This window comes from Rhamphochromis longiceps, linkage group LG17 (assembly GCF_057381845.1).
Source record: "Rhamphochromis longiceps isolate RC_006_pf linkage group LG17, R_longiceps_female_GT1.1, whole genome shotgun sequence".
NCBI lineage: Eukaryota > Metazoa > Chordata > Actinopteri > Cichliformes > Cichlidae > Rhamphochromis > Rhamphochromis longiceps.
In genome coordinates, this window is record NC_140573.1 from 14470684 (window position 1) to 14604278 (window position 133595).

General features: G+C 40.4%; 3 protein-coding genes across 9 annotated transcripts; 2 read left to right on the forward strand and 1 right to left on the reverse strand.

The window, feature by feature from the left end:
• Window positions 1-1622: 1622 nt before the first annotated feature.
• On the forward strand, window positions 1623-8616 carry sirt5 (sirtuin 5). Of its 3 annotated transcripts, none has more exons than XM_085387137.1 (9): window positions 1623-1766; window positions 3159-3262; window positions 3350-3483; window positions 3609-3834; window positions 3920-4007; window positions 6682-6735; window positions 6842-6965; window positions 7275-7390; window positions 7472-8616. In XM_085387137.1, the coding sequence occupies exons 2-9, from the start codon at window positions 3172-3174 to the stop codon at window positions 7542-7544; spliced, it is 906 nt and encodes a 301-aa protein (XP_085243263.1). In that variant the 5' UTR covers window positions 1623-1766; window positions 3159-3171; the 3' UTR covers window positions 7545-8616. The 3 variants fall into 3 exon arrangements, with proteins under 3 accessions (XP_085243263.1, XP_085243264.1, XP_085243265.1); XM_085387138.1 differs by lacking the exon at window positions 1623-1766 and adding an exon at window positions 1784-2018; XM_085387139.1 differs by lacking the exon at window positions 1623-1766 and adding an exon at window positions 2469-2620.
• A 32385-nt stretch (window positions 8617-41001) lies between these two features.
• LOC146649428 (adenylate cyclase type 1-like) lies at window positions 41002-115232 on the forward strand. Its single transcript, XM_085387230.1, has 20 exons — window positions 41002-41800; window positions 43409-43558; window positions 48772-48890; window positions 54164-54275; window positions 73933-74060; window positions 75797-75955; window positions 79647-79788; window positions 81883-82038; window positions 84732-84926; window positions 86583-86680; window positions 86828-86912; window positions 87650-87739; window positions 89366-89640; window positions 90045-90171; window positions 90542-90658; window positions 104580-104726; window positions 105972-106070; window positions 106425-106539; window positions 108910-109034; window positions 112631-115232. Exons 1-20 carry the CDS (start codon window positions 41186-41188, stop codon window positions 112958-112960), a joined length of 3384 nt encoding a protein of 1127 aa, XP_085243356.1. The 5' UTR covers window positions 41002-41185; the 3' UTR covers window positions 112961-115232.
• On the reverse strand, window positions 56447-64824 carry LOC146649429 (uncharacterized). Of its 5 annotated transcripts, XM_085387288.1 has the most exons (6): window positions 64670-64802; window positions 63126-63194; window positions 62967-63015; window positions 58648-58803; window positions 57751-57843; window positions 56447-57473 (listed from the first exon to the last, which is right to left on the reverse strand). In XM_085387288.1, exons 2-6 carry the CDS (start codon window positions 63146-63148, stop codon window positions 57162-57164), a joined length of 633 nt encoding a protein of 210 aa, XP_085243414.1. In that variant the 5' UTR covers window positions 63149-63194; window positions 64670-64802; the 3' UTR covers window positions 56447-57161. The 5 variants fall into 5 exon arrangements, 3 of the variants coding, with proteins under 3 accessions (XP_085243414.1, XP_085243415.1, XP_085243413.1); XM_085387289.1 differs by lacking the exon at window positions 58648-58803 and having other exon boundaries at window positions 64670-64824; XM_085387287.1 differs by lacking the exons at window positions 62967-63015; window positions 63126-63194; window positions 64670-64802 and adding an exon at window positions 58963-59444.
• Window positions 115233-133595: the final 18363 nt, after the last annotated feature.

Consider the following 133595-nt stretch of genomic DNA (forward strand, 5'->3'; position numbering starts at 1 on the left):
GCACCAGGCAGGTCTGTTTGTTTCAGAAACTGCAGGTCTGCTGGGATTTTTCTGCATAAACATCTCTAGTGTTTACACAAAACAGTTTAAAAGAGAAAAAAAACATCCAGAGAGCAGCAGTTCTCTAGGTTCAAATTCCTTCTTGATGCCAGAGGTCTGAACAGAATCAAATGTTTGATCATGTGGAGATTATAAACTGAAGTACAGCACCAGAGGTTACATTTTCTACCCACAGTAAAACATCTCTTGAAGCCAAATACAAACAAACAAACAAAAATATTTGTTCAAATTGGTACACATTACACTTTTGTGTTTAGATTTCATCACATCTCATTGTAAGTGCATGAATGCATTAATATGGAGTTAGCCAGTAACATGTATAACAATTTTTGCCCATTTATCCAGAAAAACATTTGTGAGATGAAACTCTGAGGCTGGTTCCCAGGGGCCGTTCCAGGTCATCCCAAAGGTGTTTGATGGTGTTGAAGCTGAGATTCTGTGCGGGCCAGTCAACTTCCACCACATTAAACCCATCCTTTATGCACCTTGCTTTGTGCACTGGGGCACAGTCAGCTTTATCTCTGCAAAATAGGAAGCATGGAATTATACAAAATGTCTTGGTTAGACAAGAGATTTCCCTCACTGCAATCCAATCCAATCCAATTTTATTTATAAAGCACTTTAAAATACCCAGCACAGGAACAAAGTGCTGTACAGAAAATAAGTTAAAACAATAGAATAACAAAAAACAGCAAATTAAATAAATAAAACACATAAGACATAAAATTAAAACAGCCCTATGTTAAAGCAAAAACAAGATAAAACAGCATCGAATCACCTAAAAACAACTAAAATAAAAAAAAAACAACAACATCTCACGTGGTGTCAAAGGCCAAGGTAAAGAGGTGGGTTTTCAAGAGTGACTTAAAAACAGATTAAGAAGTGGCCTGTCTAATCTCTAAAGGAAGCTCGTTCCACCGTTTGGGAGCTGCTACAGCAAAAGCACGATCTCCTCTAAGTTTACGCCCAGTCCTGGGTATCTTCAGGAGCAGCTGATCAGCTGACCTGAGAGAGCGGGTGGGTGTATAAGGCTGTAGCAGCTCAGAGAGATAAGATGGAGCTAGGCCATGGAGAGCTTTAAAAGTAAATAAAAGAATTTTAAAATGAATCCTAAAAGAAATGGGCAGCCAGTGAAGTGAAGCTAAAACAGGGGAAATGTGCTCAAACTTTCGAGTGCCAGTTAAAAGACGAGCTGCGGCATTTTGCACCCTCTGTAGATGACTAATATATAATGCACTGACCCCTATATAAAGTGCATTACAGTAATCCAGCCGAGTGCTAACAAAGGCGTGGATCACTGTCTCAAAGTGCTGCCGTGAAAGAATTGGCTTTATTTTTGCCAGCTGCCTGAGGTGAAAGAAGCTAGATTTTACCACGGCCTTAATTTGATTATCAAACTGCAAATAAGGGGCCGGAGACTACTCTAGAAATAAACATATAACTTTATTAAATGATTAGGCAGTGTAGCTGAATACCTTTGTCCAGTGTGTGAACACCCGTTCAATGCAAAAACAAGTGTAGTACAAATGCTCCCTCTGCTGGACAAGTGGATTAAATGGGTTGCTGTTAACCTCGCTGAGTTCCCTGACAGGTTCATGTCCTCACAGCAAAGCCAATCCAGTGCAGTTGCTGAGCCGAAGTAGAGGAAAAGACGCCTTCCCACTTCCTTAAAGCCCCAGCTAATTGTCCAAGCTCCGGTCTGCCAGGTAGTTAGTGTTGCGAAACCGTGTGTCTGACAGACAAACCCAGTTCATCGATGAACACAGACAAAGACGTGCTATGCTGGCCTCACAAGCTAATGTTATGCTAGCTGTTGTTTCCTTGGTTACCAGCGCTAGCTTCTATGTCGTTAGCTTAGCCACCTAGCATACATGGTCAGCTATCAGTCTGTGCTCGAGTACACACCTTGATCGGTTAGTTAGGATAAACAATACCGTATCATTTGTTTCGCAACCTAAGTAAGTAGTATTGTGAATAATGAGCAGTGTTAAGGCAGCAGGAGGTGCATGTTTGTGTTGTGATAAATATGACCTTTGACTTAAGCAAAGCTACAATGACCTTTCAGCTAACAAAAGTGACAGCAGTGAAAAATGGTTCAGATACAACTAATGCTCAACCAATAAAAACGAGACAGTATAACACCACAGACGACAAACTTTTTAGTTTGCATGGGCAGTATAAACATATTCATAATGCATGTGTATTTTATACAGTTTCCAGTGACTAAAAACAAGTAAATTTCTTAGTTTATTATTATAGGTAAAATAACATTAAATACATGGTTTCTTCTAAATATGTGGATTTTCGGATATCATTTCTTAGCGCTCATATTCTATGTCAATGTCACACTTTTTTTTTAGTAGCACAGATAATTCTACCTTAAAATGCAGTGATAGTGTCCATAAAGGAAAATGTTCCTGTTAACGTAACATCATTTATATTTGGCCATAATTACTTCCATGGTAACAGCACGTCTGCACCAAAAATACTGCGCATGTTTCTTGAAGTGACATCACTAAGAGTAAATAGTGTGGTATGAGGAAAAAGTACACAGATGGTGGTGAGTTTACACTTTGCCTTACAGCATTTTTCTTTTTTGTTAAATATTCCTTCTGTAATCTACTCTGTTTAGCGTGATGGTCAAATAACACAGGGAAAATGTTTTTTAATTATACGGTTACTGTGGTTGTGTGGTAGATCGAGTGATTACAGTGAACAGAACAAATGTGTTCATAGCTAAGAGTATGGGTATGAGCTTTGTAAGACTTGACACATGTATGCTATGAAATACAAATTTCTGTGTTTGTCTTTGATGATAAATAGTACAATTTTAATCAAGACAGTCAATAGTTTCTATGGACTGACCCAGATAAAGCGTCACTTTAACAGTACCTTTGTTTCAAAGGCATTTCAGGATTGATCAATAAATCCATTAGACTGGAGCAGAAAATAACGTCTGCTGCGCGAGACAAAACTTTCATATGTTTGTTTTAACAAACTCAATTTGTTAAACTTTGGCTTACTAGTTGAAGGAGTATCAGATATAAAGCCATAGAGTCAGCTATAAATAGTGACAGGGTCTTGTCTTTCTTCCCCAGTTGCAATAACCTAATGATTGTGCGCCAGTTTACCTGCAGAGCTGTTTTATTTGCTCACTTGAGAAAACCTGGGGGCAGACAAGCCATGGCTAGACCAAGCTCAGGTAAAATTGATTATTTACAGTCTCTGCCACAAATCTGTTAGCAACAACTGTCGTAGCATTTCACTGCCTCGCTGTGTTTATGTGCAGATCTGGCAGCATTCAGGGAGATTTTCTCCAAAGCCAAGAATATCGCCATCATCACTGGAGCAGGGGTGAGTGCGGAGAGCGGAGTTCCTACTTTCAGAGGAGCGGGAGGCTACTGGAGAAAATGGGAAGCACAGGTATACACCTACAGCTGTTGGTCCAGTACAACCAGCTCTCATGCTTTGTTTTGAGTTTTTAAAAATATTTCAGAGAGAATCATAGGTCATGATAAAAATCTAATTGCACAATTCAAAACTGTTAGGAACTGGCCTCGCCTGAGGCCTTTGCCAGAAATCCCTCACGTGTTTGGGAGTTCTACCACTACCGGCGTGAGGTCATGCTCACAAAAGATCCCAATCCCGCTCACCTGGCCATCGCTGAGTGTGAGGAGCGTCTGAGCAAACAAGGGCGCAAGGTCACCGTCATCACGCAGAACATCGACGAGCTCCACCACCGAGCTGGATCCAAAAACATCCTGGAGATCCACGGTGAGCAAAGATGTCTGATGCGGGCAAACAAACGTTTCTGTATGATAATTGTTGGTTCATATTTTGTTTTTTTGTTGAAATACAGGAAGTCTGTTTAAAACACGTTGCATGACCTGTGGCCATGAAGCAGCCAACTACAAGAGCCCCATTTGCGCTGCCCTCGAGGGCAAAGGGTAAGAGCGTCATCCGGTGCGGTTTGGTATATTGGACTGTGTTTTCCCAACAGTGTGAAAATGTCTTATAAGAGATATCGATCGCAGTCATTTGCGCCCCAAATGCCAGAGAAAGCGGGCTGTTTCAGTCAGTCAAATGTCAGTGAGCTAAATAACGCCTGATGACACGGTGAAAAAGGAAAATATGTGACACAAATCAAATGTCACTTTAGAAGCCGCCGTGCCACTTACCTGACATTTAAAATGGACGATGTTGATAGCTGACAAATATTCCTGTGGTGAATTCAGTCTCAGCTGCAGAGTGGATGAAGTCACGCGCTGAAATTCAGAATGAATAGCAGAACCGATCATGTCATGTTGAAACGTATCTGTACTGACTGTGCTGTTAGCGATTCAGATTAATTTAATTTTCTTTCCTATTGCTACTGCTCAAGGTGTGGAGACATACTGGTGTGCTTTATCACAGCACTGCAAATGGTCAATGAAAAAAAACAACAACTAAAGAACTGAAAATATCATTTTGAGTTTAGATGTTTTTCTAGTCAAAAGTATGAAAATTGTTTTAAAAAATATTGTCAGAAATTCTTGAGCCATCCTTATTTCTTCACATTTTGTTTCCAAGGAGCCAGACTTTCTTGTAACTTTATAAACTGCTCTTGAGAAATACTTCTCTGGGCTTTCTGGAGGTCTTTCTGTCATTGTCAGTCCAGTTCATGTACTTGACCAATTTCAGAGGAATGTTTTGTTTGTTCAGCCACTTAACACTGACCTTTTAATCATTCGAGCATAAAAAAATGGCTAACTCAATGGATGAACCTGTGTCGTGTCTACACATAAACAAGTTTAATTTGTATCTTTGGGCAATTTGTTGCTAGCAGCCTGCTGCAAAAACACATAATTTGTCCACTTTTCCGTAGTCGATTCTAAAGGAAATGCGAGCACAGTTTGACAAGGATAAAAGTTGTATTTTTACAGCAAAAAAATAAAAATCCCAAAAAGCTAATATCTGAAAACTTGAATCTAAATCAAATAAACAACAAATCCCACTAAGATTAAGAGGCTGTGGAATGCTTTCGTGCTCACAGAAACGCTCATAACAAGCAACCAGCTTTAAGCCAACATATTAGAACCACTCATCCAACGACATCAACGACACAGCCCTGCAATCACTTGGGTCACATGCATCCTAAAAAATAGACAAAGAATGGTCAAACAGATTCACATGGAAGAAGGCACAAGTGTGTGAGGTTGTTGAGTTTTACCAGGATTTCAATTACATATCAGTAAAAGCGTACTTTATGGTCCTGCGATTGTCTGTCTCTCTGCTTATACGTCTCTATTCGGACAAGGGGGAAGAGCAGTTTATGCTCGCCTCAAAAAGGTTCGCATGCAGCTCTCCAAGATCCTGATTCTTAGTTGTTGTAAGCAGCCAACTCAGAGGCAACTCCTCCAGAAAGGAAAAGTGACCTGTTCCATGATTAAAATCAATGATCTGATTAGAAGTAGGGGTGTAACAGATCACAGAACTCCTGCTTCTAATCAGATCATGGATTTTAATCATGGAGCAGGTCACTTTTTCTTATCATCAAAATATAACTTTGCTTTGAATTTAAGATAAGATAACTCTTTATCACCATTGCACAGTCATACCTTGTACAATAGTACAACGAAATTGGAAACTGTCCCACGTTGGCACTGGGCACAACTAAACACAACACCAAACAAATTTAAAGTGGATTTTCTATTCGGACACTCCATGGCCACAGTCTCAGTGGTGCAATCACTGTAGGTCTTTGAGTCTTTACTGCAGTACATCTGTGAGGGCAGTGCTATACCTGAAAGTCAGTGTACCTGAGGCTCAGGTTCAGTTCAATTTTATTTATATAATGCCAAATGGGGGTGTGGCTGTAGCTCAGGAGGTAGAGTAGACCATCTACTGATTGAAAGGTTGGTCGTTCAATGATGTCAAATATCCTTGGGCAAGATACTAACCCCAAATTGCTCTCCGATGCATCCATCAGAGTGTGAATGTGTGTGAACGTTATCTAGTAAGCACTAAAAGCATAGGAGAAAGTGCCTATGTGAATGGGTGTAAATGGATAATTGTGGGATATCTAGAAGAGTAGAATCAGTATATAAGAATCAGTCCATTTACCATTTAAATAACAACAACAGTCACCAAACGTACAATAACCATTGTCTCACTTGGCAACAGTGGGAAGGAAATAACTCCCTTTTAACTGGAAGAAACTTCTGGCAGAACCAGACTGAGTGAGGAGCAGGAATCTGCCCTGACTAGTTGGGGTGATGGGAGGAAGACAGGATAAAGACAGGTCGCCAAAGACAAATTATGAGTCACACAAAGCTACTTTAGCAATATTCAGTAAGAATGTGAAGTGAAAACTGAGCATAGACTCTTCATTTCTTTATCTGTGCCTAAAATTTTTTTTTCTTTGAATTAAGGTTATAGCCCCAATTTTCCAATTTTCTCCAAAGTCTGTTGAGAGTTTTTTTTTTTTTCAACTTGCTGGAATTAGTTTTTTCAAGTGAATGGGTAACAGTTACACCTGTAGCCCTGTGTCTGACCATGTCTGAGAAATATTAGGTGCATTTAGAAGTGGTTCACTTGGTAGTGGCAACTAACATCTCAAAGGCAACCTAACTGTCTCCTCAGAGCTCCGGACCCGGACACACGAGATGCCGAGATCCCAGTCCAGAATTTGCCCAGGTAAAACACACTTACACTCTCTCTTTTAACACACAATTCTTTTCAAATAAATTTATTTGTTTTGACAAAGTGCGTGTGTGTGTCTGTGTGTGGGTGTGTATTTCAGGTGTGAGCAGACAGGCTGTCACGGTCTCCTTAGACCAGCTGTGGTTTGGTTTGGAGAGACTCTGGATGCTGACATCCTCACCCGTGCAGAGAAAGTGTTGGACAGCTGTGACCTCTGCCTCGTGGTACGTGTGTTTGTTTGTGTGTGTGTGTGTGTGTGTGGGGGGGGGGGGTCACAGGACAGGTAGAGAATTTATAGAGGTGCTATAGGACCAGAGATTTCACACTGCATCTTTCCAGGTACAGCAGAGCTTCACAACCTACCTCAACAACACAAAAAGCTGCTTTGTTTTTGGCGATGTTGGCAGGATATTCAAATTTTAAAAGTTACATTTATTACAGCATGTAATTGCAGCCTGCTTAATTGACAGCACTCCAGTTTGTAGTAATCAGCAGAACCTTTCTCTCTGTTTCGTGGGTATCTCGCTTTGCAGGTCGGTACTTCGTCTGTCGTGTATCCTGCAGCCATGTTTGCTCCTCAGGTGGCAGTCAGAGGCGTCCCAGTGGCCGAGTTCAACATGGAAAACACTCCTGCCACCATGCGCTTCAAGCACGTGTCATTTACTTTTGCACAATGACACACTCTTTAATTTCATTGCACTCTGTAGATAATTCTTTTTTTTCTCACCAGGTTCCACTTCCACGGCCCCTGTGGGACCACCTTACCCCCCGCACTGGCGCGCCATGAGACTGAACAAGAATGAAAAAAAAACACGACTCCTGGAATGTTGGCTTCACAGAGACCGGGTTGTCTTAAACCAGAAAGGTTTACTGGTAGTGCCAAGAAAATTGGTTTCTGTGTGACGAGCAACAGGCGTGAAGGATGTGAAGACGAGGCCAACAAATTATCTGTCACACAGATAACACGTTTAAGAATTTGACTATATTATCAATATGTGCACACAGCTGTAAGAGTTTGCTGATTGAGTGGCTTCTGGTTTCTAATCATTAGGCTGTGATGAGAGTAACTGATTTAATTGTCATCAGGTTGCAGCAGATATTGTAGTAATGCCAAATCACCCCTATTTGATGTCAGCAATGATTTGTGAGTTTGTTTGTTGTTGGGGGTTTTTTGGGTAAAAATGAGTTGCTGAAAAAGAAAATGAAGACAGTGGAAAGCAATGATAAATGATTAAATACCATAACCAACGTCATCACTCATTGGGCAACGAAAGGCTTTTGATTGCCTGACAATAGGGGGCAGTGTTTAGCTACCTCAGCTAAAGCCTGGTGGTTGGTCTCCAACGTGGAAAAAAAACGACTCCTAAAGGATTTTTGAGCTTTGCCTGGGATATGTGGGGCTTGCGTATGTTGATGCTGTGTGAATTTAGAGACTGTGAGGAATGGTGTGCATAATACCTTCCAGCGGCTACGAGTGTGCTCCTGTTAAAGCCGGGACAAAGGGGACTGTGTGTTACCTCAAGCAGTCGTGGGGACACACAATGCACATGCGAGTGCTCATGAATGATTTGTCGCATGTATGTTAATATTTTCACACTATCAGAACAGCTTGTGGAAATTTGAATGATTCAAATATTGAAGTGTCTCACCAAAGCTTCCTGTGTGGATCTAACATACTGCACGAGTTTCAAGTAATGCAGCAGTATGAGTCGGGAAAGATCAGAGAGTTTATACCACCGCAGTGTAATGGGTGATGTTCTGCTTTCTGAAAACATCTCAAAGATGAGATTGTGCCTGACACTTGGCTGCTTGGCCACAGCTAGCACAACCTCTCTCCATTATCATCACTGAAGCATAAATACACAGTGTACACTAGTGGAGTCCAGTTTGAATTTCTGTGTGTTATTACTGTGTCACACCTGATCTTTGCAAGATCTGAATATCATCAGCAAGCATTTGAAAGAAGTGAAATTATAAACATCAAGAACTTATTGATGTACATATTTATGTTCTATTATCAAAAATATCAACAAAAATAATATAATATGTACTCATTACAGCGATTTGGAATATATATATATATATATATATATATATAAAACAAAAAAACACCCAGCACGCCCCTGCGGGCGGTTTATCCTTCAAGCTCGGGTCCTCTGCCAGAGGCCTGGGAGCTTGAGGGTCCTGCGCAGTATCTTAGCTGTTCCCAGGACTGCGCTCTTCTGGACAGAGATCTCCGATGTTGTTCCCGGGATCTGCTGGAGCCACTCGCCTAGCTTGGGAGTCACCGCACCTAGTGCTCCAATTACCACGGGGACCACCGTTACCTTCACCCTCCACATCCTCTCGAGCTCTTCTCTGAGCCCTTGGTATTTCTCCAGCTTCTCGTGTTCCTTCTTCCTGATATTGCTGTCATATATATATATATGTTACAGGCAAAATAAGTCAAAAATAACAGCAGCAATAACTGAATTATAAATTTGTCACAAGTTCCCAAAAATGCTACACTGACTCCATAGAATACGCCCCACTCTAATGTGGATCATGAAAAATGTAGACCACACACACACAAACAGTCAAACTGGAAATGAACATCAACATCCAGTTTGTATGAAAATGTACAGTTCTGTGTAAAAGTCCTGTGCTATCTGCCATGTCTTTATATTTTGCTAGGAAAATGAAAAATGGGTGCAGCAAATTATTGAAATGTGCACAAAAATAAAGTGTATACGCTTGTTCATTTTTAACAACCTTTGAAGGTTAAACACAGTGTGAGCTCTCTTAGACAAGGTAATGATAAATGGAACTATATGGTGCTTTTCTACTCTGGTTGAGCAGAATAGAAAAGCCTTCTTCACACAAGCATTTGTTTCTCGTGTAAATAAAATGCAAAAATGTGGAGGGAAGGGACAGTGTGATTGACATGTGGATAAAATGTCTTTCTCCTCACCTCAAGCCTCAGCTCCTGAACTGAAGTCAAAGCTTTCACACAAAAATGTGCATAAACAAGATGATTTATTGCTGATGTTTTTGCAGGTACTTACCGTCATTATATTAGACATGCGACCATACCATCTCTCTCTGACAATAGCCAGATAAACAACAACTGGTTATAAGCTAAGCTCCGGCTTATGTGTCTTAAAAATCCCACTTTCTCTCTGATAAACGGTTTAGTTTCTTTGTCACACCATATGAGATTTTATTCACTAAATGCGTGACTCCAACAATGTTAGATCCCATTCAAAGAACGTTTCCCTAATGCCCGCTAACAGTAGCAAAAGCAGCAGTGCTTATCAACAGTAAAGCTCAGCATATTCTCAACAACAACATTCTCAGAAATCCTGGAGTACTATTGGTCAAAATACTTATACTGTTATAGTACCATAAGTGCTTCCATGCACTGAACGCCTCAGGAGTAGAAATAACAAAAAAACATTTTGCACTAAATACACTGGTCTCTCACTAGTTTTTTTCTAACTCAGACTGCTGAAGCTTCAAGTTAGTTTCTCACGTTTTCACGTCTCCTGTTGCTTACTAACTTACTAACTAAAATGCAAGCATGTCTTTTCAGATTTCAGAGGTAGCTTTTGTGCAATCGACACATAACCAGTAATAACCAGAGATTATCAGTTGTGGTTCTTAATTACCATTACAATGGTGGATTTTGACAATAAATTCATGAACATCTGCATGAGCAACCATATACAATATCCGGCCATACTTGTTTTCCCTGTTGTAAGTTGAACATGCACAGAATTTTAAAATCCCCGAGTGTCTTGATGGAAGAGTATGCAAAACCAGTTTCAGAATTCAGATTGGCACCTACAATTTGCTGCTAAAACTGCTAATGAATTAAACACCACCATAATCTTCTGCCACTTCAAGACTGACCAGGTATGTACAACAAATAATTCCCCAAAAATCAAAGTTCCCATACTTGGAACATGGTGCCAGTGAAATAATTTCATACAGCTATTTCAATGTCCAAGTTCAGCTCTTGAAAATATGACAGCGATCTAAGTACTTAAATTTAATTTGATATCTTGCAACACCGTCATATGCTATTAATAAACATTGCATGGGTAATTTGCATTCTGTGAAGGCCCCCTTAATACTGAACACTGTATGCAGCCTTTTCAGGGAAGTGTTGCGTAAGACAGTGTACATCCACATTCTACAACTGCACAAGTTTGTAGTAAGAGTTGGGTGCTAAACTAGTCTCCTTGCAAACAAGTCATTGCTGTCAGTGAAAACATTTCCTGCATAGTGAAATATAAAATAAAACAAAAGAATTGCAAAGCTTTTGAACAACTAAACTGTGATCAAGCAAGCATGGAGAAAATTTTGCTTCCAAAAGTATAGCAGTTGTTTTTATTTTCACTTTCAGAGCTATGAAAAGAAGAGGCGACATTGCATTCGTGATATCTGGTTTCAAGAGCCAAAATTACAGACGCTTGAAAACAGTGCAAAACAAATGGATAACTTGATGGTGGCTTCATCAAACGTTAACTACAGTCTATATATTTTACACATCTGACAATTCTTTGGAATTGGGTTATATTCAGTACACTCATTTCTATGCTACTCCCATTTAATTTAATTGGCACATAATCTGTGCAAACAAATAAAAAATCTGCAAAAGGCCATAGAACTGAACTGAACTCGTGACAGTTCTAGATGTTGAGAATAGAAATGTGGTTTATACCAAGATTACAGAGCATGTCTGTTGTTCACAATCTGATAGAAGCAGAATAAGAGTACAGAAAGACAAAATATAAAATAAGGACTATCAACATAGAATATGGAACTTTTTCAAGCAAGCACTGAGGACTCAAAATCCCAGTATTAAAAATGACAATTCAAGAATTACTTTAACTCAGGGGGAATCATGGCTAGACAATGAGCCTGGACTCATACTGTAGGTAAACAGGAGACCTTTCATGTGCTATAAGTTAAAAGTCACTTATCCCACGTGGTGATATCAACCTTTAAAGTTTTTACAAAAAGCTTGTTTTCAGGTTTTCTCCAGTGAGTTTTTTGGAAAGTAGATCAAATCTAATGTACTAATGCTTTTTATGTGTTCACATTTTAGACAACAAATGCATGGATTTTGCTATTAAAACCTAAATGTCTAAGAAATTTTGATTTTGGCTTTAGACTGTGACACCTGGCGTAGGTGTAAAACTGTTTTGGTCGCAGTTTTTCTTTCTTTTTTTCTTTTTTCTTTTTTTTACAGAACTCAAATGTGTTTTTCAGCCCTGAAAAATTTCTGTGACTGTCTCGCTTGAACATTTAGTTAGTTCAAAATTGCTGGAAAAAGTAAGGCAGTTTGAAAAAGTGCCAAATATCAACTCACCCCATATATTAGAAGAACTGTAACTCAGACAGTTCATAGTAGGGAGGTAAAAATTTACATGACTTAATTATGAATATTAAAGTTATTTTTCCCAAACCCAGGTGATTCTGGGAGCATCAAGTGGAAATTTCTCTCAGATTTGACTGGTTTTGCTAGCTATCATTTACATTGGATTCCTATTAGGAAGAGTAGTCAAGGCTGTATTAACATGAGTATGAAGTCCTATAAACAGTAACACTTCTGAAACTGAACAATCTGTATTGGCACTACTGTTATTATTTTAGGACAGGCTATAAAAATATAAACCTTTTCTCGTTCAACAATCTCAGGATTTCAGGTGCCAGAAAAGTCTGGAACCTCCTGCTGTTTATGTGCCTGACATTTCCCTTTCCTGCCCACAAAGAATCCAACATCCTAGACTGCTATTATCTCAGCATAAACACAAACTGTGCATGATCCAATCCCTGCTCTGTCAGCAGGCGTTATTAATATTTGGCTAATCTGATTTTCATATTAGCTCCAAGAAATCTCATCTCACCAATTCATTCCATCTTCCTCTGCTTTTACTCGGGTACCTTTCGCGGTGCTGTTTTCTCTCCCCCCTCTCATTGTACATCTGCCATGTGTGTGGTGTTTGAGACGCCATGCCTCCCTCCCTCCCTCTACAGCTACGCCTCCATCACCTGCTCATTAGAGAGAGGATGATGGTCCGACGGTCCCCCATGACTCTGCTCCAAAAATAACAGAGCCAATTTCCCGGCTGTTAGGCGGCGATTTCACACCAATCTCAGTTGTACTGCCCAGCGAGGCCTGTCAAGGAGAAAGAGAGGCAATGAAAGCTGACGAAAAAAGGTGGAATAGAAGAGGATGGGAAAGAATATAGGTCAGACCTACAGTATCTGAAAATACAAGCTCTATATCGTATAAACATACTGCCCTCATCAGTCAAAAGATGTTTTCACAAACTTAGATACATTTTTTGGAACAAAATGTAGTTTTTATACATTTTGTACAATATGTGTTCATTTTATTTTTCACTTTTGACTGAGCCGAGCGAACAGCTCTCTCCTTCCGCCAGTCCCTATGTCACAATTGAAGTCCTTCAGTATTAATTTAGCACAGTTTACAGTGTCATCGTGGTTGTAATTCTAATATACATTGCTAAAAAAACATCAAAGGAACACTTTTTAATCAGAGTATAGCATTCATATTGATCTGGTCAGTTAAGTAGCACAGGGGTTGCTTTGATGTTAATGGAATGAACAACAGGTGCACTAGAGGTACAATAGTGATCAGTCGCCAAGGAGTGATGTTATAGGTGGAGGCTGCTGACATTTAACCCCCCACAACCTTTTCTGATTAGATTTTCACTGGTTTTGCATTTGGCTGGGGTCAGTGTCACTGTTGGTAGCGCAAAGTGATACCTATAGAGTCCAACTCCTCCAGGATGGCACATCAATATGTGCCATTCGGTCTGGAGAAGCCGTGGACGACACCATTCAGCATGTCCGGTCAGTGGTGGGTCAGTGATGGTGGAGGAATATCCGTGGACGGATGCACAGATGTCTACAGGCTTGGCGTCAGCATCCTGACTTTCATTGGGTATTGGGATGAAACACGTTGTCAGACACCACGCTGCTGCAGTGGATCCTGGGTTCTTCTCGGGTGACAATACTTGGCCTCGTGTGGTAATGTGCAGGTATTTCCTGAAGGATGAAGGAACTGATACCATTAACTGGCTCACACACTTGCCTGACATAAATCCAATAGAACACCTCTGGGAAATTATGTTTTGGTCCATCCAATGCTCCTCAAACTGTCCAGGAGCTCAGTGATGCCCTGGTTTAGATCTGGGAGAAGATCCTCAAGGACACCATCTGTCATCTCATTTGGAGACATTATGAGACATTCCTCCTGATCTGATGTGTTTTCAAAGTGCTGCTTTAAATTTTTTGATCAATGTATTAAGTAGATTAATATTTTCCTTCCTTTCCTTTTTATCAAATATCATTTAGTTCAATGGATTCCCAGAGTCGAATGAATAATTACGAATGAGCACCTGCTTGACTGCTTGTACAAGCTTCATTGAGCCCCTGAAAACTTCAAAATCCCACTCAGAATTTTTCAAACTCACACATATAAAATTTCAAGCCCTCAGAGAAACTTACAGAATTCTACTCTAATTGTCCTAATTACTTATTATGTCCATCTGTACTGTGAAGTTCCTTCATTTTCCAACTTTACACTTCTATAAAAAAACAGCTCTAGAGTTGCTTTGCCCCCATGAAACAGCAATTACAATAATAGCTGTGTATGACAATGTGCATTTCCTCTTGAAGCGAGATTGGATTTATATTTTGTTGCTGCTCAGTGTGGAGATCTCTACGGTACACTTCAACACAAACAACTCTGAATGTTATTTTTCAGTATCAAAGACACAGAAAGCAGCATATATACTGAGCAGGTTTGTTAAAAAATATAACTATTAAAAGTAACCATCGGATTAGACACTTATTTTCAGAAGTACTCACAGTGCTGTCTTTACCTCTTCTAGCTTACACACAACTTCATACTACAGTGCTGCATACAGGCAAGCACAAAACCCCTCCCCTTACTAGTTCCTCAACAGTAAATTTAAACAGTAGCAGAGCAAAGCTGGTGAAATATCTGAAAGACTGACGCCCTGCTTCCAGGACAGAAAAAACGGCATTTTAGAGCTAACACAACTTTGGCAGATAGACTGCACAGTAACACGAAGCCCCCATGGTATCAAAAATGCTATAAGTATTACGAAATTCTAGTATTGTGACAGCCCTAGCCTCTACTGCTGTTTTACAGCTTCCTTTGCGCTCAGTTTCAAGATTGTATAATGATGAATAGAAAAGCACCATTACATCATACACTGGTTTCCTGAGATCAAAAAGCTTCAGATCTGACAAGTTTCATGTCTACATCTGCAACTTCACCGTAGCCCTCAAACTTGTAATCCAGGAGCTCAGCGATGGCGATGAAAAACAGCTGTTCTCACTGGAAGTGTTTATCAGCTGATGAGCGTAACTGGGATTATTTTGAGGTATTTATTTTTGACATTGTGCAACTTGAATTTGTCCTACAGGACCAGACTGTCTGGAGACTGTGCTGAATAAAACAAAGTTGTTGGTTTTTTTAAACTCAAGTGCTTTGTCTAACATTTATACATGTTATACTTGCAGACTGCAGTAGCTGGGGGATCAATCCACCAACCTCCTGACTGGGAAACAACCCACCCTAGCTCCAGAATCACAGCCATCCCAAGCAGGCCTTCAGCCCCTGAAAGAGAAAACTTAAAATCCTACTCAGACCTTTTTAAAATTACCATGTATTTTAAATCACATTGAAATGTTCAATAATTTTCCAACTTTACACTTTTATATAAAAAACAAAAAACAAAAAACCCCAAATCGTCTCCCGTAGTTGCATTTAAGAGGAAAAGACCCCTTTTGTACCATTTGATACACATGATCCTTTCTGCTACAAAGTTGGGCAACATGAGAGTGCATGAGAAGAGGCTCGCGTTGGAGCCAACTTTGAGTAGCCACTGGCAGTTTTTGACTCTTTTAGCTTCTTTTCAGCTTCAATGGTTCACTGCTTGCATGTGCGTGTCTTCTCAAAAGCAGAGCGCAGAGCAGCGCACCAAAGCAGCAATCTCATCATGATGGGTTTGGCTCGGCATCAGCTGGCTTTGCATAGAATATCTCAGCCATTCGTTTTCATTTAGTGTTTGTGACCTGACTTTTCTTTCTTGTGTACACATTTCTGATTGTAACTGGAACCAAGATGTAGCTGCTGGTGCAACATCCAGTTTAAGTTCCAAAACTTTTCATCTGTTTTGTATCTTCTTTGCTTTTCTCCATGTTATAAACCTTTGCCCTGCGAAGGGTTACAGCACCTTCTGGGAGATGTCAGCAGGGCACTCTGGGACGTGGCTGCAGTTCTGAGGGTTGATTAATAAGAAAGCACTGCGTGAATGTGCCACAGCTGTGGTCTTTTCAGCAGAAACCAGTGGAAGGATATCAGGTAGGCAGAAGAAAATAGAGTGTTAAAAATGTATGATAGTGTTTATTGGTCGGACATTGATCTCAATCACCAAGAGTACTACAAGCAAAATCTCAATTCTGTGATGTTTGCTGTTTCTGTTGTTGCTCTAACACCACGGTGTGTGTGCTAATCTCAAAACCCTTATCTGTAGGAAAATGGACTGAGCTTATTGACTCTCAGATATAACAAGTAAACACAGCATTCCTACCACAGTGCTAGAGCTCCTAGCTCCTGAGATGGAAGAGTTGAAATAAAAACACAGATTGCACTAGGATTATCTCTTTTTTCCACAAACAAAGATTTATACCCCTGGAATAATTTGAAAGATGCTATAATCCTATAAAAAGACTAGAGTTATGGACTTTAAACCCTCTGAACACTTCCCCCTACACACACACACACACACACACACACACACACACACACACACACACACACACACACACACACACACACACACACCAGAGCGACTTCCTTCAACAAATAACACAGGTTGCTCAACTAGAGCGAGCGTTACAACAAAGACACGAATCACACTGTCCTCTCCTCTTGAGCCAAAGTCAGAGCGAGGTTACGGTAAATATCCGTCAATGTCAGCGTGTCGCCAGCAACCACGTCAGTATGGTTTCGTCGCTACCGCTGCAGCCCCTCTCGACACAGGTTTTATGAGCTATGTGCCCACATGTGACCTCTAATCACAGGGGCTTGTGTTAGTCTGTGTGGCTGAAGGATGGAAACAGTGCAGCAACTCAACTTTATTTTGTCCAAACATTTGAAAATATTTAACGATTATTTGTTCAGAATTATCGCCTCCAGCCGTGTGTTTGCCTTTCTGTATTTCTGTAGCCGCTAGGGTCATTAAAAGTAGAGAACAGTAGATGCCAAGTAACAGTGGAGCACGGATTAGGCTGTGGAAATCTGTATATATAAAATAATATTTAAAAAGCAAATGATTGCACAAGGCAGTTTTGTCCTGTTTTGATTGATGGAGATGTTCATATTCCCACATCCCCAAGGATGTAGCTTAATGCCAGCCCCTTGGCTTACCTAATAGACTAACTTGATTAAATGTACAGTGTGTGTGTGTGTGTTTGAATAATTTGTCTCCCCACAACTTCTCTTTCAGCGGACAGAAATTCCAATTAGAGAATCTTTCCTCTTTTCCCCCCTTCTTCGCAAACTGGAGCATCATATTTTATTCATTGGTTTGGCAAACTGTGAAAATGAATTAACTTTGAGCCACGATTCCGCAGATGCCCAGCCCTCTATCCACTGACATACCTGCAAACTCTCTGAGCCATCGATTTTTAATTCACACTCAGGAAAACTTATACTTTATTCATTCTGAGGAAAAAAACAGCCAGAGGATCTGCAGTAGGATATATACAGAGTGTGTATGGAACGTGGATTTATTCTTAGAGTTTTCTCCTCATGAAGACCTCAGGTGGATGTGCGCAGAAAGGAAGGAACGTGTGAGAGATATGTGGTTGTTTAACATTTTAAAAAACTTTAGAGCTGCAGTGTTATGCAAGATGTATCCTCAAAGCTAAAAATGAGTGCGTTGGCTTCCGTATGGCTGCATTGATATGTTGATAGGCAAACATGTCTGTACATGTAATGGAAATCAGGTTTTTGCGCGCGGAAAACTTTTTTTTTTTTGCGCGCATCTCCTTTTTATTTACATCCCAACATTGTTAGAACTGGGTTTGAACATCAAAGTTTTTCAAGCTTTGAAGAATTTAAAAACGGAACATTTTGAGACCAGAGGAGTGGAGCCAAGACCAAGTTTAAGAATTTAGAGATTTCTTTCATATTAATTTCAAACTGGGAGTAGTTAAACCATTACTTCGAAAACCAGCTGTCTTTGCTAATTATAGGCCAAACTCCAACCTTCCATTTATCTCAAAAATTCTTAAAAGAGTCGTTATAAAACAGCTAAGTGATTGGCTGCTGTCAGAGATTTACAGTTAACAAACAGTCAGGTGAATAATCAACACTGAGACACTTGTGTAGGTTAACGTGCTGCACGGGTGAAAAGCTCAGAGCGAATCACCACGAACTGCAGTATTCGTTTATTTTTATAGGTTACATCGTCAAGATGCAAATATAATCACATTTCCTGTTACGCAGGTCCTGATGCTGTCTGTGTGTAAGCTGTGTGTGTGTGTGTGTGTGTGTGTGTGTGTGTGTGTGTGTGTGTGTGTGTGTGTGTGTGTCACAAAGTATGTGTGTTGCAAGTCAATTTCTAAGAATAATATAATGCAAGTCAACTTCTGTGGATATGTATTTCTGTACTGGTCTCTTGTCAGTGTCACAGGGTCAGCTTCCTGTTTCTACAGAAAACTGTGTCTGGTGAAATATGTATAACATAACTTTTGAAGCATAAGCAAATAAAACAATAAAAACTCCCTAACAGCTGCAGTGGAACGGTTTATCTGAAGAATTTTAGTCAGGTTTCAGAACTCATCACAGTACAGTAACACTGTAAGTGAAGGTTACAAATGATCTTCTTGTGGTGGCCTCTGACAGTGACATCTGACTCTGACATCTCTGTGATTGTTCTCCTAGATGCTTCCCTTGGGCAGCATCATTAGAAGGCATACATTTTCACTACTATGCAGACGATACCCAACTTTATCTATCCTTGAAGCCAGATAACACACAATAATTCAGGAGACAGACACAGTCTCTGCTTTCTGGATGAGGCTTCAAATGTTCCTTTTTGATGAAACTTAGAGGTGGTACAGTGGCCTTGAATCCTACCTTAGTTATGGTGCAAGAGGCCTAGACTGCTGGGGGGCTGCCCATGATGCATTGACTCACCTTTGTTCACCCACTATGTGTTTATACACCACTGTGCATTTAATCATTAGTTATTATTAATCTCTTCCTCTCTTACACACCATATCTTTGTCTTGTCTTCCTTTACTCAACCCCCAACCAGTCGCAGCAGATGGTCCTGGTTCTGCCGGAGGTTTATTCCTGTTAAAAGGGAGTTTTTCCCTCCTATTGTCACCAAAGAGCTTGCTAATAGTGGGTCATCTGACTGTTGGGGTTTTCTCTGTATTATTGTAGGGTCTTTACCTTACAATATAAAGTACCTCGAGGCAAATTTGTTACTAATATAAATAAAATTTAACTGAACTGAACAGAACTAAATGGAAAAGCTGCAGGTGACAAGCTAACAGTAAATGGTTTGTTTAATAGCAAACATGTAGCTATAGTACTATACCAATCATCCTTAGCATTATTTGGTTTCTGTCATTTCCACTACTGGTGTATCATGTTATTGTGTCCCCAGAAACACTTCTGTTGTGTTTTGTGAGGTTGATCTTGACCTCTTAAGATCACCATACAGTACATTTCATGTATTTCAATGAGATCAGGTTGAATCTGGGAGGTTTTTCAAGCTGTCGTGACCTGTATTTTCTTATAAAATCCTTCAGCACATCTATCCATGGAGACATTTAAAGCATTATTTGCTTGGGGTTAGTATTACCAGGGGACTTTATGTAATTTAAAAATGCACCTCCTTCATCTGTGTTTGATGTTTGCACAGAATGAACAAAGTCCGTTTTACATGGATTTACTGATATTATCTCCAGATACGATGACAAATAATGACTGGAATGTGTCTGGCTGCTGGACACTATTAATGTGCTATTAATATTGAGCCTGTTGAAAGACACCAAACTGTTCCTTAAATGCTGCCAATTATGTCATCCAACTTATCATCCTCTCTTGGTGAATTTGAGCTTGCTGTGAATATAAATGGGTGTCCATGCTATGTAACAAAAGGAGCCTTATAATTTCCCTATACCAGGCTACTTTGTTGCTGTGAAAAGAAGAGGAAACAACTAGCAAAACAGATATCTCTACACTATGGAGTCACTCTAATAGGCTTGTTTTGGTGTTTCAGCCTAAGGAGGGCATTCTTAACTTTCATCCAGACCTCTCTGAATCTCATACTGAGAGTTCTAGAAAAAGGTTACCAAATACATGTTCAACATGGATATTTTTCCTCCTTAATATGTCATGGAGTAATAGAGGACTAGTTGACGTAACTGAGGTCTGAAAATGGGAACTATTTATAAAAATGGCTGTAATGCCTAAGCTACTAATTTTTCTTAAACCCCTTGAGTTAAAACTCGAAATTGGTGCTCAAATCACATCTTGATTGTGGTTTGTGGTTTACCGAGTTAAAATTCCAAAAACAGTGTAGTTCTACTAAGGTATATGTTAACAACTTGCACATATAAAACATATTCCCACAGGAGAGAATCTATTGGTAGCTGCTTCAGTTGCTCCTCTCCAAGTTGAGAGAAATCTGTCTCGGTTCCCACCCACTTCCCATCACCAGTGGTTATTTTTCCTGTTGTAGCTTGAAGTTGCCACAGTGTCAGCCACAGTCTATCTGGTCTGCGCATCTGTCATGGTACCTGGGCCTGTGACCCAGTGTTTTGAGTCAGTAGATGTCCTAGTTTTGTTTATTATGAATTCTGCGGTTGGTTAATGTTTATATAGTTTGATTCATTCCTTTGGTAGATTTAGTCTTGTTGTTATTCCTTGTATTGAATAATTCCTCCCTCAGTGTTCCCCATACTCTTGTGTCTAGTTTCCTGTGTTAGTTATTGGTGTGTCTTTGTGAAGTCAGTTTCACCCTCTCTCTCTCCGTCCCTCGCTCTAGCTTGATGTCTCTGTCCTTCAGCTCTGCCTGTCTGTCTGCCCAGTGGTCTGTCTGTCTGGTTTCTCTCGCCCTCTCTGTCCCTCGCTTTTGCTTCTTCCTAGTCTTGTCTCTGTCTCTTCTCTCTGTACCCTGTATTTAGTCAGTGTGCATCATGTTCAGCTTTGCTTTCCCTGTCTTGTCAGTTAGATTATGTACAGCCGTGTTCCCTGGGTGTTTCCTCTCTGCTCTGATTCCATATTGTTTGTGTCTCCCTCCGTCCAGTGTCGCGATCTCTGTCTTGTGTCCTGTTTGTTCAAAGCCTTCAGTGTTTGAATACATGTGTTCTTGGCAGTTTCTTCAGTAATAAAGCTATTGTTAAATTCAGTCTAGCCTGAGTCCTTCATTTGGGCCCAGTCTGCCTGCTCCACACAGCATCATATCATGACAGAAGATTGTGACGTCGTGAAAGGAAAGAGGAAAAAAACCCCTCTAGATCCAGACATGTCAACAAAGGTGAAGTGTCTGAAGATACTGATGCACAGGACATGTGAGACCTCACTCTGCTTCAGTCCTTCGCCCTGTTCATTGGGTTTCCATGTACAGTTACACAAGCTCTGTGGTGAGTAATCCCGTAACTTTTCCTAGACTCTTCCCTCCATCTGAACAATTTGAGATCAAGCCTGAGTGCTCCGTTTCCAAAGACATTATTTCTAGTGACTCTTCTGTTATAGTGTCTGCCAGTGTTTATGGAAGGTGTTTAACGACCCATCGTCATTCCAAATCAATCTTTAGTTTCAATGTTAGTAAATCTTTTGTTTCTGAGCTGTTTGATTAATGATCTTCAATTTCTGTTCCTGAAATATGCAATATTGCTGAACTAATAATGCAAGTAAACATATTCTTGAATTAGCTAATATGAAGGAGATGTTTAGTGTTTCGGTGCCGACTTGTTCTAAAACCATAACCTACTCTCAGGTGGCCTCTTTAAAGACTCCACTCACAAGTCTGCTTGTTTCTGAAATCTGTAAATCTGCAAATTCTGGTAATGATTTGGACATTTCTGTTCCCTAGAGGAGGGGTCCAAGTTTTCTATTCTGCTGTCAAGTTAACTAGCAACGAGTCCTCTGTTTCCAAACATGATTATTGTAAGCCTGTCCATTTTTCTCCAAGAGAGTAAGTGCTGTGATTTGTTTCTGAGACAGACAGTTTTAAGAGTATGTTTACTTTTGATCAACCGCATCAAGCAATTTAAATAAAAAAAAATAGTAAGTAAAATTTATTTATATAGCACATTTCACAGATAAAAATCACAAAGTGCTTTACAGTAAGATCAGACATACAAGTTAAAATTAATTAAATTAGTTAAAAGCCCGTTTGTATAAAAATGTCTTCAGCTGCTTTTTAAAGGAGTCAGTAGAGTCTAGACAGCGTAAAGACAACGGCAGAGAGTTCCACAGCCTAGGTGCCAGTGCCTGAAAAGCCCGATCCCCACGTGTTTTAAATCTAGTACGTGGGACCACCAGTAGCCTCTGACCTGAAGACCTAAGTGCTCGGGATTAAGCATTAGGTTTCAGCAGGTCAGAGATATACTGGGGAGCTTCACCATGCAGAGCTCTAAAAGTTACAACTAAAATTTTAAAATGAACCCTAAAATTTACAGGCAACCAATGAAGAGAAGCCAAAACTGGAGTAATGTGTGACCTCTTGTTTGTACCAGTTAAAAGTCTTGCCGCTGCATTCTGTACAGACTGAAGGCGATCCAGAGCTGATTTGTTAAGGGAATTTAGGGAATTTCAACCAGGTAACACTGTGACTACTTATCACAAACCTCATTCTGATTGTGTTTTTCAGTCAGCTCGGTCAGTTTCAAACAATAAACTAGCCCCCTCGGAGATTGTTTATTGTACTGCTGTGAAAGTCTTTCCAAAGACACCTTACTTTGCACTGCCTTCACCCACTGGAACTGTTTTTAGTACTTCTAAGCAAAGACTTCCGAAACTGTGTTTGCACCACATTCTGTCCTCTCCAAGACTGTCCACTTATCACAACCTGCTCCACTTAAGTTCATTCTCAAGTTACCCCTGAGCCTTCTCCTATGCCTGTTCCTGCTTCCAGGGTGGCTAGGGGTCAGCCCATCCCTGTCCCTGTTGCCAGGGCAGCTAAAGCTCCGTTGGTTCCTGCACACGTACCTGTTCCGACCGTGACCCAGCCAACTTCTGCACCTGTACCTATTCCTCGGGTAGGAGTGACTGGTACCCGGTCTGCTCCAGTACCCATTCCAGTTCCCAGGGTGAGGCCAGCGAAGACACAGTCAACCGCCGCACTTGTACCAGTTCCTTGGGTGAGGTCTCCGTGCCTTAAACAACAAAACAAAACAAAAAACCCCAAAACACTTGTAGGGTGTTGTTTATTGACCAAGTCTCAGAACATGGTTGTGGTCTGACCTGATGATGTTTGAAAAGATCCACAGTCAGATGTCAGAGGCCAGACTCAATAAATCAGACTATCACATAAATGAAGTAAATACCACAGGTAGTCAGGAATTTTAACATAGAGTAAGTTTACAAATGTCGGAACTATTTTCTTCTTCTCTAATTTTTATCTCCCAAAATGCTGTTTTCGAGTGTTCTTTTGCAGAAATTCGACTCTTGGTATACTAAAGACCCTAATTTCTCTCGAGTGCATTTGGTGTACTGTATAACATTTAAAACTTTACAAACATTTCAGGCATCTTTTGAAATACACTGCTCTCCAAGCATGTCAGCGGTTGATTACAGGGTCGGGTGCTGAGTAATCTTCTCTCACTGTACTGGTTGAACCTTTTCTGCTTTTTACATATAATATATACATTGTCCTTTTTAAAAACAAAAAACAAAACAACACTCCCTTTCTTTGCTGTTTTGCTACAGTGTGCGTATTCGTATTTACAATATGTCTTCATGAATGCATTTGCGTACAAACATAGATAGATCTATGTTTCTATCTGTGTTCGGTAGGGTTTAACTGAATTAAGATGACTGAGGCTGGTGCTCTTCCCAATCGCCCCAGATTGGGCTTTCGGAGTCAAAATCCTCCAGGGAAGCACTAATCCCTGACTGTCGGGAGCAATTTTTATTCCGTAAGCAAAGCTTTCTCGCTCTATCTCACTCTTGCTTGCTCTCTCTCTTGCTTCATTGCTCTATTTATAGCCCTCCTAAGCTGCTCTGTGTTGTACTGTTTACATTTAGAGCCCCGACTCTTTAGATTTAGAGCACCCCCGCCTCCTTTTGCTTGCGGTCTTCCCTTGGTTCTTCAGCTGAAGAAATAAAAGCAAGAAAATCTCTACTGACTAGCATTCTCCCAAAAAAGTAGGGGATGAGATGGACAGAGAGATTATGAGAAAGCGTGCTAGACAGATAGAAGTTGAGAGAGGAGAAGGAAAGACAAAGACGAGGAAGATGTGAAGTGACAAGCAGATCTGAATGTGTATTCAAGGCGGTTAGGCAAGCTGTCTGTGTTTGAGTAGACGGATTGTTATAGAAAGGAGGAAGAGGCTATGTTTTGAAGGAGAAGGGAGGCAGAGATTGTTTATGTGTTTATGGAGCGACAGGATATATAAAAAAAACGACGACAAGTGATTGCATCTTTTATGTTTTCCAGCAATTGGAGAGTTTTATAGGAATAGTTTCAACAATTTTTAAAATTCTCATTTGCTTTTGGACTAACAAAGATTGATACCAAACACTGATTACATTTGCAGGATCTGTCATGGAGTACATTAATATAGCTATCCTGTTTTTGTTCAGAGGTAACAAATATCCCATTCCCTTTGGTCTTCTAACTACCAGTGTCCAGGAACTCCCCGAAAAAATAAGGGTTCCTCCAGGTCTTTGCGGGAATCCATGTTCCTATCAAAGATACAGTCATGGTCAGAGGTTTACATAGAGCGGGACTCGAGTAGAGCCACTACTCCTCCACATTGAAAGGAGGTGGTTAGGGTGTTTCAGGCATCTGACAAGAATGTCTCTTGGGCAGCATCTGGGTAAGGTGTTCTAGGCATACCCTACCAGGATAAGGACTTGGGAAAGATCTAGAACACACTGGAGAAATTAGCTTTCTCAGCTGACTTGGAAACACCTTGGTGTCTCCCCAGAGGAGCTGGAGGACATGGCTGAGAGAGGGAGGCCTTGGTTTTTGTGCTCTGGGTGTTGATGGATGCACGGATGGATAGAATTATTGTAAACATGCATCTTTTGTTATTTTAAAAAACAAGATTAGGCAAACCTGTTTGAATTTAGGGTGTGGTGATTAGCACTGTTGCTCACAGCACAGAGGTCCTGACCTCGATTTCACCACCTGGCCGGGCCTTTCTGTGTGGGGTTTGTATGTTCTCCCCGTGTTTGGATGGGTTCTCTCCAGTTAATCTCTCTTCCTCCCACAGTCTAAAGACATGCAATTAATGGGGTTAGGTTAATTGGCAATTCTAAATAACCCATATGTGTGAGTGGCCCATGGTTGTCTGTCTATATGTGTCCAGGGTGTACCCTACCTCTTGCCCCATGGTAGTTGGGATAGGCTCCAGGCCCCCTACGACCCTGACAAGGATAAGTGGAAGAGAATGGATGTTTGAATTTTTATTTAGATTTTTCTCTAATACACACGGGATCAAAAGCATATATACAGGAGCATGCTGATGGCTACTGAAAGTGTCTGGCTGAGGTGCAACTTCATAATGATATGAATGATGATTAGACATGTGATGTTTAAATCGGACTTAGCACTACTCCTGCACAAGATAATGTCCACACAGTAATACCAAAAGATACATGTGATGGAAACAAGGAAATCAATGACGTTGATGATGATGTAGTATAAATAAAATTGAATTGACCTGAATTGAAATTAACTGAATTAAATGTCTGTTCCTGATATTTGCCTGTTCACAGATGCTGAACAAAGAATGAACTTTAATGGTCCATCTATCATAGGATTTTTTTTTTCTGTTAAACAAATATCTGTACTTTTTAATCTTACATTTTCAAAACAGGCTTGTTACTTTTGGTTCAAGGCATTTAATGGGAACCATTATGTCACGTCACTGTGGGCCTTCAAACATCAAGCCGTTTTGAGCCCAAAGAGTAACACATTAAAGACCGTCCTGTTTGAATATTAATCATCAGCAGATGTCGCATAAATAGAGTGTCGAAGTCAGGGGTTGCAGATGTGATACTTTAGCATCTAGCTAGCCCTACAGAAGATGAGCAGGCATAGATGGAGTAATAATTTTTAAGTTGCCGGTAATTTTCAATGCAGTGTATCTATCAGCTCAACAAACATCAGAAAACACACGAACTGTTTATGTGGAGTTTGTCTCACAGTGTATTGCTAACAAAAGGCCCAGCTGCTGTATTTCACAGGGAGAGAAGTGAAAGAGAGCTAACTTCACTCAGAGATGGAGAAAGATAAGAAAGAAAGACAGGAAGAAGAGAGGTGATATTTAAATGTTCAGTTGTATTTGATACACTGGGTCTGCACATGTGACATGTGATATGTTTTTTTTTATATTGTGAAACCTGCTGCAAAAGAAACTGAGGCAGACTAACGGTGTTATTTAAAGGTTGCATGAAAATACTGCAGGATAAACAAACAAAAAAAAAACAGTGTGTGACTGGTACACAGTGGCTGTGGTGCTCATGGTTTGGTTCAGAGTCGGGTTACATCAAGTTGTCAAAGGAGCTTGCAAAGAAAAGCGTCTGGACTTCTTTAAGTTGCTTGAAGACGTTTCACCTCTCATCCGAGAAGCTTCTTCGGTTCTAAGGTCAAATGGTGGAGAGTCCCAGATATAAACCTAGTGGGAGTATCCCCCCACAGAGGGACAAAGGACCCCCTGATGATCCTCTAATCGCCTGAGCCAAGGTGTGAAACTGGGTGTGGGTCCCAATCAGCCAGAGTTTCGGGTGTGTTCATTGTGAAACCTGGCCCCACCTTATCATGTGAATTCCTGAGGTCAGATGGCCCAGGATGTGAGTGGGCGTTAAGGCGTCTGGGGAGGGATCTCAAAACTTGATTATAGAGGGCAGAGAGTTGGTGTCGTAAACCCCCGCCTCTGTTCAAAGATGGTCGCTCACAGTGGACATAGATGGCTTCTTTCACTCCTCTTTCAAACCATCTGTCCTCTCTGTCCAAAATGTGAACATTGGCATCCTCGAAGGAGTGTCCTTTATCCTTAAGATGCAGATGGACTGCTGAGTCTTGTCCTGTGGAGGTGGCTCTTCTGTGTTGTCCCATGCGCTTGTGAAGTGGCTGTTTGGTCTCTCCAATGTAGAGGTCTGAGCATTCCTCGCTGCACTGTACAGCATACACCACATTGTTAAGTCTGTGTTTTGGCGTTTTGTCTTTCGGGTGAACCAGTTTCTGTCTGAGCGTGTTGCTGGGTCTGAAATGCACCGGGATGTCGTGCTTGGAGAAAACTCTCCTGAGTTTTTCTGATACACCGGCTACACAGGGGATGACAATGTTGTTACGTCTGTCCGTCTTATCCTCCCTTGCTGGTGTCTGGTCTTCTTTTCTGTGCCTCTTTGCTGACTTTAAGAACGCCCATTTAGGATAGCCGCACGTTTTGAGTGCTTCCTTTACATGTGTGTGTTCCTTCTTTTTTCCTTCAGGCTTAGAGGGAACATGTTCTGCCCGGTGGTGTAGGGTCCTAATCACTCCAAGTTTGTGTTCCAAAGGGTGATGGGAGTCAAAGAGGAGGTACTGGTCCGTGTGTGTGGGCTTCCGGTAAACTTCGATGTTGAGTTTGCCATTCTCTTCAATGTGCACAGCGCAGTCCAGGAAAGGCAAACAGTTGTCCTTTGTGTCTTCCCTGGTGAACCTGATGTTTTTATCCACAGCGTTAATGTGCGCAGTGAAGGATTCCACTTCTTGTGTCTTGATTTTGACCCAGGGTTTGAGATCCCTTCCCAGACGCCTTAACGCCCACTCACATCCTGGGCCATCTGATCTCAGGAATTCGCATGATAAGGTGGGGCCAGGTTTCACAATGAACACACCCGCAACTCTGGCTGATTGGGACCCACACCCAGTTTCACACCTTGGCTCAGGCGATTAGAGGATCATCAGGGGGTCCTTGTGTCCCTCTGTGGGGGGTCACTCCCACTAGGTTTATATCTGGGACTCTCCACCATTTGACCTTAGAACTGAAGAAGCTTCTCGGATGAGAGGTGAAACGTCTTCAAGTAACTTAAAGAAGTCCAGACGCTTTTCTTTGCAAGCTCCTTTGACTACGATGACCTGGATGACTGAGAACCTTCACAGACACGTTACATCAAGTTACATTCACTGAATTCCACCTTCTTACCAGCTGTATACTGTCTAGTATGAAGACACCATAAACAGTGTACTGCCAATGTAAAGGATGGAAATCAGCCAGGAAAACTCATGAAACATCTGCTGACATCTGGTTGAATTCAGTTGTGTACATCCACAGAGAGCAGCAGGTCAGCTGATCACACCATGTGTGAAAATCTACTGAGCTCTCAATAGAAAATATTCCCACACTGAACCATTACATGTGATTTAAGTGTCCCCCACCTGCTGAATCCGACTTTAACCTCTTCCCTACTCATTTTCCTGTTTAGAGGCAATGTCACCCTCTACAATGTAGGCAACAGAAAATAGAGCTATCTATAAAAATGTCCTTCTTTTTCTGACCACCTGTTTGAGCACTAAGGGTTTAGTCAGTGGCCTTTAAACCTCACCCACACACCAGTTAGCGACTGGTTGACAAAACCTCCCTCAAAACAATAGGTTCACCTACTGGTCTTTTAAGGACTTTCAAGCACATTGGATGATAATTCTGAAGATTAACTCTAGATGTATCAATTTGAGTTAATCTCAAATGTTTGATAATTCTTGTCATTGGAAGCCTTCAAATAATACTTTTCCCCCGTTCTAGCAATTTTACTGTTACCTTGTGAAAAAATATGTGCATTAAAAAAACAAATATAAAATTATGACATATATTTGACATATGTTTAGTCTAGGTAGGAATTTAACCACCAGACATTTTACATAAAACTTATATACATTTCTCATTGAAATTTGGGTTATTCTAAAAAAAGACCCTAAACATGTATTTTGCACTGTTGCACAAGAAACACTTCCTTTATCGGTTGTGATCTACTGGATGAGAGTGGCTATGTTCAATATTTTTTGTTGTTGTGGTCAACAAACCCCACAAAAACACCAAAATGACAAATGTGTACACTGACCTCCCAAATCTGTCTATATGGCTCTGAGCTGATAGCTTTAGTTCTTTATAAAGCTCTACTCAGACAGTCAAACACCAATTTGTGGAATATGAGCAGAGTAATCAACATTCATACTCTATTAAAGTATCTGGGGCAGCAAGATTGTACATGTGAGACTAACTTAAATACGCTTCAGTGTGTGGTCACTGAAATAAAGGGAACCAGTGCAATAAGTAGCGCTTCAATGTATTTTTTATATTCCCCTGTGACACAAAGCACTGAGATCATCAGGCTTTAGTTGTTGTTAGAATTTCTTTGATGCTCTTGGTCTCTCCCTGAAATTTGCTAACAATAAAATAAACATAGTATATATTTAGATACATTACTGCCAAAAAATACTTCCCTAAGGACATCCAGATTGAATGCAAAGGCTTCTGGAGCCTTTGCATTCAATCTTGTGGAGGTCAGCTTGCCCCCCACAGCTAAGAAGTAGCAGTTTAAGGCAGCAGCTAACATTTAGCTCATTATGTAAATGCTAATCATCAGTTGTAGCACCGACCCCAGGGCTTTAGAGATGCTCAGACACAAATAAGGCTGGCAAACAACACGCTGCATTAACAATTCTCGTGCACAAACAAACTGATTTATGGATTGCAAGGATTCGCTGTGCTAATCTGTCAGTTTTGTTCCCCACACACAGAAAAGCAGCGGTGATGTAAACCAGTTATGTCATTTAATATGATGGAGCAGCCTCGTCCTCTGTGCATTTTACACTCAGCTGAGGCACGCTTCCACTTGTGTTTCTTGCCCAGTGTCAATAACGTAATCAGATGTGGTGCTCGCAGCTGCTCTACCTGTGAGGTTGTAAGTGTGTGTGTGTCTGTTCAGAGAACAGGCAAAAGGACATGATGCAGTATTTGGGCATGGAAATGGCTCTGTTAGCTCCAGTGCGATAGACTTGAGTGAAGCTGCTTTTCTGTGAAGACGTTGTGCTCACATTAGCTAAACTGTTTGAGAACTGCAGAGGTGAGGATATAATTTTGTCTTTGCAAGAGGTTTTAAATTAAATATTTTTATGTAGCGTTTTGTAAAACAGAGCGAGAAAACATAAATACAGCCAGCATGAAAAGCTAAAATAGATCTGCAGTTACTTTAGTAGCCACTTTAGTCGACACCGGCTGCCAAAGTGAGTGAGTCCTTGCAGACTCACATATTAAAATGAAGTGGAAAGTCGTTTCAGTTACACGTGAAAATTTGTTTGTTGCTTGACCTAAACTGGTTCTCATGAGCATGTTTGTTTTGTTGGAAAGATTTTAATGTGATTGTCTGAAGAACAATATCAGAATAAGAATCATCTTTATTTGGCCAAGTTTCTGTAAACAAACAAGGAATTTCACCTTGTGCATGCAAAAAAAAACCAATCCAAAAAAAAAAAGAAAATAAATAAAAGTAAGAAAAAATAAGTTACAGAAAGTCTTAAGATACTATTCAAACTTTAAGTGCAAAACTGAGTAGTCAATGTACATATGGGCATTTGACCTGAATGATAACAGTGGGTTGTTTTCATTTTGGTAGATGTGTGTGTCTGTGTGTTGCACCATTATCAACAAGCTTGCTAGTCTTAGCTGGTGTCCCCACATTCTTGTCCATATATGGTCACGTCTGACTCTAAAAACCAACACAGCGCCAACCAAAATGCAAACATTAAGGCTCAAAATTGAGTTCCAGAAGCAGTGCATGACATCATGAGGTCCATGTCCATCTTTTAAATACAGTCTTTGTAGAAAAACAGATTTTAAATAAGTCATGGACTGGCTGACTTCTAAGCTAACTCTTGTGGTCTGATGACCACAAATGTACTAATACATTGTACATAAATTAAATCTGGTGGTTGCAAGCCTAAAATGTGTCAGCACAGGTTAAATGTATTAAAGGTTAAATGTCTCAGCACCTCTTTACAGCAGCAGTGTATCCGAGGCTCCACAGTTCTACTCAGCTGCCTGTGTAGCACGCACTCATTAGTTCCTCCTCTGCCAGCTGAGAGCTCTGATCTGCAATCATTGATTGGAATCAATAATTCACACCGCCGCTTTAATATTTGATGTATGGAGCTATAATCTGCTGGGGATAAGTGTCAGCGTTAAGTGTGAAACACATAGCTCCTGGTGATAATGAGTATTTGTGATTATGTCCCTCGCTCTCTCTCCTCCAGTGCGAGTGGTTTCAGAGTGGCACCGAGGCACTGCTGAATATTTGATGTGTCAGGCTGATTGTGAAGTTGACCCCAGATCACGGTCAACGCGAGTTTCTCCAGCTCCTGCATTGATCCGACTGTCCACCCGCCACTCCCTCAACCAAAAAGACAATTAAACTGTTGAACTGCACTCTCTGAACAGTAACAGCAAAAAATACTTTCAACTCATGTAAAGATCAGGACTGTAAAATTTGAACTACTATTGCAGTCATTACAGCTTTATTAATTCTGAGCAGTTTTGGGGGAGAACTTTTCCACGTGCACCTCTGGATGTCAGGGTTCCTGGGTCGTTGACCCAGTGTTTTCAGTTTTGTCAGGTTCGGTTTATTTCCCACATTCATGTTTTTCACTTCTTGTTTTCTGTGCGAGCCTATCGTCTATGTATTGTGTTCCAGTTATTTCCATGTATCATTAGTCAGACTAAGTTCAGCTGTGTACTCACCGGTTTCTAATCACTCATCATCCAGTGTGTATTTAAGTCCTCAGTTTCCATCAGTTCATTGTCGTGTCATTGATGTTGATGTTGTCTTTTTCGCATGTGTGTTCAGTCATCCAGTCAGTCGTTTCAGTTCATGTTCAGTTCATCCAGCCTACAGTAAAACACCATTATCCTGCACCGTGAGTCCAGCGTTTGGGTCATCTCTTCCTCGCCCGCACACAACAGCCTGACACTGGACAGCTTCCAGAACTTGTGGAAGATCAGTTTAGACCACCACTGGACTTCACCCTGGATATCGAACTTTTTCTGGGAGAAAACATCAACTTTGATGCAAACTGACCACAGCTTCATGTTGGACATCTTCACTGCTGATGAGAGCTGGGTTTGAACATAACACATAACAGTTTGGGTCATTTAGGAAATAACCTCAACTGAGATGTGTGATGTTGTACACTAAAAGTACGCTGAAAATATGTTTTGTTTTGTTTCGTTTTGTGGTTTGTAGTTATAGAAATAAATAGAATATTTGCTTTAGCTCTGTGTGACTTTGTGTTCTTCTCTAAAATTTAATTCAAATCAAATTTCATAGGGTGGCCCTGAGGTCCCCTTCAAGACCTTCAAGGTCATGACATGGTAAATGGACTGGTTCTTATATACTGTAGCACTTTTCTACTCGAGCACTTTATACAACATGCCTTATACTCACCCAAGCACTTCTTTCTCTAAATGTTTTCTATCTAACATTCACATTCCAATGAATTCATTTTGAGCAACTTGGGGTTCAGCATTTGTCAAAGTTACTTTGACAGCTGGGGATCAAACCACCAACCTTGTTCTTAGTAGATGACCTGCTCTACCTGAGCCAAAGACACTGCATCATGCCTTTTATTCCTTTTTAAGTATTAAAACCCCCCCAGCTGACTAAAAGATTGGACATAAGGACATAATATTTTCTGTTATTTCTACATGTTAAGATTTCCCCAAATTAATTTTAAAACCAGAGGCGACCACACTTTTGAGCTCCTAAATGTTGGAACAGCCTTCCACAGCTAGTCAGGCTGACTGAGCTTGTGATTTATTTTGAACGACTGCTGAAAAAACATTTCTATTGGAGGTTGGCTTTTCTATAATATTTCTTGCATAGTTTTTGTCTGCATGCTAGAACATGTATACTTACCTTCAGTGTGTAGTTTTTATTCAAACTGTGAAGCACTTTGTAACTGTGTATTGTAAGTGGTACTATACAAATAAAGCATTAGTTTAGTTTATATTAACATCCTTCAAGTTCTCCTTACACTGCAACAAAAGTAGTTGCTTAGGTTTCTGTTGTAAATCTGCAAATATTAAGTCATTAAGAGCCACTGGGACAAAGAGGATAATAATCTGAACGGCTGAAATCAGATTCCAGAAACATACTTCACCTTCCTCCGAGCGGTCTCTGTTTGTTGTTCTGTCTGTATACAGGAGATTCTGACCCATACAGCTCCTATAGTCCACAGAAAATGACAATTAACTTGTCTAATGTCTTACTGATACCACCATGGGTAAATTTGTGTCAGTTTGCCTCTTCGCATAGATTTTGCAATAATGCTGCATGAAAACTTTGCTTTGTATTTGGTGCGAAAACACTGTACAGTAATACAGCATGATTTATTAATCTGCTTCTTCTTTATGCTTCTGTTTTTGTTTGTATTAGGAGGAAGAAATCATTACTTGGTAACAGGTTAAACACTCAACGAGTCAACGTGTTTGAAAGGAGAGAACCTACAGCGAGCTCTTGGTGACATGCCTGCTTCAACTGTTGTTTCTGTTCGTATTTTCCCATGTCTCCTCTCTGGGATTCATCCTAAGCATTCAGCTCTGATACAGTGGGCTTCTGCATTAACAAACAGCAGAAAATGCCCTCATACATGGCGAGTATTGGGGATTTTATGCAGATTTTGGAATGCAGATACTGTGTTACAAGTCTGGATAGTCAAATAGAACAGGATGTCTTTCCTGCTAAGGGAGAGGGGGAGCCACATGAAGTGAGTATGCATCCTGCTGTGCTCTGTGTGATTGAGACAATTGTGCTGTTTCACAAGCTTCACTGAAAATAGGAGTGTGAGCAAAATCCATTTACCTTCTACTTGAGAGAAATCCTGCAGCGTATTCCACCAGGATGACCTTAATCCTACTTTGGAGTCCGCTGCGGTTTCACATGCACCTAAAAGCAATAGCATGGAAGAAAGTCATTAGGCCGCTGACGGCTACTCCACAGGGAATTATTATTGCCATCATCTGCCATATGGTGAAGCATTATTTAGTCACCGGGCCTCGGAGGTGTCAGGACAACTGAAAACCTTACTTGTCTTTCTAAACAGCAGTTGTTGATTTCTTTTTATGGGTGGCGAGGAACAGTTAGTCTGTTTAATCTTTTAACACCTTCAGTATCAGATTGAAGTGGGTTTGTGTGTGTGTGTGTGTGTGTGTGTGTGTGTGTGTGTGTGTGTGTGTGTGTGTGTGTGTGTGTGTGTGTGTGTGTAGCTTGACAGGGAGATTTTAGCATTCACTTGGATTCACGAGGAGATGTATCCATCCGGGATCACATTCATGTTTTAATCTTGTTCATGTAAAAATTCCCTCACAAGCACTTGGAGGGGAAATTCAGAAAAAACCCCACTGACACTCTGGCAGGCTTTTTTTAAACTTTCAAAAACGCAACTGGTGCCATATGAAAGACTTCTGAAACTGTATGTGTTTGCACTAGTGTGTGTGTGTGTGTGTGCGTGCGTGTGCAGGAGTGTGTGTATTTAAATGATAGTTGCATTGGAAATGTTTTTCTGCTTCCCTCCGACGTCTCTTGCTGAGGGAGATGAGAGGAGCTGACACACAGAATTAAAAATATCTCTCAATAACACTCCCACACACACACTGTAGCCCAAGAGACCACACACGCACACACACACTTTTACAATCGTACACACACACATACACTCTCTAACACACAGCCTACTGCTGAAGACTCTTTTTTGTGTCTCTCTCATCTATTTCATTTCCTCTCTTGTGCATATGGATGCATACGTACAATCTGCTGGCTTGAAAAAGACATTAAAGCAACAAGATTGAAGTGTCAATGAGATCTTTAGATGCTTTTTTATTACAATTTAAGTAGGTTCCTATTATGTAAAGATGGAAGAATAAAATCACTTAGGATTGCAGGGAGATTATGCGGATGATGGTGCTCACAAGGTCCTTCATTGGTTGTATAAATGCCAGCATTTATGTATGAGAGCAGGCTTCTGTGTTCGTCTATTTCTGTCTAGCACATGAGAAGCACGGAGTTAATTGTATTTGTATGAATGGCAGCTAGCAGGTTTTTATTCATGAATGCAAACAATGCTGAAGCAGCAGCAGCACCCACCTCAGCCCTGGTGAAGAGCTCCTATTCATGAATTTACTTAAGAGACGCTTTATCTGTCCCTGTGTCTCCCTGCCAACTGGCTCCAATCGCACACACACAGACAGACATCGGGGCCTTCACCTGGCTGTGATTACCAGAGCAGCAGGCAGCAATCTCTGCCTCACCTGGTTTGAGGCGATGCTGGGTTTGCTCTGACATTTTCAAAGTTAATATCAAATTTATGGATTTACCTTTAGAAGCATAGCTTCCCCTGCATGCCTACATCTTCCAACACCACCTGTGTGCTTTTGTGTTTCCTTTTTCTTTTTTTTTGCGGCGGTCAGCCTCAAGTTTTGAGTAGTTCGGTCACTACCGAAGCTTCCTTCTCACCGCACGTACTTCATGTCACATCCTCAATTTCGAGAAATGTCAACAAGCACAATGAGCCAGCAGGGCAGGGCACTGTGGCACCCCTGTGCAGATGGATACGGACACAAACACATCGGCTGCACTCATCAGCTCAAACTACCTGAAAGAACATCAGACAGGAAAAGAGGAGGGGGGGGGGGGGGGGGGAGACAGCAACACACGGGAGGCAAAAGAATTGGGAGAGGGAGCCAGGGTGTCAGATTGGGAAACACCTCAGCAGCATATCAGTCACAACTGCTAGCCTCACTGCCTCTGTTGCCATGACAACAGAGGACTGTCAGGCATCCTGGAGGGAGGGATGGTCCAAAAAATCTGCAGCTGTCACTTACTTCAGGAGAGAGGAGAAATGGAGCCAGTGTATGTGCTGCCTGACTGCGGTATCACTTCATTTCAACGGAGGAGATGCTAAACAGGAAAGATGAGACGCTTTCAATGAGCCAGTTGAGATGTGACGATAGAAAATAATTCTGCATTTTCTGCTCCAAAACAACTTAAAACAGATCCAAAGCTTGGACTGGTTAAATAATATAACACAACATAGAAAGGGGGTGTATCTCAGAGTGTTTTATTGCAGAGTAGGCTACATAAAGAATGAATGTGGCCACAGTGACATCACTTATTGCTTTTAGGGTCTGTCTTTAGAAGCGTTGGCTTTAGCATTGTAGTTGCTGCTATGTTGATTTCTTGGAGACAGAAGTCACCATAATGGCAGATGGTGGAGTGCTAAGCTAACAGCTAATGCTACCAAGCTTGGTTAGCTAGCTACAACCACAGGATGTACCAGCTAAGGGGGGGGGACAAAATCACTTTTTGCACTTATCTGGAGTCATGTTGAACATTTTAACATGAGCTTCTATAGGGACTGACTTGCTTTTTGTTCTACTTCTGATTCTGTTCTGCATAGGCCTGAACCCCCTCAGCCAGACCATTAACAACACTGTCTATGATAACCAACTACAGAATGTAGCAAACATCAGAACTAAAGGGACTGCACTACAACAAGGTTGCAGACATTAAGGATCCCTACAAGTAACCTGGAATCCCACAGGCAAATGGAAACATGAAGAGGCTGGTAGGAGAGCCGCAACCACCAAATAGCTGCAGAGTGACAGGAATGTCCTGAGGAGTCAGCAGAACAAGATCCGGGCACGGCAGGGTCATCGGATACCCTGTTGGGATAATCAGTTGTCCAAAGGAGGAGACAGAAGCCACTGACATCAAGACAAGAGAAACAGGAAAGCTCCCGATAAACGGTTTCACCTCAAGTCCAAAACCCTGAGAACAGAAGGAAGGACGCAAAAGAGTAGAGGACTATGGCCATCGGGACTATGGCAGAGCCATTGCAGGGGGGGCGCGGTATGAAAAGAAAAAAAAAAGAATGCTTGGACACTGATAGCATAGTGGACAAGTTTTTGACGGGGCTCCCAGCAAAGCAGGAGATGAAGCATCGCCAAATATGTTTCCAAACCAACTTCCTTCCAAGCCAAAGACTAGAAAATTTGGTGACGCATATCTTCCCTTTGGCTTCACCTGCACAAATGCCAAGGTAGGTCTCCCCTGCAGAATTGGTTTTCCCTGCGTCGGGAGTATGTGCTGGGCTCTCCAAATCACAGGGAACATTTTTCTTGTAAAACAAAGAGGGGCCTAGCAAAAAAAAAGTTTGTGAACCACTGGTATACAGGAACATCTTTGCCGAGTATGGAAGCCCTGAGATCAAAATAGGATATGCCCCACGGGGTGGTTAAGAATGAACAAGATAAAGACTGCCAGCAGGACACGTTGGGAATTCTATTTCATGCAATGATGGCATAGGGAGGACAACATTGTTTTTATCAATAACTGGGAACTGTTTGCCCACCCCCAGTAATTTTCCCTTAGTTTTTATGATTAGGAATTCTGACTCTTACTGTCAATCACTTTGTGAATAAATAAACATGAATAAACAAACAAACAATACACTCAATAGAAAAGAATAAAGTGGGTTTCAGACACTTGAGCTGTGAGTAAAATAGCTTCGCTATCTGTAGGTTATCTGCAATATTTAGTGTCCCTGGTCAAGATTCACCTTTATACTGTTTTTCTAAAAGCACCTGTCATGACTGATTTCCCATATGTTGCAACTCATTCCCTCATCTTGAGGTTGTTGAGAGCAGAAAAGGACGTCAGCTATATTGCATCCTAGCAGGGACTGAAGAATCAAGAGCAGTGTGTTTTCACTCTGTTGGCTGGCCCACTAGACATAATCTTCCTATTCTCGCCTTAGAATACAGTCAGATTGTCACTATTGATCTCAACACCGCAGTCTATTGATTACAGGCATGCTGGACGATAGTGGATATTGACCATGTAGTAATTGACTGTGTGCATGTAGAGACTTTTTGTTAAGGGAGCCCAAAGTGCTTCACATTGACTTCTTCATTGATGAGCCAGTTGGCTGACTTCTCCAGAGATCTTAGCAATCTAAAGCACACGTTCAACAGCAAACAAGGTCATCAGTGAGGGCACCAAAACACCTGCATTTGTCCTCCGAAGATATGTATGTGCACTCAACAGCAGCTTTTTTTAGATTTTTAAAGCTTGTTATTTTTGGCTTTGTCTGATCTCACAGTTGCTGAGAAGATGCTTCACACTGCTGAGGAGGTTTATGTATTATTCCAGGGCAGCCACATACAGAGTTATGTTTCTTTTGCTTAGGCTATTTCTGAAGGACGAATGTAACCCTGATATGATATAGCCTCTAGCCCAGCTTTTACCAGTGTTTCATTTGGAAATGTATGCACATAAGATTAGTTAGAAGATTGTATGATAACAGCCTCAAGGCCTGATTCACTACTATACTAAAAGGAAGGTGCGAACCGAGAAAAAATTAAATGTGAGAATTGAAACTGTATATATATATATAATTTTATTTTTTTTAATTATTTTTTGGGGTTTTTTATATATTTTGGGGTTTTTTGGGGTTGTTTTTTTTTATTCTTGCATGTGGTAAACCCCCATCTTTACTCACAACCGTAACATTAAAAGAAGGAATGGCGTGGAATGACATCACTGGTGCTGTCTTGTGGTGTCTGGCACTGGAACTTTGGTGGTGGATCATTTAGATCCTGTGGATTGTCAGGTGGAACCTTTATTGATCAAGCTTGTTCTGGCACATACATGAATGCTCAGTGGGAACGTGCTCCAAAAGGAATCAATAACTTTAACATTCTTGTGAAGATCAGGTCAGTGACTCAAATTAGTGGATGTGCAGCCTAGCAGAAGACTACAAGCCACATGTCAGTCAACAAGGTCATGAACCTATTCCATCTTAACAGGATCCAGATGGCTCACCTGTTGTTTTAAAGTAAAAAATGTTTATGAGGGTCACTGCTCTTTCCAGACTTTCACATTGTCTCTGTTGTGCATGTGTATTAACGTGACACATATAATATACACATCACCAACACGCGCGCACATGTTTATGTTTCATAGCAAACCTTCGCCAAAGACTCCTGCTGAGCCATCTGCATATTTCACACCAAATTCAAATATTTCTCCCCTTTGATATGTAATTTCCAGCCCCTGCATGGCTTCATTTTTCCTGCTGTTAATCTTTGAGTTTTATATATTTACATATTCTTTTTTTAGCTGTATTACTTTCACTAATTCAGGCCATTATTTTTTTCAAAATGGATCTGACAGCATGGAAACTAACAACAAGAACAGCTCAAAGCATATAAAATCTTTATATTTGATCTCTGTTTGGATATATGGACATTTTTAGGTGTCATAGAGATCTGGGTTCTTATATTTTTATACATTTACATGTATTTTTTATATTTTTAAGCAAAATATGTCCTGTCAGAGTGTTTCCGATTCAGCAGATGCTGCCACTTTTCAGGCCTTTTAGCCTTTTACTCCATTTTATCATAAATTAATACACAGTTATTCCACAGTAAATGGCGTTTTACTTCAGAGCTGTGCCTTCTGACTTGGAGGGAAAGCCCCCTTACAAGCTGTCCTGTCTGTACAAGTCTTGAAAAAACATTTACTTAAGCACTAATTGCACATTCCACCCCATTACAACTTGGCAGGATACTTTATGACATAGTCCACCGCCTATTAGTGTGTAATGACAACGTAAGAAGTAGCGATTTTGATACTCTATAATACAGCCCACATTCTTATTAGTAATGTACAATTATATTGTCAGAAGAAGAGGTCAGGGAACTTTAAGAATACTGCGTAATTACATAGTAATTATACACGAAAGCCATCATTGCTTAACAAAATGCTTACACTATGGCCTGTGTTTCTTTTCTTTTCAAATCCACGCTACTTCTTACTTCAAACAAACAAACAAACAAACAAACAAACAAACAAACAAACAAACAAACAAACAAACAAACAAACAAACAAACAAACAAACAAACATAAAATACAGGCGTTAGAATTTGTTTTTCCTTTCCTTTAAAACTGCCCATTACTCTCCTAGTTCTACTTTAACTTCATTCTAAGCATTAACATGAACCAGAAAGGTACATTTAGAATAATTCCGCGTTAAATGTTGGCGAGCTGTACAATAACTGTATTGAGTGATGAGTGTTATGAAGCGCTACCTGTTGTTTTTGCATTGTGTTTGTTTAGCGATAATGATACGCTTGTTGTACCACGATCCCACCTATTATTGTGGACAAGAGCTTCGAAACTTGAAGTGCAAACTCAGACTCAAATTAAATTACCTACAGCGCAATGCACTAAGATGCGAATAAATATTTACGTTTCTGCAAAAATGCGCCACATTTAGATTTTAATTCGGGCTATTATCACTCTGCGGAATTACCACCTTGTCTGCCTAAGCATCATTTTCTGTTAATTATCTGTGTAAAACTGGCGCTTGACTGCAATAAAACACACGAGGTGTGGAGCTGCGGGAAAGACCAAATTGTTGCTATATTGGAACATCCACGGGTGCAGCTGATCTATTTATAGCTGGGAACTACATCAGCTATGACTGCAGACACTGCGAGGGGAAATCACCAGCGCTGTTTCTGCCGCTGTCTTCTCACTCAGCCGCTGACATTTCACCGAAGTGAATGAAAAGCAGGAGAAGATCGCGGTGCAGAATGTAATGTTTACTCCGTGTCTCACATGGGGAAAGTGCACGCGGGGGAAAAGGATGATTAAATTGTTTTGTTTTGTTTTGTGCGTGTGTGCGTGCGTGTGTGTGTATTGAATGATGTCCACTGAACCTCGTGGTAATGTGTTTTGATTATCACCACGAGCGTGACCCAACCGCTGAGCCCCGCTGAAGCGCAGGATTGCTGGTTACCCTGTGTGAAACGAGGCAGGTGGTCTGAGAGAGAGAGAGCGCGACAGAGTGAGAGAGAGAGAGAGAGAGAGAGGGGGGGGGGGGGGGGGGGGCGTGCGGCACACACCAGTCGGGCTACTCGGCAGATCAACAATCGTCAACCTGTGGATAGAGCGCACTGCGCCCTGCTGTATCCTCCACTGCCACCCTCTTCCTTGTGGCGCCGACCCCGAACCTCGGACATCCGGGACGCACGAACCGGGAGATGGTGCCGGTTCGATTCCCTAAAAGTTGAGCGGCTCGTGCGCCATCCCCGCTTCATGAATGGCCGGAACATGGAGGATATGCCATTCGAAAGAGTCAAGACGCGGCGGAGGAAGGGTCACTGTCCGGCCGGTGCACCCTTGGGTGCCATCGCCTGCGAGGACGAGTTCAACAGCCAGGAGCTGGAGGCTCTCTTCCAGAACTACAACCTGAAACTGGAGCAGACCGCCACCCTCAAAGCGCTGGCTGTGCTCATCGTGGCCGCGTCGTCGCTGTCCCTCGTAGAGCTGCTGTCCAGCCCGCGTCTCACCTTGTCCAAGGGCTCCAGCCCGGTGCACTGCGTGGTGTTCCTGTCGCTGTTCATCGTCACCAATGTCAAGTACCTGCAGGTGACGCAGCTGCAGCAGATAGCGAAGCTGGCCCTGCTGTTCAGCTTCACCTTCGCGCTGCTCTGTTGCCCGTTCCCGCTGGCTTTGGGCACGTCGGAGCTGGTGAATGCCGCTGCCCCTGAGCAAGGCGTGTGGCAGCTCATGCTAGTCACTCTCGTGGCTTACGTGCTGCTGCCGGTGCGGACCCTGCTGGCCGTGCTGTTCGGGGTGATGCTGGCGGCATCCCACTTCATCGTCATTGCCACGTCGGTGACGGGGAGGAAGCAGAGGCTATGGAGACCAGTAAGTGCTGCATCCGCACCCGATCAGTCACCCATCCAAGTCGGTTGCTTAACAGTGTCTTCACTTAAGCAATGGCCGTATGCAGGTGGCGAGTTTGAGTTCCAACAACTTCTGTCCAAGTGTGCTTAAGCAGCTCGCTCCTGTGCTGCGTGGGAAGCTCCTAGTTGGACTGCGAAGTAACCGCATGAATGTAGACTGGTGCCGGGAGGCGGCATGCTTACTCAACATTCCCAGGAGGAGAAAAGGTTAAAAACATTGTCAGTGATCGATTTTAGCTGCGAGGCACTGTAGTTGTAAAGCTGGAAACGAGCACTTTCACTTTTGCGCACCAGCAGTAATGAAGTAGAGGGGGAGCTGTTCAACCGCCAATGCTGAAACACTGATCCTACAGGGTCCAACATACAGCTCAGCACTAGGACAAGGAATTAGATTGTAGATAAAAGTAAGAACAAACAAACAAACAAACAAACAAACAAACAAACAAACAAACAAACAAACAAACAAACAAACAAACAAACAAACAAACAAACAAACAAACAAACCAAAAACACATCCTTAAGCCTTAAATATATATAAGGGTATTTATTAATATGGTTCCATGAAAAATTATCTTTTGTGAAGCTGTGTTTGCTGTTTGTCCAGTTCACAGCACAACAACACTGCTAAATCTTTGTGTGGAGGACGCAGTGTTCACCAAACAATAAGCGTGGAGTAGAACAAAGGTCCTGACCTATCAGAAGTAACACACTCAGGAAAAGAATGTTACTGCACCTTTAGATGTATAAACAGCTCATCACTGAGGAGGTACTTGCGGGGTATTCTTGTGGTTTATACCACACCGGACCAGTCTCTAACCACAACTTTTGAGTACTTTTCCCTGTATATTAATGCATCAGCATAACAACGAGATGAAGGTGCAGAATAAGTACAGGATTCCCCTTTATTTAAATAGGAAACCTGTTTGGAAAAATACATTTACCTTTATAGAAGTTTTTCCTAACCTTTCCAGCTCATGGCCTTTGCAATGTCTAATGAACTTGTTCATGACTTGTTCAACCAAAGAGCAATCTTTTTTTTTCTGTTTTCATATTAGAGATCCGAGGGTGTAAAATCACCCGCTAATCTGGGAAAATTGAATTTCCTGTTAATCATTCCTCACACATCAAATTTATCTTCTGTCTCAACCCCTTAATTGGAAGCCATCGTGCTAAAGCTGTTTGGTTATAACCGGACTAAAGCAGTTTTTGTTTAAGAGGTTGTAATTTGCTGGTCACAGAACAGAGAATGTATCACTCGTGCAGCTGTGCTGGGTTACACATGTCTGAGCTTTCACCTCTGACCCTATCGAGAATCAAAGACATGGACTGACTACAAATTAGGTGTCGGATGGGATCGATAACCTCTATCAATAATGCACTTTGTCTGCCAGCCATTCCTCTGTAGAGCTTTTGATGCTTACCTGACATTAATTTTTTAATCCTGTGTTGACCTTCATGTCTGCCATTGAATCTGTCCCATGCAGTATGCACAGCAGACACACACGTCGTCTTCAAAACAGCATCTGGATGCTGCCAGCTTTGTTTGGCATGTCTGTTCTTGTCTGTGCAGCTGGTGGCCAACGCCGTGCTCTTTACCAGTGTCAACTTGTCAGGGGTGTTTGTGAGGATTTTCACTGAACGCACCCAGAGGAAAGTTTTCCTGCAGGCCCGCGACTGCATCGAGGAGCGACTGAGGCTGGAGGATGAAAACGAGAAGCAGGTGAGGCGGCACACACGGACGCACCGGTGTTCAGAAAACAGCGGCCACACGTTTTAGCTCATCTTGCGTATGTTCATAAAAACCTTTGCAGTCTTTGAAGAGTTTTTTGTTGTTGTTTTTTTTCCTTTCTTTTTTTTCATGAAGGTTTCAGGTGCCAATGTATTCTCACAGCCTGCCCACGGGCACGCAGTAACTATGACAGCAGCTATTTAAGGAAAGAACAATTACTGTGGCACATGCACCAGCGCCACCATCCACCCCCTCTGCATACACCTACATGGATTTAACTGTGGAACCATCAGGCAACTTTAACACACCAGAAACACTCTCTTTTGCACAGCACCCTCCCCACCCACCATGGGCACGAAACCCACTGATTTATAGAGTATTGATTGTCTCGTGTACAGTACAAAATATGCCCGAATATGAATCTCACCTTTGCTATAGCAAACATTTGCAAGTGCACGTGCACACTTAGCACCTGTGCTTTGTAGATTAGATGATGATATGCTGTGTTTTCCTCAGCAGTAACAGCCTCCCTTCTGACAGGTAATTACACAAGCAGATTGCTTTCATGGCCTTCCTACTCCAATAAAGGTCACATTTTATCTGACTGAGAGAAAGATGTGCAGAACCCTGATTTGGATCTATCAACAGACAGCAACCAGGCTTCTGCTGATGTGCTCATGAGCAAAACATCTCAGGCTTGAATATCTCCCATCACGTGGGTCAAATGAGCGTTTGCTTTCAGGTGGTTCTACGAGTTGCACTGACTCTTGAACATGTGTGGACTACACACTGCACTTCTTGTGCGGTGAATTGATTTCCCCGTTCAATAGTGAAGCTTCCTCTTCCTTCCCACAAGCCGGGAGAGGCAGAATATTTAATTTGCCAGTGACTGCAACAAAGCAGTCCTGACACAAGGTCCACTCGTGAGAATTGTCTGAAGCTTTCTGCTCTATCCCGCAGCCTTCATCAATCTTCATGAGTGGGCTCAGTTGTCAAGGAGATGGATCTGTTGTAGGAACCCAATATCTGTTATGGCTTCATCCATTGAGCACTGAAAAGCATTGGAGTTCATTTTTGACTTTGGAAATTGTCAGGTAATGACAGATTAGACCATCATCATTATTATTATATTTACTGTACACTCCATGATATCAGTGAAAGTGTGAGACATTGATGGGCCATGAAAAAACAAAACAAAAACAAAACAAGCAAACAAAAAAAAAGTAATTTGAGTTGGGATGAGCACCAACCTCGAGTGTGAGAAAGTGAGAAACTGCAGTTCCTGGCATGACCACTTGGGGCTGATTCTAAAAGGAGGTCAATCACAATAGATTCCCATTTTAAAACTGCTGGAAACTACAGAATTTAAAAGCATTCATAATAACTGTACAGAGGCTTTCTTTGTCCATCCGGATTCTGGTAAGAATTATTGGTGTGGCTGCTTTAATTGACAGGTAAACTGCAAACCATAGCTGTCTGTTAGGCTTCATCACTGCTAATCCACTCCGTGAAGTGGACCTCTGTGCTGTGTTTGTGATGCTCCTGCTTTTAGGAGCATTTTAAATCGAAGTGTCTGATAAATAATATTGACTTTCATGTCATACAGAAAATAGAAAAAGTGTTTGCTTCAGTTTTGAATGACATTTAAGGATTTTATGTTATTTAGCACTAATTAAAAGATATAGAATGTGTGTCTGAGCATTGCACGTCTACAGTCTATGAATGCAGCTTTCTAACAAGGCTTGCTAGCATGAGCTGATGGCTTACTGTAGCAAGTCATGTCAACATCAAGTCTTGAAACTGCAGAGTGACGAATGCCTATTAATGAACACCATCCCAATAGCTTTTTCTAATCTGAAGACTTTGAAATATTTGGTTCAGTGTTTTTGGTGTCAAAAATATTTTGTTTTTTTAAACCCAGAAGTGATCCTAATACACAAGTGTCGAACTTCAGGCCTCGAGGGCCGGTGTCCTGCAGGATTTAGATGTGTCCTTGATCCAAAACAGCTGATTTAAATGGCTAAATTACCTCCTCAACATGTCTTGCAGTTCAACAGAGGCCTGGTAATGAACTAATCATTTGATTCAGGTGTGTTGACCCAGGGTGATATCAAAAACCTGCAGGACACCGGCCCTCGAGGCCCGGAGTTCGACACCCCTGTCCTAATGTGATGATAAGGTAGATTTCTTGAATTATCAGGTAATGCTGAAAAAACTTGGTTAGATAGGTGGTGACATACTACACCTGTTAATTATTGTTAAGAAACACAAAAATATCACACTGTAAATTCACTCAAAACACAGCAAGCAGACCTTGATGTAGCTGAGATGGCACCCTGGCAGTCAGCAGCCAGCTTTCGATCAAAGCCATCGCACAACAAACAATATGAGGTTTTTAGCCTTAATTGAACTTGAATGGTTTTTAAAAATGTTTTAAAAAAGAAAAAAAGAAAACGCACAGTTGTCATGAAAGTAAAAATCTGATACAGACTACAAAAGTTTCTTGTACATTCTTTATTGATATTTTCACTTTCACCTTTTCTTTTTAAAGCTCTGGAAGTTTATGCATGCTAGATTCTGGTTTGAGAAAAAAAAGCCCAGAAAAGTTAACTTTGTTTTTGAGCAATGTAAAGTAAAATTTGCATTGAAATATTTCTAATAAGCCAATAACAGTTGTACTTCTTTCTGGCATTTCAAGAGTCAACTCCATCATTGCATCCACTTTGGAATCTAACAGGTGTCTTCCAGATAAGTGGAAGACATGAATAAATTATTATTTATTTAATCAATCAAATCAATTATTGTCTTACACATAAGTCAAATACATTAACAAAGCACGGAACAAAAAACGATTCAGACTGTTGTCATCATGATTTGCGCACCTTGCACACATGTAGAACAGGAAAGATGCGTGCACACACAAACACAGTGACAGACTCACACTCAGACTCCATAATGGAGAATGATGGCTGTTTTAAAAGCTGCTCTCCAGTATCTCTTTGTGTTATTCTCAGGTGAGGAGCAGTGATGTGAATGGAAGTATTATGTGAAAAAGAGTTGGAGGGAGACACGGGAGAGCCCTGGCTGCTTTTATAACCCTGCCACTCAACAGCTATTCACCATAGCTGCCTGATGATTCATTGTGCATTTACAACCGCTTGACATCCTGCTAGAGTTTCAAGCATACTTCATGCCGCTGCAACTGAGACTATTCACACAAACAAAAACAAATCTGCTTCTAGGTGTAAATGCCACTTTATGCCTGTGCTGAAAGGATGTTGTTGATGAAGTCATTAAATTAGCTTTCAAATGTTCTCTGGGCTCCATTCTAGACATACATGGGCATGCATATCTAGAAAGTATTGTACAATGGGAGAATTAGACAGAGAATTGGATGAAACTACCATACCATACTCAGATCTTTTTCAACCATGAATGAATTCATAGAAGAATGCTGGAAAAATAGTCATCCATAATAACCAAAAAATATTTCATTTGTGAAAGTCAGAAAATGAAACACGTAATAAGCAATGTTTGGGATTCTAACGGTATTGCAGCAAGCGCTGTTGCAAAGACACTACTTCACCAAACCAGGAAGGAAGGTTTTGTTACTTCCTTTGTTATGTTTATTACCAGTTGGGTGTCTGTTTTAAAGCCCCTTGAATCTCAAAGTGTTCTCTGCTGTGTAAATGCTTTTTCTATATTAAGACTTGCTTATTTTTTATTTTTTTTTCTCTTCAAGCCTTGCCATAATGGTCCATTTGATTCACCTTTTATTGTTTATTTTATTTTCACTTGCTGAATACGGGACAGACTTGACTGGGGAAAGAAGGGGAGAAAGAAAGAGGGAAAGAGAAACAGCTGAGAAGAGGGACGGGGGAGAAGGGCAAAAAACAAAAACCAACAGAATGGGCAGAAAAAAAGAAAAGAAAATGCATATATCAATCACCTGGATCACCTGTTGAGAAAGAAAAAAGAAAACAAGCAGAAGAGAACAAGAGTAATAGAATAAACAACATCACAATGATATATGGGAATATGACAGTAAATACTAAATATTAAACATTATTGTGCAGCACATAAGATCAACAGAACACAGTGTGCTTTGAGGTAGGAGCCAAAAAGGGTGTAGTTTGTGGGTGTGATCACCCGTGTGTACACCTGTGAGCATGGACGCGCTTGTTTTTTTAAAAAGGTTCCTTCATGTAATGATCTGCTAGAGGGTGTGTGTGTGTGTGTGTGTGTGTGTGTGTGGGGGGGGGGGGGGGGGGGGGCATGAAGCAGGTATGGAGGAGATCAAAACTCCAGACATCCAGAGGCCCCCAGAACACAAGAGACCAAGGAAGACCAACAGAGGGGCAGCCGCGCCACTGTCCCAGAAAGAGCTGAGGAGAGTCCCAGATGAGGGCTCACTCAGCAGCCGCGGAGCAGAAGCCAGGGGGAGTTGCAGTGACGCGCCCGTGAGCTCCGCCGGCAGCCAGCCGTGCCTGAGAAACTGCTACTATCTGCCACGACAAACAACTACTTTAGCTTAGGTGGATAAGCTAGCCACTAGGCTAACATCTATGATTTTTAAACCCCTTAGCCTTAGCTGTGGGCTAATTAAGTGGCTAAGTGACTAGCTTACTAACCTACACTCAGCCACCATTCCAGGTTTGGCTGCACTGTAAAAGTAGCCTGTCAGCAAGGCTACTTTTTGGACATACATTAAATCTGATATGTGCATGGGAAAATTTGAGTCTGGTGAAATACTGGTGGCAGTACTCAAAGAAAGATTTATTAAGGTTTTTCAGTCACATGACCACTAAACATGTGATGATAACTTGTCTGCCATTTTGCACATGTGACAATGTGGAGTCAAGTGAATTAGGCACACAGAAAAGTCTGTAACCACCTGGTAACTACTGGTAATGAGGGAAAAACCTTTAGCAAAAAAAAGTTTTTGCTAAAGGTTGATGGAAGCTGGTGTGTAACTGTTTGCTAAACTGCCATTCATGCAAGCCTAGAGATTGGTCGCTGATCCTTTGGCAGCTGCTGCATTCTTGGGATAATGTGTATTCCCTGATTGGTTGCCAAAAAGCCTCCTTGTGATTGTTTTTTTTGCTCGCAGATATCTGCAACTGCAATACAAAATGACTTATTATGCTTGAATACAAAAATACACTTTATATCCTTCTCTCCTCTTTTAACCCTTTCTTCTTCAGGAGCGTCTACTAATGAGCCTACTGCCCAGGAATGTTGCCATGGAGATGAAGGAGGACTTCCTGAAGCCGCCTGAGAGGATCTTTCATAAGATCTACATCCAACGTCATGACAATGTCAGGTATGGGGGTGTCATGACAACTGTGGACCACAGACGTGTGCGGAGCGACTGGAGTGTTTTGATCCAGGTGTCACTGGTTGTGACGTCAAGGTCAAGAATAGAAGCAGAGCAATTAAGATTAGCCATTAACGCAGATGCAATCAGGCAGCATAAAGGTTACAGGGGGCAATGCAGAGTGCTGTTGCCACCATAAACAGATTAAAAATAATTGTCTTTCCTGCCTCACATACATATTGCAGATACAAAAAATTTGCTTTAAAAACAGATATTTTCGATACTTTAAACATTAAGTGTAACAGATTAAAACCTGAGCTTTTTTTTATTAGAAGCCCTGGTGAGATCATTTGATGAGGGCACATACTGGAACATCTTTATGACTCTAAATCAAAAGTTCCTTTAACAGTTAGACACAAGTTTATTTACAGTCATGTAAAAAAGGACGTTTTCACAGGATTTTTATACAGTCCTATAAAAAACTAAGCACACCCCATGTGCTTAGCTTGTACAACCATCTTTAGCAGCAATAAATTGAATGACTTGATCTTTTACTGTATGACTTCATCAATCTCTCACATTGTTTTGTAGGACTTTTGGCCCACTGTTCCTCACAACATTATTTCAGCTCACAGAGGTTTAGAGGCATTTGTTTATGCGCACCTCTTCTAATGTCCAGCTACAGAATTTCAGTCAGGTTGACGTCTGGACTTTGACTGAGCCATTGCAAAACCTTGATTATTTTCTTTTTCAGTCTTTTGTTGCATTAGTCAATTTTAGCCAGGCTTTAGCTGTCAGACAGATGGCTTGTCTTGGTCCTGTAGTTTCAAAAAAGGCCAAATCATCACCTCTCCTCACCACCATGTTTTAAAATTGGTACTTTGGTCTTATTTTGGCCTCTTGTTCTCCTACAACATTAAATATGCTAAATGAGCGTGTAGAGTCGGACATATAGTCCTTGCATATTTTGCATTTTCTCTAAACTATGCAAAGTCTGATGATGAATTTGCTGGTATTTCCACTTTTGTTTGTGGCATTGTATTTATACCCACCTGAATGCTCCAGCAAATGAACAAACCCCCTGGTTTTATAGACGTGGCACACAACACTTGACTGCTACTTACCCTCTTAATTCCTGGCAGTAAAAATGCACTCAGTTTTTCACAGGTCTGGTTAGAATCCTGTGGAAATGTCCTTTTCACATGACTGTGGCTTGTTAAATTGCAATTTCAACACAGAAAAGTTTGAGAAAGCAGACTTGGTCAAACTTAACATTAAGTGATCAAACAGAGTATCTCCAGCTCCCATCGCATTTTTGTTGCTTATTTGTAGCTCATTTTCGAGCTGTTTAGTTTCACACTCACTGGTTTCATGGGATCATTTTCAGCATCAGCAAGCAGCTGTTTCATTTGTAAAGGAGCCCTAAAATCTACTGTTTCAATGGGAAAATACTGTTAGCAGCTATCTGTCGAACACAGCGGTCCCATCGAGCAACTAAAAGAGCTAGATGCTAGAGTGAGGTAATGATTAAGTTTGCACCCTATCGCACCAAAGGAGACAAAATGACAGATGAAATACTTCAGTTTCAAAACTCACTAACAAAAGGTGTTGCAATTAAGAGGCAGTAGATCTCCAGTGCAAGAATGTTTCTTATACAAACAGTGTTAAAACTCAAGCAAGATAATAACGGGCATGACTGTAAAATGGATAAAGAACAAAACAGACGAAGTTAAACATAATGGTGAGTGTGCATCAGTATAGAAGTTTTCTATTGAGTTATTTGTCGCTATGCAGTCATGTTGTAAATCCATTATATGAAAAGTACAACCAATAGCTGGACTCAAGTATAGTGAATATGATCAACGATTTCTCTTGCCTATCTCCAAACCTTTTCATCTCTATAAAAGTGGAGTTGAAGCATACGATTGCCCCCTCGAATGCCATCAGTGAACTTGTCGTCCATTTCTAATTGTAAGTGGCATCTATCGGAGACTCCCATTTGACAGCCTTTTGCAAAGGACTGCAAGCTAACTGAAGTTCAAATATTTTTAACTTGTGTCAATGTGAATTTAACAGGAATGAATGTCCACAACATCATGACAAATCCCCAGCATCCTAGGCCTATTACAGCATGACTTAGGGCGTTTTCATACCTGCGGTGTTTAGTCCGTTGAAATCGAACTTTGATTCGTTTTCCTACTTAGTGTGGTTCACTTGTCCAGGTGTGAACACAGTAATCACACTTGGATTTGGACCAAAACAACTGCGTCGAGACCCTTTGGAAAAGGTAGTCCAGACAAACTCGAGAGCAGTTTATTTGTCTGACTAACAGGTGTACCTTGCAAGCTTGAGCTAAAAAACGTCCAGTAACCACGTATGCTTTGTGTTCTTAATGCAGGCAAGTACCATAGACATGGGCTAGCAACTAGCTGTGCCAGTTGTAATTGTCCATGTTCTACAAGTCCAGAACATAATACTTTCTTCCTGTATTTACTTTTGTTGCTTCTGCCCAATGAGCAGACTTAACACTCTCACGTGGTTTGTAGGGAATCATTTTCATTTGCTTGGAGTTCAGTTGGATTTTTCTCTGTGTGAAAACAAATAAACTGATCAATTGATCTGGATTAAAGCAATTGAAGTATAGGTGTGAAAATGCCCTGAGGAATGGTTCAGCTTCACCTGATCCAGTCCAAACTATAAGTTTCAAACATCTGGAATTTTTTTTTTTTAACTTTATCTGAGACATATAGTAAGTTAATTAAACATCTTTTGGGCTCATTGACTGTTGGCTGTGCAGAAAAAACAATAATCTGAGCAGAGTTTGATTTGAACATTTTATGATTTTTTTTACATTTTGTAATTTACATCATTAATAAGTAATCTACTCATCAAGCAGCTAATATTTACAGGTGAATTTTTAAAGCTATTGGATGGGCCAGCTCTAATGCGCTTGTAATGAAAAATGTGTGTGAGAACTTGGCTTGACTTTGAGCTGATTACATTCCAACGAGGCAGTAAAAAGAATAGGAGAGCTGTATTAGTGCTGCTGAGGGTAGGAGTCGAGGACTAGGTAGCATATCAACAGCACTCCTGTCAAGAGACAATCCTCCCCACTCTCTTCTTGCTCATACTGTCTGCCTGTCTGTCTGCTCGGCTCCCACACTCACTCACATCTCAGGAACATCGCCGCCTGTTCACCAGCCTCTACTGGCACTCAGCCAAACATCATGGGGCTGTGCTCAGCGAGCATGCTCCCGCTCGTCTCTGGGGAGCTGCTGGAAACACATACACACATAAACACATGGCAGTAAAAAAAGAAAAAGAAAAAAAAAAAACACCTCCATGTTCCAGAGCAGAGACATACAGCCCCCCAGATTTGGTCCGCCTTTTGATGTGACCCTGAGAACGTTTGATCATACACCTATTTAGCTCCGGCACCACTGCCACCTTCTCCTCTCTACCCCACTGCCCCCAACACACATCAGCACGATCTGCAGCACAGCACCATTCAAAGATAAATGGCACAACGGAGCGCTTCTGTCGAGCGGCAGTCGTGATCCGAGCTTTGCATACATCAGACTCCTCAAGAACTATAGTGTACTGCCAAAAAAAGAGTGCAGCTACTCAGTCACGATGCAGAAAATAGGCCTTCCTCATGCTATCGAGCTTTCACTCATTTTAGTGACTGAGGGGAATGTGTGTGCGCCTGTGTAACAAAAAACATTTTGTCATCGTGTAATTGGTCTGGTGTGTAGTCTTATTTGTTCTGTGACTGTTTTTGTAGCCGTTTAACAACATTTGAGAAAACACAGAAACTAGAGCACTGGTCATTTGTTTATATAAAATGGATAATCTGTGGTCCATTTTATCCCTAGTGGTCAGGTTTGGTGTTCCTCTTCACTGAACCTCCCCTCCCTCATCCAGAACATTGCTTAGCAACTACAGTCTGTCAAGGTTTACCCACAGGTTGAACAGGAATGCCCAAGATTACTAACATGAATGGCCTGGTTCTTCCAGAGATCTCTTCCTGTTTAAACCGAGTTCTTTTTCCCTACTATTGCCAAGCGCCTGCTCATTAGGGTTTTCTCTCTAATATTGCATTTTTCACTGATGATGACATGGTTTACACTAAGATTATTGACTCTGCTTTATTTATTTCATCTGGGAAGGTTTGATTTCCAGCAAATCTAGCAAAAAGTAATGAGACAGATGCAATGATGTAGTGCTGAAAACAAATTAGTTCTGACTAGGAAAAACTGTGAAAATTGTCAACTTGAATTTGCTGTACCAGGGATTAGTGCTGTCACTGACATTATACAGAGCCAGGAGTGGAAACAGGGGACCTCGTTATTTGAAGTTTGACATGTTTCATATGACGATGCAGGAACAGTAAATGTATGATAGAAATTAAGACTAATCTTACAGGTCTCCTTAGAAATTAGTCAACAGAAGCATTTGAAAAAGAAAAAAACTATTTTAATCAACTCTTGCAGCTAAAATTAGCTCAGTCTGCTAAATGATATGCAAGCAGCTGTTGTTTGACTGTAAACTAGAAGCCTGATTATGCCTACCTCTGTCTTAAATCAAACTACAATCTGCCACTGTAAAAGGTATCACAAAAGAATAGAAGGCCTAACACATGTAGCATAATATCCTTATTACTACTTAAAAACCTCACAGGCTGGAGGTTATGGGGAAAACATGTGTCATTATTTCTCAAGCGGTATCTATAAAAGTAAACCTAGGCCATTATGATCAGCTCCACACAGCACAAGCCGGCTCTGATCCCTATACTCCACCGAGAGCAGTGATTTTCCACTGAGTCAATAAGATCCATAACACCTTGTTTTGCTGCCATCTGGCCTGCCTCTGAGCAAATGAATGAGGGGCTAAGTAGCTTTCAACACCTTCCTCCACCCCACTTCAGCAGCTAGCCAGAAGCAGGCAATTTAGCTCCGTAATTGATTTAGTGTTTGGCCTAAAAGATGCTTTCACTTATCAGAGATTGGATTATAGTATTTGCTGTTTGCTCACTATTAGTCAATTTGTCGCTCCTGTGTGATCTGTTGGTATTGTTTTGTTAAAGAAAAACATTGCTCTGTACAGTTAACATATCCCATCCTTGCTTGTTGAGTGTATTTTTTTTACTGAATTGAGAACCACAACATGTTTGGTTGATGGTGAACAGGAGGGAGAGCAGGAGGAATCAAAATCAGCTGTCATCGTGAACTGAGCGCTTCACTTTAGATTAAAATCTCTTTTTCATTCTGTCTCGACAGCATCCTGTTTGCAGACATTGTGGGTTTCACCAGCTTGGCTTCTCAGTGTACAGCTCAGGAACTGGTCAAGCTGCTCAATGAACTCTTTGGGAAGTTTGATGAACTGGCTACAGTAAGTCCTCTCCCTTTCCTCTCTGGCTACTATCTATACTTAATTAATAGCAAAGACCATGAAAATCACATTAAGCCTGTGTAAAGGATGGAATTGTGATTTAACACAGGTGTTATTCTAGAAGGGAAACACTCCTCAAAAATGAACGGAGCAGTGGAGCAGCCAAGGGAATGCACTGAATTAAAAACTGTGTCACTAAAATATAATTTATTATACAAAACAGTTAAAAATGCAAAAGCAATTAAAACAACCCTGGCCAGGGAAAACTCACAATAAAAATCAATAAAACAAAAAAATTAAAAGTCCAGTGGCATCCGCCACGGTGTAAAAGTCACTAAAAGTTAAAAATCCAGCCAATCGGAGAAGAAGGGAAAACCCGGCGGCGTCCTCGCCGTCCTATCAGTGTTTCCGCTCCGGGGTTTTGGAAGAGAGGGGCAGCGACAGTCACTATTCTTATTAATGGCTACGGTTATTGTAGTTGGATAAGTCGTGAGACTTACCCCAGATGGGCAGAGCTCTTAACTCTGCCCGCCGCTTTCCTGTAGCACGCCAACCGGCACCAGCCCATCTCGCCGTGGGAGTTAGGGCGCTGTCCCTCTGGCCACTGATTCCCCACCGTGATCTGGCCTCCAGTTATTCCAGCAGCAGAACAGCTCCCTCCGCTTCTCTGCTCGCTGGCGTCGTCTTGCTCTCCCACGTCCTGCACGCCAACCTTTACCAGCCCCGTCTGGGCTTGTTGCCGCCGCCGCCTGATACAGTTCACTCCACCATTTTTGCCTCCTCGTCTCCCATCCCTCTTATTGGGCTCCTCCAATGAATACCATAAAAACATGCAATAAAATCCATAAAAATAAAACACTGTACAATATTAAAATATTAAAAAAGTAAAACACAGCAAAACATGCACAATAAAAAACCCTAGGTAACTTGTCTCTTTCCACCCCGTGACACCTGTTCTCAGGATACAAGAGCAGTTGATTGAGATTAAATACCAATTGCTGGCTGTAAATTCTTCCATTCTCAGAATTCCACTTTGTCAGATTCAAATGTCCGAGTTTCACTAATATGGTAGCCACTTGTTGATATTGGTGTGTCACCGAAGATACATCATCAAATAGTCATCTATTTACACAGCTAGCAAAAGAGGTGCTAGAAATGCATTTGATCTTATTAACTGAAAACTGTAACTCAGTTACCCTGAGCACTTACACATTATGCAGTAAATTACAATTTACAATTGTCATTACAATACCTAGCAGTGAAAGCAACAGCAGTTTAACAAGCAGCAAGGAGCACAATTGGAAGGGATTTATGGATAACTATTTTATCCTTTCATGTGCACTCAGCATTATAGAAAACCCAACCCCTAAAAGCACCAAGATGAAAAATCCCCCACAAAAAATAAATTAAATGCTTTACTCAAAAAGCTAAAGGAAAAAATTGGGGGAAAAAACACATGCTGGATATCTAACCCATGTGGACTGCGTAATGTGTTAGGTTTAAAAGGATGGAAATAATAATTGAATAATTCATCATCTTGATTATCAATCTGCAGAGAGCTGAATTCAAAGACACCAGTGATGGACCAAAACATAATGTCCCAGAGATTGGTGCAGGTTTCATTGCCATGCACCATGAGGAACCCAGGACCCACTGCAGCAGTGTGGGGTCTGAAACCGGGTCCAAGTTATCATCCTGATACACTCAAAAAAATAATTCATTGGATGAACTTAATTTCATCTTGCCACCTATATTCCATCTAAACAAATCATGTTAAATCAATCCATCTTGATTGTGTTGAAACAACACAATCAAGATGGATTGATTTAACATATTTAGTGTTGAAACAACACTAAATATGTTTGTAAGTGTAACATAATTTAAACATTAACATTCAGTTAATTTGATTTTTATTCAGTTAACATGTTTGTACCAAGTTAGTCTAATTAAATTAATTTAAATTCATGTTATATTGTTTAAACACTTTGGCACATCAAAAGTCAGTCTTGTTACATGAACTAGTAAAATGTTTGTTTCACCAATGTTAATCTTGTTGAATGAACAAATGTAATTTATGTCTGTAGTACTTACACCAATCATGTTTCAGTTAGTGTTTGTATTGCTTATGTAAACATTACTTTTAATTAAATTAATGAAACATACATAAATGATAACTTGCAAAACCATCTTTTATTTTGCTTGAACATTCTTAAAACAGTTGGCAGGATCCCAGTTCAGCCTAGCTTTCTCCCCTTTAACGATCTCATACCAAGACCACAGAACTTCCAGATCAAGACATGCTGACTGAAAGAAAAAATACAATAAAATAACCCTAACCCTAATAATAAAAATGAAATAAGTCTGTTGAATAGTTTGCAGACAAAAAATATTATCCCCAAAGCAACTTTCGTAAAATGTAGTAAAATATGCATTGCAAACAACAATATGAATTTTAACACAATTTAAAGCTCAGACATAACATTCAACATTACTATAATATTACAACATTACTATGTTGCTTGCATACATTAGTCCTCCATTTAATCAGGCTGTATCCATTAATAGTGACTTTATGCTATTTAACGTGTGGAGAAAACATTCAATTTTGAGCATAACTGCTCCACTCAAACAATTTGTGAAAACCAGTGTGCATTTGCCTTTGTAACAATTGCCATCTGGCAAAAATCAGTGTTTACACTTCAAGTGTATAAGACTTTAAGTTATGGACGAACAATCTTTGTGTAATAGCCACAGAGCAAACCACATAGTTTATATGAACATTTTATAACTTACAATTTTAAATTTTAAAACAGTAAACACATATTTGCATTGCAGAAACCTTGAAAAAAAAAATATCTGGCTTGCATGAGTCCGTTTCAAGCTCATTCACCCCATTAGCTTGTTTTTTAGGAACTGTGCCTTGGATGACAACCTCTGTCCATCCAGCTTCATGATAATCTTTTGCAAGACTTCAAAAGTGCATTTGAGCTCCGGTGGGTAGCTTAGGTTCAGACAGTATATCAGTCCAAATAACAGAGCACAAGCAATTGCAATGCTCCTCAAACCAGTGAGAACCTCCACGCCTTCAATCAGGACACCGATGTTCTCTGGGTCATCTCCAGGCTCCGCACCCTCCTGATGTATGACATACACTCCCATCACAGTTTGTTCCATGGCTTCAGTGTTGGCCTCAGTGTTCTGTGACGTAAAATATAATAATACATTTGTTTGAGTCTACATATGAAAAAAAAAAAAAAAAAGGCATTCAGCAATCAGCGTGAATATGCTGATATATTTACTAAATTCTATGTCTCTGGTTTCACACCTCAGAAATTTGACATGAAACAAAACAAGGACCAATTGCAATATCTTTTATTCACACGTGGTGTCACATTTTACCATTTCATATATCGAAATTACCCATAACTCCTGGAGCAAATTACATAACACAGAACAACTTGTGAATGTAACTGACCGTATATTCCTTCATAAGTTTCTCATGGTCTTCATTCAGGTAGACACACAAGGACTTCAGGATGCATGCTCGTCTTGTATGTATTGTGTCATCCTAAGAAAAAAGGGAATCCATAATGACAATATTTAACTTTTAGGCAGCAGTTTGAAAAAGGAATACTTAGTTTGGAAGAGTCCAAAAGGCCACATGGTAAATAGACTGGTTCTTATATAGCGTTTTTCTACTCAGAGCACTCAAAGCTGCCTTTATACAACAATTCATTCACCCAATCACTTTTTCTAAACTGTTTAAATGGCCTGTATTTATATAGCACTTTACTAGTCCCTAAGGACCCCAAAGCGCTTTACATATCCAGTCATCCACCCATTCACACACTGGTGATGGTAAGCTACATTGTAGCCACAGCCACCCTGGGGCGCACTGACAGAGGTCGAGGCTGTCGAACACTGGCGCCACCGGGTTTAGTGCTTACTGTCTAACATTCATACACATTCACACTCCGATGAATGCATCGGTGAACAACTTGGGGTTAGTATCTTACCCAAGGATATTTGGCATGCACACTGGAGGAGCTTGGGACCAACCCGCCAAGCTTCTGATTAGTAGCTGACCTGCTCTACCACCTGAGCTACAGCCACCTCAAAACATCTGTCTAAACCAAATCAGACACAAAATGAGGCAACACTAATGTTTTTTTTGGGGTTTTTTTCCCCATTTTGATCAAAATTAACCATACGATTTTATCAATTACTTATTAATATAAGACTGATGCTTATATAATTTGTATAAAATATGAAAACCTCTTAGGACTTTTGCCTACCATATGTATAGATATCTTTGCTCATAAAATTGCCAGATTATGGGCATAAAAAGTTCTTAAGCACAGATCTAACCCACCTTGGAGATGGCCACCATGATGTGTCTCATTTTTCTGCCAGCCACCCCACCTTTGCCTCGAAAGAGCTCCATCATGCGTGGAGTGTACAAGTCTAGCTCATAAAAGAATTTAGATAGCAGCGGTACTGTCGATATGCGCAGGAATTCCTTGTCAATCTGAAAAACATGAACAATGCACTTATAATATGCACCAGAGGAAGGACATACCAGGAATTATTAGCTGTTTTATCACTATGTTATGTCAATATTAGTGAAGCAAGAAATAACTGGTCAACCATAAACACACTCTAAAAGTTAGACATATAGGACATGCACCTCTTTCTCGGTGAACAGAGCTGGCCATCTGCTTTTAAAATCTGCAATAAAGGGCTGTCCTTGAATAACTTCTTGCCTTCTGTACGAAAAAGTCTTCTGCATTTTCATTGTCACTATATTGTCATTGTTTCTCTTCTGAACCTCTGAAAGCAGTGCAATTCTCTCTTTTTCCAGGCTGTCAGTGGTTTCTCCTTTTGGATACTGCGGACAGTAATTGACTTCTGCTCTTCTAGGCTTTTTCACATTCAATGCTGCCTTACTTTTGTCTTGGGCCTTGTTCTTTAGTGAATTTACCAACACCTCAGCATAGCCCAGGCCTCTCAGTTTGGTCCGGACATTGGCCATTTTATACTTGAGGCTAATTTTCCAACCATAACAGCCATTAAAGGATCCCTGCTCCCTCAGACAAGGATGCTGTTTGACAAGGGCTTCTGCAACTTCATTCAGGTCATTGTCAGTTGGATAGACTTTAAATTTTATTATTTCTTCAGCCAGCCTTTCTAAAAGGTGGGATTTCAGTTTTGGTGAGGGGGTCAAATGAGTTCCACCAGCAATGAACTCAGCATTGGCCTTTTCAAGTTGCAGTTCAGCCTCATAGCTGAAATGAGGGACTGAAGACACTTGGCCACACTGACAGTCTTGTAGACAGTGATGAACCTGACGATGAAACGGGCCTTGTATTGTCTGTGTCTGAAGAGCTTGAAAAGGAATGTGTTGGACTTCGCACTGGTTGACATGTCACTCCATCTTCTGTAAAACTTTGCAACTGCACACTATCCAAGTATACAACCTTTAAAGTTGCTTTATCATTAATTTCAGAGATCGCAGTCAGATTTACAAAATCATTTCCGAAATCAGGATCTTGATATTGAAGACGAAAATCCTGTTGCACTCCAAAATTTGTCTTTATTTCCTGACACAATTCCTCAATGGAGTCTGATATCCCAGCTGGTAAAATTAGTTTCCTGGCATCATCTTCTCCGAGAATGATCCTCAGTCTTATGGGCTGGGGCATCATGCTGACCTGGACAAATATCAAATATTTAAAAAAATAAATAAAGATGTACTCATTGACTATTGTGCGAGTGTGTGTAACAAATTCTAATGTCAACGATAATTTGATGATGTCACCTTGGCCTCGAGGAATTTTTTTACTGGAGAAGTGAATAGTGCATTTTCCAGATTTGTCTTGCATTCTTCTAATTAATGACAATTCTTGCATAAGATGCTTAAAAGAAATCTACTCTCAATAAATTAAGTAGCAATTGGTCTGCAAAGTATGATGTATTATTTACTGTGCCAGGTGATATAGGGGGAAAATACTTACAAACATCACTCCTGTTTACCCTGCAAGTTAGTGTGTCTCTTCAGAGTAACCAGACGCAGGCCTCCCACTGAATAGGCAGCTAACGGGTAGTCATCGAGTAGTTCCCCATGCTCAATCAGAGACACCTCTCTCGCATGTGACATGTCAAGCTCAAAAGCTCTGAAGTGCTCTCGATACCAAGCAGAGAACTTTTTTACAAAAAAGTATATTCTGCCATGCAAAATAAAAATCTGCAGAATTTCTGCAAACTCTGGCAAACCAAATATTTGCCCATGAACAACTATCATTCCTGTGCTGTAGTTCATGCCATTGTATGACACGCTTTTTGTAATATGGACATCAGTTTCATCTGGTAATCTTTGCTTTATAGCTACTGCGATATCACTTTTCAGAACATCAATTGGTACTGATGAGCCAACATTTACCATTAAAGGTGTCTTATGGTCAGAAGAGTGCAAGTCAGAGGCAATCACGAGCTGATGTTTTTTGGCAAGTGTAACAGGTATGTTCTTAAAACAGTTTGTATGGCGAGCAATTTGTTTAAAAAAAACTATGTTTCGCCTCAAATCTCATTGTCCATTTGTGGACAAGAGGCCCAAAATGCCGAATCAGAGCAGGGTAGTGCTCCAAATAATGATGTTTAGGGAGAAGACTGTTGTTTGGAAAAAGTTCTTGGTATCTCTGGCGATGTTCACTGATTTTACACTCAAGGTAGGAAATCGACTCATCAGACTGGACAGGGGCTACAACAAGCTCCACAATGTCCTTCAGATCCAAAACAATATGCCATGCAGGTTCATCCTCTGGAACAAGTGGACCAATAATTAGAGGCAACAAACGAAGCAGAGACCAATTTTCATGTGCATTTCCACCAATATTTTTTTTTAATGAGAAAGTCTGGGGAATTGCATGAGGCCGGTTGGTTTTATCTGCCCATTTATACTCAAAATTTTGGATCAAGTTGTTAAGTTTTTCTAAGGTGAAATACTTTTTAGAGATTAAAAAAGAAAAACAATGCGCAAGCTCCACTGGTATTATGCCCTCTAGCAGATCATGTGCTACATCTGGAGGGTAGCCTGCAGTGACATGAAAATGGCTCAGATTCTTACTCAAAATACAATCTCGCTTAACTCCACAACAAGCACTTGCTGTTTCTTGTGCACGCTTCAAATGGAATTCATGAAGTTCCGGTGTTCTATGCTCAAAATCACCAGCAGTCACTGACTTTATTTCAGATTTTTTAGCTGTACAGAATCTGCATATGTATTCAGCAGAAAAACTTTCCACAAAACCTGCCAGCCCATGGGCTCCTAGGTTGTCAGCTATGACGCAGCTCACAGTTCCTTTAATACACTCGTTCAACTGACTGATGAACACACCATGTTGCTCCAAAGTTACCAGATCTCTCAAAAGTGGATCAAAGACTTTTTCAAACCCAAATGTCCTCAAATCTTCACTCTTGCAAAGGATTGCCAAATAAATGGATGAAAGGGCTGAATGAGAACCAGGTGGTAAATTGCCCAAGACCCAATATACACCACAAAGCTTGTGCTTTTTCCGTGAGGTCCCAAGAGGATTACAAACCTCAAAATCATCAATATAAAGGTTAATAGAAATTCTCAACTTCTCACCATCTAGAAAGCTATTTCTTTTATAATGCTCCCCATCTCGAAAAGATCTGTAAACCCTCTGATCACCATTCAGATTCTCTCTATTTTCTTGAGCTATTTGTTCTTCAATCACTCTATCCAGCAATTTATTGTGACTCAATATTTCCTGCAATAACTGTAATAAAGGGATGTACTGAAATGACTTCCTTTGGTCTATCGATAAAAAATACTCAACAGGCTCTACAACCCTAAAATTTTGTATGTAGTATAGTTTTCTTTTATAAGGAGTGGCAAGAGGGCCACACTTTCCCAATATTTTAGCCACAGGGTTAGAAACACATACAGAATTTGCAAGCTCTTCAATAACAGCCTGACTAATATGGAGGTTATGGCTCTTAAAAATTTCTGTAATTGTACGTTTTGTCAGAGGTACACTAGCTGAACTCAACAGAAAAACTAACTCCTCTAAGAACTCATCTAATCCTTTTGCTGGAACATGAAATATGTGTTCCAATTTCAACAATATTACTGCTAATTTCCGTTCAATTAGTTCGGGCTGATTTTCAACAGCACTATTATCACATTCTGTCACTGACTCACTTTCAAATTCACCATAGGATACATCTTCAGAACAGCTAGCCCTTACATTATCAGAGGACTCTATCACTTGAACTGGGTCCACACGTGTAACTACACTGGCTTTAAAATCTTTAAGTGTGTGTGGATGATGCTTCCTCTTTTTGTGTGTATAAAATGTATTGTAAATATTTGTCTTGAAAGGGCAACCAAGAAACACACAACTAACTGTCTCGTTACTTCGCAGATGTGTTCCAATATGGACAAAAAAATCTCTCTCAGAGAAGACGTCACTGCAGTCACATAACTCACATTTAAAAGTTACTGAACTTGAAGCTGTCTGTGTAAACTGAGATGAATGAGCTTTATAGACATGAGTGTTCAGTCCACTCCAAGTCTTAAATGTGCACGGACAATTAACATATATGCACAGATAATGTTGACCTATTCCGTAATGATGATGTAGTTTATAATGTTGAAGTAATTTGTACCTGCTGCTCTCTCTGGTAACACAATGCTTGCACTGCCACATACACGTCACTGATAAAAAATGAAATATGCATTAGAAAACGTCAAGGAGATTAAACTTCTGCATCATCCAAAAAAAATAAATAAATAACATAATAATAATAAGGCAAACATGAACTTACCATGTATTGTTGAGGAGGTGCATAAGAATCTCAGAGCATGGGAATGTGGCTTTATTTTGTGATGTATTTCTGGGGAGAGAAATTAATTAAAACAAAGTTATTACTCTGACAAATTTGTGTTAATATCTACATACTGTGAAATGTGAAGACTGTTACGGTGCGTACACACCGAACGCGATAGACGCGACCAGAGCTTCAGGTTTACATGTAAAGTCAATGGAGGAGCACGATGAAGCGCGACTGGGGGTCCAGCTAAACTTCGGAAGCAGATTTGCATTGAGAAAACGCTTTTCTGCCTACTTCACACGACTGACGCCTTTGAAGCGCGAAGTAAAATACGCACTGCAGTTTGTGTGGTGCATTTTGTGCATTCGCGCTTATCACGTCTACCGCTCGAGTTGGTAAAATCTGCGGGACAGCAGCTTCTCAAACTCGGCAAGGGACAGAAGGTGGTACAGCTGAAAGCGGCCGTCATCCAGACGGAGCTTCTGGAGCAAGTGGTGAAACTCACCAAACTGCTCACGCTTGTGGAAGACCTGATGGACCCAGGTACAGTGAGGACGTCCTTTAGGCACTGCTCTGCTCTCCACAGCAAATAGAGAAGGGAGACTCTTTCTTCAAACGCTAGATTGACAGCTGCCATTTTAATAACATACCGTCTGGCACTACTTCCTCCCAGATCTCTTCTTCATACGCGTGAAAATTGCATATAAACCTCGACCAGTTCATGCTGGACGCGCTTCGAGGTGCAAATGTGCACGAGATCAGCTAGGGGCATCTATCGCGTTCGGTGTGAACGCACCGTTAGTCAGCCTAATGCAGAGCACCAGAGAAACTATAACCCAAACAATTATCCACCTAAATCATTCTGAATTCAAAAATTAAGTGAATATATTACAAAAAAAGAAAATGCACATGCAATTATTGTGACAGATTTTATCTTACTCCTTGTTATTAACTCCCCTAAACGCTGGTTTAGTTGAATTAAACCTTTCATCAATCCAGTTAATGCGGTTGCCCGCGACTAAACTCCACTGACAAAAACAGGAATTTTAGATAGAGCATCATAAAACACTCATAAAATCACCAAAACCATGTCGGTCAGTCTTACCACTACTACCAACAATCACCAACTCCGGTTAAGCAGAAAGTAACCCTTCATTCATGGAGCTATATGCGAAGACGTTACGGCTCTACGCGGCTTTCCCGCTCTTCAAAGTTAGCTAACTCCAGAGAAGAAAAACAATCCTACCAACGCAGATAACCATGAAACACACCTCATTCAAAGTCGACAGAAACAAAAACAAAAAAACGAACTTACCAAAATAACCTCATCAGTTTTTGCTCTGTTGCAACAATTAGCGACTCCGGTTAAGTTTTTAAAAAAAACATTAAATTCACCGACTTACATTTGAAAAATGTTTGGGTCTACAACCTCCCTGCTATATATAAATCTCCACACTACACAGGTAAAAAATTTTAACTAATAGTATTTATCTCTCACTCCACTAACCTAAATAAATATATCAAGAAATATTACTTACCTCACTATCAGGTATGCCAAAGAAGTAACTCCACGTGCGCTCGTTAACTTCTCAACGGACCTTTCCGCATCCGGTGGGCGTGGAGCATGCGCAATACATGACGCTATCAGAGCCTTTGGTTTGATGGACCTCATTCTCATTGGATTGCCATGAACGAATTTAACTCATCAAAGTTTTCTTTGATTTATATTCAACAAAAAAGAATGAATCATTTAATGAGCATAAAAATGATTTCTTCATGTGATGTAAACATATTACTACTTTGTTAATCAAACACATGCCCTAGTTGATTTTTTTGAGTGTACCTAATGGCAGTCAGGGTGCTGTTACCTAGCCTGTTTGAGGTCTGTTGTTAGTCTTCTCAGCCCATCACTGACCCACCACCATAGCGGTCATACTGAATGATGATACAGACAGCTTAATGTTTTCCATGGCTTCTCCAGACTCCTTCACATCTGTCCATATGTGCTCAGGGTGAACCGATCTTCCTGTCTTTAGCCCCAAACATTTGCAGTAGATGAGCCTGTTTCTGCTGGAGGTTCCCTTCTGTTAAAAGCAAGTTTTTCCTTCCCACAGTTGCCAAGTGGGTCGTCTGATTGTTGAGGTTTTCTCTCTGTTATTGTAGGGTCTTTACCTTACAATATTAAGCACCTTTAGGCGACTGTTGTTTTTATTTCGTGCTATGCAAATGTAAATTTGAATTGAATGGAACTGAATTGAACCCTTGAAAAGCACACGGCATAAATGCTAACTGTGCCGGGCTGTGAGCACAGGGCCCACTAGAGGATGTCAGGCCCTCAGGCCACCCTCAAAAGTCTATTTCTGATTGAAACCTTCACATTCAGGTAATAGCATGTATTGATGTGGTATCCTGGTGAAATTGGACTACCTGTCCAACAATAAATTAATACCAAAGCAGCCGAAACCGATTAACAACCTCTCTGCTACTTCACTGACCTGATCGATATCCCTGAGGTTTAACTGAATTGATGCTATACTCTGATTAAAGAGTGTCCGTTTGATATTTTTCGAGCAGTATATTAATGTATTTTTGAAGTTAGTGAAATTTACTAATTTTTGTGGCCTTTTTCTTTTTCAACATGGTTACAAGAATTGCTGTAGGTAGAAACCAACTACGGATTTTGTTGGGTGAGAACAGTCTGAAAGGTACTATAAACTGCTCCACAGTGGGACCAAATCTCAGGCCAGACTGTCTCCACAGCACAGAGAGTAAACTTATGTCAAGCTTCTGTTTAGCTTCCAGTGATAGGGAGCTAGCCAAGCCCATGTAACATGTATTACTGGAACTAGTAACAATAATTTATTAATGGATGTAAGCTTGGGAGGTAGTTGAAGAAGGAAACTCTAGTTGGACACACATACTATGCTCCAGTCTCCTCATGTCACTTAGAAAATACATCCTTCCACTTTTGGTGGCCTATTTAAGCTGTAGGATTCCCCATCTCTCCTTCTGACATGCAAATACTGCTGCACTCTTAAGTGCTGTTCGTCAACATCATCCACCTGCAGGCTCCGGGAGAGATATTTTACTCATTACTCCCTAATTTAATATATAGCATATTTGGAGGAGTGATGATCTCAGAGCCTGGAAGCAAAGTGCTGACTGTAATCTGCTGCTTTAATACTTTATTCATTTCGATCACGAGTTGTTTGCATTAACACACAGTTGGTGACAGTGATGAGACTTACAAATAAACTAAAAATAGACCAAAAATGATGATATGAAAGGCATTAGTGGTTTTATTATTTGTATATGTGGCAGAAACAGCATTCACATTCTCCCCACTTCAGATATTCATGTTGTTAGCCATTCATATCCTCGACAGCTTGCTGTCAAACTCTTCCACAAGAGTGCGTCATCTCCCATTTGGCTGTTTGCAGTCTTCAGTGCAGAGAGAGCCAGTTGGTTAATTGGTGAAAAAATAATTAGGTGAATGATTGGCCTGACTTCTTGCGCTGGCTCATTCAGTCAGTATATACAGGGTGATGCTGGGATGTGTAGGTAATGCTGTTTTCTTATTGGTTATTCAGCGACATCAGCAACTCATTAAGGAGGATAACAAAAAAAGAGAGAAAAAAAAGTTTTGAAGGCATTTTTTTAGTCCATCACACAACTAAATGACACTTTGTAGCTAAGTGAGAGTTTGAGCATTGCACAGCCATTCATTCAATTGTTCTGATATTCGAGTGTGCACTGACAATCAAGCTGAGCTGCACTCCTGGCAGCGATCTTGGTGGTTCACTGTATACAGGGCACACCTGTTAAATTGCTTTGATCTTCCCACAGTTGCTGTACATATTTTAATGCCGGATCCACTTCAACTGCTGTTGTATACAGGATGGGCCATTTATATGGCTACACCGTAATAACATGGGAATGGTTGGTGATATTAAAGTCCTTTTTGTGGCACATTAGTATATATGAGGGGGCAAACTCTTCCAGATGGGTGGTGACCATGGTGGCCATTTAGAAGTCGGCCATCTTGGATACAATTTTTGTTTTATCAGTAGGAAGAGTGCCATGTGACACATCAGACATATTGGTAATGTCACAAGAAAAACAATGGTGTGCTTGGTTTCAACGTAACTTTATTCTTTCATGAGTTATTTACAAGTTTGCCTTTGTTCACAGCCATTGACATGTTGAAGAGGTTAACACGTGAGGAGCAGATCGAAATTGTGTTGATATCTGGTATATACCATTCCTCCCACAGTCCAAAGACATATAATTAGTGGGATTAAGTTACCTGATGAGTCCAAATTAGCCATAGGTGTGAATGTAAGTGCGAATGGTTGTCTGTCTCTCTGTGTTAGCCTTGCCACAGACTGGGTGACCCTGGACAGGTCAGGCTCCAGCCTCCCCGTGACCCTGATAAGGATGAGCCGAAGAGGACGGATAGATGGATTTCTACTATAATCTGCTTATTTAATTTTTTTTTGGAAATAGTCGGAAAATGGGAAAGCGGTTTACAACTTTTGAGTAATGGAGACGTGAACATTACGTAGACTTTACTCCATGGAAAAGGACAAGAATGTACAAACTTCAGCCCAAACCAGCAACAGCTATCCACCGCTGGTAACATGACATCAGCTCTTTCCAAGCACCTGGAAAGAAAACATGTTAACAAAAATGCTGTTAGTATATACAGTCAGGCTTGTAGCCTTCATTTCTATCTGTGTATTTTTCTGCAGTGTTTTTTGTGTCAAGCGCTCTTTCACCAGCTTTGGTGTCATCTTATCGTTAACACTTAAGCACTGACAGCAGTCTTGGTCAAGTTCTTTGAAAATAGTAATTAGTTACTAATTACTGATTACTTCTCCAAGAAAGTAATCCTGTTACTTTATTGATTACTTATTTTCAAAAGTAATTAATTACTTTATTACTTAGCTACTTTTTAAAAACATGATACACAACCTGAATACGTAAAGCAATAGACCTTTGCCAATTCTATTTTTTCTGCATAGCCATCATATAAAATTGAATCAAATGAAAAAGTCTCTTTTAAAAACTTGTTTTATTAGTTTTAATCTTTTAACTTCATGCACATTGCATCAAGCAAAATTAAATTATATGCAACAGTCTTTGACTGGAAGAAATTTGTTTAACATTTAAACCTATTTTCTGTATATTCCAGCATATAAAATAAAATAATGTTTTGTGTTTACACTCACTCTTTCAAATAGATGCAAGTAAAACACAGAAAAAAAAAAATCAACGACTCAGCAGCACTGAGTCCTGTCGCTCTTAAATCTATTTTCACCTGTTTAGCAGGAGTAGGGCGGGTGGAGGTTTTCCTGGTGCCACAGTGATCATGTCAGTGGGGGCATCCGTGGGTTTCTCTGTGAATTTCACATTCCTGTGGCAGCGTGCTGGTGCTTGCTCAGATTTGAAGGTTAATGTTTCGCTGTAGAAAGAAGTTTTCTTCCCATGCAGAATGTACAGCGGATGATAATGTTTTTGTCACTTTTTATGGACTAAAACTTTGAGTAATTTAAGTACATCCAAGCTTTAAACGCTGCATGGTCGTACTCTCTGCTGCACTTCATATTATTCATTAATGATCTATACATGTCTGTTGCTGCCATGGACGTCGCACGTGCTTACATCATTGTCATGAGACACTGACAAACAAAATCACATTTTAGTAATGCAATAATGCAGCGTGCTTACAGGAAAGTAATAGTAATCTAATTACTTTTTGCAATAGTAATCCCTTACTTTACTCACTACTTAAAAAAAATTTAATGGATTACAGTAACACGTTACTTTTAACATGTTACTGCCCATCTCTGACTGACAGAAAACTCTTGTGTACAATCATTAGGACAAGGACGTGTGTAGCCTAAACTTCATATTGTTAAGTAGTGTTAATTATCTTAGGCCATGTTCAATTCAATTCAATTTTATTTATACAGTCGCTTCAAGGCACTTTATATTGTAAGATGGACCCTACAATAATAGGGCCATGTAATAATGCACTTTCTACTTGAAGTAATTCAGTGATATAATGCTATAAATTTTTGTATTTTAAATAGTAAATAACAATGTGTAATAGGCAGTTTTTTAAACAATGACCTCAATGCTACAATTAATCAGTGTAAAAGCTTATGGCCACACCACCCTGATCACGCAGCTCTCACCTGATCTCGGAGCTGTGCGATTACAAATCAGGGCCGCATAAATGATACTAGGTGTTGTGACCAGAGATGGGCAGTAACACGTTACAAGTAACGCGTTACTGCCCATCTCTACAAGTAACGCGTTACTGTAATCTGATTACTTTTTTCAGGTAACGAGTAAAGTAAGGGATTACTATTGCAAAAACGGTGATTAGATTACCGTTACTTTCCCGTAGGAACGCTGCGTTACTGCGTTACTAAAACCATGATTTTTTTGCGAGAATGTCTCATGACAGTGAAGTAAGCAAGTGCGACGTTCGTGACAACAGCTGTGTGCAGATCAACAGTGGATCACATATCGAGTGCGGGAGAGAGTATGAGCGTGCAGCGTTTAAAGCGTGGAAGTACTGACCTTATTTTGAGTTTGATTCCATAAAAAGTGACAAAAACATTAGCGTCCGTTGTGCGTGGGAAGAAAACTTCTTTTTAAAGCGAAAAAAACCCCCTAAACTTCCAAGCGAGCACCGAGTGCGCTACGACGTAATGGGAAACTCACAGAGAAACTCGCGGATTCTTTCACTGAGCGCTGCGGCACACCTGCACCAGGGCAAACCTCTGCCTACGCCACTCCTGTTTTACAGGTGAAAATAGAGCACCAGGACCGCTGAGTCTTTGACTTTATTTATTTTCTGCTGTGTTTTACTTGCATCTATTTGAAAGACTGAGTGTAAACACACACAAAAAAAAATTATGTGCTGGAATGTGCAGAAAATAAGTTTAAATGTTAAACAAATTTCTTCCAGTCAGAAACTGTTGCATATAATTAAATTTTTGCTTCATGCATAAAGTTAAAAGGTTAAAACTAATAAAACAAGTTTTAAAAAGAGACTTTTCCATTTGATTACATTTTGTATGATGGATTATGCAGAAAAAGTAGAATTGGGCTGAAAGATCTATCGCTTTATCACCTCTTCAGGTTGTAAATGGTGTTTTTAAAAAGTAACTAAGTAACTAAGTAATTAATTACTTTTGAAAATAAGTAATCAGTAAAGTAACGGGATTACTCTTTTGGGAAGTAATCAGTAATTAGTTACTGATTACTTTTCAAGTAACTTGACCACTACTGGTTGTGACCGTAGTAGTCCATTTACCATATCTGTCGTCAGTGATGCCGTCTCACTGTACCATTAATTTTCTATATTACTAAAACTGTAAAATAACATTGTAAAATATGTAAAACAATTTAATGGGAAACCTACAATTTCCTTATTAACTACGTCAGCTGTAACAAACTGAGGCCTCTCATATGAACAGTCCTTTTTTAGAATATTAATGCAGCATTACGTTTTACTTTGTCATAGAAAAACAGAAAATTCACTTCTTACAGCATGTGCAAAAGTTCATTCTGCAGAGGTGGATTTGTCTCTTTAAAAATCAATAAAATGAGGAATCTGCATACAAATGTTGTGTTTGTAAGTCTATGTGGTTTTAGTTGCAGTGAGGCAAGTATATGGGATGGTGAAACTTGCAAAACAAAGTAGCTTTAAAAAAAAAAAGAAGTAATGTCACTGAGCCATCACACTCACAGCCTACAGTGAGGGAGGAAGGCTGGCTGCAGCGAGTCCAAACAGTTGGTGAGCTCCTTTTTTCAGCACGTTGTTCCGAAGAAGCCTCCAAGAAAACAAAATGTATTATTTAGTCCTGGAGCTCATTTATTATGCCAAGTCATGTATTGATCCAAAAAGTGAAAGTAAAGCTGGAGAGGTTAACTGACATGTAGGAGGAGGAGGAGGGAGTCAAGAAAGAGAAGGAATTGGGAGGCTGAGAGAGGAAGAGATGACAGTATCGATTTCTAGACAGAGGGGAGATGAGCAGGGCTGAGGAGGTGGAGTGTTAATGTGTGTGTGAGAAGAAGATTCCTTCCCAACAATGTGAGAAACTTATAAAGTCATGAAGTAAATGATTACTTCAAGTTACTGCCTCAAAACATGGTTCTACAAGCTACTCAATCAGAGGGTGTACTTAGCTTTTTCAGAGGACTGCACAGAATCCTGTAAGAACTTTCTTTGTCACATGATTGTATATAGTCATTATAAACATGCAGAGTTAACATTGTGAATGGATGTATTTGATCTATGATCTTTTCATTATACTAAACAAGGTGCTTTGGTCACTGCTCCTGTAACATTTGTTGCTAATATTCAGCACTTCTCTGGCCTCTGGTAGGTACAAAGAGGCTGTGGCCTTGAGAAAACAGACTGTACCATTAGAAGTCAGTCCTGTCCAAGATATTGCACTCACACTCAACTCTTTACCACATGCTTGACCTCTTCCATGAGGCCAAGAGACAGTTTACTCCTGCTTTCTACATGCAGACACGCACACAAGTCACATGATGGGCAGGATTATCCGTCATGAGCTCATTCTGTATCTCAGCAATCAGTCGTGGCTTAACATAGAGAGAGCGATAGACCGAGGGTGAAAAGAGCAAGATACGAGTTATGTGTCTTGCTAGCAGCGCTTTGAAACTCAGCAAGCCATTATATAGAAACCTTGTGATGAGGATATATTGGGTGCATGTGTGTGAGCATTTGTGGGTAGCTGCAGCTGCAACCTAATTGAGATTTATACCCCGTCGTGTTAGCCAGGGAGAAATTCTCTTTCAAACCAGCTCTGTCACAGCTGCTGAGCCTGTCTGGCTGCTGTATGCTACACAACACATTAGTTCCCTGCGGGCTCAACTTAAACTTAACCACAACAGACACATGCCTAACACTAACCTTCACCTAACCATAGCGAAGACAGCATCAAGCAAAACAGAGGCACAAAGTCTGCACTTGAATCAGGTAGCTTTATTCCTAAATGTGTCTCCCAAAGCAAACAGAGATACTTTTCTCTTGTGACATGGTTTGCTGTGAGCAGATTATTTCTGTTCACAGACATGGACGCACACACAGGCACATGCACACTTCTCTCTCTTCCGAGTGCCGGGATAATCATGCACGTTCTGAATTCTCATATCCTCCCACGCCAGAATCTTTCTGCTCCCGTGAGCAGAAAACCAGAGCACCCCATCTTCTCTCTTCTCATCTCTGCCTCTTACCCCGCAATTGTCATGAATCTTCTGTATATATGAATGTGTGTGTTTGTGTGTGTGCACATGTGTGCTTGTCAGTCAGAGGTTGCCTGCAGGCTAAGCTTTGTAGGGTCTTCCATTGCAATTTTCTGATGACTCTGTGTGATACAGTGCCAAAAGGAAACCCTGCGTGTGCCACTAAATCGTGTGCAGTACAGTATGTGTGCAAGTTACCATGCAGCTGTTTTTTTGCATTTTTTTTGCAGGTATGTGTCTGAGTGGGGATTTGTGTGTCTGTAAAGGTGTCTGTGTGCATTGGTGAGTGTGTGTGTGGCACCATTGCTGAGTTTGTGCACAATGTGCACTGTGACAAATAGCGGATCTGTCTGGAAATGTGGGGGCGGGATTCTACTTCAAGAGCATGTCGGAGCAATTAGAGTTGGCCTCAACTACAAATACACAAACAGTAGCACAAGCACACACATCTGATTAAAATGAATCGAAATGCAGCTGCAGCTTCCATACAGTTTCTGCAGAAGAAAGGGTTTAAAATAGCAATGGTTCCTGTCATAATTAGCTATTTATGGGGCGTTAAACTTTACAAAATCTGCGATCCAGATGGAAATAAAAGTTAGTCACACCAGCTCACGTCACAGAAAAATTTGACCATGCTATCTAAGAACAATTAGGAGTCATGCTCCGTGTAGAGTAATAATGATAGAGCCATCAAATAAGATGGCTACAGGTAAATGTATATCAGGGCAAGTACCAGTAGTTTACAAAATCAGGGACGTGCTAGGATTAAGCTGACCCCCCACAAGGGTTATCTACTGGTGGTTTTCAATTGAGTTAAATTAAGAATTTCATTAGCTTCTAGCTAATGTTAACTGCTTTGACATTTAAAAAGAGAAAAAATGAAAACACAAGTAAGTAAAACAGGATTAGAGAATAAGTTAAATAAAAGGAAAAGCTACTTTTAGCTACTCCTTTAGTAATCCCGGTATTATGAGTGAATAAAGGGATCACTCATTGTGGTGATCCCTTTATTCACAAGGGATCACCACAATGAGTAGCTCTGCATGTTTGATTGGGCAGCAGGATCTTTTGATAGTTAGGCAAATGTGTAAGCCACTACACTATGGAGGACCTGTTAGACAATAAGTTAAATATTTTGACTAACTAGTGCTTTACCAGTTTAGACTACCTTGCTAACCTAGCAAGGTAGTCTAAACAGTTCAGTCCTATGTGTAAAACAATTGTTTTCTGTGCTCTTCTGCTGGTATTTTACTTTCTCCTCATGCTGGAAAAGGGTCAATAAACCCTCTGATACCTGTCTCTATCCCCCTCATATCTTTTCCAGTGTACAGAGCTGTAAAAACGCAGCTACGTTAATCATTATGTGCCACCACACAATTAAAGATTCGTTTAATGACATTAAACCTGACAAAGATACATTTAAAGATATGTGTAGTATACACTCAAAATAACTAAATTTTTCTAATCTCACTGACATTGCTCATCTTTCTTTTTCTCTTTGTGTCTGTAGGAGAATCACTGCAGGCGCATAAAGATACTGGGGGACTGTTACTACTGCGTGTCAGGACTGACCCAACCCAAGGCGGACCATGCCCACTGCTGTGTAGAAATGGGCCTGGATATGATTGATACCATTGCGTATGTCACACACTGACATGCAGGCAAAAATGTCTTTGTTATGATTGTTTTGGGGAAGGACCAGAAGTCAACAGTTACTCTACAATGTGTGATCATCCGAATTGTTTCTTAAGAAGAAAACAATTTTATCCTTTTAAGTTGCTTTCGGTGCATTGCTTCTATGACAACAGTTTCTAGGAAATCCGAGAAAACTGAGGCACTTCTTACCTGCTTCAACAGTAATATACATCGATCAGGGATAACATTAGGACCACTTGTCTAGTATTGCGTCGGTCCCCCTTTTGCTGCCAAAACACCTGTCACAAAGGTAACCTAGAAAGCTGACCTTTGTAACATGTGATTGATATTGAGTGTGTATATATTCCAATCCAAACAATTTCTAACCACATAGATTTGGTTGACTTCCAAATCTATTCCCTTTACTTCTTTTTCGTTCATTTGGAACCTAAAAGACACTTGCTTGCACGTAGCCCTGGTTTCCGCCCCTCTCCCTAAAAGCATGTAGACACCACGTACACGGAGAACCTTTGCCTCACTTTCCTGTGTGAACCTGCGCCTGTCATGTTCTTTGCCCCACCGCTCTGTCTGGGAGGATGGATGCCGGAGTGGGAGCCCTTTATCTCAAAGGACAGGTGCTGCCATGCACACGCATTCCTCAGTATGCGTGTGAGTGTAAGATGTCCCTTCTTCAACCTTATGGGCAAACCACATTTTCTTTTCTGCCATCCTGTAAACAGACACACCCACCCCACACACACGCAAATACACACTTTGTGAACCCTTTGCCATTCTCAATTTCCTTCCTCGTCTGTGACTGTCTCACATCTGAAGTGGGTGACCTCCCACAGGTTACTAGGTGATTTACCAGGGAGGAGAGGCTCTGGAAAAGTCCTGCTTTTTCGTCACTGCCCCACAGTACGACTCAGGGAAGGTGATCCACACATGCGCATTCATATTGTAAACACATACATGTGAACATAAACTTTTTTGAAGGCGCATTGAGTAGTTTGTGCTTTTTTTGGAACAAAGTTGAAATGTGTTGGAAGCGTATGATTACAGATGCGCCTCTCTACATCAAAGATTTTGTACTCGTGTAGCAACCCTGAATCAGTTTTGCTACACAATTCAGAACTTTAAGATTCAAGATTAATTCCATTATCATAATCTAACACGAGGCTGTAAAACAATATCCACAAAAATAGCAATTTTAAAAAAGGGCTCTTGTGCTCAAATGTGGTTGCGCTACAGCAGATGTTTCTGGTTGGCTTGCCACATGGCAGGAAGGTAAACAGGTTGTGGCAGGGGGTGGAATTGTCTTTTAATATATTTTGGGTTCTGCACCAACATTTAACCTCATTGTACAGCTATCACTGATGCTTGGTAGATGGTTGCCTGATTTCTTCCAACACATCCCATACCAGTTAGTGGTGTTTCCTGCTGGGAAACAGCTATACTTCTTTGCAGATGTTAATAAGACCTTGTTGTGAGAATTTATCCTCTTTAAGTTTGAGCTAAAGGTCACTGTAGTCTAACCTAGTGTTGTTAACACTCAGTAATCTGGAGAAATTTGCTGGGCATCTTTTACTACCCAGCATTATCATTGCTTCAGCCACACTGCTTCCTATATGGCAACAAAAAGAAAAGAAAACAACAACAATAAAAGAAAAATGCTTTAAATGTTAAATTGTCCTGGTTTTTGTTCAAGTAGTTCTAAATCATTCTTTCCCCCCCTGCAGGTCGGTGGTGGAGGCCACAGAGGTGGATCTGAACATGCGCGTAGGCCTGCACACAGGACGGGTGCTGTGTGGCGTGCTGGGCCTGAGGAAATGGCAGTATGATGTCTGGTCAAATGATGTCACACTGGCGAATGTGATGGAGGCTGGAGGGCTGCCAGGGTCAGTACTGACTGTTACACCCACTGAAAATCAGACGAACGCAGCACACACACTCATGCAAAGACACAGAATACAGTATGTCAGCTACAGTAATATGACACAGTGCTATGACAGACTTTTTGTATCTGTATGTACACTACTATGTTCATAGACTTCTCAAATGGTTATCATAATTCACAGGGTCATTTACATAGAAATGTAAAATTACCGTATTTTCGGACCATAAGGCGCACTGAATTATATGGCGCATTAAGTGAAACAAAACAGTCTGATAAGTCAGACTTAACTCATTCTTCTTGCTTCCTCCACTTCCGTACCATTAATTCATTAATGTTGAATTCTCTCACAGCTGCTCTATTCCCATGTTGTTTCAGTATATTAATGACTAAGCTGTTCTCCTGACTGAAGTTTGGTCCTTTTACCTGCCATGCAATTGCATTTGTCCATAACCATCAGGAACCCTCACGTTGCCATTTAGAGTGAAAAAAAGTTAGCGTTCATCTTCCAGTTTCACTGTGTTTATGTTATGCTAACATAGCTGTGTTGCTAGTGATCAGGTAGCACATCATTATATACCAGCTAGTCCAACTTCAGTAACCCTACAAATGTCACTGCTGTTTAGTTTTCTGTCTTCATTTATGTTGGAAGTGATAGCAGAGCTGTACATTTTAAGTTTTTCAGAAATCTCTCAGTCAGAATATGCTATATCATGTTTAGGTGGTAACTAGCAAGCTAACTTCCTGCTAACTTCTAACTCCGTTAAATTTAATAAATTCTGTTTTCATGGATGCCCGGATGTTAAACTTAATTGTTACACCTGGTAAAGCTGCAAAATGATCATTTTATTAAAGATGAAACAATTTAGACCATGTTTAACTCTCAGTAATGCCGCAGTGTTCGTTTGACTTTGGAACCTGAAGGGACAGAGTTTTGGACCCAGATTACTCCGTGAGGCTCCTGACTACGGTAGCCATAACGCTCCGACAATCCATCAAGCAGTGCGGTTTTGTAGCTTACGAAGTCGTACTAAAGCATTTTTTGACAGATTTCTGAGCCCGTGTACCACATAAAATCGGTTTGAGGTCAGTAAGCACAACCAGAATTCATACATAAGGCGCACCGAATTATAAGGCACACTGACGATTTTTGAGAAAATTTAAGGATTTTAAGTGCGCCTTATAGTGTGGAAAATATGGTACCTTTAAAAAAAACAAAAACAGACAAACAATGAATTTAGCAAGCTATTGCTTACCTAAGTATTTTTCAAAATGTATAAAAATTGTGAAAATGCACTTGATCAGTCACCCATTTTCCATCCATTAACTGAAGATCAGTGAAAAAGTGTATAAAATAGTGTTTGAGCATGAGCTGACATTGTTACCAGATATGAAAGAAAGCTTTCGCAAGACTCTAAGCAGTCCCATGGAAAACTGTATCATTAGCTTGTTGGACAAACTTTAAAAAGCTAGAAGCTGAAGTACTGATTTTCTGTAGGTCTCTATCAGTTTTTCACATTATTATGAAAGTTTGGCCCCTGTGTTTGAGGCAATTGTCCTGTTGCATGATTCAATTTTGGTCCAGCTTTACCATTTAGGCAGATGCCCTCACATTTGACTCTAGAAAATGTACAGGTCCTGTGCCTGAATCATCACCTCTCCAACACTGTGCTTGACAGCTGGTAGGATGTGTTTGTGCTGATATGCTGTCTTTGTTTTCTTCCAAACATGTTGCATCATGGCCAAACATCTTTACATTGATTTCACCTGTCCAAAGGACATCGGTCCATTCTCATGGATTCTTTAGCTACAGCTTTGCAAACCTAAGCCATGCTACCATGTTCATTTTAGAGAGAAGAGGCTTTCTCCTGGCAACCCTTCCAATCAAGCCATAGTTCTTCAGTCTTTTTCTAATAGTACTGTTCTGAGCTTACCATTTTACTTGCTAACTGAGGCCTGTAGAGTGCATGGTTTGCATGGTTTGACTTGGTGGGATGTCCACCCCTGAGAAGACTGTTGTGGTGTGTTAACACATACCTGGATTCTCCAGACTAGCAAACTGCAGTATTATAAAATATAAACAAGATATAAATTCACTAGCTGTGTCCATGTCCTCATTTTAGGCTTGACAGCGTTTTAGTAGATAATGCGCCCTGCCACAAAGCAAAAATGGTACAAGAATGGTTTGAGGAGCACAACACAGAGTTTGAGGTGTTGACTTTGCCTCTAAATTTGCCAGATCTCAATCCAGTCGAGCATCTTCGATCCATGGAGGCCCCACTTTGCAACTGGCAGGACTTAAAAGATCTGTTGCTAAAAGCTTGGTGCCAAATACCGCAGCACATGTTCATATTAAGCAGCGGGTCATAATGTTATACCTGATTGGTGTATACGTATATGCAGCCATCAGATTATGTTTTGGACAGCACCACATTTTTTGACATCAGAAGAGATCATATTGGAAAAAAAATACTAGAATTTCACTCACCGCACTCAAGCACAAATTTATTGGACTTTACTACATATAATTAGTGTAATAATCTCATACTATAACTTATACTAAGCTATGGTTTACAGTTTTTGTACTTTTTCCAATAAACAGAAAAGATAGTACAGGTCCGATTGAATAAGCTGCTGCTTACAACTGTTGTAAGATACATCCTTAAACTTGTCATGTCGATCTGACCTAGAAAAAGCAAAACAAAATATCAAAGCAATGTAAACATAAAACAGCATCCCTGAGTAGGCACACCAACATCTGCTCAACAAGTAACTGAGAGATCACAACCTGTGTTAGTTTACAGAGTTGTACCAAAATAAACCACACGGTTCATCCTGATATTTTAAGTGTTTTTAACTGTTTCCATACAACATCTGGATTGACTTGGCTTACTGTAATCATTTGTGGAATCATTTCGTTGGTGTTCATGCTAATTGTTAATGAAATAGTAAATAAAATGATCTTTTAAGAGGTCAACTTTTCCCACATTCTGCCCTGAAAAACCATTGCAAGAAAATAATTCAGATTTAATGTAGTTGCACAAATGTGCTAACTAGGACATAAACAGCAGCTAAAAATAAAACTGACCACCATGATTAAATTAATGTCACTTCATTAAACTGGCTGCAGAAATGATCAGACCTACACAGTGTATACGGACGTGGCTGGGTTTCTTTATTTTGTTTACTAGTTCTTTTCAGGTTACGGCACAACTCGAGCCAGGAGTCAGCTCTTCTCGAGGCTTCCTCCACTGCACACTCTCCCCGTCAGTCTCCTCCGTTACTATATACAAGGAGAGAGTGATTAGTCTCTGCACAAACACCTGTCCCCTCTGCCACCCCGACGCCGCCCCAAGAGCTAGCTGCGCCACCCGTCCCACGGCAGCAGGCCAGAGACCACACCCCTGCCACATTGGCATACAGTAACAAGCAGATTTGCATTTTAAACAGCACTGAAATGAGATCGCCTGTTTGGCTAAATTTGGTTCTGTTTCAAGTGAGGTAATAAGATTTTAGGACTCGTTACCAGATTAGATGATTTACCAGGATGAAAATTTCTATGAAGTGACGAGTTTTGAGCAAGCCGAGGGGCTATTAAGCTGATAAAAATAATGAGGGGATAATGATTTGAGACCTTAGTGTTGGACTTTTTATCACCAACTGCTTTTTGTCCTCTGCTTTGCTTGTGCTCCCAGCAAGGTGCACATCACAAGGACCACCCTGGAGTGTTTGAACGGAGACTACGAGGTGGAACCGGGCTTTGGCCACGAGAGACATGCCTTCCTACAGAAGCATCACATAGAAACGTTTTTCATCGTGCCGTCACACAGACGGAAAGTACGACAGAATGATTTCTTTTCTGCAGATTCTCTTACAACCGTATAACTTGAGAGGTGACACAGCTGTCAGTGTTGTAACAGTTAATCCTCTGATGGAGGGAGAGGGAGGCAAGCCATGTGCTAAGCTGGCATACACATGACTAGTATCAATATCTCACACCAACTGCACATGTGCATCGGAGCTGGCTGTTCGTGTCAGAAAAAATGTTTTAAATCCCTCGTAAAGTGCACATGCACAACGCTGGCACCGGCATGGACACGCAGATAAACACTTGATCCAGGTTTTGTAATATCCCACATTCACAGTTTACTGTAAAAATCCCACTCAAGCCTACTTGATTTCCATGAATGAGACAATTCTCCACATTTAATTTCATGCCATGTCCTTTTAACCGCTTCATTAATGGAGAATATAAATTTTGAATTTGAACATTTTTGAATTAAAAGATTTTTATGGATAATTAAATGGAGGGAAGATGCAATCAGAAACACTGATGTTAAATTGTTTAAGTTGTGGAGGGTTCCAAAATAATAATAATAATTATGATGAATTGGCAAGAAATAATATTACTTGGTTGTACAAGTAATCAATGGTGCATTCGTCCCTAAAACAGAATATATGTTGCTTTTATTTCCACACATGACACTGAAGTAAATCTCTTTCGATTTTTAAATCAAATGAAATCAAGACCTGATGTCTTCTCTGTCCCATCTAGCCTAAAATGAAGCATAACAATAGTGAATTTAGGATTTTTACATTTGTTTGCTTTTTTAAATTTAGATGCATTTTACTACTTATTATGAGAGCTGTGCTATTTTTGGAGCTACATATTTGTTATTGTCATTTTACATTTACTCATATTTAGTCATATGACTAAATGTAAAAAGAGCGTGCCTGCTTGTATTGTGCTTGTTCAGATCTACTGCGCATTATCATAATACATTTTCTTTATTTGTAATATATGTAGAGTGATACGTCTGTCCTAAGGGCCAATGGCAATACATAGCTCTGATTAATGAGGACTTAAAGGCAGCCACTGGCGCAGTGTGGCATGACACACATTTTGTGTTGCTACTGTGTTGTTGATAACAGCTGGCTAGTGGCGACTTTTTATTGACCCTGTAGAATACAAAGAAATGAGCAGCACATTATTTTTGGTAATATATGAAACTGATTTAAAAAAACAAAACAAAACAAAAACATTTATTGTTTTTTCAGCCCGTATAAAAAAACCCTTAAAACCATAATAGCTTTAACAAATTTACAAACATAAGAAATTTAATAAGACTTACAATTTCCTTGATCTTAATGAAAGCTTTATAATGACCCACAACGGTCAGGGTGACTTGAACTAACTAGTCTTTAAGCACCCTTAAAACAATGAGAACAAAATAATCACATTCACATGTCCAACTATTTAGTTAAAAGATTAAGTACCTTTAAAATACATGGCCCAAATCAATAATTGTATTAATTATAAAAGCAATAGTAATGTAAATGTTCCAGCCTATTTAACCTTTTTTATCTCAACCATATTTAACGTAGTACAACAGCAACAGTAATACAAAAATCCTAACAATGTATGCCACAAAGCTAAATTTATAAGTCTGATACAGCACATGATAAATGGTAAAATTCTAATGTTATGGCAAATATCCATATTCAAATACGAGACTGCGTAATGCTAATGATAATTACTTTGACTTTGGCATGTTTCAGTTTCATATATTTCACATTTTCACTTCGCAAGCAAGAAAAAATAACATAAAAAATGAAAGACGGATTGAATTTATAGATGTATTAGTTGCGAGTTTTTGTGTTTACTGTTTGTACTGTCAATTATTCTATCAAAGCTGTGCTTAATTGTGCTATATACACTAGGCTAAATGTTAGCTTTTTCATCCTGAAAAATATTAACAAGATAAGAGACTTAATGCTTCACTTGATTTATGTGATGTTTTCTTTTTCTTCTTTTTTTTTTCTTCAAAAAAGCCTATTATAGTATATCATATCAAGCCTTAAATGTGTTTAGTATGTTGAGTTCTTTATCAAATGTTCTATTTATTGTTTTATTTTTATCTTTATTTCCAGATCTTTCCTGGTATTATCCTATCAGACATCAAACCAGCCAAGAGGATGAAGTTCAAGACAGTGTGCTACTTGCTTGTGCAGCTCATGCACTGTAGGAAGATGTTCAAGGCCGAGATCCCCTTCTCCAATGTCATGACCTGTGAGGATGATGACAAGGTATGTGTAAAAAGCACTAATGAAAGCATCTCTTTGGTTTCAAATTACAAAAGTAATTTGCTATGCTTGCATATGAGTGCACAGAATATGAATTACTAGTTCACATAGTCAAATGAAAATCCTTTTATTAGACTTGCCTATAGGTGTTTTTTGGGTGGATTGAAATCCTGCTTGGATCCATAATCTGCATGTCAAACAATCACACAAGAAAACATTAATATGTATTTAATGTTTGCTTGTATTGTATTAATGAATTAATATGTACATTTCACATCTTCAGAAGTACCACAGTACTCCTGCTTTATGACAGTCTCTTAAAAAGTAAGCCACTGGGACTGATACAACCACTGACATTGACTTTATATATGCCAGATTGCAATTTCATGTCCATATGAGCATCACCTTGTTCTTGTTGATGTGTTTCTTAGCTCTGTGTGTGACGAGGCAGTGAGTCAGTCATGGAGTGTTTGGGCGATTGGTGTTGTGTCACAGTGTCTGGCTGTCAGAAATAGCCTGCTAGCTCTAATCCGCCCAACTCTGTGAGCCGGTCCAGGCATTAGCACTTCATGATTTTGATGAGGTTGCATTACAACTGCTGGTAATCACCCACTGCCTGGTATCATCTCTCATAATAGCATTAGACACATTGTTATATGATTATCCAAGTAGCTAAAATCCTTCCTTTGTGACACATAGCAAATCTATAATAGAATTATGACTGGGAATTGTTTGGTGCTATTTACAAGATCTAATCTTGCTATACATGACAAATTAAAAATGGTGACTCTTGCTTCACTGTCACCTGTCAAGGGGCGGAATACATTAGGCAGCAAGTGAATATTCAGTTCTTGATACAGATGTGTTGGAAGTAGGAAAAATGGCCGAGCATCAGAATCAGAGAGACTTTGCTAAGCCAAACTTTGATGGCTAGGACACTGACTGTTCCAGGAGGAGTTTTCTAGTTAGTACATACTAAAAGTGGTCCAAAGAACCGTTTTGAATGACAACAAAGTTATCACCGTGTTCATCTGGGAAAGTTTGTGTTTTGAAGCGTTACTTTGATGGGTTCGCAAACATAAAAATGTTCAAGCTTTAGACGTGATTTCAAATATCTCAGTGTGACTGAGCATCTGTGGAATATTCTAAAAAAACAAGTCAAACTGAGGGAGCCTTCACCTGGCAACTTTGCTGCTTACATCTTTTTGCTACAGGACATCGTCAGAAATCTTGTGGAGTCTCGATTCCCCAACAAGCAAAAGCTGATTTTATGACTAAAGGGGGTCTTTAAAGCATGTATGCAGGATGTGGCATGTACTGTGCTTTGAAACACATTATCTTGATTAGCTTGCACCCACTTTGGGGGCACTGTGGTCAACATTAGGAATAACTTTGATTGCTGCATGCTGTGAAAGGAGAAGGGGGGTATCCAGCTGGCAGCACAGAAAGCTGTGTGTGTCAACAGTTGTGGAGCTCGGTTTTGGTCAGTAACACATGTAAAGAGCTTGGATTTGTTATTCGTTCTTCCAAATAGGTCCATAAATCTGTTATACCTTCAGACATAATAAGGAACAGGAGTTGAAAAAGCAGATCTTAAAGAAAAATGTCTTCATCTAATATTATACTGTAGCCAATGAGCAGTAACTTCTGCAGTTAACATACCATTCTATAGTTTGTTATCATAATTTTCAAATTGGGCATTATTTTATTCATTATCGTATTTGACAACTGAGTTCCATCTCCCTGGATAATTCCACCCACAGGACCAATAAAAAACCGCCACACAGAAAAAGCAATTAAAACACACCAATGTGTACTTTGTCTACCTACTTATTTTCTGATTAACTGCTACCTGAAACTTCAGTGTGATGTGACATTAGTGCCTCGGTTGTATTACCAGCAGCAAATAAGTATTTATAACCTTATCATCAGATTGTATATTAGACCTTTTCTCTTTGCCACCATCAGATCAAAAGCACAATGTCAGTACAATGCCCATTTTAATGAGCTATACTTCATATCTATATATACTTTAATTTACATTATAAAATGTTATCACATCTTAATCTTCTACATGGAACTTGTAGTAAGTTGACATGTGATCAAGAAACAAAAGAACCCCCCCCCCCCCCCCCCCCCCCCCAAAAAAAAGGCTATTAATGGGTGGTGGAGCAAAGAAAAACTGCTTCTTGTCTTCTTTTTTTTTACCAAGGTCTTTTAATGATAAGAGCCTTGTGCCGAAATTTGTGCCTGAGCTCTAACTTCACAGTGGTTAAACAATATTCAAGGCCCTGTGGTTTTGATCGATTAGATTTAAAGCCTTTTGCATGTTAATTTCTGAATCTGTTTAAAAAAAAAATTCAGTCACCTAACTTCTAATTTCAGCCTTCTCTGCATTTATGAATTTGTGCACGCATAACATGCGTGTGTGCATCTCTGTGAGCTGCTATTGGTAGTTTGATGGTAAGTAATGAGTATTATATCCTCAGATATTCAGACAAGCATGTCTGCAAACTTTTTTATCGTCTTTATAGAGTTATATCAAATTCTCCTGTGCTCAGGAGCTGTGTAAGTGCTGAGCTCACAAAACTCTTCATTTGTATGCCTCACCGCATCAGCTGACAAGCAGTCAGCCTTAACGCACGAGGCAGGTCTCTGCAGAGACTGATTGTGTTGTCTTTTTCGCTGTATGACAGCGGCGAGCTTTGCGGACTGCATCGGAGAAGCTGAGGAATCGGACGTCTTTCTCAGCCACTGCCGTGCAGCACTCGCCAGGAACGCGAGTCAACCGCTACATTGGGCGGCTCATCGAAGCGCGTCAGACCGAGTCTGAGACATCAGACCTCAACTACATCACCCTGTTCTACAGGAGCAGAGACAGGGAGCGCAGGGTAAGGACACACGAGACCTGAACATCTGATCGAGAAACACGTAACTTTTCAACAGATATACAAATGTATTAATATATACTTTGCTCAAGATACAACATGCTTCGTGACTGCCCCCCCTTCTGTCTTACACTCGCACATACACACCCTACACGAGCTCTAATTCTCTTTCTCCCTCTCTCCCACGCCTGTTGTCTATGTGTGTGTGCGTGCAAGAGGAATCCACCCACCCTCTCAAGAGGGGGTGCAGATAATGATTTGGGAACGTCTGAGCAGCACACGTGATATCTTTCTGCAATGTGTGCGTGGGTAGCCATAAAGAAGAAGCAGAACAGAGATGGGTTCATGCGTCGATGTGTGCGCGCGTGTCAGCGTCTGCATTTAAAGTTGTTTCAGAAGAAATAAAACCTGTGCAAAGTAAAAACATAATTAATTGCCTCTCATGTTTAACTTGTTTTAGCCTTGCTATCTTTTAGGAGAAGCGCAATAAATAAAGAAGACACAAATGAGCATAATGGGTTTTTAAAAATATATTCCTGCACTACACGATTTATTTCAAAACAAATTTACAAATTTAGACATCCCCTTTCCTTTCTTTTGCAAGAGATAAGTGAAGTTTTTTATTAGTACAAACATGAGCCAAAAAGCCTCTTTTCCAGTTAAATAAAAACAATTGTGGTATTCTGTATTCTGGGTAAAAACTATTTTTCTTGTTAGAGTAAAAACAGCTGTGATAAGTAAATGGCTTATGGCTGTCACTTTTTGTGGTCATAAACAAGTGAGGATCCAATTGGAAACACCGTAGGAGACGGAAAAATCAAATCCTGTATTTTCAAAGGGTAAACAGAAGGCTCTGCAGATATGAGGCAGGAAGTCTAAAATGTGTCCTAAAAGTCTAGGTAGGGTAGAAGGAAAACAAACTAGATTCAGGATCGGATTCAGGAATAACAGAGAGTTGTGATAATGACAAATACTGAGGTAGGACATGGAGAATAAATGAGCACAACAAGGAAAGGGATAATAAACCACATGTGAATTAAATCAGGACAGCAACCAGGGCAGACAAATGAACGAAAGGCGGACAGGAACTATTCTTCGAAATAAAGCAGAGAATATTAAAAGAAGTAAAAAGAATGAACTGTAAGATAAAGACAGGTGGAACAATGTAAAAAAGATGGGTGTACCTTCCAGGCAGTGTCTTAAACCTGCATTCTTTCTAATGACCAGCAGGGAGAGAATCTGCTGGTTTCAAAAACACAGTCTGAATGTATAGAAGTCAGCCCTCTGCCTCTCTGATCCATTACCTCAGTAAAGACTTTTCTAGTGAAATTAAGTGCTCACTCACTAGTTTCAAGTCACACTGAAACTATCGAGATGTAAAAACCAACAATAGCACCTTTAAACTTCATTAGTATCATACCATGTTAACATTTGTAGCTGGTCAGTTTCTAATAAAACTGAAATGACCATGTAGTTGTCTTCAAACAATCTTATGTACTTATCTCTAGGATGATGTAAAAGCAATGCCAGGATTCCCCATGATAAAGGATTTCCAACACAGTGCTCTGAATCGACCTACACTGTTTTTGCAATGGATGGATGGATTCTTTGTGTTTCCTCTTCTATTTACATTTTAACTCTTGTTTCCTCTTTTCTTAGTATCATCAGGTATATGATGACCAGTTCATCAGTGCTGTGGTTCTTTCTCTGATCCTTGCTGCCCTGTTCGGCCTTATCTACCTACTAATGATCCCACAGTATGTAGACACACACATTCACGCACAAAATGTCCAATCATATTACGCAAAAAAGTTTGTGGGCCAGTTAGAAAAGGAGCTGTTTTTCACGGCATTTAGTGAAAACTGGGAAAGCCCTGCTCACGCTCTTGTCTCTTTGTCTCTCAGAGGGATGCTGGTGCTGCTGCTGTTGGTGCTGTGTGTGTGTTTCCACGTGGCCTGTGTCATGTACCTTCATCTCACCAGTGTTCAGGTAAGACTTCCAGACCTCTTCCAGCAGCCTCACACGTGTAAAGATCACACTCTTAATACACTCTTTGTCAGTGGTTTTAGTCACTTTGTTGTTGCTTTGGGCCTCTTAATGACTATTTTGTGTCTTTTTGTTGTCTAATTCTTTAGGAAGTTACTTCATATGGCTTTAAAATAATTTTGAGTCTCTGTAATTGCTTTGCTTATGTTGGGGGGTATTTTGTATTTCTTTAAGGTAATTTTATATATATGTTCATTGTGGGTTTTTTTATTTTAGAGTTGTTTTTTCATAATCTGACATTTCTTAGATAAATCAGTGTTTCACTATCACTACTATAACTTCATAGTTTTATTTATTTATTTTTATTTAGCCTCCTTTAGCATACACTTAGTGGTCTCACAAACCTTTTAGCATTTTAGCAGTCTTTGATTAATTATATTTTTGTGTGTGAAAAAAAAGCCTTCATATCGGAGCACCATAATCATTTTTGCATAGTGAGCGCATAATCTCCATATGACACTGTGGCATCATGCTACATTGAACTATCATCATACCCTTTAAGTGTCTCCTCTAATAGACCTGAACATAATGAGCCACACCACAAAATGCACTCATTTTATTTCCAGTCCTGGTTAATGATTTGTCCAAAATGCATTTAAAGTAGATAAACTGGTGCTTCATTTACTCCTTCTATTTTCCGCCTCCCTGCCAACCTCCCTTTCCCTTTCCTCTGGCTTTAGTGCCAACCGGGCTGCCTCACCATCCAGATCCGAACAGTGCTGTGTGTCTTCCTCGTTTTGCTCACCTACTCTGTTACCCAGGCCTGTGTGGTAAGTGTATATGATTTATATAAATGATATCATGGTCTGTGTTCAAAATCAGTTACTATTCACTATATGTAGTTTGGCATATTACCTATTCATGGTTGATATACCACAGTTATGTTGAGTGAAAGGAGTTGTCAGAGTTTCATCATTTCAGTTCTGGTCTAAGGAGCTCGGAAAGAATGCGATTGGACTTCTTTAAATTTTGTCACCTCTCATTCGAGAAGCGTCTTCAGTTCAAGTAGGGATTGTCCCTTAATAGGGTCGTTGGTTACGGGTCAAACCACTGTGAGATCTTGCCTCACTCTACCTTGTGACCTCTATAGGTCACCTGACACAAGATGTGAGTAGGGGTTGAGGCCCCTGGGAGGGATATCAAAACTGCAATGGAGGTGGCCTCTTTCACTCCTCTTTCAAACCATCTGTCTTCTCTGTCCTAAATGTGAACATTGGCATCCTCGAAAGAGTGTCCTTTATCCTTAAGATGCAGATGTACAGCTCAGTCTTGTCCTGTCAAGGTGGCTCTTCTATGTTGTGCCATGCGTTTATGGAGTGGCTGTTTGGTTTATTCAATGAAGAAGTCAGAGCACTCCGTGCTGCGCTGCACAGCATATACTGTGCTGTTCTTCTTGTATTTGGGAGTTTTTTGTCTGAGGGTGTGGCTGGGTATGAGGTGCACTGGGGTGTCATGATTAGAGATAATTCTCCTGATTTTCTCTGACAAAACTTCATTGTTGGTCACGATTACAAATACCAAATCTGATTTGACTGCAACTTTATCAGAGAAGCGCTTGTGTCAGCACACCACTATTTTATTTGGATATTTTTTTCTTCTTTTGTTATTTTTCAAGGGAAATGCCCATATGATTTTTGTTTTAATAGTTAAAAAGTTGGCACCACTATAATCAGGATATAGGTAGCTTAGCATAGCAGAAGAAGAAAAAGTTACTTTAAGCTGATGTCACCCCAAAGGAATTTGCACCTTCTCCTGGGGATCTTTTTCCTGATAGTCAAATATATGAACTACTACATTATGAATGTACTAGTTTAGCATAGCAAAGAAACACAAATACTGGTAAAAACGGGCAGAACCCCTTTAACAACCTAATATGCAGACCAGTGTCTTAAGAAGACGGACGTCACATAGCCAGGCTTGCATTATTTCAGCTTGTCGTAGACCATTGAATTTGAACATTCAGCTTGATCAGTAAACAGTTTATGGCCTCTCCAGTCATCATATTGCACATGGGTGTACTCTAAAGATAAATGCGTGCATGCAGAATCTGTCTGTCTCCTTCTGCAAGGCAAATACGACCTGAGTGCACCAGCAGGTTGGTCTTACTGTTTATATTACACGGGAAGATAAGGTTCGGAAACAGAATCCAAAGGCATGGTTTATCACACTGTACTTACGCTTTATTCAAATGTTCGTGGTGCTCTGTACCCAGACGTGATGTAGCAAAATAATTAGTCGAGGATCTCTTGGAAAGGAACAAATCAGGCACATAGATTGTTAAATTGTCTATTCAGGTTTCTAACCTTAATGCCATTAGATCAATGAGAAATTTATTATTTGATATTAAATGTTTTAGGATTTTTTTAAGATAAATTATCAAAGTAATTGTCTTTCAGGTGGGTTGTGTTCCCTGGGGTAAAGTTGGGACAAACTCCAACCGCTCTGTGGAGAACATCCCCGCAGACACTCTCATGGTTAGATCTGCTAACACCACAGCAACGGACCGGGCTTGTCCCAACATGGCCTATGCCTTACTCTCCTGTGTGGCGGGGACCCTCACCGTGATCCCTTACATTCGTGTCTCCTCGCTCCCCAAGATCCTCCTCCTCTTTCTACTCTCCATCACATATGCAGTTGTCATGGAGACCAGTGGTTACCGTCAAGCTGTGGGGTAAGCTGTGCTGTTAAGATTTGTATATGTAATATATGTAAGGTTTATGGTTATAGTCAGGTTTGGCTAAGTGTGCTAAGTACAAAAAAGTTGCTGTTATCCACAAGAACACAAGAAAGTACAAGACAAAAGTTCAAAATCCTATCAAATTATTATCAAAATATTAAAACAGTAGGAGAGGAATTGCAGCAAAATCTGACATATTTCCCTCATCAAAATACTCAGTGTAAAGTTCTGCTTTACATTGTATTTGCATTTGAAGCATGTATTTCTATGCATATTTTCCCACTTTATTCTTCCACTCCAACACATTTCAGGGCATTGTTTTGTATTGTCATGAGTTCTTCCCTACATAACAAAAATAATAAACATTATAAAAATGTTTTTATGTCTCCATCTTCCAGTGGTGGCTTTCTGCACACACGGGGCTATGACCCTGTTTTGGCAGTGTTGCTTTTTTCTGGAGCCCTGGCTCTGCATTCAAGACAACTGGACCTTAAATTGCGACTTGACTATCTCTGGGCAACTCAGGTGTGTGGCTGCTGGTACATTCAACATCCTGTTCTTGCTTCTAGGGTTCAGTTTTAGTAAGGATTTGATCATTGTAATACAGATTTGTGTTTTCTTTAGTGCCTATGCTCAGTCTTGGGTTGTCTCAGTGGATCATCAAAGCCTGGATGTTTCTATTTTGGGAAGATGCTGCATGTTTGTCTTGTCTGCAAATCATTATCTCCCTCTAGTGATAAGGACGGGCAATTACATCTCCTCTTTGCTGTAAGCTAGAGTATGCCATCATAGTGCTTAAAACTTAAAATGTCAAGATCAGTGCCACTTTTTAAAGGATCTGCTATGTGTGTGTGTGTGTGTGTGTGTGTGTCGCGTGATTGCTGATGTCATGCAGGCGGAGGAGGAGAGAGACGACATGGAAAAAGTGAAGCTGGACAACAAGAGGATCCTGTTCAACCTGCTGCCAGCTCATGTGGCTCAACACTTCCTGATGTCAAATCCCAGGAACATGGTGAGCATCTGCGGGCATGTCCAGGCTCATCCAACAGGGATCGTCAGTCTAAAGTGCGTAAGCACCTTTGAAATCAGAAAGCACACCCTGACACAGTAGGTGCTTTAGGAAGCTCTGAGGTTTAGGTTTGCTGACTTACAGGTCAGAAGGTGTCTAGATTTTTAGGTGACAAGTCAAGATTCACACCTGTTTGTTTTTTTTTTTCAACTATTTTGCCTTTTAATGTAAATGTCTCAGTACAGTGCATGTATGTGGGTTTTGAGAAGTTTAGTTTCTGGTTTTGCATTTTCAGGAGCTTATATCTGAGGAATTTGAAGGTCGAAGGTGGAGGGAAAAATCTAAAAAGCATACATTTCTAAATTTTGTTATATCTTATCAATAGTTTTGTTCTGTTACAGTAATTCCAGAATTGCTGTTACTCAATTTGTTCTTTGAATTAGGAAGTAATTTCAAATTCAGTTTTTCACATTTTGGTTATCATCTTATGTCTTAAGTATTATGTCTACAAGAGATATGGTTAAATAATAATCTTGTTAGATTAATGAATAATAAAAAGACATACCAGTAAATCATATCATCTGTATGGCCCTTACAGGTCATACAGATTTGTAGACCCTTTGCAGGGACCATAGACTCCCATTGTTGGGAAATTATCTCAGCTGTTTAGGACAATGACACTGCTATCCTAACCATTTGTTTTGAAGCACTTAATTTTAGCATTTCAGTGACAACATGATGTCGTGCTAAAATAATTTTCTGATCATTATATAAGAGATAAGATAAGATAAGATAAGATAAGACTTTATTGATCCCACAACGGGGAAATTTTTGCGTCACCTCAGCTCAGGTACAGATACCAGAAGGAAATACAAAAATACAATTAAGTACAATCAATGAAAAAAGTAAGATAATACACTATATACAATGGTAGCATACACAGTATGTGATTATGGATATAGTTGGAAATATGGAAGACATAAACTATATAGCTTGGAAGGTCATGGAAGGTCCATTATGCATGAAGTGGTGACCGTGGATGTTCACAGTGTCCAGTGACTTATGACATCGTGATTGAGGAGTTATAGAGTCTAACTGCTGTTGGGATGAATGATCTGCGAAAGCGCTCCTTCCTGCAGCGAGGGAAGGAGTATAATCCAGTAACTCAGAATAAGAAGGAGAAATGAATTTAAACTGCAACTTGACGTGTTTGCAGAGACACACAACTGTGGGGATATGTGTTATGCTTGTTCCCACTGTAATAAAGTAGCGTTGCTAGATTAAAATGTCCTCATTTATTTCATACTGGGCCTTGGTGCAACCCCTTAGTTCTCTCTCAATCCCAAACCTTGCTCTTTAGCCTCATTCCCCTCAAGCCAGCTTAATATCATTGGCTGTGTACCTCAGATGACTAAAATAAAGGTACCTGTTCTCGGTGACATCATGCAGAACCAAGTGCAGATAAATATGCATGAAAGTGCAAGCAGAGAAGCCTGAGCTTTAGGCTTTTACATATGGCTTCATCATTTCAAACTTTATGCATATGACGGTAAATGTGAAAGCATGTGATAGGTTCCCTTTCATCTTCAATACCATTTTGAACAATAGAGGAGTTTTATGGCTACTGTGAGAGTACTGGAGGCTGGAATTTGTTAATAATAATAAAAAGATAAAATAGTTCCTTCAACAATCGGTGGGGCTATACATGAGACGATGTAGGATGGTCTGAGGCTGAGACTCGTAAACACAGGGGGGAGGAAGTCAGGAAGTATGTTTCCAGCACATTGGTGACCCCACAGAGTTACGGTGTATAGAAAGGCTTCCTCTCTTTCCTCTGGGCTAAAGTTCACTCATATACTGTATTCATAACACAGCACAGTGGGACTCCACTGCCTGGAAGTTGTGCAGCTCCAGCATAATAATTTAACCAAAATTTTCCATGCACATGAAACTGCAGCTTTGACCTGCAGGCATGCTGATCTCATCTCATAAACGATCGTTGCATCATTTATGTAGCTCTAATGTATAGACGGTATTGTGATTCACGGCAGTTGATCTGCTTCACATTCGTCTTTATTTTCTAGCTCTATTACTTGTTTTAGTTTTGTCCCCTTTGCAATATGTCTTTCCTGAGGATTGTTGTATTGTTATTTCTTAAGGGGGCAGTTAAACCAAACGACACAAAACAATATGTTTTTAAATAGACTATAAAAATATTTTTAGTCATGTCACTGCAAGAATTCCCAGCACTTAGATACTCTCAGGTTTAGTGAAAATCATTGCACAGATATCTGCTAAACAAGTCAAGATAAACTGATATTACTATTATTACTTCTTATTTTAACTTTAATGTATTAATGTAGCAAATATGCCCTTCACATTGTTTTAACATATGTAACAGTAATAGTACAAATCAGTGGTTGTTACCTTAACATTTGATCTGGGTCACTGGGATGAGCAAGTGACCGGTATGCTGAAAAGCTACTGCAGGGGTCCATGTTTAAGTCAACCCTGCACCATTTCCTGCTTGTTGTTCCCTCCTCTCTCTCCTGCCTACTTTGCTGTTGTTTCAACAATAAAGTCTAAAGGGACTAAAATCCCTGACTGCTCATTTTGGTTACAGCTTAGAGCGAACTTAGACAGCAAACTGTGTCAAAGGTCTTCCAAACTTGGGGCTTCTTAAGGACATTGGGGCTGTTTTTGCTTTCTTTTCATTTGAATTAAAAGGTCTGGATCTGTTCTTAAACTCTTCCACAGACTTTGCTGTATATGTTAAATTAACATATATTTATTAGGAAAGGGTGCTTTTGATGTGTATTAAAAATGCTTTGGTTCAATGTGTTTACACCTGCTGCATCTGATTGATTATGCATCAGTATTTTACAGATATAATGACATTAAGGTTGTCTTAAATCTTGTTTTCCTTGCAGTAAGAGAATATGCAAATATCAAAATCAGGATGTTCAACTGAAGAGCTCCCCTAAGCTTGACTTCAGCTGGTAGTTTCCAGTGAGTGCATATAGTACAGTTCTGTCAGGAGGATTGTATTTAAATCAGCATCCCATCAACTGTAGTATGTATTTGGTGATTTGGCTTTAGTCTGGGACGTTCCTGCCCTTCAGTGAGCATTCACAGAAAGCCAAAAGACAGTGAAACCATCTACAAGACCCAACACAGTTTAGAGCAGGCATCACTTACAGAGAACTAATAGTAATACTATTACATGGAGAATCCAAGGTGAAAGTACGTTACAAAGTGTTTGTCAGAGGGGAGCAGAAAATGAAGCGGCCAAAATAACTAACATGTCATTTACCAATCAGGCATCAGCTGATGTCTGCTGTCAGTGATATTAGTTGATCCACCAGGGTTGCTAGCTAAACTTATATGTAGTCATCTAAGTATGCTTTGAAAAAACTAATGCAAGCACACACGCCCATAATAGAGGGAAAACAGGGACTTTTTTGTGAGTGAAGGAAAATGAAATGTAACTTCAGTGGTTAGTGGTACACAATGAGAAATTATAGTGACAATTTCAGGAGAAATGCACCAGGGATAGTAGTATATTGCTAAGAGTATGAAAGCAGGGGGAAAAGAATCCTTCAACAGTTGTCTTTCAACTTGTCACACTCTCCCCCACTCAAAAAATGTCACCCCGACATTATACCAACAAATTGCTTTTCAGTCTATATTCTCTTGTAGTCAGGACATCAACAGTAGAGTGAACCAATGTAATAATGTGGGTTTAACACCTGGGTTTAACACCTGTTTCACCACAGTCCATCACTGGTGACTGCAGACAAAGTCTATAACCAGTCCATATGTGAGTCTTCACAAAGTCTATTGTCTATGGTTATAATCCACAGATGGGGAAAAGTTAATGTCTTTTTCTTGATGACAGTCTGTAAGTACAGTTCTCAAGTCATCAGTGAAAAAGTGTCAACTTACATTTGCTGGAGTCCATACAAACCAATGGGCTGGGTGCAGTATGACTGCACAGCTGGAAACCATGGAACAAGGCCCGGGTACACAGGAAGCAGTTGCGGTACTGGCTAAACACTGTAGCAAGATGGGGTGCCCAGTTGGTCATACGTCATCCGTCTTGGCGGGTGTCTCTCTCGCTGTGGCCACTGAGGCGTCTCCTCCTCAAGTCTCTCGAGTACAACAGGTGGAGGAGGGGCAGATATGTCACCTGCAGTGGGCTCTGCCTCCTCACAAGTTGTCTCCATGACAGCTGGGTAAGGCGCCTCCAGATGGTCTCCAGCAAGAGGCTCTGGTGTTGGTGCAAGAGCAGGGACCGAAGCTGCGGGCTGAGATGTTGCTGTGAGAAGTTCTTGTTCTGATGGCTGGGACACAGGTTGACGTGGTGCGTAATGACAGCGGTATTCATCAACATTGCCCTCGCCATCAGAGTCTGGCACAACAGCGACGGGGGGCGATCGTGGCTCAAGAGTTGGGAGTTCGCCTTGTAATCGGAAGGTTGCCGGTTCGAGCCCCGGCTCGGACAGTCTCGGTCATTGTGTCCTTGGGCAAGACACTTCACCTACCGCCTACTGGTGTTGGCCAGAAGGGCCGATGGCGCGATATGGCAGCCTCGCTTCTGTCAGTCTGCTGTGGCTACAACTGTAGCTTGCCTCCACCAGTGTGTGAATGGGTGGATGACTGGGTGTGTAAAGCGCCTTGGGGTCCCTAGGGGGGACTAGTAAAAGCGCTATACAAATACAGGCCATTTATCAGTCTTTTTCTGTTCATGTCTTGTACGATTATCTTTTTTCAAAAGGTAAGTGGTCACATGACATAAGCAAGTTTCTGTGAAGCACTCTAGAGCGCCCTCTGCCTCTCTCCGGTCTTACCTCATAGATAGGGAGGTCAGGCCCCATTTGTCTGACTACTGTGTGAACAGTGTCCTCCCAATAGTCTCTCAGTTTCCCTTTTCAGCAGCTTTCTTTGAATTCTCATTTGCTATAGAGTATGCTTGTTCCATGCCCTTTCTCCATTTTTCAACATAGTCTCTGTGGTCACTAAAATCTGTTTCTGAGTATAGTCCAAAGAGCATATCTACTGGTAGCCTGGGTGACCGTCCAAACAGTAGGTAAAATGGGGAGTAGCCAGTGACTTCACAACGTGTGCAATTATATGCGTACATTAACTTGTTGATAGATTCCTTCCAGTTTGACTTTTGTGTTTCAGTTAGCGTTCTAAGCATTTGCAACAATGTCCTGTTCATACGTTCAACTTGACCGTTCCCCATTGGGTGATAGGGTGTTGTCCTAGAACCGGCCATGCCACACAGTTTCTTGAGCTGACTGAATAGCTGATTTTCAAATTCACCTCCTTGGTCATGGTGAATGCAACAGGGGAAGCCAAACTTTAGGGCATAGTCATTGAATATCAGGTTTGCAGCAGTTTTGCCTGACTTTGAGGTGGTGGCATAGGCTTGCGCAAAATGTGTGAAGTGGTCAGTTATCACTAGAATATATTCATAACCGCTTTTGCATTTTTCAAGATGGAGAAAGTCTATACACACCAGCTCAAAGGGCTGCGTAGTTACAATGTTTGTTAAAGAAGCTCTTGTTTCATGGCTGGGCTTTTTCTGCTTTACACAGGAACAAACGTTGGTCACAAAATGCTCGATGTCTGCCTGCATGTGTGGCCAAAAGAAGCGTTCACGTATCAAAGACACTGTGCGATCAACACCTTGATGGCTAGGGATGGGTATTGATAAGATTTTCACGATTCCGATTCCATTTTCGATTCTGTTTAAGGATTCGATTCTTTATCGATTCTCTTATCAATTCTTTTTTTTAAAAAGGAGAACACTAAGGTCGATCAGCTTAGAACTTTGTTTTATATCTTCTCTTTGAACAAGATAGAAATTTAGGAGTAACATGGCTTTACAAACCCAACAGTGAGATCTTAAGAGATCCAGCCTATGGCTCTTCAATGGGGTGTCACAGGATCCCCAGGAAAAAAAATTGTAAATGTAAAATAATAAAATAAATATTCTTCTGTAGCAATAACAAAGTATAACATAAATTATTCTGTAGCAATTACACAAGAATATCCAGTAATGTCCCTGCCTACAATTAAACACATTCACTTACCGAAAATTGGGGGCATCTGCTGTGGCAAATGGGTGCAAGCCTTTTACCACAAACTTAGTCACTGCTCGGTGACATTCGTCTATCCTGGCCTGAAAGGAGACGCTACCGGTAGACTGCAGGGAGAACTGCCAGCATCTGAGCCAGCCAGACTCTGTCTGTCTCTCTCATCATGGTCACCTAAATGCACAGTAATGGCAGGTTTTGTAATAAGGCAGATCGCGCTAACATAAATATGCACTCTTAGTTGATTATTCACCTGCCGCATTAACGGGAGAGGACGTGCAAACGTTACCGCTGCTGCTGGGTTGAAATTCACGAGTCCGGAGCGGAATTAAAAACACGACATTCATTTAAGGTTATCGTGTGTTTTGTGAGCAAATGCTTTTGCATATTCGTAGCGTTTCCTCCCTTAAATGAAATATCTACTTTGCAAGTATTGCAAGTTGCCCTGTTGTCTTCCGTTCTCGTAAAGTGTAATCAAACTTTTGAGCGTTTCAGCCACCATGTTTCCTGCCAGGTAAATGATGCTCCGCAACGTGGTGACGTGATTCGGGGCAACTGGAATCGATAAGGGAATTGTTTGCAAAAATGGGAAACAATTCCAAGGAATTGAAACAGTAGGAACCGGTTCTCAACAAGAACCGGTTTTCGATACCCATCCCTATTGACGGCCCATATTATTGTGCAGCTCTTCAATTACAGTCTTTTTGAACTGATCTGGCAGGACTAGCTGTTTCTGGGCAGAAGTGAGTCTGTACAAGATGCCATTGTTATCTAGTCTTAACTTGCCCCACTCTCTGAACAAGCATTTTGTCTTAGGGTCAAATGTTCTTAGCTCTTTGGGCAGTGGTTTTGAATCGGTCTGTTTACACTGTAATACAGGGCTTATAACAGGATCAGACTTTTGCGCTTCATTAACCCTTTAAAGCCGGTCAGAGCGGACACGCTCTGTTTTGCGTAACTATTTTTAAATCCCGGTAGCTCTGCAACCACGTAATCTAGCGCAATAATTTTTTTTGCATATGAAACCGGAGGAGTTGTACTTTCATCTTATGCCATCAGCTTGTCCTAGGTCACAGTTTCCTTCCACATATAGCTTTGCAAAAACTGCATAAAAAACACTTGCGGCAACAAAAACATAATATTCCAGAAACACGCTTTGCCGATCCGATCAGCTGTTTGTAACACTTCCTACGTCCATCAGCGTGAACTATCACATGTCCGGCATGACCTGCCCGAAACCGGAAGTGACGTCATTTTGCGGAAATGTAGTTTTTTACCATCGTGGCCTTATGAGCCTACACTTGTGTTTTTAAAAGTTGTATTTGACTTTATGACTTTCTGTGTCGTTTCTGGGATGCTTAGGACTCATATTGCACTGCTGGAAATATTTTATTTTGATGCATATGCTGTTATTTTGCAAATTTGCACTATAATATATTTTTTCGTTTTTCCTGCAGTATATGAAAATTGGTGTATCTCAAAAATAAAACTATGAAGACACTTAAAATAAATTTCCTTTGGTGGGAAACTATTTTGTGCAACTTTTTTGTATTTACAGTTTTGAGGGATAAGCCTCTTAAATTTCTCTAACTAGAAATATATGTTAAAAAATCAAAAACGATTTTAAATTTTTTTGTAGTTTATTGCACTTTTTTGCAATTTATGTAATGACTATGCAGTTAATGCAGACATATTATTAAAATGTGGGCTATAATGGTTGTATTGATGTATAGCAACTTGAAATGCTCCAAAAAATGGCTCCACAGCATGTAAAAATATACTATAAGCTCTGGCGGACTTGGTTCTATGGTAGGTCTTAAAGGGTTAAGCTGTTCTTTTGGTATGGGTGTGAATGTTGCTTCTGCTGGCTCACCTTCTGCTGTGACTGACATTGCTGCAGCTGAGAGTGTCCATGTGGCAGGTGTGTTTTTCTGTGCCTCAATGGCCTGGATAGCACCTGTGATAGTGTCCGGTGGCACTTCCTCAGAGCAGTCTCTCATTAAGGTTTCTACATCAAGTGGCATTCTTGATAAAGCATCTGCGTCACCGTTTTCCTTCCCTGGTTTGTACTTAATGGTGAAGTGAAAATCAGCGAGCTCAGCGACCCATCTTGATGTGGTGGCATTCAGTTTGGCTGTTGACAAAATGTACGTTAGCGGGTTGTTATCGCTATAGACAGTAAATGTTGGGGCATAGTACAAATAGTCTCTGAATTTGTCAGTGATAGCTCACTTCAATGCTAAAAATTCTAGTTTTCCTGCATGGAAGTGGTAGTTTTTTTCAGCCGCTGTTAGAGTACGGGAGCCATAAGCAATAACTCGCAGCTTACCATCTTGTCTCTGGTACAAAACGGCGCCTAGCCCTTTGTGTGAGGCGTCTGTGTGTACGATGAACGGCTGTGTGAAATCTGGGAACCCCAGCACTGGTGGGTGGAGCAAACAGTCTATTAGTTCCTCAAGCGCACGTTGATGCTGGTCAGTCCACACGATTTGTTTTGAGGAGGGCACAACTTGACTGGCTCTCTTTGGTCTTGCCCTTGGCCCTTTTGTGGTGTCTGAGTTCTCTGGGGTTTTGACAGCTTTTAACAGTTCATACAAACGACCTGCTTTTCTGGAGAAGTCTTTTATGTATTGTCTGTAGTAGGAGAGAAGGCCTAACATTTTTCTGAGCTGACCAACATTTTGTGGTTTTATACCTTTGAGTGCTTTGACTGCTTCAAAGTCTGCAGGATCCACTTTACTGCCCTCTGCAGACACTATTCTGCCCAAATAGCGCACCTCAGACTTAAACATGTCACACTTACTTGGCTTAAGCTTTATACCAAAGCCTCTCAATCTCTGGAGCACTTTTCTCACATCCTCCAAGTGATCTTTGAACGTTTTGCTGTAAACTAATGTGTCATCCAGATAGGGGATGCAGATGTTGTCGCGCAGCCCATCCAGGCACTCTTCCATACAGCGCTGAAATGCTGCAGGGGCATTCATAAGTCCAAAGGGGATGCGAATCCACTTATATAATCCCCAGGGGGTCACAAAAGCAGTGAGTGGACGACTTTCTTCTGACATGAACCCCTGGTGGTACGCTTTCCCCTGACCTAAAAGCGAAAACCAGGAGTTTCCACCCAAACTGTCCATAATGTCCTGGACGCGTGGGATGGGCTGGCAATCAGGATGGGTTTTCCGATTCAGGTCTCTGTAGTCTATGCACAGTCTTAAAGTACCATCTTCTTTTCTAACACAAACGACTGGTGAGGAATATGACGAGTCTGACTTTCAGACCCAGCCTTGTGCTATTAAATCATGCAGGTAACTTTTCATCTCTTGGTAGAGCGGCCGTGGCACAGATAGGTATGTGCGTTTGACTGGTTCGTTGTCTTTGAGTGAGATGGTCATTTTCAGTTTTTCAATACAGCCTATATCAGCGGTCCCCAACCCCCGGGCCTCGGACCGGTACCGGTCCGTGAGTCGTTTGGTACCGAGCCGCGAGAGTTGAGGCTCAGGTGTGAAATATATGGTTTTCAGGGTTTTTATCAGTTTTCAGCGTTATTTTGTTATCGTTTTTATTGTTAACTCGGTTTTCCTTGGTCTTTTCACGTGTGTTGTGAATAAAACTTCTTTTTTTCGGTACCGCTACTAGTTTTATTTTGTTGTATTTATCCGCGACACCTTAAAGGCCGGTCCGTGAAAATATTGTCAGGTATAAACCGGTCAGTGGCGCAAAAAAGGTTGGGGACCGCTGGCCTGTATCATTGTCTGTTTTAGAGAAAGAATGGCATTCTTCTCTGAGCATCTGTTTCGCTAATACTCTCTGCTCTTCACCCAGGTGGCTAAGATCTACAGGTGGGTCCCACTCTTCAGTAGAGCTACACTGGGCTTGTATATTTGTCTGGTTAACAGTAGCTACAGATGCGGCTTTTTCATACACCTGGGCAGGTAAAACAGCTGTAATAGTCTGAACCGAGCCAACTAATGTACGGCCTGGAATGACAATTTCATGGTCAGTGGGGTTAGAGACACCTAGTGTTATGACAGGTAAAGTACCCTTCTTAACTTTAACCAAAGTGTCAAAAAACTCAAGATCGTCTGGCCACTGAGGATTTAAGTCTGGCTCAAATATCATGACCATGTCTTGTTTAAATGGTCCTGCTGCTATATGACCCTCAACATGCATGTGGCTTTGTTTAGGTACAGTAATACAGTCTTTCTTTGTCATCACTTTGTACTCGTCAACTGTATCTGCACTAACAGCCTGTATAAAAGCTTTCACCTTGTGTCTTTTGAGGCTGTGAAATGCTTTTCTCTGTGCTGTACAGTTTAGCTTGGTCAGTCTTATTCACAATGTATTCAATGATATTGTAACCTATAACAGGGCATCTGAGCTGAAAACCTTTCATTACCAACATGGGGATGGTCAATTTCTCAGTTTGTTCAGTTCCGGAAACAAGTTGGAAGGTTGTCTCAACCCACCCAAGATATGGCATGTCGGTCCCATTTCCTGTGGTCGGGGTGAGTTCAGATGTGTCCATAATATCGGCTACATCTCTTAGTTCTGTTTGTGGCAAATAGTCCTTTCTCCATTTCTCATCGATGATCGACACCTGTGAGCCTGAATCCCATAGAGCTTGAAGCCTGTGGCCGTCCAGGAGACACTCAACCAGACATTGCCTACCCACCAGAGATGTGACTTTGTGAGGGGTGTTTACATGAGCTGGCGGCAGTGGTACCTGAACAGTCTCATTGTCTTTGTTAGTCTTTAAGCCAGTGCATTGTCTCTTATGTTGTCTCCAGTGTTGCTTCTGGCATGCTTTTGAACAATAAAGTGCGTTTTTACATGCTGAACACTGTCTCATGCCTGACTTTTCTTGTTTACAGTTGGAGCAATTTTGGGACTTGTGGATGATGGGCATGGTTAACACTCGTCCCTCGGTGGTAACCATTGCTGGTTTAAATGTTTCTCTTTATATGGTCTCATACCTCTGCTTCTACATCCAGCCTGAAAGTGTTCTCTACTCCCATAGAGGTAGCAGTGTGTGCAGCATTCGTTTCTTGTTCTTCTTGTCTTTCCTTTCTGCCTCATTGGCACAAGCCATATTTAACCTCTCTAACAGGAGTTCATCAGGTGTCTTAGAGTCTAACAGGAGTGGCTGCATATCTATCCTGACACTATCACTCTGGAAGCCCGTGAGTATGGTGTGCAAACACATACGCTGGACTAAAGCTGGGTCGTATTTGAGTCCTGACTCTGACTCTTGGGAAGCAAATAAGACTTTCTGCTTTAGATCTAAAACTCTCATCAGGAAGCTTTGAGCAGTCTCTTTTGGGGTCTGTACTTCAGAGGCAAGTTGTTTATAGAGTTCGGTGGCGTTCTTCTCTTGGAAATGGGAGCGCAGGATGCAGCGTAGAGTCGTAAGGGTGAGTTGAGCTTTTCCCTCCAAATAGCTGCGTAGTTGTAGACCTGGCAAGATAGCTCTGATGACAGCATCTACAATGTTAAGCTCTGAGTAGCCTCTGCTCAGTCCATTTTCGATCTGGTGAGCAAGACTGGAAAATGTCAGTTTATCTTTTTGACCTGGTTCACCAATCTGGCCTGATATTTTGAAATCTTTCTGCCAGTAAGGGCTTGGTCGTTGGGGGGCACTTGACACAGATGAGTTAGGGACAGAGTGATTAGCTTGGGAGTGAGAACTAACCGCTGTGTTAACTGCATTAGCTGTCTCTGTTACCAGTGAGATTGCAGTGTTTAGTTGCTCTCTGTGCCCTGAATAACCCCTTCCATTTGCATTTGGTTCAGTCTCAACAATTGTCTCTTTCATTACTTCAGCAATCTTATCATTAAGCAACAACAGTTCTGACATTCCATCATCCTCAAGTACTGTTATACCTTCTCTCTCCATGTGTATTTGAATGTGTGTTAGCAGTGACAGTTTTTCTGCTAACATCTATTTTCTCTGCAATGCCAAGGAACTCGCAGATTGACACCAGTTGATCTTTGGATAGAGTGTGCATTTCACGCACAACCTCTTCTTGCAGCTCTTCCACCGAAGACATTGTGGCAGTAGGCAGGAAGAATGTTGTTTTTGCAGCCCCTGATGATCTCTGGCTAGCCTCAGGAAACGTGCTAAAACACAGCTACCAGTGCGCCTCGATAGCAAACTTTCCTCACTGCAGTCTGCCTGGGTTGTAGGGCTGGGCTATATCATACCGTTCACGGTAATACCGGTGTAATTTTGGGCAACAATAGGAAAATATAATATCGCGATAGAATATGGGTAAAACGCACATGCGCAGTGCCTTTGTTTACATACGCACATGGCGGCGACGGAGAATGAGAAGAGCGAAAGTGGATCGTTAAATGAAACGGATGAACCAGAATTGATTTGTAAAAATGCTGCAACTTCAGTGGTGTGGAACTGGTTTGGCTTTCGTCCGTCAGATACACAACAAAGCACTATTTTTGGTAGCGCATGCTAGCGGGCCGTCGTTATTACCATGTTGTTTGGAAAATACGGCACACTTAAAATCAATCCTTTGATTTTTCTGAAAATCGACAGTGCCCCTTATAATCCCGTGTGCCTTATGTATGAATTCTGGTTGTGTTTACTGACCTCGAAACGATTTTATGTCGTACACGGCGCTCGAAAATCTGTCAAATGTTTTAGTACGACTTTGCTAAGCTACGAAGCCGCACCGCTTGATGGATTGTCGGAGCATTAGGGCTATATTAGGCAGGCGCCTCGTGGAGTGATACGTACTGTGCTTCAACATAATATTACCGTATTGTGTGTGTATAACCTCTTTTTAAGTTTTGTGGATATTATACATGGTTATGCTGAGGATATGTCGGCCAATTTCCACTGGAAATGCCTTTTGGTTAAACTGTCAGCAAGGAATTTGCACTGTTACATTTTTATATAACTTTAATGCACATAAAAAACAGCTGCTTGTTTAAGTGAAAATACATTGATGAGGTTTTTTGCACTAATAAAGTTGTGGAGTTGTAAAATATTTTGTCTAGTGTCAATTATATCGTCAGTTATATCATTATCGCAAATTTTCAAATGTATATCGTGATAAATATTTTTGGTCATATCGCCCTGCTCTACTGGGTTGTATGGGGGGATTTGGCTGGCTTGGACTACGATGTGCAGATGTGGACACCGGACATCTAAGCAGCTATCCCAGCGGTGCCTCCAAATGTTACACCCCTGAAAACAGGGGGGAAAAGAATCACGAGAGTGAATATGACTTGCGTCTCTCATGCAGTCGTTTATTGCAGTGCAAATAAACAGAAATGTTTCACGTTCTGTACTGCTTAATGTCACATGGTGGAAGAAAATCACTAAATAATAAACCAAAATACTAAAGTGCTTACTATATATGCCAGAACAGGTTTCCTGACAAAATGGCTGACAATAGCGGCGTTTTTAGCTCCTGCTGTTATCTTACTGGTCATTACACAGTACCTAACTGGGGCTCAAAACCGCCATGTATATGTGCACAAAACTGTAATATAATGCTTCTAATGCTTACAAAACAATGAAGGATTACCTCTTAAATATCTTAACAGTGTACACATTGGAAATATATCAACTTTTAAACACTTTTACCTGAAAACAGGGGGAAAAGAATCACTATGGACATCAGGATGAAGCATGTTTATTTGTTGGGGTTGTGATGGCACTGGGTCACTGCTATTTAATACTGACAACAGTCTTGCTCAAAGATTCAGTAAGCTAGCACAATCTTCCATATGCAAATATTTTTTCTTCTTTGGTAGTATGGGTTGTTGAATTGTTTTTATTGAATTGTTCTACCCTGCAGGATCTGTACTATCAGTCGTACGCTCAGGTCGGAGTGTTGTTCGCTTCTATCGCCAACTTTAATGATTTCTACATCGAGCTGGATGGAAACAACATGGGAGTTGAGTGTCTGAGGCTGCTCAATGAGATCATCGCTGACTTTGATGAGGTGACTGAAATAGTTTGTTCCATCAGATCATCCATAAATCTGCAGCATTTTATATGTTTTTCGTGTAGTGAATCTTCTGGCCAGCAGTGCAATTTTCAGAGATGATATGGCTATGACCAAGGGAAAATACTGTTTATTTATGGAATATAAAAAGCAATGGTGGCAGCTGGGAAAATAAGGAATTACTTACAGATGATTTTTGGCTAACTTGAATCTATAATCAGCTGCACAAAGCATTCCTTTACTCAAACATGCCAAACAAGTCCATTTTAAATTGTATTCAGATTTGTTTGTCACTTTTAATATACACTCACACTCACCACTTTATTAGGTATACCTGTTTAGCTGCTTGTTAATGACTGATATCTAATCAATAAATCATATGGCAACAACGCAGTGCATTTAGGTGTGTAGAGATTGTCAAGACAACCTGTTGACCTTCTGAGTATCAGAATGGGGAAGAAAGGTCTTTTAAGTCACTTAGAATATGTTGGTGCCAGACCAGTCTAAGTATTTTCAGAAACTGGGGTTTTCCCTCACAACCATCTGTAAGATTCACAGAGAATGGTTTGGAAAAAGAGAGAGTTTCCTTGAGGTTACAAGGCAGTTAGAACTGTCTTGTAGATGTCAGAGGAGAACCAGACTGCTTTGAACAGAAAAGAAGGCAACAATAATTCAAATAACCATTCACTGCAAGTAATACAGAAGAGCATCTCTGAACAGAGATAATGTGAAACCTCGACGCAGAAGACCGCACCAGGTGCCACTCCTGTCAGCTAATGAGAGCAACCTGAGGCTACTTTCACAGGGGCTCACTAAAATTGGACCACAGAAGACATCGTCTTCTCTGATGAATCTCAGTTTCTGCTGTGACGTTCATATGGTAGGGTCAGAAAATAACACTAAATCATGGATCCATCCTGCCTTGTAATGTATCTGGTTGGTTGTGGGGATGTAATGTAATGATGTGGGTGATATATTCCTGACATACTTTGGGCCCCCTTACTACCAACTAAGCATAATTTAAACACCACAGCCTACCTGAGTGGAAGCTCAGGTAGTGTAGCGTAGTGTTCAGATCATCTCAAATGGGTTTCTTGAACTTGAAAATGAGTCACTGCAATCAAATGGCTCTAAGAATGTGCAACCAACAAATCAGCAGAAAATTTGATTTGAATTTTCTTGTTGTGGTAATCTGTTTCTCCTGTTTTTGTCCAATTTTTCCTTCTTTTTCCCCACTTCCAGCTGATGGATAAAGAGTGCTACAGGGACATTGAGAAAATTAAGACCATTGGCAGTACATACATGGCTGCAGTTGGGCTGGTTCCTACAACTGCTTCAAAGGTAGACCTCTACTAATTATATTTATCTCCTGAATAAGGTTTTTGTACTTGTTTGCAGTGTATTTGCACATTTGAAAACTGTTCTGGGTGTCCAGGGTACTGTTGAGAGGCCTAGCCTTTCCAAGTTTGTGTTCTCTGAGTGCTGATCTTTTAAACACTGCCACATTTCACACCACAAAATCCTCTGTGGGGGATTACTGGTATCTGTGGTTTCAGCATATTCTGCTTTCATAAAGTGCATTTAAAGCCACATGTTACCACATCAGGGAAACAGAAATGGAGGGTAATATTGCTTCTTACTTCAGGTTTATTTCTGCATTAATATGTCACATATGTGTCTTCCTCTGATTTTCAGGTGAAAAAGTCCATCACCTCACATTTATGCACCGTGTCAGATTTTGCCATCGAGATGTTTGATGTCCTGGATGCTATCAACTACCAGTCTTACAATGACTTTGTCCTCAGAGTAGGTGAGTGAAGAGATACACATACACACTCTATGGCCTATAAATATGGATGTCAGAACTTCTGGCCTATTGCACTGGACACCGTGAACACTCGGTGCCGCTAAGCTTGGAAATGGAGGAAATGCATCACAGAAAGAACGTTCCCCACAGGAAGCTCGTCACAGCGAGACCTGAAGTTCTGGGTTCCATTGTGTTGGGTATCCTGTGGGGAGCCTGCAGCTAGAGCCCTTGTTTAATCCCAGTGAAACCTGGTGTACACAGTGCCATCCTGTCTGCAGCCTAGGTGGCTCCACATGTAGAAACTGCCTCTGTTTGTGTGCTTGGATGGACTTACTCTGCAGAAATGCAACTTTTGGTAATTTTTGCAATTCTGGATTTCCAAAAAGGAAAGAAACCAAAGTTAGAACTTCAATATGCGCCATGTTTCTGTCTATCACTGAAGTCCTTGGGAAATACTTACATAGATGATGCAATATACTGATGCAAAAAATGTCTTGCAAACATGTATTATCATAGTTTTAAAAATGATATTGATATAAATGATGTCAAATTCTTGCAGTCATTTTTTACTATCATAAGTATACTAAACACTTCATTAAAGTTGCATTTGCATAACATTAATATTATATGGAAATGACAGATAGACCAAGCCCATTGGTCCCTGTTGGATTAAACTATTGCTTTGCGTGTGAGTTTAAACATGTGAAATTACAAGAAGCCATGTCTGATAGATTTGTGCAGTACTTTATGGGGTATAAAATATGATGCTCTTTTAGAACAGTGCTAAAAATGTTTAGTGTATCAGAATGACAGTGTGTCTGTTAATGTGCATGTATGATTGTGTAATTTCCTAACAGCCTTGCACTACATGTTTTCTGTGACACTAAGAGTGTACACAAAGTTTTTCTGAGAACTGTCATCTATACTCAGTACTCTTTAGATGCTAATATTAAGTGCAGTGAGATTTAATTGCATGTATTGTGTTTTAATAATCACACAAATCAGTAAACTACAGTTACAATAAGAGAAGAAGTAGCATAAAAACATCTATCGTTGCTATGGCATTTTTACTATTGCTTACTGTGTGCAATAGAATATTATGGTAACACACCAGAACTGGGAATCAGTGAACCTGTTATCACTCATTCCCATTCTTCATACCCTCCTTTGCAGTGTTACTGGGAAAAGAAACACTGTGTATGCCAAATGCATCCTCTGGAAATGTTATCTTTGGCTTGCAACAATGCTTTTTTTCTTACTGCAGCAGCAGCAGCAGCATGTTATACTGCTGGTAAAATGTTTCTCTTAGCACTAACATAAATAAACAGATCATTTGCCATAGTTTCCTAAAATATTTCCAATTGCTAATAATTAACCTGAAATGCTCTTTCTGAAGAGCACGAGTAAGACACTGATTTTTGTAGGAGTTTGAATATTGTTTTGAAAACTTTAAAGTGATTCAGGACATGAGTACAATCAGAGAAAAACTATTACATGCCACTTTTATTCTGACGTAAAGAAAATGGTCTCTTGGAAATTCAAATCAGTTTTACTTACAGAACACCAAATCGTCGTCATAGTCACATCAAGATGCTTTATGTTATAATGTGAAGATCCTACAATAATACAGAGAAACCCCAACAATCAGATGCTCCCCTACGAACAACCACTTGGCAATAATGGGAAGGAAAGACTGCCTCAATCTTCCTCCCGGGAGCTGGTTCCATAGTAGAGGAGCCTGAGAGCTGAAGGCTCTACCTCCCATGGTACTCCTACCATAAGTATCAGGCCACTGCTTATTTAACATAAGAAGTGGCCATATTATTCAACCCCTTGTATGTAAGAAGACGTTAAGTTTCATTCTGGATTTAACAGGCAGCCAATGAAGAGAAGCCAGTATAGGATATATGCTCTTTCTTTCGCATTTTGGATCAACTGAAGGCTTTTTAGGGAGTTTTTACAACAGCCTAATAATAATGAATTACAATATACTCCAGTTTAAAATTAATGACTGGTCCAGACAGGAATTAAATGAGGAATATGATCAAAACTTTTTCTTCACATCTGCTGTTCATAAAGGAAAAGTTAAAAGATATGCCACCAGCTGCTGAAAAACGCTGGGTAAGTCTAGCTGTTTGGTGTATGTTAGTGGAAAGAGAAATGAATCCTATCACTAACCAACACTCAGCAATTACTTTGTAATTCTCATTTCTTAGTGCTGCACTGCTTAAATTTGTAATTCCAGTAGAAGCTCGACATGTTTGTTATAATTATATGAAAGCACATGAAAACTATATTTGAAAATAAGTAGCACACATATGTAATATGCATGTGTGACCCAGACATTATATGTTTTGTTCATGTTAACACCAGGCATCAATGTGGGCCCAGTGGTGGCAGGAGTGATTGGAGCCCGGAGGCCACAGTATGACATCTGGGGAAACACAGTGAATGTAGCCAGCAGGATGGACAGCACTGGAGTACAAGGAAAGATACAGGTACAGCTCGTCAGTCCACATGTATGTCTTCTCTGTTACCTATCCTTCTTCTTTCTATTCCCAAATGTAACAATGTACAGATCTCACTAAGATTACAAGCTGCTGCTGTGTTATGAAAATACATGCAACGCAGATCAATATTGCAGTCATAGAATAAAAAATAAAAAATAAAAACAGCATAAAGGTGTCCAGCTAAGATATTTAGGCAAGGCAAGGCAAGGCAAGTTTATTTGTATAGCACAATTCAACAACAAGGTGATTCAAAGTGCTTTATAGAGACATTAGAAACAAGAACAAATAAAAAGCATGATTTAAAATTGAATAAAACAAGCAAATAAACTAACTAACTAATTAACAAACAAACAAACAACAGTATATAAAATCAAAACAGATAAAATCAGAACAGTAGATAAAATCAGTAGTTAAATGTAAGTTTTGAAATTTAAGCTTAAAGTGTGGATTTGGTGCTTTATTCAAATGCAGCTGAGAACAGGTGAGTCTTCAACCTGGATTTAAATAAACTGAGTGTTTCAGCTGATCTGAGGCTTTCTGGGAGTTTGTTCCAGATATAAGGAGCATAAAAGCTGAATGCAGCTTCTCCGTGTCTGGTTCTGACTCTGGGAACTGATAAAAGACCGGATCCAGATGACCTGAGGGATCTGGATGGTTCATACTGGGTCAGGAGGTCACTGATGTATTTTGGTCCTAAACCATTCAGAGCTTTATAGGCCAGCATCAGAACTTTAAAGTCTATCCTCTGACGGACAGGCAGCCAGTGTAAGGACCTCAGAGCTGGACTGATGTGGTCCACTTTTTTGGTCTTAGTGAGGACTCGAGCAGCAGAGTTCTGAATGAGCTGTAGTTGTCTGACTGATTTTTTAGGTAGACCTGTAAAGATGCTGTTACAGTAATCAAGCCTACTAAAGATGAATGCATGGACTAGTTTTTCCAGGTCCTGTTGAGACATCAGATCTTTTATCCTTGATATATTCTTGAGGTGATAGTAAGCTGACTTTGTTATTGTCTTAATGTGTTTTTCTAAGTTTAGGTCTGCACCCATGAGTGCTATTAGAGTGCTATTTGAAATAAAAAGTTAGCGGTTTTGGGGTAACTTTTCCCTGAGTTGGGTGGTTTTTGCTGGACATATCTGAATATTAAGGATGTTCCTTGAAAGCACTTGCATAGACTCATAAAATAATCTCTCCCAGTCATCACCTAAGACCCTCCTGAAGTGTGTAGTGGTGTATTTACCTGTGGAGACTGTGGCCCCTGAGGGTTATTTTTATACATTTAAGGCTTTCCTGGGGTGCTTTCTTTGGGCAGTGAGTGTGCTGCCTGTAGCTAATAACAGCAGCTGGTGCCACTTTAAATGCAGTGACCAGTGACCAAGCACTGCTGTCTCTTTTGCGCTCTGTAAGTAAAGCACATGTTTCACTGATGGAGACTCAGTGAAGCACAGTAATACTACACCACACCACACATGTGGAGGTGTGGGCGTGTCTATGCTGTGCCGTAAAACATAACCATCGTGAAGCAATCAGAAAACAACTGTTTAATTCTCTGCTGTGCTCTCACTCACACCGCATAGGTAGATCAGTCATTCTCTGGCTCGCTGCTAGGCCGCTGCTTTCTTTCTCTCTCTCGCTCATTGAGTGGGGATAAATTAAGAAAGAGTAAGTAAGTTTGAATGTTTGCTTTACAAGCAGTTGCTGCATACTATAGCTTTTTATTATTGACATGACTAGTTCTTATTTGACAAAGGTAAACAGATTAGAGGGTGTTATTTGGAAATAATTAGAAAAGTTCAGATAAAGTTCATGTGTTTCATTATTTTCATATATTCAATTCAATTTTCTTTATATAGCATCAAATCACAACATCAGTTGCTACAGCTAAAACCTAACAATCAGAAACTCCCTATGAGCAGCACTTGGTCAAAGTGGGAAGGAAAAACTCCCTTTTAACAGGAAGAAACATCTGCCTAAGGACAATGTACTAAGGACAAAAGTAGTATCTGTTTAGCTTTGAAATCAGGTGTTTTCAGTCACAGCTATATAAAATAAGGCACCTAGCCATGCAGTCTGGCTGTACAAACACTGGTGAAAGAATGGGTCATTCTACACAGAGGAATATAGGCATGGTACTGTAATAAGATGGTACTTTTGCAACAAGTCAGTTTGTGAAATTCCCTCCCTTATAGATATTTCATGGTCAACTGTAAGTGGTATTATTGTAAATAAATGGTAAATGGCCTGTATTTATATAGCGCTTTACTAGTCCCTAAGGACCCCAAAGCGCTTCACATATCCAGTCATCCACCCATTCACACACACATTCACACACTGGTGATGGCAAGCTACATTGTAGCCACAGCCACCCTGACAGAGGTGAGGCTGCCGGACACTGGCGCCACCGGGCCCTCTGACCACCACCAGTAGGCAACGGGTGAAGTGTCTTGCCCAAGGACACAACGACAGAGACTGTCGGAGCCGGGGCTCGAACCGGCAACCTTCCGATTACAAGGCAAACTCCCAACTCTTGAGTCACGAGCGCCCCATTATTGTGAAATGGAAGCATTTATGAACCACAACAACCCAGCCATGAAGTGGCAGACCACATAAAGTTACAGAGCAGGGTCACTGAGTGCTGTGGTGCACGGTGCCTAAAAGCCAACACTGTGCTGACTCATTAAACCTCCTCGGGCATTAACATTTGCACAAAATTGGGAGCTTCATGTCATGGGTTTCCATGATCAAGCAGTTCCTCTAGGTGTAATGTGTAGGTGTCCCAGTACTTGTGTCCATAGAGTGGAGGTTTAAAGCATGACCTCACTTGAAAATTGCAAAACAAATGGAGATGTGGTGATAATATGTTGTGCTCATAGTTCGCTCCCCTAGTATGTGATGATTTGACTGATGCTCTCCTGCGCCGAGAGAAAATGTCTCTCCTGTTTGTCTCCAGCTTTGTATCTGCAATCAAAGATATTGATGATATGCTCAGAGTGAACCTGCTCTGATCTGTGAAAAGCACAGAGTACCAGTGGTGGCAGTTCTGGTAGTCTGTTGCCACTAGGGCTTCAGAGTGTCAGGCAGTGGGCACAGAGCTCACTGGAGGGCATTGGGCCCTTAGGTCACCCTCATGAAGTCTGTTTCTGAGTGTTTGGTCAGAGACATTCACACCAGTGGCCGGCTGGAGGGCATTGTGCAGCTCTAACAGTCCTCGTGCTGTTCTTCCTTGCACAAGGGATGGGTTAAGGACCTTCTGTGTGATTCCTCGCTACCATACAAAATAAATATTTTTATTACATTTTCTAATATTAAAAAAAATATACTAGAATAAGAAGATTACCGATAGTTCCTCCTTCTGTAAGACCCACTTTTATCTTTTCTTTTTGTGTTCAGGTACAGATGTAATTCTTTGCCCACATAAAATTTTTATTTGTCTTTTTTAAAAAGCATATTATTGTTGCTTCATTGTTTGCAAACTCCTTATATATTTACTTGTGCAATCTCTTGTTCATTTTTGTCATGTCGTAGGTGTGTCATGGTAAAATATTTGGTCATAAAGCTCATCAAACGTCTGTGTGCCTCCACCAGGTAACAGAGGACGTCTATCGCCTCATCACCAATTACTACAATTTTGTGTGCCGTGGCCAGGTCAGTGTGAAGGGCAAAGGTCAGATGCTTACATACTTCCTGGAGGGACGCAGACAAGGCAGCAGGCCATCTCAAACCCAGCAACAGCCTGGCAACGGTGAACGCCGTGCCAGTGCATTCGCCCACGGCAGTGTGTGCACCAGGCTTAGCCCCGCCCCAACGGTGACCACCTACGCCGCTATGAGGACCCCAAGCCCAAGTGTGGCTAAACCAACCACATCCACCAGCACCACCAGGTACCTGCCCTCTGTTCCCACTGCAGTGGTGTGAAGGGCACTGTCTCCATCGTGACTACGAAAAAATAAGAATGTAAGAGTGGAGGTGGGTGAGTAACACAGATGGCTGTAGCAGAGAAAGGCTATTTAAAGAGGAAAGGTTGTTCTCCACTCTTCTTCTTCTGTCTGTGGAAGACAGGGAGGCGAGACACTGATCATCCAATGGGAAGCCTGGATTTGGGCCTAAAGCCTGGAACCTGAGGCGTCCTCGATCAGACTGTCCCTCCACATTCAAACCCTGTTTGTTGTTTCACACAGCGGGATGTCATGAACAGGATACAGGATGCCACGTTGCTCTGTCATCAATCAAAGGCCAAGGATGTCTCCAGGATTTCATAACTGCCAAAAAACTGGATCCACCACTACGATAAACTAAATAAGCATAAAAATAAAAACACATCGCAATGCACAATTGAAAGTGTAGCACACAAACCTGTCACAACAACTGTGTCCCGAAATCTAAGAACGTTAGCTGACTCTTTTCTCCCCGTCTAAAACCAAAACAGTGCTGTTGCCTTAGCGACCACTCTTCACAATGAGATTTTTGCCATTTTTTTTGTTGCCTTTTAGATTCATTTATCAGATTAATTCATTTTAGGGGCATCATTGTCCTAGAGACAACAGTGTTTAAAGCGGTTGAAGCCAATTGTGGAATTTTAGATGGCAGTTAATGACATGAACTTGCCAAAATACAACAAGGCGTTGCCTTTGACCATTTGTGGGTGGTTGATGCTGTATGCTTCATTTCTGCCCCTTCGCTGAACCCCTCGTACACGAGGCAAGCTCTTGATTCAGTGAGCCGAGCTGCTCAGCGTCTTTAAGTGCATGATGCCACTGCTGCATTTCAGTCATGTGTGCTGTCTGTTTCCCTGTGATGCTTGACTTCCAGATTCTTCCTTGTCAAAGTGTAGCAATAAAGCAGTTTGTCTCCTATCTCAGCCTATTCACTCCTTGCATGCTGTAGCCAGCTGGATCCTACTTTGACCTGATAGTGTTTGTAGCCAATAGAGTGTGCATAGCTAGCCACACCAGTCTGTATCTGTGGAGTTGAAGCATGAATTAGAAAACCTATTTTTAGTATTGTGCGAGTGTGATTCCTTCTTCCTCAATGAATTATATTTAAAAAAAGAGAACTTTTTCTGTGTGCTTGTTTACAAAGAAATATTTTCTAGTGTTGAAAAATATTCTGTTCTACTATTTTTATGAACTCGAAGCTGCTTTGGAAAGGGCAGAAAAAAAAGAAACCTTCTGTTTATGAGGAGATTCCCACAAACCTCTGTGTCTGGATTCCTCATGCAAACCCAGATGATTTATTTTACGGTATAGCATGCTACTCACAGTATGGCTTACCACAGCCATTAACTTTCCTCTAATCTGTACGAGCATGCACTGCCTGGAAGCCTGCAGATCAAACATGCATGCTTTGATGAAGCACTAATGCAGGCGGAGCAGCGGACACACGTTGACTGTGTTTTATTATAGTCCTCATGCATGCGCTAAAGGTAGCGGTCCTCTTGAATGTAAGGTGCTTAATTGACCCGTGTCTTCTTCATGAGCTTGGTGTGCAAACCTTTTTGAGGACATATTCAGGATAGATAGACTTCAGGCCTGGGGGGAGAGGTTCCTCCTCCTCCTCCCTGCTCCTGCTGTAATCAACAGGTAGCTGATTTTCTAATGTGCCAACCTATTTTCATAAACATATCAGACTTTTTCGTGTTGAGCTGTAGCACAACTGAATGCGTTGCTACGGTTATTGTGGATTTTCTTTTGTTGGATGCCTGTATTTTTACTGTTCGAGCTGATTGAGTTTTGTTACTCAAAACGATGGCAAGTGTCGATTTTGATCAGATTTATTTGGAACCTGACGGAAATTACGTTGGACTTATCATATTTAAAATAGATTTTAAATCTATATGGTAGCTTGAGTGCTTAATTTAAGTTTATAAAAGGTTTAAAATGAGGATTTTTTATACACTTGCTTTAAACAATTAATTGAAAGTTGATGAAAAGGAATTGTGTACAATATTTTTCCTGTAAATTGGATATTTTCATACTGTATGATACGGGTTTCAATTGTTATATGTAGGTATTACTAGCTATTATTGTACATTGTAGAGATATATTATGGATGATACAATATTTGTCAAGTTCTTTTGTTGAAGATGTATTTATTGAGATGTTTTATGTGAATGTAAATTTTGGTAAAGAAAATATTTTATACTAAAATATAAGTGTTTGCACTGCAATTATATTGACGTACCATGATTATGAAGAATAAAGCCAGTGGAGATGTGTCTCCTGGACTAAGAACTCTCATTCTGTGCTTATTTTGAACAAACACAGACAGAAATGCACATACAGAGTGCATATGGAGAGGACATGAAATTTAGTTAAACAGTTACGTAACGCTAGAAAAACAGAGTAGCTCATGTAAGAAGTTGGAGCAACATCGGGGTCAGTGGCAGTTTGACTCCTCTGGTGCTGCTCAGCATTGGCGACCTCGCGCTGATGACATAAACACGTCTGCTCTAGTAAAAACATGTCAAAGGAGTTAAGTGTGTGGGTGTGCGTACAATATGCCTTAAGTTTATTGCTCATAACAGTTTAAATGCAACAGATACACATAATAAGGGTCTATTTTTTGGTTTGTTTTGCAGAAACTACACTGCAGGGTTTTTTTTATGTTGTATCAAATCATAAGACATCTTAAGCAAACATCTAGAAACGAGTGTCACAACTCAACAATCTTCAAGCATTCACTAGACCAGGTATTTGCATATAAGGAAACACCAGTCAAATGTGATAAGGATCCACAAATCTACTAAACACAGTCCACAATCCACAATGTATATTTTGTCTTGTCCCCATCCCCTCACCCCTAACCGGTCGCAGCAGATGGCCGCCCCTCACTGAGCCTGGTTCTGCCAGAGGTTTCTTCCTGTTAAAAGGGAGTTTTTTTCTTCCCACTGTGGCCAAATGCTGGCTCTTAGGCCGTGAGATGACTGTTGTTGTAATTTGGTGCTGTATAAATAAAGTTCTATTTGAATTAAACACTGAAAGAGACCTAAAGCTAAAGAACGATGAAATACTTTTAGTTTTTTATACTTTGATGTACTTTTCTCCCATGCTGAAGCAGAAGCTTTGATGGTTTGTAGAACATAGAAAGCTGTGATGTTAAAACTAAAATGAACAATCAGCACACATACATGGTTGAGAGGACAATTTCAGTGGGTCAGATTAGGCTGAAACTACTTCTGTTTTTTTGTTTTTCTTTTCGGGCCAGGTTGTAAATATACTATAAAGTTGGATATTAGGATTACACGTGGGAGTCTAGTGGGATTAAGAGCAATCTTTTTAAATATTTTGCACTGCTTTCATTTTTTCATTCCCCAGAGGTTACCAATTCATGGAAACTCAAATTCCCCACCCACCCTTAGGCAGGACTTGGCAAATGTGGGGAGGAAGAAAGCTTTAACAGGAAACATTCACAGTGCTTAGGGCACTCCTCCTGCTTAGGGCAGCTAAAGTTTTTTGCTTATGAGAAAAAATGTAAGTTTCTCATGATTTTTACATATAAAAGGACCTCAGTGGGTATTCGTTTGTGTCTTTTCCCACCCTCACCCACCTCACCCCACCCCACCGAAGGCTTTGGTGAGAGAAAAGGAATGTTTCAACTCCTGTCACAGGAAGACCCGACCTCTAAACATTCATCAGTGCTGTGAAAATGTGTGTGTGTGTGTGTGTTTACCACTGGTGTGGAAATGCCATGGCATTGCGGAGCATCCTGCGTGACAGGTTGTCATGGCAACACGACAAGAATACACGCTGACATGTAACCAAGGTTGTGTTTTTCAGCGGGTAAATGATAAACCAGTAACCCCCACCCTCGTTCTTCTTCTATTAGCTTTGTGATCTGTGCTGATTGTGTGCAATCACCACAGAGGATGTCAATATTCCACTTGTTGATAACCGAAAAATTTACAACTCTGCGTGTGTGTGTGTGTGTTTACCACCTGATGGAATCTCCAATATGATCAAAGACGCCCGGTCAGGAGTGCCAAGGTAAACACTTACACACAGCGAGATAAGCGACGGAAATGGTCTTTTTTGGACCTCATTTACAGCTGTGGTGTAGTGGAACGGCCGTCTATCTGCAGCCTGAATCAGACACTGCAGAGCTGAGATGATGACGGCAATGAGGCTGACCGAGACACTTTGAAGGGTTATGGATAGTTTTACTACACTGCTTACTCAATGACTCTGTGTCATAGAATCACTTACTGTAAATGTTGCTGTCATTTCAACACTGGAGCGTAGGAGGAAAAACACAACCTGACTGCCAAAACAGCGTTTGTGTGTATTAACTGCATAGATGTATGCAACATTTTAACCCCTCTAAGGATGATCGGATAGTGTCATCACCCTGCTGGGGGTGGACTCTCAAGTTTGTGAGTGTGATAACTCAAGGATGAGGCGCTTTAGGATTTTCAAAATGATACCAGCTGCATCTACTAGAAGGCTGAGTGGCCGTCAGCATTGTTATACTAACTTGCAGACATATTTGTATTTGTCTACAAATGTCGGTAACTACAGTTTGTATGGGAGTCAGACCAAACAAAGTGATGAACTAGCAGCTCGGCATCAAACATGGATTGCATTGGCCACATCCACCCAAGAACCTAACTAGCCTAAGGCTGTTAAAGAGAAATTTAAGGTATAGTAGTGCTGTTAGATCAAAAATATAATACACTAAGACATATGAAATCATCATTAGAAGAAAAACAACACTGTAAACACACAACATTGTTGGAGAGGAGTTGCTCTATACAATGGTCCCTCGCTATAATGCGGTTCACCTTTGGCAGCCTTGCTGTTTGTTTGTTTTTTTACAGCACATTGTGTTCTGCGTCCTGATTGGCTCTAGACCACTGTCAATCAATCTCGTGCCGTGTCTCCTGTACAGTACATGATGCATTCAGCGTATCAAATTTACATAAATCTACGATCGCTAGCAGTGTGTGACTCTGAGGTGCTGTACGTTTACGTACATGTATGTTTGTAAGTTTTCTCCCCAACAAACACAACAAAATGTTGATGAAACGTTTTGCACTGTCAAAAGCAACCGCAGGTGCCTTTGGTTTCATTCTATAATACTGGACTTAATTTTCTACAAAGGTTTGAAATTTGAGAGTGTTTAAACAAGAGAGAAAAGTGTGGAAATGCTCATGCCTGTCTGAGAAAAGTGTATAAAGTGTGTAGTGAGTGGCTTTACAGCCTTAAACATCTATAATAATTGTAAAAAATAAAGTTGGCTACTTTGCGGATTTCACCTATCGCGGGTTATTTTCGGAACGCAACTCCAGCGATTAACGAGGGACCACTGTATCTCAATCTTGATGTCTTATTCGTGACTTGGGTAAGAGCAACACTTACACTCTTGCTACTACTCTTCCATCACACAACACCCTGACACTCATCTCTATCCATTCCACCCGGCCTCCACTCTGTTCTCCACCTTATGTTTTATACACTCTTTTTTTTTCAATGGTTGACCCCAGGTATTTAAACTCATCTACCTTAACTATCTCTACTAGCTGCATCCTCACCTTTCCAACTGCCTTATTAACATTCACACACATGTATTCTGTTTTGTTTCTGCTGACTTGCATTCCTCTTCTCTCCAGTGCATACCTCCAACTTTTCCAGATTCTTTTCCATCTGCTCCCAATTCTCATTACAGATTGCACAATGTTCTCTGTGAACATCATAGTAGATGAAGACTCTGGCCTGACTTCATCCGTCAACCTGTCCATCACCATTGTACAAGATGGCTTGGATTCAAACCTTCCCACTCTCACCTTGGACCGATCTGTCACTCCTACCAAGCACCTCGCCACAATCTCTCTATCCTCATACGTGTCCTGCATCACTGTCACATACTTCTTTGACTTCCTTATGCAGTACCACAATGCTTGTGAACTTATATGCTTTCTCTAGATCCACAAGGACACAATGCTACTCTTTCTGATCATCTAACACTAAATCTATAGTGCTCTTTTTTTTTCTTTTTTTTTTTAGCATGATGCCACACTGCTGATCTTAGCTTGAACAAGTCATTCCCGTATCTTCATGCTATGGTTTATCAACATTATCCCATTGTAATTACTACATCTCTCTACATCTCTGGTACCAGAAAACTTTTTCTTCATTCAGACATCTGCCCAAACTCCAAGACTGTGTTAAATAATGTGCTTAAAAAGTCCACTGTCTCCCATTTACTCTCTAGTCCCTTAACCTCAGCACACCTCTTCACAGTTACCCTCACTTTCTACTAATCCTCTGTGCTTCCAGTACTGCTGTGTTATTACATCCATCCTCTCTCATTTTCATGATCAATGAGTTGATCAGTGTACTTATTCCATCTTCTCAACACATTGTCTTAATTTGTTAGCACATTTCCGTCTCTGCCCCTAAGCTGCCACACAACCTTTCCAGCTCAATGATTCTATCTATCCACTTGATATAAGTTATTTTCACCTTCCTTCGTGTACAGTTTCCTATAAGCTTTTTCCTTTGCCTTTGGCACCTCTCTCTTTGCTTTACTCCTATCCTCCCAGCTACTGTGGTCCCTTCGCTATAACGCAGTTCACCAGCAGTTCGCACCGAAATTCGCGGCCTCCCTGTTTCGAGGATTTCTTTTGTGCAATTTTGCATGGTTTTTTTGTGTTCTGCGTCCTGATTGGCGGTAGACCATTGTCAATCAATCTCGTACCGTGTCTCCTGTACAGTACAGAATGTGTTCAGCTGGTCAAATTTACATAAATCTTCGATTGCTAGCAGTGTGACTGAAGTGCTGTACTGTATGTTTGTAAGTTTTCTCCCCAACAAACACATGTTGAGGAGCCTTTGGGTGCCTTTGATTTCATTCTATAATACTGGACTTGTTTTTTAACGAAGGTTTGAACTTTGAGAGGGTTTAAACAAGAGAGAAAAATGTAAAAATGCCCATGCCTGTCTGAGAAAAGTGTTTAAAGTGTGTATTACAGATGTTTTACAAACATCTGTAATAATTGTAAAAAATAAAGTTGGCTACCTCGAGGATTTTTTTTAGAATGTAACTCCCGTGATAAACGAAGGACCACTGGCCACATGGCTAGGAGTACGTCCTCCACCTTGCCTAGCCTCATTTTCCACCATTTAATCCACACCTCTGCTCTCTGCCTTCACTTCACTGCTTCTTGATTACCAAAGTCATCATGCAGGCTACCATCTGATGCTGCCTAGCCACATTCTCCCCTGACAGCACAGTGCAGTCTCCTATCACTTTGTTATTTTCAAAATGATCTCATTCTTTTGTGATATTTTCTCTACTGTGAAATCCTGAAGAGTTTTAAGACTCCAAGAAATCTGAACTCAAGGGTTCTAAAACTCTAGGTATCAGTGAGTGTCAAAGATCATACAGTAATGTTTTTAAGCTTTAAAGGGCTTCACATTATACAGTCAGGCACAAGACAAATTGTAGAGCTCAAGCACATGAGTCATCCTTAAGGTTTGTTGTTGTTTTTTCAGGTTTTATCAAACCCATATGAAGCCCTAAATCTTCAAATACTTTCAGTGGACAAAACATTACAATGAGTTTCCAAGAAAAGCGGTTTCACAACCAAGCTTCTGCAAGGTTGTGAAACCAAATGCTTCCTAAGGAGCCCAAAACACAAACTACTCTTTTCTGATTAGCTGAGGAAAAAAAACATCCTCCCACTAGATTGTTTCTCATCACAGATTTCCTCAATGCCTGAGTGTTATCTTCTGTCTTCTACAATATGTTTTTCCTACAAGCACATCAGCCCAGATACAGGCAGGGTCAGTGAACTCCATGTTGTGTAAGAACTGCAGTGACCCCTGCTAACCTACTCGTACCACTCCTTCGTGTTTGGTCTCTTCTGAACAACCATGAAGATGGAATGTGACGAGGTGCCAGAAAACAGCTTTAAACATGCAAGAAATGTTGTAATAACCTCTACAAACAGAGCAGATCAATGTGACCTGCTGTAGATTGATGAATCCTTTGAAAAACATAGCAGCATAACAATAGTTTGACCTAGAGACTTACATCTGTAAGCACACACAGAGAACCTCCCATCACAACTGTTACAAAACACATATTTCCCCCTTACCCTAGTCAAGCAGGTAGTGTGGAGTTTATTTGTCAAGACTGAAATATGTGAAGTTTCTGCCTCCACCCCAAAACAATAGAGGTGATATTTTGAGGGGATGCACAGAGGCAGATCTTTCAAAGAACCACATGTTGGTTTCTTAGGATAATCCACAGGCAAACTTGTCCTGTGGATTATCCTGCATATGGTTTCTGTAATGCAAGATGCAAGCTACTGGATTATAGGCATTTTCAATACTTTAAAGTCACAAATTAGTACTCAGCTATGCTGTTACTTTATAGTAAAAAACAAATCCTGGAATTTAAAGCAGAAATCATCTACACTATGTCTTGTGGTGAGAAAATAAGGCTTGTGTTTTTTGTTATTGGGGTGAAACAATCTGTCTCTATCTGTTATGGTTACTGATGAGACTGTTGACAGCCTGTTGAACTTCCCTTTTACAAAGGTTGTTTTTATTCCTCTGGTTAAAGAGATCTAACAAGCCACTTCCAAGAAGCATGAAAGCAGTGCGCTGACCGTGGCTCAGGGGGTTGGGAAGCGTATCTGTAACTGGAAGGTCGCCGGTTCAATCCCCGGGCTCTCTGTCTTGGTTGTTGTGTCCTTGGGCAAGACACTTTACCCTACTGGTGTTGGCCAGAGGGGCCGATGGCACGATATGGCAGCCTCGCTTCTGTCACTCTGCCCCAGGGCAGCTGTGGCTACAACCGTAGCTTGCCTCCGCCAGTGTGTGAATGAATAGTGGCATTGTCAAGCGCTTTGGGTGCCTTGAAAAGCGCTATATAAATCCAATCCATTATTATTATTGAAATAACTTTAAACCTCCATGAGTTTGGATCTATGTTGGAAAAATGCCATAAAGCATCCAAACTATAATATATATATTTAATATATAATATATGTTGTAAGCAAAGTTAATTTGCTTTGTTTAATTTGATATCTACCCCTCAAAGAGCAGTAGTTACCTCTTTGAGCATAAAATGTGAAGTTATTTCCAAACGCTGACATTTTTTGACACAGGCTGTGGCTGTAACTTGTGAGGCATGTCACATGTTTACATTTCCCTGTCACAATGTAAGTACAGTTAATGTGAGAGGTGGACTGTCACACACTGAGATTAAAGGATCTTGCTTGAGAATAGAGATTATGGCTAATATTGGACTGTATATGAACGATGTTGAAAACTTAAGCAAAACCTGCATTCTTTATAAAGGTCAGCAGGGGGCGACGCCTTTTGTGTTTTTCTTTTTTTTTCTCCCCTTTTCCTGACAGGTTTCTGGTCTCAGTCATTAGTTTCATCATTTAATGAACAAAAATTATATCCATTTTATAAACAGCATAGTCAAATAGGAAGATAAAGCATGAAAAGCTATTGGGCAGGCTGTTGCATGTCAAGTGATCTGAGTCATCAGAGTAGAAAAACTAGTCTGTTTACCATGTACCTGCTGTAAAGTCCTAGCTTTCATATACTGTTTCATATTGTTTACTAATGAGTGGGTGGTGACACATTTAACGTTTGCAGTTGGATTTTTATTCTTTTATGATGTAATCACCATTGCAACCTGTGTAGCAACAAATTTTTGGCTTATTAACATATTGCCAGTAGTCGAGCAAAGCTCGAAACACTGGAAAATACAAAATCCACAAATATTGGTTTGTTTACAAAGTTTTATTTTGATCTAATTCTTCATGTATTATGTAATAGCTTCAGTGTATTTAGTATAAGGGGAAAAAAAACTTGAAACATTTTGACTCATATCCAATATGTACATTAATGTAACTGAAATACTTTTTATAAAAAAGATACAAAACTCTTTCCTCGTGCCCAGGACACCACTGCCTTAAAGGATCAATTGCATACAGTATCTAGACACATCAAAATCAACAGTAGGCTACTTAATTCAGAAGCAATATAACTGTAGTTGGTAGTGCAGCTGTATAGTTAATAAAACTGTACAATCTGTTGCTTTGACTTTGTGATGACTTCATGAGCAGAAGTTGGTTTCGGTTTGCATTACACTGTCTTGATATTGATGCAGAAATACAACACCTCAAATCAGAGAACATATTAATCACTTTTGGTTTGAATTCATTTCCTCTCTGTCTTGGTGTTGGAATAAAACAATTAACCTGGAAAATAAAACACAACATTGTCCTTTTAATGTAAATCAAATGTATCTTTCTTAAACCTCTGTATGATTGGACGAGTGTGTTATGTGAGTGTATTATTCACCCCATTTGGAGATAATAAAGTTAAAAGACAAAAGGAGTTAAGCTGAACCTTTGTCAGTATCACAAAGGGTGGTGAATGTGTTTATTCGCTGTTGCTCTTCCTAACTGTACATGAGCCTTCAGTCTCTATTTACTCAAGTGGGGATTCTTTGATGTGGATGTTTTGGACAGATCGTTCTATTGTGAATAAAGAAAGGATCTGCGGACATAGGTTGGATGGAATGTAGGGGAGGAGTGTATCTTAAGTAACCATGAGTCTGGATGGAAAACTCCATTCTGTTGCACAGGGAGATAATAACAGCTAATCCTACCAACACAACTCCCCTGACCTATTCATGAGACTGTTTCCAGTTAACTTTGCCAAGTGCAATCCTCTGGCTTGGGCTTCCTCCTACTTCTCATTAGAGCCGCAGCGAAGAGGGAAGCATTGCAGCTAAACACACAGAGTCACTCAGAAAGAGAGAGAGAAGAGGAAACTAAACACAATGGATGCTGGCGCATGGGAGACTGGATTTCCTGGGTTTCCCACACAAAAGTGTACGATCACAAGCTCACAAACATATACACTCATTTGGAAACACACTGTCCGACACACACACGTGAGCTATCATGTAGCATGCCAAGATGCTCGGGTCTAACGGATAAATCCGTTCCCCTATTCACAACCTTAAAGTGGTGAGAGCAGCCCCCGATGCCAAACCCCAATCTATGATCTGCACTGGCTGTTTAATAAGACATAAATGATCCGATTAAGGAAATCTTGTGAGAAGGGGAGGAGAAGAAAAAGAACAACTTTGCTGGGGATTAGCGTCGTTGTGCCCACTCACATCATATTCCTGACTGCTGATTCTGACCCCTGGTACTACTGTTCTGTGAACAACTAGAGAAAGGGAACACAGAGCACAGAGTTACAGAACAAAACTAACTAAAAATAAGGGCGAGAGACGACAAAAATGTAATAACATGCTGCCGTGGTATATAAATACATGGGGAGTGAAAACAGGTGTGTGGAGAAGAAGTATTCAGTGCCCTGCGTAAAGTCCTGCAGCCTATTGCAACATAACTAAGGGACGCTTCAGGATCACCTGATCCAGCTTTAACTATAAGCTTCATCAAAAAATAAATTATACGTTTTAAGCCTCCTACTTTTAGAAACTCTAGGAACTACAAGTAAGCCAGCTGTCTGACAGCAGAATGCTCTATTAGGATAATATGGTACTATAAGCTATGACGGGACCTGATTATTCAAAGCGTGTGTGTGAGAAGAAGGATTGCAGGGATTGGGAGCCAATGCGGAATAGGAGAAATATAATCTAGGTTTCTAATTTTTGAAATATTGTACAGATGTATTTAAGTATTGTTTTTGTATTTATGTATTTAAGACCAAGTAACAACTAATTAACTATTTTAATTGTTAATTAATTGTTTTGATCATTTGGCTTCATAGACAGATATAACTGGGTATCATCAGACATATTAATCCTTCTGTAACCAGGTTTCTGTAAGGCAAATAAACCAGTCTATTAATCAAATATTAAATCATTTACTAATGTGAAGTCGGAAGACAGTCCTCTAATGTTAATCCTCTAATTTATGGTGATTGATTTTGGCTGGTGGATAAACAAACTGGAAGTCTAATTTTAAAAACCCAAGCAGGATCCAAAAACTGTCCTGGTTGAAAATCTTGTATTTGACACCGTCTCAGCCCAGCCCACTCCCACATGGACTTTGTTTCTCTATGTAATGCCTCGCTTGACATCCTCAGGCCCTTTATAAAGCTTTCTGGAAACTTTTCTTCAAAAAGGAAATACACCCAACTTCTTTCAAAGATGCGTAGAAAAAGTTCTGAAGAATGTGGGATGTGGGAAAATATTTAAAACAGATGGAGTCTTCGTCACAATATATATCAACACTGGAGAAACAGTTTTGCAGGTCCTACATTCAAAGTCTGGGCTTCCAAAGGACTTTATAAAATTCAAGATCTCTATCATCTAAACTGATGATTTTGAAGAATTGAAGCATAATGCTGCTTTAACGGGAAGCTTCTTTTTCACTCAAATAGCTACACCTAAGAAGTTTTGTAAAAGCAGGTGGACTCAACTCAGTAGACCCTCGACAAGCACCTGATGAAACACAGATCATGCAGGAATTTTTGTGAAAGTGCGTGAAATGTTCCATTCTGTCCATCAGAAAGTTAACATTACAACCTGAGAGCATGAAACAAAGACTTAGTCACTTAATCACTTTGTGCTGGAGCTCAGACTTTGATTATACACCTCTAGTTAATGTTAGCATATGTAAGTCCTGCGAAATTAAATGTCAGAAAGATTAAAACATTTTGAGCAAGAGGTCAAATTGACACATGGGGAGATTATTTCAAAACAAATCCCAGTAGACCCAAAGCTATTTTTACAGGTTTTGTATCCAAAAGGACACAATTATAATAAAAATGAACAGACACTAACGGACGTCAGACTTTGAAATGCCAAAAACACAATGGTATTGTATTAGAGGGAAGAAAATCCAAACTTTACACACATCAAATGATGCAAAACCTTCCTCTAGAAACACACTGTAAAGAATTTGGATCTGGCAGAGGGTAAATCAGGACAGCTGTTTGTTTTGGACCTCACCAAAACTTGTTGTAAGTTGGATGTCAGTTTGGTGTTGGTGTTTTTAGAATCTCTGCTGTTTTCTTTTTGTTTCTTTTTTATTTAGATAAAAATAATACTATAAAAAAGTAAATGAAACAAATGTGGCCATTAGATATAGATATATTAGATATAGGCTACATTAAAAAAAAGTAAGATAAAGACACGAACAGCTTTGCAAATTGCGTAAACATTATAGACAATATGTGTTTATAAGTGTGTTCCCCTTGCCTCATACATGGTGAGAAGTATGAATGATTTCCTAAACAGATTTTTCTGTGGCATGGATTGCTTTGGATGGGCTCCCCATATTGTGGAGACGTTTCTTGAGGGATCGTCTGCATCTCAATCAAACATTTCCAGGTTTTCACTACTTTGATTGATCCTGCTGACATCTCTGCAGTTTCAGACCTAAGAAAGATGGACTGTATATGGCACTTTTCTATTTGAACACTCAAGGTACTTTCTTCTGAAAACTTCATTCGCGCACACATTTAACATAACATTAACACCCTCACATGGATGCATTGGAAGCAACTCAGAGTTCAGCATCTTGTCCAAGAACTAGAGGAGACGAGGATCGAACCTCCAACATTCTGATTGGGAGACAACCCGCCCTCCTGAGCAGCAACTGAAGACTGAGCTGAAATTTCTGAGCATAAACTTGAGTCTGTTTATTACCTTACTGTACACTCCTGCACGTATGTCTTACCAGAGATCATAGATGCACTGTTAGCCATCTCTCCCACAGTCTGTGATTCTCTCTCTCTGTCCAGTCTCCTTGTTCCTTTCTGCAGGTATCTCAGGCTGCAGAGCTGCGTGTTCCTGCTCTGTGGTTAATGGCCTCACTATCCAGCCACGCTTCGATTGTTTGTTGCATTGAATGTTATTTGTTACCTCTACACTCTTTTGTTCTCTCACTGCTTTCTCCTCATCCTGTACCTGGTATTTCCAGAGGATTCTTCCTGATAAAAGGGAGTTTTAGTGCTGGCACAAAGAGGATTACTGGATAGTTGGAGGTTCCATTTGTAATTCTATAGAGCCTTTAAAATATAAAGTTCACTGTGATTACTATTATTGTGCATGAAGACAATAATAAGTACATAGAGGCAATTCAAGCAGTTTTTCAGGAGAAGTAGATAGAGAGTAGCATTATTCAATTCAATTCAATTTTATTTATATAGCGCCAAATCACAACAACAGTCGCCTTAAGGTGCTTTATGTTGCACAGTAGATCATACAATATTAGATTCAGAGAAAACCCAACAATCATTAACCACCATCCACAGCCATGTAAGAATCTGGTGATTGTTTTGCACCATAAGCTGTAAGTAATAATGTATAGTATGACTGTATAGACACAGATTTGCCCACATTGTTGTATCTTTATGCCTGTCATGAAAGGTTGTTCGTTTTTTATTACTGCTATCAAAACACTTCCTTTTTGTTCTTATGTAAAATGAAAAGATAAGACATAATTGAGGCTGATCAAACGATAAGACACTGAATGCATATTTTTTATAATATGTGATAACCGTGAAGTAAATAGTCTTCCAGTCACAGATACGGTAACTTATGGGTGTTAGATTGACCAGCTTCAACCAAACAAAATTCCTACTTGCAGAAGTGCTTGGTGGATTTTAGGAGGCTAACAGATGATGTCATCAAATCAAATCAAATCAAATCACTTTTTATTGTCACATCACATGTGCAGGCACACTGGCACAGCACATGCGAGTGAAATTCTTGTGTGCGAGCCCCACAAGCAACAGAGATGTGCAAACACAACAACACAAACGAGCAAAATACAAGAATGGCCAACCTGAAACTAATAAATATATGTACAATATATAATAGTGTATGCATTTCTGGATGTGTATACTAAATATTTTCCTACGTGTGTGTGTGTGTGTGTGTGTGTGTGTGTGTGTGTGTGTGTGTGTGTGTGTGTGTGTGTTACTATTTAATTTTTACAAATTAAATAGTAAAAAAATAAAATAAAATAATAATAATAATAATAATAATAATAATAATAATAATAATAATAAAATATATAAAATATACAGAGTTGAATATGTGCAAAACAAGTGGCATTTATATACAGTGTGGAGTGCATAATGTTGAAGTTCCAGTAGTGAAGCTGAGGTGTCTATGACGTAAGACTGAATGGCTAATTATTAGTTGAGACCCACTGAAGGGAATTTCCATCTCATTCTCTAGTGTGGTTTTTGTCCCGTCTCCCTCCTCTCACACCGCACTGAGCCAGATGGGTAAACTTCCCTGAGCCTGGTTCTGCTGAAGGTTTCTTCCCGTTAAAAGGGAGTTTTTCTTTCCACTGTCACCGACTGTTTGCTCATAGCCAACCAGCTAATTTTTGGGGTTTTTGCTGTATTATTGTACAGTCTTTACCCTATGTTATAAAGCGCTTTGAGGGGACTGTTGATGTGATTTGGCGCTATGTAAATAAAAGTGAATAATTAAATTGAAATGAAATTCTCATCCCCAAGACATCAATCAAGATGTCAGTGTTATGACGGTAACAAGTGTGGATAATTATGTCACAAGATCTCTTTGTCATTTGTGCCATGGGTCACTGTGTCTGACTGAAACCCTTTAAATAACCTATTCCTCTGCAGACAAACTGTTAGCTGTTTGACAACTACTCATTCAAAAAGAATTTTTCATATGAAAAGAAAGTTGGAGATTGGTCTGCAACGATTGTTCTTATTTTCCTCAATCATTGATAAATAATAAGATGTTCTAGCTTTACGGAGGGCTTTCTTATAAAGCAACAAACTATTTCTCCAGGCTAAATGATGATCTTCTAAATTTGTGACACGCGATTTCCCCTCCGGCTTACGACTTGTCTGTTTTAGGCTACGTGTTTGAGAATTATACCAGGAAGTACTTCTGATTTGAGGCTCTATTTTTCACAGAAGCTACAGTATCCAGTGTCATACGTAGTGAGGCAGTAAAATTATTAACAAGATAATTGACTTCTGTTGGAGTAGTGTTCAGGTAGCTGCTCTGCTCTGTGTTGGTACAGGGCATTGAAGACGATAACAGTGTTTGGATTATATTCTTAAACTTAGTTACAGTGCTTTCAGAAAGACATCAGATTTAAATGTTGTCATGTTGTCAATGTTCTGAAATGATCAGAACAGAGACGGTTTTCAGGAAACACTGTTCATATGTTAAAACAAGATCTAGAGTGTGATTAAAGTGGTGGGTGGGCTCTTTTACACCCTTTCTTTACTCTAATAGGGACCACAAATTACAAAATGAACAGCATCTAGGATATAAGAGTTTGCTTAGGTCACAGATCAAAGCAGTCAAGGGCCATTTTCATATAGACTTCTATACAATCTGACTTATTTTGAATTCAGACAATCTGTCTCCTGCTGGCCATTGGAAAGAATACAGCTACTTCCACGTTCTTTTCATTTTTCATAGCTGAAAGTTACGTTCCTCTGTTATATGCAGTCTGTGTTTTCAGAATTCGTTTATATAACTTTATTTGTATAGAAGCTTTTGTCTCAACAAAAGCTTAGATTTGAGATTAGGGTGATTCCAGGTCCTGCACAGCTGACTGACAATTAATACAATGTTGAAAAGAGCTGAACAGAGTAAATAAAAGACAAGTATAAATCTCATAATTTTGTAAAAAAGAGAAAAAAACAACATGTTATTCAATCAATATTTACTGTGAACAGCCTTTGACTATAAGGCAGCATGCATTTTCCTCTTGCACGGTGTTTCTTGTTGGGTCCTTTGGGATGACTTTGTTGAATTTGTTATCGTATTCTCATGTAATCCTGGACTGACTCATGGAGAGAGTACTGTGGGGGCCAGACCATCTGTTGCAGTACTCCTGTGTCATCATGCCACAGATGTTGCCTGATTAATAACAAACACGTACTGATGGTGTTAATGTGTGACAGATGAGAATCTAAACACATTAAGTGGATGTAAAACTTTTGCACAGTGCTGTATGTAAACCTCAGAGAACTTTCAGCGTCAGCGCTCGTGCAGGTGTGCGTTCCTTGAGTGGGTGTGATTGCAAACAGCCCTGTTTTTCTCATCCCTTCTGTCGTGGAATCCTCCCCCCTCCACCCGCCTCTCCCGACGCCCTCAAGAGGGCAAGGTTTAAATCACCTTAAGTGAATCTGGGGGACCAGCATGCGTGTTTGTGTATGTGTCAGTGTGTGCTTGCGTATATATGTGGGCGTGAGTAGCTCCTGACAGAACCAGACTGTTTTTCCCGTTGCTCTTTGTCAAAGGTAAACATTCCAGTCTTGGGACGTTCAATGCCATGTGCCGTTTGATCTCCTCATCATGTGACACCTGAAAGAGATAGAAAGCCCTTCTTATCGTGGATCTCCCAAACACAAACCCTGCAGAAAGCACACGGGGAGGGGGGCTTTGTGTTCAGGGTCTCCGGCTTGTTAGGGATCTGGCTGCGTTCGTGTGTTTTTGAAAAAGTAGGGCCGACTCTGACCTGAGATAACTCTGCTCTGTTTGACCAGTCCGCCTCTCTGATCTGACAGCAGAAGAAAACCCCACACAGCCTGGCAGCTACCACATGTAGCTTTTCTATGAGAATACTTCACATGTTTTAATGCCTCATGTCTCTCCCACTTTATATCAACCTTTAATTACACAGATGTGTGCTTTAAAGCTATGTGAGGCAATATCACACAGTATCACAAGGACCAGCTTTAAACAGGGGCATTTGGGGGCTTGTAAAAAAATATTTTGAACTGTTTAGGGTTAAGGAACATTCTTTATTATTTTTTTAAAAAAGCAAAGAACATTTGGGTCACATGAAAATAAAAAGTGCAGCCAGCTCCCAGCGACCCTGGAGACCAGATTCCCTCACAAGGACATAGACTGCAAGCATCATCCTGAAATCACAGTTCAGCTGAGGACAGATGCTGCACATACCCCAGGAAACATGACTTTCATAACTTTGATGACAGCGTATTGTTTGAACAGGTAAACTGGCAGCAGGGGAGATAAGTGGCAGTTAACACTGAAGTTAAAAAAATGTTCAGCACAACTTTATGTCTGCTCATTTGGTGACTTTGTTAAAAAAACAAACAGAACAGGAAGCACTTCACTCCCTGGGAAGTATTTACTTTTAAGTGAATAGTATTGTATTTTGTATCTATTCATGCTGTTTTCTTTGTTCTCTTTAAACATACTTTAAGAAATTTGTAGTGGAGTAAAACTCAGATAAGGGAAGCATGACAGATGTTTACTGTTATTACACAGTGACGCACTGGTGATGCAGGAGTAGGTCATGGATAACTGATTTGTAAATAAGTGGACATGAATAACTTGAGCTGCAGAATTTTAGGCTCTGTTTTGCAGATAAAAGACATTTTATGAAAGGTTGGGCTAATTTGACCTTGAAGCAGAAGTCAGAGGTCCAAACTAACATTATGTTTATCCCTATATTATTCCTAGATATCATTCCTTATACATCTATATGGTGTCAATTTAAACAATGGCAGGAAGAAACATGGTTTTAAATAGCTCTATATTGCATTATTATAACTTTGACCTTCAGGTTAATTTATTGACCTTGAAGGAGAGGTCAGAGGTCAGATGTGACATGACATTTTAAATCATTATACGATGCTTTGTATATATTTTTACAACACACACCACCTTATATTTTCAAAGTTAGAAGTTTGTCCAGTTTTCACCTATAAATCATTACAGTAAGCTGACTTCGGAGACCTTGGTGGAAGTAAGTCACATGTTCATGGATCATAACATGACCGAACTCTACACCCATACAAAGTTTTATCAGAATTCGTTCAAAACTATGTTTGCAGACAGAATGGCACGCATGCACACAAAAACTACCAAAAGCATAACCTCCTTGGTTGCAGTAATAACATTAATAAGTGGAAATGTACTGCTAATAGCACTGGCACTGCATCTGTAAAATAATGTCCAATATTATGAGTACTACTCTGCAGCATTATGAATAAAATGATATCGAACTGTTTGAAAACTTGGTTAAAATCCTTTGATATGAAATTATACACTCTTGTAAACTATATACTCCTGTAAAGTTTAAAAAGCTTTATAGGAGTTTTTGTTTTTTAAACTTTACACCAGGACTGTTTTGTTATGCTGACATTACATTAGATTAATGGGATACTGTATTATGTGCACAGTGACTATGGATTATGGTTCAAAGCCCCAGAGACAGCTGAACTTTTGTCAGGAACATTAAAGGACCTTAGATGTGAGCTGCTTTCCTGTGTAGTAGCTCGTTAGGATTGAATTAATTGTCTGACAGTTTCAACCCTTTATGCACTAGCCAATTTTTTTTAAGATTAAAAAGGTGTTCCTCATATTCAGTTAGTAATAGCTTCACAACTATGAGACCAAAATAAACAAACATGGACTGTAAGATAATTTGGGCTGAATTGTGATGTTTCTGTTTCCCAGTCAGCTTATCAAACCAGCATTTATCTCCTGCCTACTCAAAACTGTGAATTAAATGCAATCAAGTGCAACTCTCAAAGTGATATATGAGATAAATAAAATACAAGTAAACATAAAATAAAATGCTGTACAGCCCTTGCAAAAGAAAAAAAATATGTTTTGCCAACTCTAAGTCGAGAAAGGATGCTGTCAAAGGACTTCCTGTCCTGTGAGAGTGAGAAAAAATAAACACCATTAGGACATCCTGTAGGACATAGTGTATAAGCTGCACATGTGCACGTGTTTTATTGGTGAATGGCCTGAATGCTGCCTCTGTCCTTTTAACCCTCGTAAAAGGAGCTGCTGTGGCTCAGGGGGTCACCCAGACTTCAGAAGCCATCAGAAGGCCAGTGGTTTGATCCCTCGGCTCCTCAAGTCTTTATGTTTATGTCGAACAAGGAAAAACTAATATGGTCATAGTGCTAACAACAAGTGACTAAAGTGCATACAATAAAGTGCTGCGTGGGAGTAGAGTAAAGGCATTTGAGTACTTAATAAAGTTTTTAAATATCGTACATAAATACCACTATGTTTAAACCTCACTGGTCTGTTACCAGATGGACTATTGACGTCACCTTTTGGTTTGTCCTGTTTTCAAGCCCTCGAGTTTATAATTTTGGTCATTGTCATCTCATGTTGAAACTGAGGACATCGGACACTCACATCCATACCAACTTGAACATCACACATGGAAACACACACTAAAGTTCTGCTTCACCCTAAACCAGGTCCAAGGACCAGGACTGGCCCGGCAAAGACTCTAATGAGGCCCACTGGATGGTTTTTGGAAACGCTTTAGAGGACATAAATTTTGGATTTCTAACTGTATTTAACATGGCTTTCAGCTTTTACTACTGATAAAGACTTGCCCCATGGCCATTCATATAACAACAAAGTAACTGAGTAACAGACAAACAATTGCAAACAATTACACGACAAAAAGATTGCTGTTTTTTAGTATCTCCTATAGAAATATCCTTTTTATTTTCCAAGGTAAAAAAGTTTGGTTAAACTTCTTTACAAGAACAGAAATGGGTGTTTTACCCACTTGAGCTCAAAGTGGGCTGTACGT

Coding starts and splice junctions, on each gene's coding strand:
- LOC146649428 (XM_085387230.1), top strand. CDS start 41,186: ATGAATGGCCGGAACATGGAGGATATGCCATTCGAAAGAGTCAAGACG. Junction 41,801..43,408: donor AGCAGAGGCTATGGAGACCA/GTAAGTGCTGCA, acceptor TTGTCTGTGCAG/CTGGTGGCCAACGCCGTGCT. Junction 54,276..73,932: donor AGTTTGATGAACTGGCTACA/GTAAGTCCTCTC, acceptor TTGTGTCTGTAG/GAGAATCACTGCAGGCGCAT.
- LOC146649429 (XM_085387287.1), bottom strand. CDS start 59,307: ATGGCCAATGTCCGGACCAAACTGAGAGGCCTGGGCTATGCTGAGGTG. Junction 58,804..58,962: donor CTCTGTTCACCGAGAAAGAG/GTGCATGTCCTA, acceptor CATGTTTTTCAG/ATTGACAAGGAATTCCTGCG. Junction 57,474..57,750: donor AACTTATGAAGGAATATACG/GTCAGTTACATT, acceptor TTTACGTCACAG/AACACTGAGGCCAACACTGA.
- sirt5 (XM_085387137.1), top strand. CDS start 3,172: ATGATTGTGCGCCAGTTTACCTGCAGAGCTGTTTTATTTGCTCACTTG. Junction 3,484..3,608: donor GGAGAAAATGGGAAGCACAG/GTATACACCTAC, acceptor CAAAACTGTTAG/GAACTGGCCTCGCCTGAGGC. Junction 3,835..3,919: donor AAACATCCTGGAGATCCACG/GTGAGCAAAGAT, acceptor GTTGAAATACAG/GAAGTCTGTTTAAAACACGT.